Source organism: Anolis carolinensis, unplaced genomic scaffold (assembly GCF_035594765.1).
Source record: "Anolis carolinensis isolate JA03-04 unplaced genomic scaffold, rAnoCar3.1.pri scaffold_13, whole genome shotgun sequence".
NCBI classification, from domain to species: domain Eukaryota; kingdom Metazoa; phylum Chordata; class Lepidosauria; order Squamata; family Dactyloidae; genus Anolis; species Anolis carolinensis.
In genome coordinates this window covers 14,282,376-14,389,515 of record NW_026943824.1, presented here as the reverse complement: position 1 = coordinate 14,389,515, position 107,140 = coordinate 14,282,376, and the positions used below count along the sequence as shown (strand labels likewise).

Sequence of the window (107,140 nt, the reverse complement as noted above, 5' to 3'; positions counted from 1 at the left end):
TAGAGGGAGAGGAATAATTGTTTTTATCCAATTGCTGCCAGTTGGAAGGCTAAGCTCTGCGCACTTGGTCTCCTAGCAACCCACTCAGCCCAGGGGACAGGCAAAGTTAGGACTCACTTAGGCCTCTTCCACACTGCCTATAAAATACAGACACCACCAGACAACGCCACAGCAACGCGTGGCCGGGCACAGCTAGTACATGATAAATCAGTTAAAAACTTACATAAGACATTCATAAAACACATTATAAAATACAAACAGGCGTGTTCAAGTTTAAAAGACTGGGTCTGTCAATTGAGTTCCAGCATACATCATAGTAATTAATGTTATGCTGTAATTACAGTAGAGTCTCACTTATCCAACCCTCGCTTATCCAACGTTCTGGATTATCCAACGCATTTTTGTAGTCAATGTTTTCAATACATCATGATATTTTGGTGCTAAATTCGTAAATACAGTAATTACTACATAGAATTACTGCATATTCAACTACTTTTTCTGTCAAATTTGTTGTATAACATGATGTTTTGGTGCTTCATTTGTAAAATCATAACCTAATTTGATGTTTAAAAGGCATTTCCTTAATGCCTCCTTATTATCCAACATATTCGCTTACCCAACATTCTGCCGGCCCGTTTACGTTGGATAAGTGAGACTCTACTGTAGGCGTGTTCAAGTTTAAAAGACTGAGTCTGTCAATTGAGTTCCAGCGTACATCATAGTAATTAATGTTAGGCTGTAATTACTATATTTATGAATTTAGCACCAAAATATCACGATATATTGAAAACATTGACTACAAAAATGCCTTGGATAATCCAGAACCTTGGATAAGCGAGGCTTGGATAAGTGAGACTCTACTGTACATAGCAATGATAAATAATCTTTTAAATTAAAACATATCAAAAGTCTAGCATCAACTAAGCTTTGTAAACAGTAAACCAATTGCTTTTGCTGTTCTTATACAGATTCCTTCCATACAGCCATGTAACCCAGAATATCAAGGCAAAATCCTGCAATATTTGCTTTGAACTGGGTGATCAACAGTGTCGTATAGTCCAATTCAGAGCAGAAAATGTGGGATTTTATTCAACAGTGTGGAAGGGGCATGGGATGACCATCTGCCAGGAGGGCTTGGATTGTGCTTTTCCTCCTAAGGGGTTGGATTGGATGTCCTTTAGAGGTCTCTTCTTACTCTTCTGTGCCAGCCTTTGGAGATGCCCAAGGAAGGGAAGCAGGGAGGGATGCTTTTCTTTCCTTCCTTCCTCTCCTCTTAGGGGTGGGCTTCTCTCCCTCCCTCCTTCATAGGGGAGGCCCTTCGCGCTCTGCACATGCTCCGAGGGCCCTTCTCCCCCCCCCCCCTTCCTCGCTCCTCCTTTCCATGCATCCAGGCGGGCGCAGCATGGGCAGCATCCTCTTCTTTCTCCTCCTCCTCCTCCTGGGAGCAGGTAAGAGGATCTCTAGGGCGGAGGGCAAGGGGAGAGGGAGGAAGGGGGTCTCTATGGGTCTCTATGGGTCCTGGGAAAGAGGGAAGGCACCAAGCCACCGCTGTTATGGGGGGGGGGGGGATCCTCCCCTCTGTCTTTGGCCCTTTGGGAGGAGGAAGACCCTTTCAAGGAGACCTAGGAAACCGGCAGTGCTGTTTAGGGGAGGATAGAATCCCAGGACACCAACCAATCCCTCCCAACAGATGCCCATCCTGCCTCCTAGACACAGGAGCAGGCTCATGGAGAATCAAAGGCTCTTAGAAGGGGTCCCTCAGAGGCCATCCAGTCCAACCCTTACTGGCGGGAAGGAAGGCACAATCAAAGCCCTCCCAACAGATGCCCACCCAGCCTCCTAGACACAGACTCATGGAGAATCAAAGGCTCTTAGAAGGGGTCCCTCACAGGCCATCCAGTCCAATCCTTACTGGCAGGAAGGGAGGCACAATCAAAGCCCTCCCAACAGATGGCCACTCCAGGAGCAGGCTCATGGAGAATCAAAGGCTCTTAGAGTTAGAAGAGGCAGAGGCTATCCAATCCAGCTCCCTACTGGCGGGAAGGAAGGCACAATCAAAGCCCTCCCAACAGATGCCCATCCAGCCTCTTAGATACATGAGCAGGTTGGACTGGATTGCCTCTTGGGGACCCCTTCTAAGAGCCTTTAAGGGGTCCCTAAGAGGCAATCCAGTCCAACCCTTACTGGCAGGAAGGAAGGCACAATCAAAGCCCTCCCAACAGATGCCCACCCAGCCTCCTAGACACAGGCCCATGGAGAATCAAAGGCTCTTAGAAGGGGTCCCTCACAGGCCATCCAGTCCAACCTCCTATTGGCAGGAAGGAAGGCACAATCAAAGCCCTCCCAACAGATGCCCACCCAGCCTCCTAGACACAGGCCCATGGAGAATCAAAGGCTCTTAGAAGGGGTCCCTCACAGGCCATCCAGTCCAACCTCCTATTGGCAGGAAGGAAGGCACAATCAAAGCCCTCCCAACAGATGCCCACCCAGCCTCAGGCATTAGCAGGCTCATGAAGAAACAGAGCTAGAGTTAGAAGGGCTATTGAGTCCATCTTTCTACCGTAGAGGAAGGACACCATCCAATTCCTCCTGACAGATGCCCATCCAGCCTCCTAGGCACATGAGCAGGCTCATGGAGAATCAAAAGCTCTTAGAGGCAGAAGGAGTCCCTCAGAGACCATCCAGTCCCAACCCTCTACTGGAGGGAAGGCACAATCAAAGCCCTCCCAACAGATGCCCACCCAGTCTCATAGGCATGAGCAGGCTCATGAAGAAACAGAGCTTCCATGAGTTGGTAGGCTCATGGAGAAAGACAGCTATATCATCCCAGAGATGGAAGGGATCCATCCATGGACCATCCAACCCACCCCTCTTCTGTCACATCCAATCCCTCCCGACAGATGGCCACCCAGCCTCAAAGACATGAGCAGGCACACGGAAAATCAAATACTCTTATAGTTAGAAGGGGTCCCTCAGAGGGCATCCAGTCTAACCCCCTACTGGCAGGAAGAAAGGCCTCCTGGCAGATGCCCATCCAGCCTCATGGAGAAACAGAGCTAGAGTCGGAAGGGACCCACCTCCAAGGGTCATTCAGTCCAACCCTCTTCTGCTTTCAACAGATGGCCATCCAGCCTCTGCTTAAAATTTCCCAAAGAAAGAACCTCTGCCACACTTTGCAGTCCAACTGCAGACTCTACATACACACCTGCCTCAAAGAGACAAGAGTTCTTTCTTCCACCCTGAATATTATTCCACAGGTACATAAACCCCACTTGCCTAGTTTCCAACGGACATCACAACCTCTGAAGATGCCTGCCATAGATGTGGGCGAAACGTCAGGAGAGAATGCTTTTGGAACATAGCCGTACAGCCTGGAAAACTCACAGCCATGAAAGCCTTTGACAACACATTGATAAAGATTAATTTCCACTTTCCTGATTCTCCTCCTCTTCATCCTCCCCAGTTGCCTCCGCTGATTTTTCTGGGGAGGCTTTACCGGTATATTTTGGTGTTTTTAGTCTCAATCCCTTCCAAAGGCAGCTCTGGGCCTCCTTGGAAATGCGAGAAAGAAATCTTTCTGGAAATCCTTTGCAGTTCTGGCCTTTCATTTTGGCTGCTCTTTGCTCCACGTTTGTGCAAATCCTGGCTGCAACAAGGAAAGATCCAAAATCACAGCGGCACATTTTTCCACTGGGAAACGGGTGCTGCTATCTCCTTGTAGTGTTTTTTGCACATTTTCCAGGGTTTGGCTTCTCTCTGGCCTCTTCCTTCCTTCCTTCCTGCCTCCCTCTACCAGCTTGGCCTGCTTTGGGGAGATAACACAGACCCCGCCAATCCGCATCCCATGCCCAGAGAGCCCTTTCCCCCAGATTTCTCCAAACGCTTGCCTTCTGTGAACATGCAAACGCAAGGAGACTCTGCTTTTGCAGCCAAAGCCATGCCACCCACCCACCCTCCTCCCTCTGCAGACCCCAGAGCCTCTATGCCGGAGAATGCCGGTTGCCATGGCGACGCTGGGCCGGCGGTGCTGAGGATGCGCCGATTCTGGGCTGCCTCTTTTGGGCCCCGATTCAGGCCTTTTTGGGACTCCCTACTCAAGCCAACGGCATCCCCAAAGAGGGTCTGAAGGTCTCCGGATGAAAACATGGATCATCCCTAGGATCCCTCCATCAGCGACACATTTTGCCGTCGCCCTTTATTGCTTTCTCTATTAGCAAAGATGCCGACGGCTTGGAGCAGGGGTCCCCAAACTTTTTAAGCCGAGGGCCGGTCCACAATCCTTCAGACTGTTGAGGGGCCGGATTATCATTTGAAAAAAATACAAACAAATTCCGATGCACACTGCATATGTCTTATTTGTAGTGCAAAAACAACAACAACAAGAAGAAGAACAATGAAAGAACAATACAATATTTAAAAATAAAAACAATTTTAACCAACATACATTTATCAGGATTGCAATGGGAAGTGTTCTCCTGCTTCTGGCCAATGAGATAGTCAAGTTAATTAGAGTTGTTGTTGTTGTTGTTGTTGTTGTTGTGTGCCTTCAAGTCATTTCAGACTTTGAGTGAGCCTAAGTCTAAAATTTATTTATTATTTATTTACTGCATTTATTTACTACATTTGTATCACACCCTTCTCACCCCAAAGGGGACTCAGAGTGGCTTACAAATTATATGTACAGTAGAGTCTCACTTATCCAACATAAACGGGCCGGCAGAACGTTGGATAAGCGAATATGTTGGATAATAAGGAGGCATTAAGGAAAAGCCTATTAAACATCAAATTAGATTATGATTTTACAAATGAAGCACCAAAACATCATGTTAGACAACAAATTTGGCAGAAAAAGTAGTTCAATACGCAATAATGCTATGTAGTAATTACTGTATTTATGAATTTAGCACCAAAATATCATGATGTATTGAAAACATTGACTACAAAAATGCGTTGGATAATCCAGAACGTTGGATAAGCAAGTGTTGGATAAGTGAGACTCTACTGTACATACAATATATTATATTATTAGCATAGCACAATATTAGCATTATATATTACTATATTGAACTATACCATTGTACTGTAATATTATATGTAAGATAGAATATATAATATTATTATATGGTATTATTATTAGTGTTATATTGTATTACATTATAATATTATTATCAATATTATATGTATATACAATATATTATATTATAAAACTGAGGGCGGGGGCCAGGTAAATGACCTCGGAGGGCCGCATTCGGCCCCCGGGCCTTAGTTTGGGGACCCCTGGCTTGGAGAAAGGAAACTCAGCTTCATCTGAAGGTTTCTCTAACTTAGCTCCATCTTGGAAAGTCCGGAGGGGACTTTTGGGAAGGAAAAGAGAGGGACAGAATAATAATAATAATAATAATAATAATAATAATAATAATAATAATACTTTATTTATACCCCGCCACCATCTCCCCAACAGGGACTCGGGGCGGCTTACATGGGGCCATGCCCAAAACAATACAATATCAACAGCATATAAAAGAATATAAAAGAACAACACAACACAACACAATAAGCAATACAATAAATAACAATATCCATTACAAAATAAATCAAGGAAACAATGAAAAACAAGGGCAGAACCCCTGGAAATCCTTTTCCATCCCAGAGTGGTCAAGATAGGTAAAAGTAAAGTTTTTCCCCTGACGTTAAGTCCAGTCGTGTCCGACTCATCTCCATTTCTAAGCCAAAGAGCCGGCATTGTTCGTAGACACCTCCAAGGTCATGTGGCCATGGGCATGACCTTCCCGCCACAGCGGTACCTATTGATCTACTCACATTTGCATGTTTTCGAACTGCTAGGTTGGCAGAAGCTGGGGCTAACAACGGGAGCTCACGCCGCTCCCCAGATTCGAACCCGCGACCTTTCGGTCCGCAAGTTCAGCGGCTCAGCACTTTAACATGCTGCACCACCAGGGGATCCCTTTTATGGAGAGGCAGATAGTAAATACAATTCATGTTGGTAATGAGGATGATTACCAACATTTTTCATTCATGTGTTTTTGGTATTTGATGTTTTATGTATGTATACTTGTTTTGCATTTGTAAGCCGCCCTGAGTCCCTGCAGGGAGATAGAGGCGGGGTACAAGAATAAAATTATTATTATTATTATTATTATTATTGTTATTATTATTATTATTTTATTATGACACAGCAAACAAGATAGATATGTTGGATTTCGTATCACAAAATCACAAGTCGAACACTTCCCAAGTGTCTAGGACTGTGTGATGTATTTTCGGATGATGCGTGCAGATCCCAGTAGGGTGGCCTTTTGCAGTTGGCAGATCGTGATTTTGTCAATGTCTATTGTTTCCAAATGCCGGCTGAGATCTTTTGGCACGGCACCCAGTGTGCCCATCACCACCAGGACCACCTGCACTGGTTTCTGCCAGAGTCTTTGAAGTTCAATCTTGAGGTCCTGATAGCGGCTGATATTATTATTATTATTATTATTATTATTATTATTATTATTATTATTATTATTATTATTATTATGGTAGTCAGGGCCGTAGCCAGAAAAAAAATTCGGCGGGGAGGGGGGAGTTTGAAAATTTCGGGGGGGGGGGGGGAGTTAAACCCCTAGCACATACCCCTCCCTGCTACAAACCTGTCAATATCTGCTTGGGATAGTGCCTGGAGGGACTCTTAATGTTTTGCGACTCATAGACTTAGTATGGGGATTTGGTTAACCAGTTAAAATTCATGAGTAAACCAGGTTTTTTTTATAACCTGAAAAACTTCGGGGGGGGGGGGTTGAACCCCTAAAACCACCCCCTCGCTACAGGCCTGATGGTAGTGATGATAGTGATTAGGATGATGGATAGGATGATAATGACGATGCTAATGAGGATCATGATGATGGTGACGATGATTGTGGTGATGATGGTTGTGCTGATAGTGATGAGGATGATGGGTATGATGATAATGACGATGGTAATGAGGATTATGGCGATGGTGATGATGATTGTGATGATGATGATGATGATGATGGCAATGATGGTGGTGATGGTGATGATGGCGATGTCTTTGCTCCCCTGCAGTGTCAGAGGTCTCCGGGCTTCAGGGGTCTCCCAGCCGAACGCCGAACACCATGAAGATGCCAAGGAGATCTCAAGCGGCTCAACAGGACCCTCTCCTCTCTTCCGGGGCTTCTGCACGGGCTCTCTTCCCCTCTCTTCGACCACAACCAACTTTGCCAGCATTGTCCACTGGTCTGCATAGAGAATCTCCCACTGAATCAGTAGACCGGGCAACGAGGAGGCCTCGAATCCCCGGAACAGTGGAGAGCAAGGAGTCCCTGGGTGTCTCGGGAAGCAATGGCCACCCCCGTTTGCCCCTGCCTCTGGTCCCGACCAGGTTCGTCACCCTCCTTCCCATGCTGGCCTTGCTCCCTGCTTCTGTTTACCCCAAAGATGCCACAGAAGCAGCACCAACCCCCTCGCCTACCTCGCAAGGAGACCCCAGCCCTGGCTTTGCAGGCTTACTACCCTCCGCTCAGATGTCCTTGCCACCGCTTCTGGGCAGCTGGACCGAGGCTGAAAAAAGGACTAAAGACACTAAGGATGAGAGATCCAGCTCCACCACAGCTGAAGGGTCAGAGGGGGCTCCAACGGAGACTCCTTGCAACTATGGGAGATTCTGCAACCCCACGGTCCAGGTCGGGGGCACGATTCTCGCTTGGACACAGCAGCCGGCCATTGAGCCAGCTCTTCCCCGCTCTACAACCTCAAGGCAAAGGGCAAATAGAATAGAAGTGGCCTCGACATCCGCTCAGAGCTCTCAATGGATGGCTACAGGAAAAGTACAGGTTAGTGAGGACTCTGTAGGACTGGAAACAAAGCCAGGCCTCTTCCTCCAAAGCCAACCTCCAAAGCATTGGATCTATGTGCACCCAGCGTCCCCAAAGTCCGGCGAAGAAGGCTTTGGTCCCTCAATGGCCAAAGAGGAGGGGGATGTGCCTCAGGATGGTTTGTTTGGGAGCTCAGTTGGGACAACAGCCTTTATGCAGGAGAGCAGAAATGGCACAGAAACCCCGGCAGGCGTTCCAACGGCATCCCCATCTGCAGAGTCCTCCTCCTCCTCCTCCTCCTCCTCCTCATCTCCATATTGGACAAGATCCTCCAGCAATAGTCCCAACCCTACCCTTATCCTTGGAGTGGGGTCTTCTGATGACTCTCGGACCCCTGGCTTGCTCCCGTTGCCCACCAACCAGGACTGGCTCTCTCTGGATGCTCCCAATGGGTCGGCGGACCCCTCTCAGGGCAGCCTGGGAGCTTTGCCATCTTCGGATGTTGCAGAAGAGTCACCCACCTCGGGAGAAGAAATGGGAACTCTCCAGACCCCACTGGAATCCTCTGCAAAAGGACAGCCAACACAGACCCCCCACAGCCGGTCCACACATGCTGAACTGGACCCCAACCCCACCGAGGTTGCAGACAGTCCTCGGGTGTCGATAGACCCCACGGAGAGGCCATATAGGCTTCCCTCTCCTTCTGCAGAGCAAGAAGGGACTCCGTCAGGATCTGTGACGGCAGGGACCCCCATTGGCCGGACTCTGGGGACAAACGGGTGGCCCATAGGCACCTCCCATGCCACGGAGGAGGCCCAGGATACAGAACTGCCCCCCAAAATGGCAACATCTTCCAATCTGCGTCCCAAAAATGCAACCATGGTGCCCGAGTATCGCTCTGCAACCCAAGAGACATCTCTGGACAGGACTCACAGTTGGGAAGTGGCATCTGGACCCATGGAAGAGGTCACCTCTCTGTCCGGGACCCCCCAGGGCTTTTGGAACACCTGGCCCCCCATGACGGCCCCCGACCCGGGCAGCGTCGCCAGGGAGGAGCCCCCGGTTGCTAGCACTTGGCTCCTGGCCTCTGGGTCAGAGGAGGAGGAGGAGACCACAGGGAAGACCCCGCTGAGGGAAGGTGGGCCCAGGGCACCCCCCGTCTTTGTGGCAGAGAACCAGCCGCCCCTCCTGAAAGGTGAGAGTGGGGCAGATACTGATGGGAAAGCCTTGCCCATTAGCTGCCTGTTTTGGAGGGAGTGGGAAACCCCCCTTGGGAAGCAGGTCTTCTAAGGCTCTGTGGGGCAGGAAACATAGCCTGCCCCTGGGGGGTTCCTGGCACCAGATGACGGGTGAAGCCTGCTAGGTATCAGCCCCATCTTTGCACCATCCTTCCTTCAATTTTCACATTATTATAAGTATGACACAGCAAACAAGATAGATATACTAGATTTCATTTCACAAAATCACAAGTCGAACACTTCCCAGGTGTCTAGGACTGTGTGATGTATTTTCAGATGATGCGCACAGATCACATTATTATTATTATTATTATTATTATTATTATTATTATTATTATTATTATTATTATTATATTATGACACAGCAAACAAAATAGATATGCTGGATGTCCTAGGTGTCTAGGACTGTGTGATGTATTGGCGAATAATGTGAGCAGATCCCAGTAAGGTGGCCTTTATTATTATATTTTATTGTATGACACAGCAAACAAGATAGATATGCTGGATTTCGTTTCACAAAATCACAAGTCGAACACTTCCCAAGTGTCTAGGACTGTCTGATGTGTTTTTGGATGATGCACCCAGATCCCAGTAGGGTGGCCTTTTGCAGTTGGCAGATCGTAATTTTGTCAATGTCTATTGTTTCCGAATGCCGGCTGAGATCTTTTGGCACAGCACCCAGTGTGCCCATCACCACCGGAACCACCTGCACTGGTTTCTGCCAGAGTCTTTGAAGTTCAATCTTGAGGTCCTGAGTTTTTCCTGTTGTTTTTCGTCAATGCGACTGTCACCTGGGATGGCAACATCAATGATCCAAACCTTTTTCTTTCCCACAACTGTGATGTCCGGTGTGTTGTGTTCCAGAACTTTGTCAGTCTGGATTCGGAAGTCCCACAGTATCTTTGCATGCTCATTCTCCAATACTTTTGCAGATTTGTGATCCCACCAGTTCTTTCCTGCTGGGAGGTGGTGCTTGAGGCATAAGTTCCAGTAGATCATTTGGGCCACATAGTTGTGCCTCTGTTTGTAGTCTGTCTGTGCGATTTTCTTACAGCAGCTGAGGATATGATCAATGGTTTCGTCTGTTTCCTTGCACGTCTGCATTTTGGGTCATAATATTTTTATTATTATTTGAAACACAACAAGTTGAGTCCACAGCAGACATTCTGCTGGCTGTTGAATTTGACCACACGTCGGACACTTCCCAAGTGTCTAGGACTGTGTGATGTATTGGCGAATAATGTGAGCAGACCCCAGTAAGGTGCCTTTATTATTATTATTATTATTATTATTATTATTATTATTATTATTATTATTATCATCATCATCATCATCATCATCATCATCATCAAATATGACACAGCAAACAAGATGGATATTCTGGATTTTGTTTCACAAAATCACAAGTCGAACACTTCCCAAGTGTCTAGGACTGTGTGAGGTATTTTCGGATGATGCGCCCAGATCCCAGTAGGGTGGCCTTTTGCAGTTGGCAGATTGTGATTTTGTCAATGTCTATTGTTTCCAAATGCCGGCTGAGATCTTTTGGCACGGCACCCAATGTGCCCCTCACCACCGGGACCACCTGCACTGGTTTCTGCCAGTCTTTGAAGTTCAATCTTGAGGTCCTGATAGTGGGTGATAATAATTATATATTATTATAAATTATTAAATAATAATAATTATTAAATTATTATTATTATTATTATTATTATTATTATTATTATTATTATTATTATTATATCTTCTTGCTAACTCCGGTATGGTTTTATTGATTTATTTCGTGTCAAAAGCATTGAACAAATAGGTATAAAACTGATAAAATAGAGGGAGCACAAGCGGCTAAATGATTTTAGATCAAAAACGGGCAACAGCCACCGCATTGTCTGTAGCTTTAAACAATTCTTCCTCTGTGCATGAGGCAGGGCATTGTGGGCAAGCATACAGGTGTTAAGTTGACAAGGCTAGGGCTGATGTTCTTATTAATTGTGGATCTGCACCCTATGCAATGCCAGTAAGCTTCTGCAGGATGTTATTGTGTGCAGCTACTTTGTGCTTAGTGTTTATACAGTGTTTCCTAAATGTTAGTGTTCAGTTGAAGGTGAAACTGAGATATTTAGGATGGGAACAGTGTTTGAGCTCTTGGCCTTCCCAGGCAATTTTCAATTTCCTGTTGGTTTCACAGTTACGTAGATCCAATATGGTGACCCTGCCCGCGTTTTCTTGCCAGAGAGTTTATTATTAGCCATTGTTGTTGTTGTTGTTGTTGTTGTTGTTGTTGTTGTTGTTATTGTTATCAAGAAGAAGAATAGTAACAATACTACTACTGTTACTGTCTTAGAAATGGCACAATGGATTAAACCAATGGATCTCAATCTGAGGTCACCAGATGTTTTCGGTCTTCAACTCCCAGAAATCCTAACATCTGGTAAACTAGATGGGATTTCTCGGAGTTGTAGGCCAAAAATATCTGGGGACCCCAGGCTGAGAACCACTGGGTTAAACCCTTGTGCTGGCAGTTTGCTGACTTGCAGGTTGGGTTGTTGACCTGAAGGTTGCCGGTTCGAATCCAACCCAGGGAGAACGTGGATGAGTTCCCTCTGTCAGCTCCAGCTCCATGCGGGGACATGAGAGAAGCCTCCCACAAGGATGGTAAAATATCAAAACATCCAGGCAATGTCCCTTGGGCAATATCCTTGCAGACAGTCAATTCTCTCACACCAGAAGTGACTTGCAGTTTAATTATAATAATAACAACAACAACAATAACAATAATAATATAATAACAATAATAGTAATACCCACTTGGGATGCTGCATTTTCCCTTCTTGTCTCCCTTAGCTTTTGCACTTACTTTTCCATGCTCCCTTCCATGCCCCATTTCCTATACATTTAGTATCCATCCAACCACAAGACCCTGAGTAGGGAAGCCACTTGAAGCCACTCCCTTTCTTCTTCTCTCCTTTTCCCCACTTTTGGGGCTTCTCTCCCCTCTTCCAGCCGCTCTGCTGCGCGTTTCCTGTGAGCTTGTCCTGGACATGGACTTTTCCAGGAGCCTCCGAAACCCAGAGTCGGCTGAATATCAGAGTTTGGTGCTCAGCATCAATGAAACGGTGAGTGCTGTGGCCTGATGTTTTTGCATTCTTGATGATCTCAAAAGTTTTTGGAAACAAAGTCTGGTTGGAGAGCTGATGGCATCCACCTCCCGATCCCACATTTGGCACCAATAGATGTTTCTTTGCATCGCCTCCAAAAGCAAAAAGGGATAATATGACGGCTCTGTCTCCATGGTCCCTTTGTGCCATTTGGGTTCTTTCCTTTGGAGCGAAGGGCTTCCCATGTTCCTGTTGCGATGGAGGCTACGGTCTTAGTGTTATCCTTAAGGGGCTTTGGCTCTCCGGACCTTTTGGACTACAAAGACCATTCGCAGCCTGGGTTCAGTACCGAGACGGCTTTGGTCGCCTTGGTGGATGACCTCCGCAGGGAGCTGGACAGGGGGAGTGTGACCCTGCTGGTTCTCCTGGACATCTCAGCGGCTTTCGATACCATCGACCATGGTATCCTTCTGGGGCGGCTCTCCGGGATGGGCCTTGCGGGTACTGTTCTACAGTGGCTCCAGTCCTTCCTGGAGGGCCGCTCCCAGATGGTGAAGCTGGGGGACACCTGCTCGGACCCCTGGCCATTGACCTGTGGGGTCCCGCAAGGTTCCATTCTGTCCCCCATGCTTTTTAACATCTACATGAAACCGCTGGGAGAGGTCATCCGGAGTTTTGGAGTGCGGTGCCATCTCTACGGAGATGACCCTCGGATTCTGGACCAGTGCCTGGCCGCTGTGTTGGCCTGGATGAGGGCGAACAAGCTGAGACTTAATCCCGACAAGACAGAGGTCCTCCAGGTCAGTTGTACGTCTGATCGGGGTATTGGGTGGCAACCTGTGCTTGACGGGGTCGCACTCCCCCTGAAGGCGCAGGTCCGCAGCTTGGGGGTCCTCCTGGATTATATTATTATATTGAACTATACCACTATACAATTATATAATATCTAATATATAACATATAATTAATATTATTATATGGTATTACTATTAGTATTATATTGTATGACATAAGATTATTATCAATATTATATGTATATACAATATATTATATTATTAAAACTGATATAAAAATATTATATTATAAAACTAAAGGCGGGGGCCAGGTAAATGACCTTGGAGGGCCGCATCCGGCCCCCGGGCCTTAGTTTGGGGACCCCTGGTGCAGGTTATTACCTACAAAGCCCTAAACGGTTTGGGACCCACCTACCTTAGAGACCGCATCTCCCTCTACAAACCTGCTCGTTCTCTTCGCTTGTCGGGGGAGGCCGTTCTCTCACTCCCACCTCACAGTCACGATTGGTGGGAACGAGAGAGAGGGCCTTCTCCATCGTGGCCCCCCGGCTTTGGAACTCGCTCCCTAGAGAGATCAGGCAGGCCCTAACCCTCCTCTCCTTCCGGACGAGCCTAAAAACCTGGCTCTTACAAAAGGCCTTCGACGATTAATTATTAGGTTGAACTATCTGCCCATCCAACTACAGGATACTCTGCCACTACTACTTTGCACTTTATGGACTACTTTGGCTGAGAAACTACCTCTCCCATTTTGATATATTCTGCACCTTGGCCCAGATCCGTGTTTTAGTCTCCTGTTTTTAACATTTTATGCTGTATGTCGATTTTTATGATGGTTTTATTGATGTTGATGTTTTACTGCTGGAATATTTGTTTTATCGTTTTATTGCATGTAAGCCGCTCCGAGTCCCTTCCGGGGAGATGGGGCGAGGTATAAAAATAAAGTTATTATTATTATTAAAGACCTGATGGGCCAAAGGTTTCCCCATTTTAGGCCGATAAGATCCCTAAAATGGACAGCTGTTCTCTTTGGTGGCCCCAGAAAAGAGCATGAAAAGGGGGCTCCTCTCTTTCTCTTCCTCTCTTTCACCCTCCAGGTCACCCCTCTTTTGGCCTCTTTGCCCGGATTCCAGTGGCTGGAAGTGAAGACCATACGGTACGTTGTTTTTTCCCTCTATTATTAAGTTTCGGAGCCTTCTATCTTCCACTTATTTGGGGGCAGGAGAAGGAGCACTGCAGACATAATCTGGCAGGTTAAAACGTAGCTCAGAGTGTTCAGGGGTCTTGGGAACCCCAATGAATGTTTTGCAAAAGGGTGTTTTTATTTATTTATTATTATTTATTTATAGCATTTATATTCCGTCCTTCTCACCCTGAAGAGGACTCAGGGCGAATCACATTACACATATAGGCAAACCCTCAATGCCTTTTAACATAGAACAAAGACAAACAAACATAGGCTCCAAGCGGCCTCGAACTCATGACCTCCTGGTCAGAGTGATTCATTGCAGTTAATTGCAGCTGGCTTGCTCTCCCGCCTGCGCCACAGCCCGGGCACAGCTGGGTTTTGGGGAGGGATGTGACCCAATCTGTTGTTAGCATTGTTAATACTATGTATTAATTTATTTATACCCCACTGTCCTCTCTTAATCAATATTCAAAGCAGCACATCTCTAGTGCAGATCTGGGACCTTGGCACATAAAGGACGTTAATTTCAGTTCAATTCCCATAGAAACATCCCCTGGAATTCTGTAATTTTAGTAGAGAAGACATCATTCTCTGGGTTGCTGTGAATTTTCCGGGCTGTATGGCCATATTCCAGAAGCATTCTCTCCTGACGTTTCACCCACATCTAAGGCAGGTGTAAAGAGTCTATGAACGTCTTAAGACTCTTTCAGGTAGGGGGAATCTTTTTATCCCACCACTGCCACCAATTTGTAAAGAACTAATATCGACTGCCACCAATTGTAAAGATGCAGACCACCAAAGACGCAGGGAGATGTTTACTTTTACTTTAAAGGGTAACGTAACTTGATTTAGAATACATGAGACAGAGGCTTAGATGTTGGAAGAACAATAACAAGTTTATTCAGGCACAAGCTTGGTGGTTACGATGTTGTTCTCACTTAGAGGTATTCTTATTAACAGTTACAATACTAGAATGAGATGAATCAACTCTCTAAAGTATCACTTCTTTTACTTAAAGTAGTTAAAACTTCTTTCTCTGCCACTTTTAAACCGTTATTTCAATGGATTTCTGTGAGTCCAGCTGGGATTGGCTCCCAAAGTCTGAAACTTGGACCATCCAGTGACTTCAAACCACAGTCACCCCTGTGATATACTATCACAGATTCTCTGTTCCTTACCAGGACACAGACTACATTAAATAAGTCACCAAACTTATTTAAAACCGACTCAAAATGAACAATTGAGTCGTCTTGATCCCATCAACCTGGAATCAGTCTTCCCTGTGCCTCATCAGAGAACAGACTGACTGACTTTTTTAAACTCTGCACTTCTTTAACTAAATGGCAGTTGGCTCCACCTACTTCTCCATGGCAACCAGCCTTTGAGTGCTGTGGTGCAATAACTGTAATACTTACCCTTTTAAAACATAAACACACAATTAAACATAATATCTGTAAACCAAAATTCGCACTTCATTACAGCAGGCATCCTCAGAGGTTGTGAAATCTGTTGGAAACTTAGCAAGTAGGGTTTATATATATGTGGAAGGTCCAGGGTGGGATAAAAAACTCTTGTCTGTTTGAGGGAAGTGGCCAATTGCAACATCCACACCTGCCTCGACCGGGCAAGAGTTCTTTCTCCCACCCTGGACATTATTCCACAGATATAGAAACCTCACTTGCCTAGTTTCCAACAGACCCCGCAACCTCTGAGGATGCCTGCTATAGATGTGGGTGAAACGTCAGGAGAGAATGCTTCGGGAACCTGGCCTCACAGCCCGGAAATCTCACAGCAACCCAGTGATTCCAGCCATGAAAGGCTTCGACAACACATCTTTCTCTGCTGGAGAGCTCTAGTGCATCCCAAACTATAAACCCCAGGAATCTATGGGATAAAACCATGAGCAGTTAAAATGGAATACTCACATTATACAACTGTGATATGTGAAAAGACCCCTGGCAAATCCAGATGCATTTCTCAGTTAATGTTTATAGAGCTTTTAACGTAATTTATTTATTTATTTACAGTATTTATATGCCACCCTTCTCACCTCGAAGGGGCTCAGGGCGGATCACATTACACATGTAAGGCCTGGGCTGTGGCACAGGTGAGAGAGCAAGCCAGCTGCAATTAACTGCAATGAATCACTCTGACCAGGAGGTCATGAGTTCGAGGCCCACTCGGAGCCTATGTTTGTTTGTCTTTGTTCTATGTTAAAAGGCATTGAATGTTTGCCTATATGTGTAATGTGATCCGCCCTGAGTCCTCTTCGGGGTGAGAAGGGCGGAATATAAATCCTGTAAATAAAATAAATAAATAATAAATAAGGCAAACATTCAATGCCTTTACATAGGACAAAGACAAACGCAGGCTCCGAGCTGGCCTCGAACTCATGACCTCTTGGTCAGAGTGATTGGTTTGAACCTGAACATCAGGAAGAACTTCCTCACTGTGAGGGCTGTTCGACAGTGGAACTCTCTCCCCAGGGCTGTGGTGGAGGCTCCTTCTTTGGAGGCTTTTAAGCAGAGGCTGGATGGCCATCTGTCGGGGGTGCTTTGAATGCGATTTCCTGCTTCTTAGCAGGGGGTTGGACTGGATGGCCCATGAGGTCTCTTCCAACTCTACTATTCTATGATTCTATGGTCTCAGCTGGCTGCAGCTGGCTGCTCACCAGCTTGTGCCACAGCCCGGGCTGTGTTTAAAATGTTTAAAAACATTTGACCAAAACATTTGGGCATCCACTATTCTTGTTTATTTTCATTTTGACTTTTGAGGTCTGTTGGAAACTAGGCAAGCGGGTTTATAGATCTGTGTGCAGTCCAGGGTGGGAGAAAGAAAGAACTGTCTGCCTGAGGCAAGTGGGAATGTTGCAATTGCTCGCCTTGATTAGCATTGAAAAGCCTTGCAGCTTCAATGCCTGGCTGCACAAACCAATGGCTGACTCCATCCTTCTTCTCCGCAGCCCTGGGAGCGTGGTGGTGGAGTTTGATGCCCTCTTCCTGGCCAAGGCTCCCGGTCTCTGGGCGGCCCTGGACCGGTCGGCCCTCTCGGAGCGCTTACCCGCGGGGCTCTGGGTGGGCAACGCCAGCCTCCTACGGAGCAGGACACAAGGTCAGGAAGGGCACCAAAGGGACCACCTTGAGATGCACCCATTTCCTTCTAAATCCCGTACAATACTCTATTTACTCAAATCCTCCTGCAGAGAGGCACCTGGATCCCTGCGCCACGCTCTTCTCCTGCCACGAGGGATACGAATGCGTCGCCGCCACCGAAGGGGCCCTCGCAAGTGCCGCCTGCGTCTCCGTCTGCCACCGGGACTATTGCAAGAACCAGGGCATTTGCACCCATGCGGCCAACCAGACTCCTGTCTGCCAGTGAGTGTGCCACAATGGCTGAGATGGCAAAAACCATCCCCAAACAAGGAGAGGATGGGAGGCACTGCTTTTGCCTTGGCCTCCTTAGGAATTGATCCCTTGCTGGGTGAATGGAGTGCAAGAGGCTCCAAAGATGAAGGGGAGAAGCAGGAGGAAAATCCATGTATTTTTAAAATCCATGTATTTGCAGTATTTCTTCCATTGTAAGACGCAGTTTAATTTCAGGACCAACAACAGAGATACATAAGATGCACCTGCCACTCTAAGAAGCACACCATTTTTAGATATGTGTATTAGACATCTCCAAAAAATCGTTTTGAATCGTATATCGGAATTATTTCAGATTGTTCTCGCTTTTTGATACGCATTCTGAGACACTGTCTCACAGTGCAACCAGCAATGTAATTCGAACCATTGTTGGCCCATTCTCTAATTGTCTCTTAATGTTTTGTTAATTTTTTTCCCCCCAAATTTTTAAAAATATATATTTAAAAATATTTTTAAAAAATTTGTTTCTGCAACCTACCTAGAATGGGAGCTTAGCGCAGCCTAACATGGCTGCCGCTCCCTGGCCAATCAGAACCTTCCACGATGGACACAAAGGTGGGGGCTAGGGTTGATGAGGATAGCTCAAGAAATGAGGGCCCTGTAAAAGCCCCCCCCCCAGGTTCCTTTTTTTGGGGGGGGGGCGATTGCGCATGTGCGTCCGCCATTTTAGAAACATTTAGAATCATTACGAAATTTTGGAAATATCCGAAATTTTTGGGTGAAAAAATCAGAAATACTTTCTATATCGAAGCGCCAGTGCCCCCTACTTTAGAAACGAGAATTGAAACATTTTTTTCATCGATTGGACATGCCTAATGTGTATATATAGATATGTGTCTTATACTTGAAGAAATACAGTTATAACAACAACAACAACAGCAGCAGCAGCAGCAGTTAAAATTATAATCTTGGGTCCACATTTAGGGAGCAGGAAGACCCAGCTTAGCACCCTAAACCAAGATTGAAAGAGACATAGTAGTGATAATGATGATGATGATGATGATGATGATGATAATAATAATAATAATAATAGGAACAATTATAACTTGGTGTTTCCCACGTAGAGAGCAGAAAGACCTATCTTAGCACCCAAAACCAAGATCGCAAGAGACATATAATAATAATTTTGATGATGATAATAATAATAATAATAATAATAATAATAATAATAATAATAATAATAATAATAGATAGGAGTCTTCCTCCAATGCTTTCCCTGGACTCACCCATTCGGGAAGCAGCCAGGCTCAGCCCTGCTTAGCACCCAAAACCAAAACCAGAAGAAATAGTAATAATAATAATAATAATACAGTAGAGTCTCACTTATCCAACACTTGCTTATCCAATGTTCTGGATTATCCAAGGCATTTTTGGAGTCAATGTTTTCAATATATCGTGATATTTTGGTGCTAAATTCATAAATACAGTAATTACTACATAGCATTACTGCGTATTGAACTACTTTTTCTGCCAAATGTGTTGTCTAACATGATGTTTTGGTGCTTAATTTGTAAAATCATAACCTAATTTGATGTTTAATAGGCTTTTCCTTAATGCCTCCTTATTATCCAACATATTCGCTTATCCAACATTCTGCCGGCCCGTTTATGTTGGATAAGTGAGACTCTACTGTAATAATAATATCTGTAGGGTACTAACTGTAAGATGCCATCAATTGTAAGATGCACCCGCATTTCAGCACCACCTCCACCAACAAAACTGTATCAGATATGCCTGCGATTCTAAGGCGCACCCCATTTTTAGAAAAGTTTATATAGGGGAGGAAAGTGTGTCTTAGACTTGAGGAAACAGGATAATAATAATAATAAAAGGTTAAAATAGACTTCCTATCCCATAGAGACATCAAGGGTATTTTAGAAGCGGCTGGGGAAGTGGGACGGTGGATTCCCCAACTCTGCTTCTTCAGGGGTTTTGGACTTCAACTCCCAGCAGCTGCAACCACATCGACCAATGGCTATGGCTTCTGGGGCTGAAGTGCAAAATGCCTACGGGACCAGAGTTTGGGAATCGCTGGCCAAGACTTAGGGCATCGTGAAGCGTGCTGCGCAGGGGCTTTTCTGCAACTGACACCTGCCTGTCCTCTCTCTGATCCGGCAGATGCCCCGTGGGCAGTGACTTCTGGTTCCTGGGCCTCCGCTGCGACTTCCGTGTGACCCAGCAGGGCGTCCTGGGCGTAGCCTGTGGCCTCCTGCTCAGCCTTGTGGTGCTCGGCCTGGCCGTGGCCGGACTGGTCATCCGCAGGGTCCGGCTGCTGCTGCTGGAGGCCAGAGCCGACCAGACCAAGAGCAGGTGAGTGAGCGCATGGCTAGGGGAGGGGACCCCAAAACGCCCTCCAAGGGGCATCTCCTTGGAGGGTCCACTCTGTACTTTCTTAGCCCACCTACCACCAGGAAGAATGGATGGATGGATAAATGGGGGGCTTTTTTTTCATGTCAGGAGCAACCCGAGTTGTTTCTGGAGTGAGAGAACTGGCCGTCTGCAAGGACGTTGCCCAGGGACGCCCAGATGTTTCCATGTTTTACCATCTTTGTGGGAGGCTTCTCTCATGTCCCCGCATGGAGCTGGAGCTGACAGAGGGGGCTCATCCACGCTCTCCCCGGGTGGGATTCGAACCTGGCAGCCTTCAAGTCAGCAACCCAACCTTCAAGTCACAAGGCTTTTATCCCCTAGGCCATCGGAGGCTCCAATATATACGGTAATAATAATAAATGGAAGGAGTGGTGTCATTTATCACCTCTCGCAGCCTTGCAAGTCTGGCAGTTCAGCCATGAAATGGGGCACAGAAGGGCCAGCCCAAGCAGATGACGATGATAATAATAATAATAATTTTTAGTATTGTTAACTGCTCTGAGTCTCTTCTAAGATTGTTTTTTTTTCATATCAGAAGCGACTTGAGAAAACTGCAAGTCACTTCTGGAGTGAGAGAATTGGCCGTCTGCAAGGACGTTGCCCAGGGGACATTGCCCAGGGGATGTTTTGACGTTTTTACCATCCTTGTGGGAGGCTTCTCTCATGTCCCCGCATGGAGCTGGAGCTGATAGAGGGAGCTCATCCGCGCTCTCCCTGGGTGGGATTCGAACCTGGCAGCCTTCAGGTCAGCAACTCAACCTTCAAGTCACAAGGCTTTAACCCACTACACCATGGGGGCTCCTTGTGGGAGCTACCTTCATGATGAAAAGGATATTACCTTGCACTGCCTTCATGATGGAAAGAAGGAAGGATATAGGCCTGGCGTTCTCACTTAGGCGGGTCTGGGGCTTGAAACTTTTATTTAGAAGTTAGCTCCTTTCCTTGCAGACCTTTCCAAGGTGCTTCCTTCCCCACGGCCCCTGACTGTGACCCCTAAAGTAGCCATTCCCAATCCCTGGCCACATCCTCATAGTTTGAGTATTGTGCTCTTCCCGGCCAGCTGTCATCCCTTGTGCTCTCGTTGCAGCTACCGCCGCTTCTGCCGCCTGGACGATGTCTCAGCCCACTACTGGTCCGAACCGTGGCTGGCCTCGGCCAGTTCCTTGGACAACCCGGCCTTCAGCAACTCCGAGGAGCTGCTCCACCTGCAGATCCTGGACACCGGCTGCTACGGCACTCAAGAAGAGCCCTTGGCTCCCGGCGGATATGGAAACCCTATTCACGGCAACCTCCATCTTGGCTCCATGGGGCGGCCCAGGTAACTGCCCATGCAGTTGGGGCTGCAAGGGTCCGAAGCATGCCATGCTTTTTGTCCAAAACATCCACTTGGTGCCATAGAACTGATGCAGCTTGATGCCAGTTTCAATGTTATGGGATCCTTGGATGTGCAACTTTGCAAGGTCTTTTTGACTTTTCTGCAATGAGTCATGGCAGTCAAAGTGGCACCAAACTGCATCAGTTCCAGTGTAAGTGCATCCTTCGAATTCCAGTGTAAGTGCATCCTTCGAATTGCAAGCCTGGGACAGTGTCACACCTCCCTGCCAATGAATGGCCAAAATAGATTCCATGTAAACATTAGGAGGAACTTTGTGGTGCCAAAAGCTGTTTGAGAGGTAGTATATGCCACCTTGGAGTCTGATGGAATCTCTTTCTTTGGGGGTTTTTAAGCAGGCGATCCCTCGAAGTTCGAGGACGATTGTCTTCCATCTTTTTTGGAAGACGCCTGTACGTGGTTTTAAAAAAATGTGTGGTCGGTGCATGGCCGGTCAACACAGTCTTCACAGAGTGAGGCTCCAGCAGTGGTGTGATTACACAACGAGAGTGGATTCTCAGTCTGTTGCAGCCTTCTTCCGCCTTCACAGCCATTGTAACATGTACCACGTTATCCTCCGCCTGCTCCACTGTTGAGGTCTTTGGGTCTTCGGATTGTTCTTGGTCTGGATCCTCCCCTGCGGCCACTCCTGGGAGTGTGTAACTCTGGTGGTTGTGCCCGCAGGTTCATTGGGACACGCAAGCCCCCTCACCACGACAAGGTGACAATCCATTGAGGGGGATGACCATCTGTCAGGAAGGATTGGATTGTGTCTTTGTACCGGTAGCAGAATTGAGTTGGACTGGATGCCCTTTAGGTACCCTTCCAACTCGTAAGTTTGTGTTGCAGTCTCTCTCTCTGGTGGATTTACAGCAGAGGCTGGATAGCTATTTGACGGGAGGGACTGAATTATGCCTGGCATACAAGTGGGTTGGACTGGATGCCTGTTGTTAGCACCCCACCTTTTGTGGCTCATTTTGGGGTCTCATTCTCTCCCCTCTTCCAGCTCCGCTTTGCGTTGGGAGGAGAGCTCCCTCGGCGCCAATGACCCCATGATCGACTCAGGGAAGGCCAGCGAGGTCTCCGTCTGCAGCTGGCCCTTGGAGCCCATCCAGTGGAGCCCCTTCCCCGGACTCCAGCGGCCAAACAGGGAGCCAACGGTAAGGAAGACCCCAGGCCCCTTTCCCCAAAAGGACCCTCTCTTCCTTGGCAATCTGAGAAACCCTCTTGGAAGAGGAGCCGGGAAGCAAAGTCTCCCTCCAAGCATCTGCAGACACATGTTGAGTGCATTTCTCCAGCTCTTGCCTCCTTGTTCAGGGCATCCCTTGCAGTCCCTTTCATTGCCTTGAACCACCTTTCTTTAGAACGGGGGTCCCCAAACTATGGCCCGGGAGCCACATGCGACCCTCCAAGGTCATTTACCTGGCCCCTGCCCTCAGTTTCATAATAAAATATATTGTATAATAATATTATAATGTAATACAATATAACACTAATAATAATACCATATAATAGTATTAATTATATATTACTAATAATATTACAGTATAGTGGTATAGTTCAATATAATAATAGGTAAAGGTTTCCCCTGACGTTAAGTCCAGTCATGGTGCTCATCTCCATTTCCAAGTCGAAGAGCTGGCATTGTCCGTAGACACCTCCAAGGTCATGTGGCCACGGGCATGACTGCATGGAGCACCATTACCTTCCCGCCGGAGCAGTACCTATTGATCTACTCAAATTGGCATGTTTTCGAACTGCTAGGTTGGCAGGAGCTGGGGCTAATGGCGGGTGCTCACGTCGCTCCCGGGGTTTGAACCTGAGACCTTTCGGTCTCCAGCTCAGTGCTTTAACGCACTTCGCCACCGGGACTTCACAATATAGTAATATATAATGTTAATAGTGTTCTATGCTAATACATTGTATTGTACATATAATTTGTAAGCCACTCTGAGTCCCCTTTGGGGTGAGAAGGGTGTGATACAAATGTAGTAAATAAATATAGTACAGTAAAGTCTCACTTATCCAACATAAACAGGCCGGCAGAAAGTTGGATAACCGAATATGTTGGATAATAAGGAGGCATTAAGGAAAACCCTATTAAACATCAAATTAGATTATGATTTTACAAATTAAGCACCAAAACATCATGTTAGACAACAAATTTGGCAGAAAAAGTAGTTCAATACGCAGTAATGCTATGTAGTAGTTACTGTATTTATGAATTTAGCACCAAAATATCACGATATATTGGAAACATTAACTACAAAAATGCTTTGGATGATCCAGAACGTTGGATAAGCGAGCGTTGGATAAGTGAGACTCTACTGTATATAATGTTAATAGTGTGCTATGTTAATACATTGTATTGTACATATAATTTGTAAGCCACTCAGAGTCCCCTTTGGGGTGAGAAGGGTGTGATACAAATGTAGTAAATAAATATAGCAAATAAATAAATAATAAATAAATTTTAGACTTAGGCTCACCCAAAGTCTGAAATGACTTGAAGGCACACAACAACAACAATCCTAATTAACTTGACTATCTCATTGGCCAGAAGCAGGCCCACACTTTCCATTGAAATCCTGATAAATGTATGTTGGTTAAAATTGTTTTTATTTTTAAATATTGTATTGTTCTTTCATTGTTCTTGTTGTTGTTGCACTACAAATAAGACATGTGCAGGGTGCATCGGAATTTGTATTTTTTTTTCAAATGATAATTTGGCCCTTCAACAGTCTGAAGGATTGTGGACCGGCCCTCTGCTTAAAAAGTTTGGGGACCCCTGCTTTAGGTGTTTGGGGATCCTTTTGAGCCCCAGAAAAGGCTGGCTCATCCCCAACCTTTCTCTTTTTCTTCCATTCTGCTGGCAGCCAAAGTCTCCCCGGCCCCTTTCCTGCTGCGAAGGGATGGAGCTGGTCAGCCTGGAGAGAAGCTGGACGGCCTGAATCCTGCGGGTCAAAGTGCTGTTTTCAAAGAATGGATCTTCAATAGTAGCAAAACTCTAACCTCAGACTGCGCAGTCCGCAGCTGTGGGTCTCCAGATGTCAACGTCTGAAGGGTCAACCTGGCTGGCACTTAAGAGGCTTGGTGACCATAGAGATAGGTTCTGTCACCAATGAAGCCGAAGAGCCGGACTCTGCAGGAAGGGAGACAGTCCAGAGAAAAAAGAAACCGGATGCTCCAATATTATTGTTGTGTGTAAAGCTGTGATCGAGGTATATTAAAGAGAAGTCCTTTTTCCAAAAAAAAATTATATATATTATTGTGTTAAGTGTTGCTTTGTATTTTCAAGCGGACTTTTTGGGGTGAAGAAAAGAACGATTAAATTGAGACAAACGTACATTGGGAAGAAACCCAAAAGCACATTTAATTCTATTGGGAGTTTTTTTTTTTTTGGGGGGGGGGGGGGTGACCTGGGATTATGGGAGTTGTAGTCCACCAAACTACAGAGCACCAATACAGGATGATGGGAGCTGTAGTCAACCCACTTACAGAGCACAAACACGGGATGATGGGAGTTGTAGCCCACCCACCTGAGTGCCAATACGGGGTAATGGGAGCTATAGTCAACCCACTTACAGAGCAGAAACACGGGATGATGGGAGCTGTAGCCCACCCACCTGAGTGCCAATAGGGGATGATGGGAGCTGTAGTCAACCCACTTACAGAGCACAAACACGGGATGATGGGAGTTGTAGCCCACCCACCTGAGTGCCAATAGGGGATGATGGGAGCTGTCGTCCACCAACCTACAGAGTACCAGTACAGGATTATGGGAATTGTAGTCCATCCACAACCAGAGAGCCGTGATTCCCACCAATGATGGATTTGGACCAGAGCTGGCACACAGACCCCTTTGGCCAATTTAAAATTGCTGGAGGGGACTGGGGACGTTGGCAGAAGATGATGGGAGTTGTAGTCCACTCGCATCCAGAGAGCCCTGCGAACCCCACCAACGATACTGAGAACAAGCAGCCACAAAGGAAGGAAAAAAACATGTCATGATTTATTAATATCTGGAGAAACTTCATCATTTGGAACCACAACTCGAACTGTACATTTTACAATCACACTCTATTTGTAAACAGTTAAAAAAAGCCACGGGTGACTTTTGCATCTTCTGGACACGACAGTTAGAATCAAGGCAATGAAATGAGAGCGTCTTTCGGCACAGTTTTAAAAAGATTCGTTCTTTCTCTCTTTCTTTTCTTTTTTTTATCCTTGTTTAGTCCTTTGTCCTCGGACTAAACAAGCTTCATCGTCATCATAATACCATTTGTGGCACCCCGAAAACAAAAACAAAAAAGAAAAGGTAAGGAATAAAACAATAAAAGCGGTAAGATGATTCGAATAACACTTTCACAAGAAAAGTTACTGGCAAGAACTTTTCGACATTTAAAACGTATACAACAAAGTTTCTGTAAGTCCAAGACCTTGGCTACAGTCTGCATAGTTAAAACTTCGGCTTTTTTTTAAAAGGTTAAAACATGGAACACGGTCACAAAGCAGAGGAAAAGCGAGGAATCAAGGGGGTTTTTTGGGGGGGAGGGGGCTCTCTGCAAACATGGCGGGATTAAAGGTCGAGAACCAAGCCCCCCCCGGAATCTGGGAATGCGCAGAGCGGCATCCTCCAGCCATTGGAAGCAATTTTTGGCAGAAGTTTTACACAGCAAAGTAGGAATCAGTGCTTTAAAAAGTCATTATTTATCATTATTATTCTATAAAGAACAAGGAGGGGTTTTTTTTTCCTGGGGACCTTGGTTGGCTTGTTGCTCATTTTCCTGAGAGCCATGCTCTTCAAAGATTTTGGAAGGAAACAAACAGAAACAACAACACCACCAACACAAAGGGGAACATGGCCAAACACTGCTCGAGAGGTTTCCCAGAGATAGAAAGCAACCTTTTACCGTCCGCATTGGTTTTAGAAATCGTCCCGCGAAAGAAGGATGGGAGGAGGAGGAGAGTAAACGTGGAAAGGAAAAGGAACGCAAACGTCTGTAAACAAGGCAGTGCCCCCTCCCCAATGAGAGGAGCCTCCCCCCTCCCCATATTTTTCTTTCAAAGGAACAACCCCAAAGCCTCTTGGAAAGTGCAGGACCCAAACTGCTGTGCGCACGGTTTCACAAACCGCTCCGTTTTGTGTTTTTTTTAAATTCCTTTCTGCAAAAAAATAAAAATAAAATAAAATAGAGGCAGGCGCAACTCACGCTTTTGCGCCCCTTCCTCTCATTTGTTGTCTCATCTCTGTCGTCGTCTTTTGCTTGTTTGGCACCGACAAACCGTCGCTCCCTCCTCCGCTAATATTGCAAGGTCTGTGCAAAAGCTTTGAAAGAAAAGCTCCATCTAACACCCCCCCCCATGCCTAAAAAAAAGCAACAACCAAGCTAAGATATGAAATGGGTTCTACGTTGGGTTGTCTGTCCGCCTGCTTTTCTTTCCTTCTGGATAGCACTCGAACCTCGGAAGTGTAAATCTACTGACTCTTTTCACATTTTTTTTAATGCATCTACCTACCTATATATATATTCGTCTTGGCCTGCGTGATTCAAGTATTTCAGACTGTTTTGGGGGAGGAAAAGAGAGGGGGGAAATGTGCGCAGCGGCGTAACCACTTCCACAGGGAGCCCAATCGTGGGGGGTCCACTTCAGTGCCGCTTTGAGGTCACCGTCTGGGGTGGAAGGCCCACTCCTCACATGGACTCCCCTGTTGCCGCCGCCGTGACCCCAAAATGGTCAGCCGAGAGGAAGGCGCCGAGGGCTGAGGAGGGGCCGCCCATCAGCCCCCGGGTTTCCCCCCCGCCCCCCAGGGAGCCCCACAGGCCAGAGGAGTAGCTCAGCCGCCCCCACAGCGAGGAGCCCCCAACGCTGTTGCTGCTGCTGTTGCTGCTACTGCCGCCACCCCCGCCATGCAGCTCCCCGGCCCCGTTCCAGTGAGCGGAGGGGTCGCTGCGGCCGGGGAAGGCGTGGCCGGCGCCACTGTCCCCAGAGGAGGCCCCCAAGTGGCCCTGGGGGGGCCAGGCCGGGGAGGGGCCCAGGGAGGGGCCTTGTGCAAAGAAGCGGCTGATCTCCTCCTCACTGGCAAACTCCGCCAGGATGGTCGTGTTGCCCAGGACACACCTGTCAAAAGGGAGAAGGAAATCATCATCATCATCATCATCATCATCATCATCATCATCATCGTGATCTACAAAGCCCTAAACAGTTCAGGACCATCATCATCATCATTATTTATCATGATAATCATTTATGTATATAATAAAACAGCAACGTAGGTTTGCTTGTGTCTGTTTGTCTCTCTCTGTATCTGTCTTTGTTTGTATCCATCCATCCATGTTTCTATCCATCTATCTATGTATATAATAAAAAGCCAAAGGAGGTATTATCTATCTATCTATCTATCTATCTATCTATCTATCTATCTATCTATCTATCTATCTATCTATCTATCTATCCATCCATCCATCCATCCATCCATCCATCCAGGTTGATGTCTGTCTATTTAGCCATCTAGCCATGTTTCTATCTATCTAGTTTATATCCATCTATTTGTGCTAATATCCATCTATCTATGTATATAATAAAAAGCCAAAGCAGGTATCTCTCTCTCTCTCCCCCCCCCCCCTCTCTATCCATCCATCCATCCATGTTGGTGTCTGTCTATCCAACCAACCATCTAGCCATGTTTCTATCTATCTAATTTGCATCCATCTATTTGTGCTAATATCCATCTATCTATGTATATAATAAAAAGCCAAAGCATCTATCTAACTATCTATCTATCTATCTATCTATCTATCTATCTATCTATCTATCTATCTATCTATCTATCTATCTATCCATCCATCCATCCATCCATCCATCCATTTTGGTGTCTGCCTATCTAGCCATCTAGCCATGTTTCTATCTATCTAGTTTGTATCCATCTATCTGTGCTAATATCCATCTATCTATGTATATAATAAAAAGCCAAAGCATCTACCTATCTATCCATCCATCCATCCATCCATTCATGTTGGTGTCTATCTAGCCATCTAGCCATGTTTCTATCTATCTAGTTTGTATCCATCTATTTGTGCTAATATCCATCCTATCTATGTATTTAATAAAAAGCCAAAGCAGGTATCTATCTATCTATCTATCTATCTATCTATCTATCTATCTATCTATCTATCTATCTATCCATCCATCCATCCATCCATCTGTCTATCTAGCCATCTACAGAGAAACGTAAAAAAGGAAAGTATGGTATATAGTATGTAAGTACTGTAGGTGATGTAATATTATCTTCTATATAAACAACTTTTAGTGGCACTTGTTATACAAGCTGCAAACGAAGAGAATTATGGTGTCGTATTTAACATCAATATAAACTGGGTTTGGCTAGAAACAGTGGTAGATCATAGCCCCGTCCCTATGGAATCTCTTACGTTTAGTAGTAGTATATATTGCAATGAATACTTTACTCAAGGTATCCACTATTTGTATTCTCATCCACTACATTAGTGTAGTTCTTCAACACAAAGGAATACATTTAGCAACACTTGCAAATTTTGATTGTTATCAAATCAACTGTAAGACTTTGTTTTGGTTCTTATTTGTATTTGACAATATTGACACTTAAACCATAAATAGGAATAGTTTTTCCACAATACCTTTGCAAGTGTTGCTAAATGTATTCCTTTGTGTTAAAGAACTACACTAATGTAGTGGATGAGAAAACAAATAGTGGATACCTTGAGTAAAGTATTCATTGCTATATATACTACTACTAAACTAAGCACCAAAACATCATGTTATACAACAAATTTGATAGAAAAAGTAGTTCAATACACAGTAATGCTATATAGTAATTACTGTATTTATGAATTTAGCACCAAAATATCACGATGTATTGAAAAAAATGACTACAAAAATGCGTTGGATAATCTAGAACGTTGGATAAGCGAATGTTGGATAAGTGAGACTCTATTGTATCTATGTTTCTATGTATTTTCCAAGATGACTCCCACTTCCAGAGAGTCCTGTGACTCCCGCCAACAACAGATCCAGACCAAATATGATACACATCCCCATCATGACCAACTTAAAATACCGGAGGGACCTCAGAGTTGAATCCAGGACGATGGGAGTTATAGTCCACTCTGCAACCAGAGAGCCAATAACCATAACATCCAAAACCAAACAATGACTATGTCTAAAATTTACCATTGCTAAAGACTTAACCCAGGCATCACTGGGCTCCTCTGCCGGCCGTACTTACATATGGAGGGACTTTTGTGCCTTCACCACCTCTTCCTTTGAACTGTAGCGGACCAAAGCGTTCCCATGCGGGAGGTTCAGGTGGAATGTTTTCAGCGGCCCGTGCTGCATGCACAGCGTCCGCAGGGTGGAGCCATCGATCTGGGGGTGGAACGTTCATAATTGTTTATTTATTTATTTACAGTATTTATATTCCGCCCTTCTCACCCCGAAGGGGACTCAGGGCGGAACACATTACACATATAGGCAAACATTCAATGCCTTTTAACATAGAACAAAGACAAAGACAAACGCAGGCTCAGAGCTGGCCTCGAACTCATGACCTTTTGGTCAGAGTGATTTGTTGCAGCTGGCTGCAGCTGGTTGCTCAACAGCCTGCGCCACAGCCCGGCCCAAGTAGGTAATTGTTACCTACTTCACAGCTTGAGGCAGCAGTTAAAATGCACAGATAAAACAAAGGGCCCTTTAAAATGCATCTATTAGAAGTATAGATCAAAGACGAAAAAATAAATACAGTAGTCTCACTTATCCAAGATTCTGGATTATCCAAAACATTTTTGTAGTCAATGTTTTCAATATATCATGATATTTTGGTGCTAAATTCGTAAATACAGTAATTACTACATATCATTAATGTGTAATGAACTACTTTTTCTGTCAAATTTGTTGTATAACATGATGTTTTGGTGCTTAATTTGTAAAATCATAACCTATTTTGATGTTTAATAGGCTTTTTCTTAATCTATCCAACATTCTGCCAGCCCGTTTATGTTGGATAAGTGAGACTCTACTGTACTAATAAAATGTAAATTTTAAAACCTCACCTGCGGCGTGAGGTTTTTCAGGACAAGACAGTTGGTGATTCTCCCTGAGCTGCTCTCGCCCCAAGCTGAACCTGCAGGAAAGAGGAGAAGAGAGAGTGAAGAAGGCAGGCCCATCTCACCTGAAAGGAAGGGGTAGGAAAGCCTGGCGGGGTGTTCTCTCCACAGGACCCCAATGGGGGAAACATAAAAAGGTCTACAGGCATCAGAAGTCCTGTTCTAATTTGGGAGGGAGGGAACAGTCCCTGTGCCTCATTTCATGGCTGAACTGCCAGACTTGAGAGGCTGCAAGAGGTGATAAATGACACCCACTCCTTCCATTTATTACTATTACCGTATATACTTGAGTATAGGCCGACCCAAATACAAGCCACGGCACCTAATTTTACCACAAAAAAACTGGGAAAACATTGACTCCCATATAAGCCCAGGATGGTAAATTTCAGAAATAAAAATAGATACCAATAAAATTACATTAATTGAGGCATCAGTAGGTTAAATATTTTTTTAATATTTACATAAAGCTCTAATTTAAGATAAGACTGTCCAGCTCTGATCAAATCATTATTTTCATCTTCTTAATAATAATAATAGAGTAAAATAATATATGTAATAATAATAATAATAATAATAACAGGAAAATAATACATGTAATAATAAATAGAGGAAAATAATAAATGCAATAATAATCATCATCATCATTATCATCATCATAATCAGCTGATGACCCAAAATGCAGACTCTGCAAGGAAGCTGATGAAACCATGGATCATATCCTCAGCTGCTGTAAGAAAATCGCACAGACAGACTACAAACAGAGGCACAACTATGTGGCCCAAATGATTCATTGGAACTTATGCCTCAAGCACCACCTCCCAGCAGCAAAGAGCTGGTGGGATCACAAACCTGTAAAAGTATTGGAAAATGAGCACGCAAAGATATTGTGGGACTTCCATCCAGACTGACAAAGTTCTGGAACACAACACACCAGACACCACAATTGTGGAAAAGAAAAAGGTTTGGATCATTGATGTTGCCATCCCAGGGGACAGTTGCATTGACGAAAAACAACAGGAAAAACTCAGCCGCTATCAGGACCTCAAGATTGAACTTCAAAGACTCTGGCAGAAACCAGTGCAGGTGGTCCTGGTGGTGATGGGCATACTGGGTGCCGTGCCAAAAGATCTCAGCCGGCATTTGGAAACAATAGACATTGACAAAATCACGATCTGCCAACTGCAAAAGGCCACCCTACTGGCATCTGCGTGCATCATCCAAAAATACATCACACAGTCCTAGACACTTGGGAAGTGTTCAACTTGTGATTTTGTGATACGAAATCCAGCATATCTGTCTTGTTTGCTGGGTCATAATAAAATAATAATAATAATAATAATAATAATAATAATAATAATAATATCAGAGTGAAATAATAAATGTACTATTAATAATAAAAAATAGAGTAAAATAAATGTAATACCCTGTTTCCCCGAAAATAAGACATCCCCGAAAAATAAGACCTAGTAGAAGTTTTGCTGAATTGCTAAATATAAGGCCTCCCCCAAAAGTAAGACCTAGCAAAGTTTTTGTTTGGAAGCATGCCCAACGCCTGCCAAACAGAACACCAGAACATGCAGGATTGATAAATGTACATACCAGTTGTACATGGAAATATTGGTAGTAACAAGAAATTCTTGATAGGATTCAGTTTGTCTGGTTATGCTGGTTTATGATGACAACTACTGTACAGTATATAATAAATGTTCATTTTCTTGTTCAACAATAAATGTGAATTCTTCTTCATGGAAAAATAAGACATCCCCTGAAAATAAGACCTAGCACATCTTTGGGAGCAAAAATTAATATAGGACACTGTCTTATTTTGGGGGAAACATGGTAGTAGCAACAATAATAGAGAAAAATAATAAATGTAATAATACCAATAAATAATAGAGAAAAATAATAAATGTCCATATATTCTCGAGTATAAGCTGACCCAAATATAAGCCAACCAGGACCCTCAGCCGAGTATAAGCCGAGGGGGGCTTTTTCAGTCTTAAAAAAAGGGCTGAAAAACTAGGCTCATACTCGAGTATATACAGTATATGATTCTCTTTCCCTCTCTTCTGCCGTTCCCTTTCTCACCGGGGGTGTATCTGCCCTCCGAGGCGCTCCATCCTGCTCCTCCTCCTCCTCCTCCTCCGAAGCGCTGCAGGGGGTTCTCCCAGGAGGAGAGGGGTCCCTTCTGGCCGGTCAGGCCCGGCGGAGGCCGAGAGGGGGCCGCAACACTCTTGGGGGGCAGGGGCACCTTCCACAGCTCATGGGCCAGAGAGGTGCTGCTGCCGCTGCTGCCGCCGTTTGCGGAGGCCGTGGACCACGTCGGTTTGGAGGAGTCACTGTTTCGGGCTGCAGGAAAAAAAGGGGGGGCCTGAAGTGAGGGAGGGGCAGAGGGAAACCCTTCCTCCAGGTAACACAAGCCTTGTTTGGGGAGAGCTCCCAGCCCCATTCGCACCTGAAGAAGTGCTTTGTGCTGTGCTGCTGAGGGAAACGTTGTAGTTGGAGGCACGAATGGATGACCAGGCACTAGTTGAAGGCAGCGCGGTGTTCAGAGATGAGGATGACCCTGTAGGGACAGGAGACAGATTAGTTCCTGTTGGAAATAGCAACCTTCCAGTTTATTTGTTAATGGATATATTTGCTAACCTATGTCTATGTTAACTTGCCAGTGTGACTGAACCTCTTTGGTATGGGAGGGGTTATAGACATGTGATTGTACTGAGCATGTTCGGACTCAAGACTCCATTTTGTATTCAGTTTGCTTAACACTTAGTGGAGGTGGATATGTGTCTGTTTTACACCTCAGTAGAGCTGGATGCATGTTGCTGTTTGGACTTCAGTACAGAAGTACAGAACCCCAGTGGTGAAGTGCATTAAAGCACTGAGCTGGAGACCGAAAGGTTCCAGGTTCAAACCCCGGGAGCGGCTGCTGTTAGCTCCAGCTCCTGCCAACCTAGCAGTTCGAAAACATGCCAATGTGAGTAGATCAATAGGTACCGCTCCGGCGGGAAGGTAATGGCGCTCCATGCAGTCATGCTGGCCACATGGTCTTGGAGGTGTCTACTGACAACACCAGCTCTTTGGCTTAGAAATGGAGATGAGCACCAACCCCCAGAGTCAGACATGACTGGACTTAACATCAGGGGAAACCTTTACCTTTACCTACAGAAGTATGACTTACGGACTTCAGTGGATACAACTATATCTGAAGACTATGTACTCAACACAGAATTCTATCTATAACTGAACTTTAATAAGAAATCTGCCTGTATGATGAATTAATACAAGATGTTTGTAAATAAACAAGATACGTTATTTTTATTTTATTTTTATCTCTGAGTGCATATTTTAAACTAAGAGGTTTCAAGAGAGTGTATATCTTTTGGGCAACTGCAACTGAAATTTCAGCTTCAAAGAAACAACCATCCTCTGCTTACCAAATATATTTTTGTAGTGGCATGTCTTTGTCCTTGGCAGTTCAAAGACATGGTTCTTCAATTTAACAGCTGAGTTACCTGTGTGCCATTACATGAATGCTTATGAATATCACTGGTTCAAAAAGTTGACTTCTAACAAGGTCATGCTTTTCTTGTACTGATCACTGAGTGGCCACTCATAGCAATAAGGCCCTGGGTGACTTGCCCTCCCCTCCCCTCCCTCCCAGGCCAACCTACCGCCATTCCTGTCCCTGAGGTGGTCTGCCTCCCGCACAGTGTTGATTGACAGATTGTTGGTGACGCTGCCGGGAGTGATGTAAGGGTCAGTTTCCGGGTCAATGTTCGGGTAGCCTTTCCAGGGCTCACCGGGGCGGAATTCTGGGAAGGAGAAAGAGGTTATGTTCCTCTCCTGAGAGACAGATGGGGTCTAACTTTCCTATTTAGGAATGCAGTTATTTCAATCAAGTCTTTTGTAATGTTTAAAGATTGACTGTGCTCCTATAATTGCTGAAGGTCATTTGCTATGCTCAAACAGCTTTTAATCTGGGGTATAATCTGTCTTATAGGGGTATAGCGTCTAGATCCAGGGAAGTCCTGCTCCCCTCTATTCTGCCTTGGTCAGACCACACCTGGAATACTGCATCCAATTCTGGGCACCGCAGTTGAAGGGAGATGCTGACAAACTGGAATGTGTCCAGAGGAGGGCAACTAAAATGATCAAGGGTCTGGAGAACAAGCCCTATGAGGAGCGGCTTAAAGAACTAGGCATGTTTAGCTTGCAGAAGAGAAAGCTGAGAGAAGACATGATAGCCATGTACAAATATGTGAGGGGAAGTCATAGGGAGGAGGGAGCAAGATTGTTTTCTGCTGCCCTGCAGACTAGGACGCAATGGAACAATGGCTTCAAACTACAGGAAAGGAGATTCCACCTGAACATCAGGAAGAACTTCCTCACTGTGAGGGCTGTTCGGCAGTGGAACTCTCTCCCCTGGACTGTGGTGGAGGCTCCTTCTTTGGAGGCTTTTAAGCAGAGGCTGGATGGCCATCTGTCGGGAGTGCTTTGAATGCGATTTCCTGCTTCTTGGCAGGGGGTTGGACTGGATGGCCCATGAGGTCTCTTCCAACTCTACTATTCTATGATTCTATGAATCTGCTGAAACTTGCTGTATGTTTTAAGTGCTGGGTTCTCAGGCCCAAAGGCTCCAAAAGTCCCGTGCCCAATGGCTGCGTTTGGTTGGAAGGGGCTCACCTGGCGGCCAGTTGACGCTGCTGGAACCGCTGGGTGATTTGGCGCGGGACCAGCCCTCCCCAATGGGCCCCGGGGGGCTGGCCGGAGAGTTGCTGCCGTTCATGAAGTCATAGGGGACAAAGGACGCTTCCTCCAGCCTGAAGCCGCCTGAAATAGCACCTGGAAGGGAAGGGGTTAGGATTCAGCAAGGCTCTGCACAAGGAATGGTGCTCCCATAATAAGAATGAAGAGATCCAGAGATAGGGATCAAGCAAGCCTTGAATGGAAAGCCTATATCCCATTTTACCCCCTCTTGGGTTATGACGCGAGACTGATCCTTAGACTCCCCACCTCTTTCTAGCTGGGGGGATCCTTTGTTGGGAGGTGTTAGCTGGCCCTGATTGTTTTATGCATGTGGACAATTTCAACAGAAAGGAGGAAACCATGAAAATGAACACAATCTGACACCCAATATTAAAAAAACTCTAAAATCGGGACAGTAAATAAAGAACACCACTCAGAAGACAGGGGAATTCCAGACAAGAAACAATCAGGGCCAGGTAACAACTCCCAACAAAGGATTCCCCCAGACAAGAAGTAGCCAGGCTTTGAAGCTGCGAGGCCATTCAATGTTAATCAAGCTGGTCAATTGTAACATTCACACTTGCCTCAAGCAGACAAAGAGTTCTTTCTCCCACCCTAGACCTTCCACAGATATATGAACCCCCCCCCCTTGTCTAGTTTCCAATACACTCCACAGCCTCTGGGGATGCCTGCCACAGATGTGGGCGAAACATCAGGAGAGAATTCTTCTGGAACATGGCCATACATCCCGGAAAACTCACAGCAACCCACTGTATTCCCAACATTTTTTGGCTTTTTTATTTTGGCTTATGGTTTGTGTTCTTGCTCTTTATGACTGTTGTTATTATTATTATTATCACAATCACTCCTGCAGAAACAAGTGAACTGCATCCCTCTAATAAACACCACCCTTTAGATGCTCTCCAACATTTGCATGGCATGATTTTGGCAGGAAATAGGTCTCCTCCTGCCCAGCAGCCCCTTCCAGCTTCAGGGAAAGAGCCCTGGCTTTCTGCAGGGCTGCATTTCATCGTAAAGGCCCCCCATTAGTTCCCCTTAATCCTCTCCCGTCATGTGCTTCCCTCTCCTCTGGCAGCTGCACACTATGATTTTCCTGTGAAGTCTGATTACTTCATCCAGTGATACTTTCAGTACAAGCATCCCAAATATGCTGCCTTCCAAACACTGCAAAGATTTGCATAATTTAAGTCAGTTTTTAAAATCTGTTGGGCATAAAAAGCTTACTTGTTAATCTCCAGAACCCGACGCTCCTGCTCCAAACCCCGTCAATGACATTCTCTCCACTCGTTAAGAACAAGCCCCCAAATGCTGCCAGCTCAATGGTGGTGTGTGTGTGTGTTGTGGGGGGGGGGGGGGGGTTTCTCTCAATCCAAGGCCTCTCTCTATATAGCTTACCGTTTTTGCTGGCGTTTTGATCCAATGGCGGCACATTTGTGGAAACGCTGTCCACCGTTGTCCATTTTCTCAGCCGGGACTGCGGCTCCTTCATGCTGCCCATGTCCATATTTACATTCAAGTTTGAGTTCGATCCTGTAACAGAGAGGTTCTAGTTACAAGATCAAGGTGCTAGACCTGCCACTTGAATTTCCTGGCTTTGCAGCCATGAAGATGAGCCCAAGAAGAACTCGAATTTAGAACTGGGCATCGTTATTCCTCTCCCAATTGCAAAAGAGAAGTATTACAAGGTGCTTTGGACATTACGGGGGTTGGCATTCAGCCTTAGGCAGGCGCTGCTTCTGGCTCCTCCTAAACATCAGGAATCAGCCACAATAATAATAATAATAATAATAATAATAAAGTTCTGGAACACAACACACCAGACATCACAGTGGGATCACAAACCTGCAAAAGTATTGGAAAATGAGCACACAAAGATACTGTGGGACTTCCGTCCAGACTGACAAAGTTCTGGAACACAACACACCAGACATCACAGTCGTGGAAAAGAAAAAGGTTTGGATCATTGATGTCACCATCGCAGGTGACAGTCGCATTGACGAAAAACAACAGGAAAAACTCAGCCGCTATCAGGACCTCAAGGTCGAACTTCAAAGACTCTGGCAGAAACCAGTGCAGGTGGTCCCGGGGGTGATGGGCACACTGGGTGCTGTGCCAAAAGATCTCAGCCAGCATTTGGAAACAATAGACATTGACAAAATTACGATCTGCCAACTGCAAAAGGCCACCCTACTGGGATCTGCGTGCATCATCCGAAAATACATCACACAGTCCTAGACACTTGGGAAGTGTTCGACTTGTGATTTTGTGATATGAAATCCAGCATGTCTATCTTGTTTGCTGTGTCATACAATAAAATAATAATAATAATAATAATAATAATAATAATAATAATAATAATAATAAAATAATAATAATACTTTATTTTTGTATCCTGCCACCATCTCCCTAAAGGGACTTGGGGCGGCTAACATGGGGACAAGCCCAAAAGAAATCAAAGTGTAAACAAGTTAAAATATAAAACAAAACAATAAAATAACAAGCAGTATAAAATCAAAAACGAATTCAAGCAGTTATACATAAATACATAAAACAAGACAAAAAGTTTTAAAACAATCCTGATCCCACAGACACCTCTTGCAAATGGGAATAGAAAAGAAACAGACACATAGCTGTCTAAAGTGACCTACAGAAGGAGAAAAAAAGGTGGGGAATAATAATACCTGTATTTTTTCCATTCCAAGGTGCACCTTACTTTCAGGATCATCAGAACCAACAAAAATACATAAGATACACCTGCGATTAGCAGATGCACGCCATTTTTGGAAATGTTTATGTAGGGATAAAAGTGAGTTTTGGAATGGAAGAAATACAGTATGTAAACACACGTTCCATTTAGGCAACTAAAGCAATGTCCTTCTGGGCCAGCACACAAAGCCAAAGGGCCAGGGGACTCTTTGTCCCTTGAGGCCAAAGGGCCACTTCACCCCCACCAGAAGGCAGAGAAAGGAGGGGACACCCACCTATGGGGAAGTTGCTAAACGCGCTCATCTGTGAGGGACCCTTCTGCAGCTCGGCATTGCCATGAGGCACCACGCTCTCCAGGAAGGACTTCATCGCTGTCGAATGAAGCTGTTGTTGCTGCTGCTGTTGCTGTTTCAGGAGCAGATTTGGATCAAGTGGACAAGGCTGCTGCATCATCTGCTGCTGCATATTGAGGGAGCGGCTCTTGAAAGGGAACAGACAAGAAGAATGAGGCAGAGGTCCTGAGCTACTCCTCTTCTGCACTAAATGGCACCAAAAGAGCTGAAATCTAGTCCCAAACCAAACTGCTACTGCGCCGTCAAATGTACAGAAATCCTATTGTTGCTGTGATGTGCCTCCAACTCCTGGTAACTCTCTCCTTGGGATTTTTTGGCAGGGTTTCTTTAGAAGCGGTTTCCCATCCTTGAATCTCTTTTAAGGCTGAGTTTAAGGAGTTTCCCAAGGGCACTTAGGGGGTTCCCATGGACAAGCAGAAGAGAATCAAAGCATAGGACAGGCTTACACAATTTGCAACCCTCCAGGTATTCTGACCTCCAACTCCTAGAAGCCCCAGCCAGCTTGTCCAATTGCAAGGAATTCTGGGAGCTGATCTCCAAAACACCTGCAAGGCCACATGTTGTGCAGGCCTGTCCTAGAGTCTCTGGCCAACGCTCAAGCCACTATGCCCCGCTGGCTTTTCCCAATTACAGTAAACCCACCAAATCAACAAAACTGATTTAATTGTTCTACAAAGCCGAGATTAAGAATCGGATTTAGGCCTTTGTTAATATTTTTTGCAGAGAGCTACTTCAATCTCTTACTTGCAAATACTCTGTCTTGTCAAGATTTATGAAGAGTGTGTGTAGTTATTGTGAGTCTGCAAAAAGACCCAATGCAAGGTGACCTTCCTAAGGGTGAATGCCATTTATTTATTTTATTTATTTATTTCTCACATTTATATCCCGCCCTTCTCACCCGAAGGCACTCAGGGCGGCTTACAACAGTGGCAACAATTAGATGCCCATACAAACCGATATAAAACAGCACATAAAACAGTTAAAACTATTAAAATACATTATGAATTAAAAATATACATTTCAAACATAAAATCAGATCCGTTCTTGCTCATGCTTTGTCTATAGTTCAGTCCGTGTCATTTTCACCATTTATTGATTAAAAGCCATACCTGCTGCTCCTGTTGTTGGCGGCCGCCGGATGGCACGTTCCTGTGATTCTGCACCTTCCTCTGCTGGGCCAGCAACTGCTGTGGCAGGGCAAGCGAGCGTTTAGGAGTAGGACCAGGGACAGGTTAATGGGGACTGGGAAGAATTGGGAGGATAAACCCCAGGCTGCCCTGTGTACTTACCTGTAACTGGGAGATCTGGGAGAGTTGGTTCAACTGGGACAGTTGGTTCAACATGGCAACCTGTTGCGGGCCAAAGAGAGGGTTCACGCTCCCGTTGTTTGGTGCATACTTCAGCAAGGAGACCGGGACCTGCCAGGCAGAACATCCAAAGTGAATTTGGGGACAGAAGGCCAAGACCGCATCATTTGAGGAAATCTGTGTCAACACAACACCCCACAGCCCTCCCCTCCTGAAGCAATCCCAGTTCGTTCAAGGGTTCCCTGCCCACATTCACCTGAGGGGAGAGCAATGGTGGAGGCACTTGAGCGCGAGGGTTCTGCTGGGAGGCGCCATGGGGCGGTTGTGCTGGGCCGGGCGGCAGGCTCCGGGACTGTGCAGCCAGGCCTCCAAAGGGACCACTGGGGTTGCCATTCTGCGGAGGGAGAAAAAAGTAGCTACAGTAGAGTTCCGGTTAACTGACTTCCGTTAACCGACACTCCATATTATCCGACGTTCCAGGCCCCTTGGGAGGTGCTCATGCACGTTGCTAGGTAGCTTGCTATCTACCTAGCAACGTGCACAGGCACCTCCCAAGAGGAAGGGCGGCGAGCAGAGAAGCACCCGTGCGCGTTGCTAGGTAGATAGCAAGCTACCTAGCAATGCGCACAGGCGCTTCGCTAAGCCGAGTCCTCACTGCTCTGCCCCTTGAGAGACGCCTGTGCGCGTTGCTAGGTAGATAGCAAGCTACCTAGCAACGCGCACGGGCGCTTCCCAAGGGGCGGAGCGGTGAGCACTTGGCTTAGGAAGCACCCTTGAGCGTTGTTAGGTAGCTTGTTATCTACCTAGCAACGCACACGGGCGCCTCCCAAGAGGCAGAGCAGAAGCGCTCCTGCACGTTGCTAGGTAGCTTGCTATCTACCTAGCAACGTGCACGGGACACTTCCTTCAACTGGCCTGCTGGATAATAGGGCCTCCCTATTATCCGTCAGATCCAGTTATTCGACATTCAGCCCACCCGTTTATGTCGAATAACCAGAACTCTACTGTACTGCTAACCGCCCTAAGTCTACCCGGGGAGATAGGGCAGGTTACAAATAAAGTTTTATTATTATTATTATTGACACAATGACATAGTATGATACAGCAAACAAGATAGATATGCTGGATTTTGTATCACAAAATCACAAGTCGATGATGATTATGATGATGATGATTATTATTTCCGGAAGTCCTTCCCAAGATGGGCACAAGCCCCAGAGCCAGGGCTGCCACACATCTGGGTCTGCTGAGTTCAGTACCACAACAGCAGTCTCTCAAATAGGATGTATGTACGTGTGTGAAGAGGAACTTTTCTTCCCCATGAGAGCTCTAACAATTCAAAATTGAGTTTATGTGATCCTTGCTAGCACCTGTTTGGAGCACTGTGACTACCATATACTTAGCTTGGCTTGAGCCTCCTTTTTCCCTTTTATATATATAAAAAGAGTAATGAAATTTCGGCCTAGGACCAAACAACAAAACTATACATCCCAGAAACACTAAACTTGGCAGCACAACCCCTCATCCATGCCTCTACGTTCATACAACAAAAAGAAAAGAAAAAGGAAGTCCTAATTAGAGGGAGAGGAATAATTGATTGTTTCCATTTGCTGCCAGTTAGAAGGCTAAGCTCCGCCCACTTTTTATTTCGTGTCAAAAGCATTGCATAAATAAATACATTTTAAAATGATGGAAAAAAAAGGAAATCACAAGCACCTAAATAGTTTTAGCCCACTTTGTCTCCAAGCAACCCACTCAGCCCAGGAGAAGGCAGAGTTAGGCCTCAGGCCTCTTCCACACTGCCTATAAAATACAGATTATCTGATTTTAACTGGATTATATGGCAGTGTAGACTCAAGGCCCTTCCACACAGCTATATCACCCAATTATAATGGACTTAATGTCAGGGGAAAACCTTTACCCTTGACCTTAACTACCACCAATTCCTCAATACTTTATTTCCCATACCACCAAACTTCGCCACAGCAACGCGTGGCCGGGCACAGCTAGTAAAACTCTAAATTAGAGAGTGAGCAATGATTCTGTCTGGAAACAGAAAGCCACAAGCTACAAACTACAATAGCTCAGCTAAAGAGACAGGATGAACAACTGGGTGACAGGCCACTTCCTATAGGTTTGTTTTCGAGCTGGAGCACTGGTCATTGTGACAAACTCACTTGCAAAGCAAGCAACCCTGTCACGCTTTCCCAAGTCGTGTGTTCTTCAGTAAAGATTGGTTTTGATAACAGCTACCTTTGGTCTGTGTTCATGCTGGTCGTTTGAAGTAAGCGTGACACAACCCCATTAGACACAGCCTTCCCAATTATGGAAGAAGCAAGCTCTTAAGCCAAAACAAACTTCAGTTTTGTTCCAGTGGTGGGACCGCTTTCCCCCTCATCTAAATCACCTCTCCTGGACAATGGGAAACTGTGGGTCCTGACACTGCTCCTGTGCACTTGATACAACTGTACCCTTTACTTAACTGAAACAGACAAAAGGGAGGAAAGGAAAGGGGACTGTTGCTTGCTGGGGGCATTGCAGCAGCCCAAGAGGAAAGCACACACAGGTGAGGCGGACATGGAAGGAGGCGTTCTCAGGGCCCAGATGTCTCCAGAAGGAGAAAAGGACAGACCACTCCTCTGTGACCCCAAGGAACAATTTAGAGCACCCGAGAAAACTGGCTTTTCTCTTGGTGGGGTTCAGTTTGCCAAATGGAGAGTGCATAAACACCAAGGTTCTGCATTCACTGCAAGGGGGTTCCTCTGAGATCTTTCAGGAAAGTACATCAAAAACAGTGGAGGCAGCCTCTGATTACATACAAATTGGAGAGGATGCCTAGCACCTCCTTACCTGTCTAACAGGATTCAAGCTTTGTGCGCTCAGGGAGCCAAGGGCCTGGTTAGGTAGTGCACTGTTGGAAGGGGGGAACTTTGCACTCTGGCCGGGCAGGAATTGCACATTTGGGGGATCGTCGGCTGCTACAAGAAGGCCATCCTGAGGCGACAGGCAAGATGGAAGAAGAGGAGGGGCGACAATGAGAGGAAGCAGAAGGGAAGAGGGCCAGCCGGTCCAGCATCCGCAGGGAGGGAGAGGGAGAAAAGCAGAAAAGAGGAGAAAGTTCATTGGCACACAAGTTCCCTAATCTGGCAGCAGACAAGAGCATGGCACTTCTACAAATGGGGATGTTTAGACAAGGGTCCCATCTACACTGCCGTTATATGGTCATTGGGGCTCTGTGTTCCCTACCTGACGTGTTCCTGGGAGGCTCTCACCTTATCAAAATAAGGATTCCGATCCATGGAAGACTCTTTGGAATTCTGGGGGCGGGAGTGAGGGCCTTTCCCTATCACCCGGCTATATTCGGCCACATTCAGGTTGTGCTTCTCCATCTCCATCCACTTGTCCGGCAGGATCCCTGTAAAGGAAGAGACACAGCTCCCGCATCAACACTCTAGAGCAGGGGTCCCCAAACTTTTTAAAAAGGGAGCCAGTTCACGATCCTTCGGACCGTTGGAGGGCTGGACTATAGTTGGCCACCGAGCAATAATAATAAATAATAATAATAATAATAACAACAACAACAATAAAAAGAGGTTTGGAAGAGACCCTTTGGCCCATTGAGTCCAATCCCCTTCCGCCTTTGTGCACCGAAAACACAAGCAAAGCATCCCTGACAGATGGCCACCCAAGCCTCAATGTTAATAATAATAATAATAATAATAATAATAATAATAATAATAATAAAGAGAGTTGGAAGAGACCCCTTGGGCCATTTAGTTCTATCCCCTTCTGCCTTTGTGCACCAAAAGCCATTAGTATTGCCCCTAACAGATGTCCACCCAGCCTCAATGTTAATAATAATAATAATAATAATAATAATAATAATAATAATAATAATAATAAGGGTTGTAAGAGAAGAAGAGGCCCCTTGGGTCATTTAGCCCAACCCCCTTCTGCCCTTGTGCCGTGGGGGCCGGATAAATGGCTTCGATGGGCCGCATCCTGCTTAAGTGGATGAGGGGGAAAAGGAAAGGACCTGAGGCTTTTAGGAATGGTGGGAGTTGAAGTCCAAAACACCCGGAGGGCGCAAGTTTACCCATGCCTACTCTAAACAAAGGCCTTTGTGCTCCTGATACCACATTCTCCCGGTTGGCCCTCCCAACTGAATGTGGAACTATGATATGAAGGGCTGGCTGTAATAACTGCTGATGTGAGAAGACTTCTGGTAGGGCTTTGGCACCTACCTCCTGTTATCTCCATCTTATTGCTCTGCATAATTTCTTCCGGCGACTCTCTCTGAAACAAGAATTGCCCCTGGGTTAATAATATGCCCAACTCCCTCCTCGGTCTTTCCTTTTTTTATATATAAATAGTTTTTATTGTGAGTTTTTCAGAAAGTTTACAGTGCAGAGGGGAATTGGGGATAGGGGAAAGGAAATAAAAAGGGAAAAAAGGAAGAAAAAAAAGGGAAAACAAAAGCAAGAGGAGAAGAGTATACATCTAAATGTAGTGGACCTCCAGTCCATTCCACAGGGGTAAAAATTCACAAGAAATTAGTTCTAATATTTTCTATGCCTTCTTCCTTATTTCCCGCCCTTACTCTATCAAATATTCATTTCTTCTTATTTCAGATCTTTCCTAAATGGCTACAAAATATTTAAAGGGCAAAGTGCTGCAAGATTTTTAAATAAGCATGCAAATCGTTGAGGCAGATTATGGCCTGGCATTGATGTAACAAAAATCCAACATTACTTAAAACTGAATTACTTAAAAGCAAGTACAATAGTTTGGACATAATGATAAACACATCACAAGCCAAACTGTGATATGTAAAAGCAGAGACGATTTCACAGACACCACGAAGAAGAAGCAGAATTGCAACCACATTTAATAAATAAACTGATAAGGAGCAGCAAGTCCTTTGCATACCATACTCACAGGGAAGCTGAGATTGGCAAACTGCTTCACAAATGGATTCATCCATGCATCCTCTTGCTTGTTTCCATTTTTCATTGTTCCCTAAAGAAAACAAAATACACACAGACAACTGATCACTAAGGAGAACGTTCCTTGTGCCAGAGACCCCCCCCCCCCTTCAGCAGAACAGTCAGAAGGAATAGGTTTAAGACCAACTCCGCATGGATTGTACACATACGGATCTCCCTAGGTTTGGAAGCGAAGGCCATCAATGGCTAGTGGTCCGGATATCTACATTTTGCCATGAGGGCAGAGAGTCAACTATAATCTTTTTCCATAGTGATTATCGGGACTCTTTAGTTTTTACCCAATTTGGATCCCCAGATGTTATTGAATGACAACTCTCATTACTTCTGGTTATCTGGTGATAATGGAAATTGCAACCCAATGATTGCATTTGTGTTGGGCGAGTGGGCTTATTAACAAGACCCTCTTCATAAGCGTATAACAGAGTAACTTATTAGCAGCAACGTGACTCAGCGTCAGTAGCCAAAAGTGATAAAAAGAATAAAAACACAGGGAATAATGTTATCTCTTCCTTTGGAGGCTTTTCTTTGTAGTAAAATAATATGATTGCACTATTTACAAAAACAAGGTTTCCATAACACAAATAAAGTTCTTTATACTTCCTTCTTCATTTCCACGCTGGGCTTCTTTCTCATGCAGATAAACAGCTTCGCTCTCAGAGAACCTCCTCTCACACCGAACATACACAGGAACTTCACACAGTTGCTTTTACACACAGCAGCCTACACACTGAGGCCTTCAACCTGGGGCTTCTCTCACCAAAGCTTCTCACACTGAGGCCTTCTCCCTCTGGGACCTCTCTAATATTGAGGCCTACAAAGCTACATGAACACCTGCTAATATTGAACTACAGCTATTGCTGAGTCATTGCATCCATTTAATCCTTTCAGTGCTTGACTCACATTTTTGTAATTAAAATATCTAGTTAATTTTTAATATTCCTGACAATTTGTGGCTCTGCAGTTGAGAAAAGCTTAAAGGGCATTTAAGGTCAGACATCATATCCACAAGACTTGTCTGTACATTCAACCCCACTCTCCTGACCAAACAGAACAAACTGCAGACTTCCAAATGTTCCTGGATCCCACCTTCAATCAGCTCCAGCCATGATGTCTAATGATGAGGAATTCAGGAATTGGGAGCACAGGATCAAGAGAGGGGAGGGCAGATTTGGCCTGCAGGCCTTGAGTTTCACTCACATCAACTTTACACCAAGACTGGAAGAAAGTTGTTGCCAAAGTCCCCAGCCCAGTCTCATCAGTTCTGCCCAAAACTCTTACCTTTGAAGGCAGCTTCCTTGCGCTCGGGGGCCAGGGAACAGAGATGCTGGGATCTTGCACTGAGTAGCTGTTCCACATCCCAATCTCCACGTCATCCTCTTCCTCCCAGCCAGACTGGTTACTCCCAGCTAAAGGCATATTGCCCCCGTACCAGCCATCCGGGACGTGCATGGACTTCGGCCCTGAGATGCAGAAAAATGCAACCACTTTACTCTCCTCCATGGTCAGCCCTACGCCACAGCCATTGCACAAGCCCTACTATACTAAGGGCAGCTCGCCAAAGCCACCAACACCATTCCAGGGCATAATGCAGCACCTACCAGACTTATTGGAGGCTTGGCGCCCAAGAGAGGCATTCCCCCAACTGCTGCTGCCCATTGCATCGCCCATGGACTCTCCCCAGCTGTTCCCGGTGTCGACAGGCTTGCCCCATGCCGAGGTGCCATTATCTACGGTAGCAGGAGGTGGAGCAGTCTCTCCCCAACCTTAAAAAAAAGATCCAAGTAATCAGCAAGTCAATCCCAAGACCTACATCAATGCCTCATCTGGTTATAACCATTTGATAAACTAAAAAACATTAATCAAAGTGTTATTTTTTTAAAAGAGGAAACAATTCTCAGAGAAAAGGAAAGCTCACACATTCTGAACACCAGGTTACGAGTCTGTTTTTGGGTAGGGCAAAGACTGGACCAATAGGTTGGTTGGTGGCAAGTTAATGAGGAAAACGGCTTGCTCCCTCATTTTCCCACTTAACTTTAGAAAAATCACAAAAGGGATATGGAACAGGTAGAAGCAGCAGAGAGGCTTTGCATTACTGTCAAAAACTGCCTGTCCCCTTTTTGCAAAAATGCTCAGCAGGACTTTGCCCAGCAAGTTCACATTTCATACTGCTAAGATGTCTTAGAAACACCAGAGAGGAAAGCAGGGAGCAAAGAAAACCTGTGAGTATGCAATAAAAATGATCAGAACAGAGGATTCTTATGGGGCAAGTGGTGGCCTCCTAGCTACACCAACCCCCATGCCTGTCCCACAGGGGCACCATTCCTGTCTTTAAAATGGCAGGTGTTTTAAAAATCATGGGATTCACAGACTGCTTCATTTGCACAGAAGGGAAAGGGAGACCCAGAGCTTACCGGATCCACTGCTGTTGCCTCCTCCTCCTCCGCTCCTGCCATTCTCCGAAATGGACCCTGCACCCTGGAGTGGCACCCCCTGCTGCTGCGGCCGCTGTGCTTGCTGCTCCGAGAGGCGCTCCCCATTGTGCATGGTGTTCTTGTTCCACATGTTCACACTCTTGTAGTTGTACTTGCTGGGGTCTCCCCAGGCAGAGGTCCCATCGTCGATCTCGATCTTGCGGCGAATGGACTCCGGGGAGGGCTCCTCCCAGCCGGTGGGCTCTTCCTCCGCCAATGGGGCTGGCACCGGTCCTCCCATCCATCCTGGGGGCTTCCCGGTGGCAGCATTGGCCTCTGGGGCTCCCCAGCGTCCTGCAGTGTCTTGGCTCTTGCCCCATTCTGGGGACCCTCGAGCCTTGGGAGGCTCCCCCCAGCCCTGGCTCGCCTTGGGCGGCTCTCCCCCCCAGCCTTGGCTTTGGCTCAGCTTGGCGGATTCCTCCCACCCAGAAGAGTGGCTGGGTCTGGCCACAGGGCCGCCATTGCCGCCTCCGTTGCCCCAATGTGTGCCACCTCCTCCTCCTTTGCCTGCTCCCTTCCAGCCAGAGGCTGACGAACGGTCGCTGTTGTCACTGCTGCCAGAGCTGGACTTCCTCATCTCGCCCCAGTGATTGCTCCTCGAGTTCTCCCCCCAGCCCTCAATGGCTGGAGGGTGGCCCCCTTTCAACCCGTCCCCCCATCCCTGCTTGAGCTTCTCTGTCTCATTCCAAGTTGAGGACCGTTCCTCTTTGCCACCACCGCCCCATGACTGATTGCCTTTGGCCGGCGCTGGTCTCGGCCCTTCCTCTCCCCAACTGCCCTTTGCGTCTCCTCCCCAGCGCATGGCAGACTTTGGTTCGCCCCACCTGGAACCGTTTGGGGCGGGCCTCTCCACCGCTGTCGCTGCTGCAGAGCAGCTCCCCCAGGCCTCTGTCCCATTGTCGGTCCTCTTCTCACCCCTTGGGGATAGCTCTGTCTCCCAAGCCGTGTTCTGCCTGATGGGTGTCTGCCCCCAGCCGGCGTTGGAGAGCACTCTGGGGTCCAGGTCTACCCTGCTTACGATGCTCTGCAACAAGGCCTGGGGGTCCGCCTTCCACCGCTCCCGGCTGGCCCCCTCCCCAGAGGGCTTGTCCTCACTGCTGTCTTCACTGCTGCCCCCAGCACTGCCCTTGGCCCAGCTGCCGCCACCATTCTGGGCTGCCATGGGGAAGCTGGGCACGGTGGTGCTAGCACTTTTCTCCTCCTCTGCCGATTTCCATGTGTTTGTAAACTTCTTCCCGTTCACGCTGAGGCTTTCGGAGGCACACTGATTGCTGGGCAGCTGGTGCCACCCTCCGTCCATAGAAGCCCTTGGCCCTCCTCCTCCTGTGGGCCCATGCTCCCAGGGAGCGCTTTGGGGGCTGCCCATCCCCGCCGCCTCCCAGGCCCCGGTCCCCTTCTCCCCTCCAGCGTCGGCCTTCTGGGGCCGTGGGGGCATGAGGAGAGTTGCATTCACAGTGTCGCTATTGGCTTGGCTGCTTGAGTCGAGACAGGCCTCCCCGGAGTAACTGTGGCTGTAAGCGCCACCCCACAGAGCAGCAGTGGCAGGGAGGCTGCCGGTTTTGGCTTCATTGCTGCCTCCGCTGGAAGCACCGTTCATCACTGAGGTGGCCTGGTGCCAGCTGCTCTTGGCACCCGCTGCCCCCCAGGATCCGGGCCCTGTGTGGTTATTGTTACTATGACTTGTCAGGTCACTCGCCTGCATCGAACTGGCCAGATTTGGTAAACTAGAGATGGCAAAGTTAGTAGTGTTATTATTATTATTTGGTCCATTGGCTTCGGGGATCGGGTTCTGGGACTGACTGCCCTGCAGAGCCCTCCGCGTACCATTCGCTTGGGAGTCGCTGTTTTCTGGGAGGCCATTGCCCCAGGAGCCGCCGAGGCCGGCAGGGTTCAGGCTCTGAGGGTTCGCCATTGAGCCCATGCTACTCCCGCTGGGCCCTTTCAGGGCAGGTTCACTGTTCTCCAAGAGAGGCCAGGTACCGCGGTGGCCATTGGCATTCAAAGTGCTGGGATTGAGCTCTCCATTGGGTGAACCGAGGGCACCCCAAGCATCCACTCTGTTGCTGTCTGTCAGGCCGTTGGAAATGTCGGAAGAAACCGGGCAGGTGCTCATAAGGGCTCCGAGGGACGGCCCCCATGACGACCGGCCCAGGCTTCCCTTGCCCACGCCATTGCCATTGTTGCCGCCAAACTTGGACTGAGGGCCATTCCGCAGACTGGAGGCCATGATCAAGGGGTCCTTCTCTGTGTCAGCCTTCTTCACCAGCTCTGAGTCACTGCCAGCGGCAACTGAGAGCCATGCCTCTTTGTCTGAGGCGTCTACAACACCACTATCCCAGTTTGTGCCGGAGTCGCTACTGGAAGAGGCTTTTCCCCAGGGAGAGCTCTCATAATGGGATCCTAGTGTGCTGTGGTTCGCATCTGGGAAGGGAAAAATATGGCGTCATTATGGGGCACAGTACCAAAAAACCCCTCCAACAAAGTGAATAAACAAATGGTTTTGAAAAATAGGGATATCAAAGGTCATGTTGACTGGGCTGCCCCATTGCTTGCCAAAGGGCCTGCAAAATCATTGTCTCTATAAATTTCAGATTCAAAATAGCTATATCATATAAAATTTGGCTAACAGAATTCTGGCATTGTATGCAAAAGAGAGTGAGCTGACAAAGGTGGAGGCCCAGCTTCAGGATGGCAGCCAAAGGGAAGTTTGTCCAGTAACCGCATGACGTTACTCCCTTCAGGGTTAGGACAACCCCCCTTTTTTTTCAGACATTTCATTTTTGGCTGAGTTTCAAAAACACTTGATTTTGTTATTTCTGTTTTAAGTCTTGTAGTTTTTTTTTTAAATAAACGCTCCTGAAATCTAGAGCATTCGTTCATTTTAAAAATCAATAAATGAAGCCTGCAAGCCTAAGAACTCTATTTTCTTATCTTCCATTCCCTCCCTCTTTTCTCTACTCCTGTATTGACATTTAGATTGCAATGTCCTTTGGACAGGGATCTGTCCTACGATTTCCCAAAACACGAACTGAGCTCAATAAATTAACCATCTCCTGCATTACTCCCCCCCCCCCCCACTAAGAAGAATGCATTTTTATCTTTTGAACTTTTTGTATGCTTTCTCTTTTTTACTGTTGTGATGGAACAGGTAGAAGGTGCCTGTTTGGGAAACTTGCAATAGTTATTTTTTCATGTGCCAAGGACTGGGACTAAACCCGTACCCATTGACTACAAACACTTATTTCTTTCTTTCCTGAAAACTTGCAGTGACTGTCAGTCAATGGCTCAGGGATCGAGAATGACACTACTCAAGGGACCCTTGCTTTGAGGAGCACTGCTCTAAGTGATCCTTGCATCACAATAGCCAAAAATGGAATTTAGGAAAGCCTCCCTCTCAATCCACCCCTGAGGAAAAGCAAGTGATCTCAATGAAAAGAGAAAAGAGAGCATGTGCTCAAAAGTTCTGCAACTGTGTATGGCAATACAGTTTGTGGCATGAATCTACCAAGAGGATCTATGGCTCTGACAAGACCTGAGGCAGCACAGGAAGGGGCCACTCCTGGCTGATGCCACCTTCCTCACCTGGCTGCTTCCTGTTGCCACTCTGACTCTCTTCCCCTGCGGCCGTCTGCTCACTCGTCACAGTGCTGCTCAAAGGTTTAGATGCTGGCCCCAGGTTCACCGCGATCCCTGGGAGCGGTTGCCCTCGCTTCAAGAGCTGCTTCTGCTCCTGGTGCCGGAAGCGGGGAGGGACTTCACGGGCTGGGTAGCGAGGCAGCGATGGCGGCTGGGCCAGCAATGGCTGCTGCGGTGGCTGCTGCTGCTGATTGATACCCAGAGCCCGCTTGGCATTATTATTATTGTTACTGCCACTGCTGCTGCTGGGCGCCGGGAGAGAACTGGCAGCAGTGGGGGCAACCGGCAGCGTCTGGCTCACACTGGGCTTTGCTGGTTCCGATGCTGCTCTCGACAAAGCAAGGAAGGAAGGGAGAGTAGAAGCCCATTAGTGATGCTGAAAGGCCACCAAAGAACTACATTTCTCAGAGGGGCAAAACACATACAATCATAGTAAAAGCATACAGGGATGATGATGACGACATTACCCATGTCTTTTTGTGGTTCAAGTTAAGATCAAAGCAGGTAAAGTGTGAATTACTGAGGGATGTAGAGGGAAATACAAGGCCGAACTGTTATGAGTCCCTCTCTTTCCTCACTGAATCTCTATCCCATAAGTAAAGCTTTTTATAGCAACAAGAGCCGTTATGTCGCACCAACGCACAGTGAAATAACGTACCTTTGTTTTTGTGTTCAGCAGTCTGAAACAAAAAATAAAAAATAAAAGTAAACTTAGTCAATAGCAATCTGAGCTTCTCCAATCGAGCACTGGCAGTGTTTGCAGCCTTCACAGCAACAACTAAAGCAAAGAGATCTCTCCTCAACTCCTAGTGAAACTTTACAGCAGGTCTCTTCAACAATTGGTCTTCCAGGTGTTTTGGACTTCGGCTCTTAGAATTCTTGACCATTAAACAAGCTGGAATTAGGGGCTTCTGGGAGTTGGAAGCCCAAACAGCTGGAAGGCCGGAGGTTGAAGAGGACTGCTTTAGAGTCAGTGGCCTGTAAAGCTTCTCTCTTGACCTCAGGAAGCCATGAAGCCTCTCTTAGAGGCCATGACAGCATAAGAGGAGACATGGGAGACAGATTTTGGTGTTCATATAACATTACATATTATAATCACTAGTGCATTCCTTAGATTGCATTTGATATAGCTGATGATGTTTATATATCCTGGCAATATTCTATGAATTGACACCATGGCATTATTTCTGCCCATTTCACACAAACGGACATGTCTACCTTGAATTCATTTGTCAGCTGCATAAAAAGGCTGACAAAAATAAAGAGTAGATGCTGAGAACCTGGGAATACAAGCGGGAGTGCACAAACATCTGAACTGTTTTGCTTGTTTGTAACACACCACAAATGTGTTCTCACAGCAGCATGCCTTGTTGACAGCTGCCGTCTAATTACCAGGTGCATAAAATTAAAATCCAAACAACTTTTTAATTGAAGACACTGCGCAGTGGCAGCACTGTCGTAACAGCACTCCGTCAATATCAAATTCTGGGGTAAGTGGGAAGGGAAGCATTAGAATCCAAAGAAATAGCAGCAGCATCAGGAAGCTCATGGAATTGAATGTTAAGTAAGGTCCAACGAGATTCTATTTGGCGCCAGTCACTCTACCAAGAATGAAAATTTTGTTGCCCCGAAAAGAAACAGACACCCTGAGAAGTCTGTTCCTATGAAGGAAGTACATGGAGAAATTCACCAAATGGAGAATCGATTCAAGACACAAGATGGCCGCAAAGGAAGGAGCTAATCAAAATGATTGCATGACAAGCGTGCAATGCTTTCCTACCTGCCTCTAACCAAGGCGATGGAGAAAGCTCAAATGATCCAGATTCCTCCCATCACCATGCAAAGAATCCCATGAGCAAGAGAGTTAAATAAGTAGAGAAAAGGAAAATTGGGGGGAAGCAGGAGCCACATGGAAGTGAACTCTTTGGAGCCCAATACTGTTTTAAATTTAGTTGGAAAAGGAGAGAAGCAGAGACTGTACATTGTTTGGGCTGTTTCTGGAAACACAACTGTTTCCTTCCCATGATTACAGCCCCAACAACTCACAATTTCACTAAGGGCCAAGCGGTATCAAGCAACAGGCCTCTATAGAGTAGCTTTGTGTCTTTAGGACTCACCTTCTTCTGAGCAGCTTCTTTCCTTCTCTTCTCGTCTTTTCTCTTTTTCTTTTCTTCCATCAACTGCTCTTCCGCACCTTCCTCCTCTTGCAATAATTTCCTGAGGAGAACAGGACTGCAGGTAAGACCCTATTCTTACCAAGTCAAACATGGCCAAGTGTGACCTGATTCTGGAAGCTCAAGAAAGCTGAATCCAAGAGCCCTATGGGTTGGGATCTATGCAGGATTCCATCCAAGAAAAAGCTGGGGTGACTTCTCTCTGGCTCACTCTCCATGGATTTAAAACAGGGGGTGGGTAGGTCTCATAGAACCTGGCCAAAACCTTAGCAATATATGCACTCTGGTGAAAAGATGCCTTGCCTCTTCTACTATTGGCTTTCCACATCCTTACAAATACAAAGATGCAAATGAAAATTAAATGCTCATCTTGGATGGGCAAAAGGAGGGCAGAATAAATCCACTTTGGTAGGAAATGACATACCGTATATACTCGATTATAAGCCGACCCGAATATAAGCCGAGGCACCTAATTTTACCACAAAAAACTGGGAAAATTTATTGACTCGAGTATAAGCCGAGGGTGGGAAATGCAGCAGCTACGGGTAAATTTCAAAATAAAAATAGATACCAATAAAATTACATTAACTGAGGCATAAGTGGGGTAAATGTTTTTTGAATATTTACCATATTTCAAAGAAAATCAGTAAGCTAATTCTGTAAGTGCATAAGTAGGGTCAACAAAAACTATTTGGTATCAACAATAACTTTATAATAATTATCATCACTATCATCATCAACAACACTAACAACAACTTCCTTTGTATCCTGCTCTATCTATATCCCCATGGGGACTCAGGCCGGCTTCTAACATAGTAACAGGTAAACATTCAATGCCAATATAATCAATGCAGAGCTAGATATAGCTCTATAATTATATATACTAATTTCACATTTGCATTTCCCCCCTGAAAAGTTTGCAAATCCTCTGTGCATTTCCCTCCTGCAATATTTGCAAGTCCCATTTATCTATGTTTACATCTATCTAGACATCTCTGTGTGTGCATATTTAAAAGGCCTATATCTATATTAATATCTATCTATCTATCTATCTATCTATCTATCTATCTAGACATTGCTCTATATATAGAGAATTATATCTTTATAGGACTTGCAGAGGCTTGCAAACATATGAGGGGAAAATTTATATATTAAATTAATGTATTTGTAGGGGGAAATCTATATATTATTTACAAGCTTTGGGGCATGCATTTGCCCAAGGAAGAAATGCAAGCAAAGCCCCCCTAAAAACAACTTTGGCCTCTTTTCTCCTCCCCTTTCCCACCTCTTTTATTTATCCCTTTTCAAACTCTAAAAGTAGCCAGAAAAGGCTTTTTAAAACTTCCCTTCCTCTCCCAAAAAACCCACCCCATTTTTGTTTCCTTAGAAATAAAAAGAAATACACACCTTCTGTTGCTTTTCTTTCCCTCCTTCCCTCCCTATTGACTCAAATGTTCTTGCAATAATAGTAGTAATAATAAATCCTGTAAATTTGCAGGAGTCTCTCTTTTTATTCCCCTTACAGCTATGCAATATTTTTTTTCTTCCTGGCTTGCAAGAGGCTCTCACTCACTCTCCTTTCACTTTTGAAAACATTTCCTTCTCTCTCTCTCTCTCTCTCTCTCTCACTCTCACAAAAAAATAAGATAATTCCAGCCTGGGAGGAGAAGCGGAGAAGGGAGCTTTTGGAAAAGAAAACATACTGTGGCCTCCAGGCTCCGCTGCCTGGCTTGACCTTGATCCGATTATAAGCCGAGGGCGGCTTTTTCAGCTCATAAATAAGGGCTGAAAAACTCGGCTTATCTTCGAGTATATATGGTAATTGTGCTTGAGAAGCAAGCTAGAAATGTTCTCATTTGATCAGTCTTGGACATTAAAGAAATCTGCTTTGAACTCTAATTGATAAGAAACATGAATCCAGCTAAGCAATTAGCCTCAGGACAACACTTGGATTGTGTAATACCAACAGGAGTATATGCTTCAAACCAGTGGCAGGCCTGTAGCGAGGGGACGGTTTTAGGGGTGCAACCCCCCCCCCCAAAATTTTTCAGGTTATAAAAAAACCTGGTTTACTCATGAATTTTAACTGATTAATCAAATCCCCATGCTAAGTCTATGAGACACAAAACCTTAAGAGTCCCTCCAGGCACTATCTCAAGCAGATATTGACAGGTTTGTAGCGGGGAGGGGGGTATGCTAGGGGTTAACCCCCCCCCCCCCAAAATTTCAAAACCCCTCCCGAAATTTTTTTCTGGCTACGGCCCTGACCAGTGGTGTCCAGCCTTTGGTGTTTTGGACGTCAGCTCCCAGAATTCCTGAGCAAGCCAGCCAGATCATCTGGGAGTTAACAAGTCCCAAACATCTGGAGGACCAAAGGTTGGACACTACTGCTTTGTGGCAAGGGGTTGTGAATAGCTTTTAGTGATACATTTTTAATTGAAGGTGCCTTATTCAGCTAAGAAGAGATGAGGTGAAGGCTGGATCTGGATGGTGCCACCCTCAGCTTGCCTTAAACGAATGGCTTGCTAACGCTTGAGCTTGCAGCCCTGCCTTGTCAAGCTTGTCTCTTGCGTCAGATGCGTTGGCAGGCAGCCTGCCTCCCTCAGCCTGCTCTCTCCCACAAAAAGAGAAAAGGGAGCCTTGGCCCCTTTCTCTGGGGGAGAACAAGGACAGAGAAGGGAAAGTTGCCTGCTGCCAGGAGACCGCTGGCCGGTTGCTCCTGTCACCAACAGAAGCCATTGAGATGTGCGCCACCAGCGGCAATGTAGCTCTGCTCGTTTGCATCTGGCCAGGGTGCACACTTGCTGCACAAGAGAGAATGGAATGGAGAATGGCTGCACAGCAGGGATCACCTAGGGCTCCCACAGCACCAACAACAGCTCCTGGCTCTCACTGCCTGCCCATGCGCTCAGCTGCTTCTGAGGGAAAGGCCCGCGAGGTGGCGCCCACCCAACTCCTGGAGAAGGCTCTCCTTTATATGCTCTTTATGAGGCCCTTCAGGCTGCAATGGAATTCCATTGCCCATTTTATTAGCCTCCTCTTAACACCTCCCCCCCAGCACTATTCCCTCAATTATCACATCTCTTCCCTCGCAAGCAGCCAACCAAAGCAAAGCCCGAATGAGAAGCAGCCGCAAAGATAAGACTGGAAAGAGTGCGAGAAAAGGAGAAAGATTTCCTTCTTACCATTTGCTACCTTGAAAATCTTTAAAGAGCAGAACGTAACAGAGCAGTAAACAGGACCCAAGGCAACCACAACACCATAGGTCTCTGTTGAGCAATAGCTCTATTCTGGGCCCAATTCAATGCCTTGGTTATGATCCATAAAGACGTATATGGCTTATGTTTTTTAACACATTTCTTGATAGTCAAGAAACAGCTTTTGTATGCTGAGAGTTTTTAGCCACACTTAATTGTGGTAAGCCACACTGAATCACAAACTGAGAGGGGAAACCACAGTGCCAATAAGTGGAAAAGAGGCCCGGGCAGTGGCGCAAGCTGGTGAGCAGCCAGCTGAGACCAATCACTCTGACCAAGAGGTCATGAGTTCGAGGCCAGCTCGGAGTCTGCATTTGTCTTGTCTTTGTTCTATGTCAAGGCATTGAATGTTTGCCTATATGTGTAATGTGATCCGCCCTGAGTCCCCTTCGGGGTGAGAAGGGTGGAATGTAAATGCTATAAATAAATAAATAAATAAATAAATAAATAAATAAATAAAAAAGAGAGAAGGAAATAGGGAACCTTGATTAGAAAAATCTATGTAAACCAATGTGTATACTGCAGCTCAATTTAAGATCACAGGTGATAAAGGGCTGGTGTTATAAAGGAGAAGAATTCCTGGGAAATCCCAAGCTACATATAGCCATAATGCGTGGCTGACACACGGCTTGGCTCAAAGCAGCCCAATAACACACACCACTCACACATTTTTTGCAGCTTGATAAATATCTGATTAAAGCTGCACAAGGCAGTCATTAGGTGCGGAAGGCTGGCACTGCCTAGCACGCTGGCGAAGCGGAGCAAGCCATGCCAAATGGGATATTTTGCTACACCAACTCAGGTTGCCCGGGGAGCATGCATTCTTCCATGGATGAAGTTTTCTGAAGTACAAAAGCCTGAACTCTTCCAATTCCCTGCTCTGACATATACAATTCTTGCAAAGCAAAAGGGAGGGACAAGGGGAGGCCTGAACACAAATGAGCCAAGGCACATAACTTCCTGGTCTTCTTTCGCAGACCAAAGCTCCCCACAGCTGAAGGCAACTGTCTGATTCACAATTGCAAAATTATTGTCATCTTACTTAACACAGTCCCACTGTAAAATTAAAGATGGATGATCCTACAGAATATTCTACTAGTCAGCCAGAGAAGAACACAAGCAGCCACTCTGGAGAAATGTCCCTGCAAGCAAAGGACCAGCACTATTCACGGTCCTCTGCAGAAAGACACATAGGAAAAGCCTGGCTTCTTCTTCTTCTTCTTTTCCGTATGAAACAGGTTTCGCCTTAACACCACTCAGGGTTTTATACCGATAAACCTGGCTTATGTTCACTGACAAACAAATATATGTAATTACAATCCTTGTATCAGCAACAAAGAATGAAATTGTAAATAAATAAATAAAATTGTAAACAAACTATTACTAATCCTGCAACACTTTTCCTACATTTTGGCAATCAGCTTAGGAGTTTGTTAAACCTGAAGTATGCGTGCACTCTCTCTCTCTCTACACACACACAAAATAAACAATGTTAGGCCAGAAAAAGAAGTAATATGAGCAATGGGTTATCAAGCACAAACTTTTACAAGGGAATCGGGAAACTAAAAATAATGGGAAAAGCAAAAATGAATGCGGGTTTTCACAATCAGATGCTGTCCCTAAGATTGAATCCACATACGCATTCTTCTCTTGCTCCACTATAATTATTATTTATGTATCACATTCATTTTGGAATAAGTTGCTACATAGTGCAAGCAACGTTATGCTTTAACCAGCACAGAAGTCTGCAAAAGTAACATGGACAGGTATTATACCTCCTAAATTCTACATAGATGCTGATGTCCCTATTCCTTGTGCTTCATGAGAGGCAGCTATTCGGAGCAGTTGCTTCTCATACTTTCAGCACAACACAAGCAAGAAACAAATGTTTACTTCACAGGCTGCGGCTTGTGTTCATTTCAAGGCCAGCAATGATTCACGGTCAATAGAAATCCATTTGGTGGGACAGGGATGGAAAAAAAAGAGGCCTAAACAAACCCTGCATTCATTTCCACTTTTCCACATTACTGGCAAAAGAGTTTAAATGTAGCAAATGAAAATATGCTTGGAAGGATATTTAAAGGAGTGAAAGACACTGCTTTATCACATCCCTCACTGCTCTTACATTTTAAGAATCAAGCTCACATTATTTCGCCCTGATTTTAAAAAGCAAATCAAAACACAACGGCTGTGCTGATCATGCAAAGTGTCACTATCTTTACAGTCCCTTGAAGCTGCCACAGGAATCCAGAGTTTGCCTTACCTGCTTAGTTTTCTTTCAGCTTCTTTGGTAGCTTTAGCCTCCAACACTCTGAAAGAAAAGAAGATGCATCCATGTCAGGAAGAAAAGCAAAAGCAGCCAGCTACAGAAAGTGCAAATGGAGGCAAATAGCATGGGTTGTATTATCACCTGGAACCAAGGGCTGAAAGTAGGCCACTGTCACATACATATAGGATTGGAGTTGGACTAGATTATCTATGGGGGGTACCTTTTAAAGTCTAATGTCTCACAGATTGCAGCAGAAACTTCTCCTCTGGAGATTTTAAAGTAAAGGCGGGATGACCATCTGTTGGGAATGTTTGGATGGCGTCTTCCTGCCTTGAACAGGGGTTTAAGACTAGATGACCCTTGGGATCTCTTGCAACTCTAGGAATCAATGATTCTATAGCCCTACTTCTCCATGAACCTTCTAAGGTCTATGAGACTAGATGAGCATCTGTCGAGAGAGACTGGATGGTGTCCTCCTGCCTGGCAAAATGGGATTGGACTGGATAGCCTTTAGGGTCCCTTCCAAATCTATTACTCTATATTTTTCTATATATATAGGGGGGGGGGGGGGGAGAGAGAATTTACTCGAATCTAATGCTCACCTTTTTTTAAAAAATAAATTAGCTTCCCAAAATTACGGTGTGCATTAGATTTGCATAATATGGTAATCTAAACATGATATAAATATAAATATAATAATAATCCCATTCTGCCGTACAGGAAGGCACAATCAATGCCCTCCTGACAAATAGCCATTCTTCTATGATTTCATTCTGCTATGTTTAGGAAGCACAAGAGAAGAACAGAATCCTAGAGTTGAAAGAGACCCCTAGGGGTAATCCAGTCCAACCCCTTCTGTTAGGCAGAAAAAGTACTATCAAAGCACCCCTGACAGATGGTTATCCAGCCTCTGCTTCAGAAAAATCCAGAGGAGACAAGACTGGATTCCCAGGGAGGAACATATTCCGTGGTCAGAGAATCAAAGATCCATCCAAGGAATCTCCAAGGCCAGTTCAACTCTATTCTGACCGAAGCAGAAGAGAATTGGGACTGTGATTTCCCTCCATTTGGAACAGGTCTGGGCAATTGTGGGAGTTGAAGTCCAAAACACCTGGAGGGCCCAAGCTTTCCCATTCCTGATATATATGTTATATATCATATATCAATTGCTGGATGGCTATCTCTCGGAAGGATTTGGATGGTTCCCTCCTGCATAACAGATGGGTGTTGGGCTGGATAACTTGGGGGGGGGGGGGGGGAGGTGGCAACTACCTTCCAAACTCTAATGGTTCACAGACTGCTCTTGGGAATTTTTAGGCAGAGGTGGGACAATTATCTGTGGGGATTGCTTGTGGGGTGTCTTCCTGCCTGGAAGAAGTGAGTTGGGCTCTTGAGACTCCTAGTATTATATATAAAAAGGTAAAGGTTTCCCCTGACGTTAAGTCCAGTCATGACCAACTCTGGGGGTTGGTGCTCATCTCCATTTCTAAGCCGAAGAGCTGGCGTTGTCCGCAGACACCTCCAAGGTCATGTGGCCAGCATGACTACATGGGGTGCCGTTACCTTCCCACCGGAGCGGTACCTATTGATCTACTCACAATGGCATGTTTTCAAACTGCTAGGTTGGCAGGAGCTGGAGCTAACAGCGGCCGCTCCCGCAGCTCCCGGGGTTTGAACCTGGGACCTTTCAGTCTCCAGCTCAGTGCTTTAACGCACTTTGCCACCAGGGCTCGCTCTCTCCCTCTCCCCCCCCTCTCTCTATATATATACAAATACATATACATATATATAAAAAGTGTGTCTGTGTATATATATACTGCTAGATGGCCATCTGAGAGGAGGGATTGGATGGTTCCTTCCTGCATTACAGATGGGGGTTGGGCTGGCTCCCTTCTGCGTGGGTGGCTCCCTTCTAAACTCTAATGGGTCAGATTATTATTATTAATTTTATTTCTTATCCGCCTTTCCTCACAGCTCGAGGCGGATTACGACATTGGTGGGGATGAGGGAGAGGGCCTTCCTGGAGAGCCACCCCCCCCCCTGCTCTGGAACACTCTCTCCAGGGAACTTAGACAGGCCCCTAGACTACAACACTTTAGGAGTTAAAAACTTGGTTTTTCCAGCAGGCATTTGATAATAATTAGACAGTAACCACAACCAGTCACTTAGCACTTTATATCTATATTTTGTGCATTCAGCTGGGCTGCTCAATTGATTACATGGATTTTAACCGATTCTATTCTAATAGAGGTTGTTTTATCCAATTTATATACCTGGTTTATGTAATATTACTGTTTTCATGTTGATGTATTTTTTATGTATTTTATGTATGGCATCTTCGTGTGCTATTTTGAAAGCCGCACTGAGTCGCTATGGGAGATGATGGTGGGGTATATTTATTTATGTACGATATTTGTATCCCGCGTTTCTCTACCTCAAAGGGGACTCAAGGCGGCTTTACATAAAAGGCAGCTATTCAATGCCTTGACAACAATACAGCATTAAAAAGACATTTAAAAATAGAATACAAATAAAACAATTAAAAACATTAAAAAAACCATACAAACATAATTGATCAATTAACCCACAAGCATAAGTCAAGGCGTTCCTATAGTCATAGCAAGTCAATCTATATCTGTTTGTTTATTACACAGGTTCTCTAAAGGCTTGGTCATAGAGCCACGTTTTTACTTTCTTGCAGAAAATCAGAAGGAAGGAGGCTGATCTAATATCCCTGGGAAGGGAGTTCCAAAGCCAAGGGGTAACCACTGAGAAGGCCCTGTCTCCCATCCTCACCAGTCGCGCATGTGAAGAAAGTGGGACCGAGAGTAGGGCTTCCCCAGATGATCTTAAACTACGAGATTGTTCATAGAGGGAGATACGTTCAGACAGGTAAGCTGGGCTAGAACTGTTTAGGGCTTTATAGGCTAAAGCCAGCATTCTGAATTATGCTCAGTAGCAGACTGGCAGCCAGTGGAGCTGATGCAATAGGTATAAATAAAGTATTGTTATGATGATGATGATGATTGATACCTCAGTTTCCAAGGTTTCCTCTGTTTTCACTTGCAATACAGGTCAACCCCCCTCCCACTGTCCCATAAATTTGCCTGACAGCTGCGGGTAGACCAGGCATGGGAAAACTTGGGCCCTCTGAGTGTTTTGGACTTCAACTCCTACAATTCCTAACAGCCGGCTGTTAGGAATTGTGGGAATTGAAGTCCAAAACACACAGAGGACCCAGGTTTGCCCAATGCCTGGGGTAGCCCAGCTAGGTCACTTCCACTATGTCAGCAATTGCTGCTAATGAAATGTAAATTGGTAGAAAGGTAAGTTATGATAGTGTGAATAGTCCAGATTGGATTGACGTTGTGCTTGCTATTCTGGTTGCATGCTGCAAGTTACTTCTGGTTGTGAGGGAATCTGTCATCTACAAAGATGTTGCCCAGGGGATGCCCGGATGTGTTGCGATCCTGTGGGGAGGCTTCTCCCATGTCCAACAATGGAAGTACCAAGGCAGTGACATCTCCAAACCATCCCAATTGGATATGAGCCAGCACGCCAGTACCTTAAATCAAGAAATAATTTTCTAAGATCTACAGAGATACTTGCAGGAACACCTCAGCAAGCGAGAGTCCAAAAGTGGCAGGCTAAAACCCAGAACATCAACCCATGGCTGATAACAAATGAGGGACTCCCTCCTGGGCACACAGAAGACTAAGCAACTTGGAAGGCACCGAACAGACTGCGGTCTGGAACCACGAGATGCAGAGCCAACCTTAAGAAATGGGGCTAAAAAGTGGAGTCCACGACATGCGAGAGTGGAGAAGAGCAAACCACAGACCACTTACTACAATGCAGTCTGAGCCCTGCCACATGCACAACGTAGGACTTCTTATAAAAACACCAAAGGCACTCCAAGTGACCATTTATTGGTTAAAGGACATTTAATATAATGCCAAGTTTTTAATTTTGTTTGTCTTTTCAAATATATTACAACTGTTCTCTCGGTTTGCTTCTGACACAATAAATAAAAAAGAGTGCTTGCAATTCTGGAGGGACTAATTTTTGCTTCTTGGCAGGGACATTTGGCTATTAAACGATATCCCAGAATACTAGTATACTTGCAGAGTATGCAAACAAACACAATAGTCTATGCAAAAAAAAACTGTAATGACCAAATCATAGAGTCATAGAATAGTAGAGTTGGAAGAGACCTCATGGGCCATCCAGTCCAATCCCCTGCCAAGAAGCAGGAAATCGCATTCAAAGCACCCCTGACAGATGGCCATCCAGCCTTTACTTAAAAGCCTCCAAAGAAGGAGCCTCCACCACAGCCCGGGGGAGAGAGTTCCACTGCCGAACAGCCCTTCTCACAGTGAGGAAGTTCTTCCTGATGTTCAGGTGGAATCTCCTTTCCTGTAGTTTGAAGCCATTGTTCCGTGTCCTAGTCTGCAGGGCAGCAGAAAACAAGCTTGCTCCCTCCTCCCTGACTTCCCCTCACATATTAGTACATGGCTATCTGTCTCCTCTCAGCCTTCTCTTCTGCAGGCTAAACATGCCCAGTTCTTTAAGCCGCTCCTCATAGGGCTTGTTCTCCAGACCCTTGATCATTTTAGTTGCCCTCCTCTGGACGCTTTCCAGCTTGTCAACATCTCCCTTCAATTGCAGTGCCCAATTGGTCTGACCAAGGCAGAACAGAGGGGTAGCATGACTTCCCTGGATCTAGATGCTATACCCCTATTTATGCAGGCCAGAATCCCATTGGCTTTTTTAGCAGCCGCATCACATTGTTAGCTCATGTTTAACTTGTTGTCCACGAGGACTCCAAGATCTTTTTCACACGTACTGTTGTCGAGCCAGGCTTCTCCCATTCTGTATTTTTGCATTCCATTTTTTCTGCCGAAGTGAAATATTACAACTATACTCTCGGTTTACTTCTGACACAATAAATTTATTTACAGCATTTATATCCCACCCTTCTCACCCCGAAGGGGACTCAGGGCGGATCACATTTCACACATAAAGGCAAACATTCAATGCCTTGACATAGAACAGAGACAGAGACAAGACGCAGGCTGGCCTCGAACGCATGACCTCTTGGTCAGAGTGATTTGTTGCAGCTGGCTTGCTTTCCAGCCTGCACCACAACCTGGGCCAAATAAAAAAGAGTGCTTGCAATTCTGGAGGGACTAATTTTTGCTTCTTGGCAGGGACATTTGGCTACTGAACGATATTCAAGAATACTAGTATACTTGCAGAGTATGCAAACAAACATTACAAAAAATGTAATGACTAAATAATAATATCATGTATCCCCAATACGAAGCATAGTCTTTTTGTGCATAGACTATTGTGCTTGTTTGCATACTCTACAGCAGGGGTCCCCAAACTAAGGCCCGGGGGCCGGACACGGCCCATCGAAGCCATTTATCCGGCCCCCATGGCACAAGGGCAGAAGGGGGTTGGGCTAAATGATCCAAGGGGGTCTTTTCTTCTCTTACAACCCTTTTATTATTATTATTATTATTATTAACATTGAGGCTGGGTAGCCATCTGTCAGGGATGCTTTGCTTGTGCTTTTGGTGCACAGAGGCAGAAGGGGGTTGGACTAAGGGTCTCTTTCAACCCGCTTTTTATTATAAGTATGACACAGCAAACAAGATAGATCCGCTGGATTTCGTTTCACAAAATCACAAGTCGAACACTTCCCAAGTGTCTAGGACTGTGTGATGTATTTTTGGATGATGCATGCAGATCCCAATAGGGTGGCCTTCTGCAGTTGGCAGATCGTAATTTTGTCAATGTCTATTGTTTCCAAATGCCGGCTGAGATCTTTTGGCATGGCACATTTTTTATTATTATTGTTGTTATTATTATTATTATTAACATTGAGTCTGGGTGGCCATCTGTCAGGGATGCTTTGCTTGTGCTTTCAGTGCACAAAGGCAGATGGGGATTGGACTCAATGGCCCAAAGGGTCTCTTTCAACCCTCTTTATTATTATTACAGTAGAGTCTCAATTATCCAAGCCTCGCTTATCCAAGCCTCTGGATAATCCAAGCCATTTTTGTAGTCAATGTTTTCAATATATCATGATATTTTGGTATTAAATTCGTAAATACAGTAATTACAACATAACATTACCGCGTATTGAACTACTTTTTCTGTCAAATTTGTTGTATAACATGAAGTTTTGGTGCTTAATTTGTAAAATCATAACCTATTTTGATGTTTAATAGGCTTTTTCTTAATCTCTCCTTATTATCCAACATATTTGCTTATCCAACGTTCTGCCGGCCCGTTTATGTTGGATAAGTGAGACTCTACTGTATACTTGCAGAGTATGCAAACAAACATTACCAAAAATATAATGACTACATAATAATACTAGCTGTGCCCGGCCACGCGTTGCTGTGGTGAAGTATGGTGGTTATGGGAAATAAAGTATTGAGGAATTGGTGGTAGTTAAGGTAAAGGAGAAAGCTTTCCCCCTGACATTAAGTCCATTATAAATGGGTTATATAGCTGTGTGGAAGGGCCTTGAGTCTTCACTGCCATATAATCCAGTTAAAATCTATATTTTTATAGGCAGTATGGAAGACTCCTAAGTGAGGCCTAACTCTGCCTGTCCCCTGGGCTGAGTGGGTTGCTAGGAGACCAAGTGGGCAGAGCTTAGCTTTCTAACCGGCAGCAATTGGATAAAAACAATTATTCCTCTCCCTCTAATTAGGATTTTATTTTTCTTTTCTTTTTGTTGTATGAACGTAGAGGCATGGATGAGGGGTTGTGCTGCCAAGTTTAGTGTTTCTGGGATGCGTAGTTTTGTTGTTTTGTCCTAGGCCGAAATTTCATTACCCTTTTATATATAGAGATCATGTATCCCCAATACGAAGCATAGTCTTTTTGTGCATAGACTATTGTGCTTGTTTGCATGCTCTACAGGGACATTGGCTAAGCAGTTAAAATTCGTGTTTGTTTTTTTTTTTTCCCTGAAAATTTCGGGGGTGGTTTTAACCCCTCAACCGCCCCCTTGGTTACGGGCTTGGCCAGGCCTGTTTTAGGCCCCAAACGAGCTCTGTGGCGAATGTAATAACAATAACAACAACAACAACACGGTAAAAGCAGTCATAATGGTAAAAATAAGGGGCCCACCGCATGTGCCTGAGGGGCCTCGGGGCCTCCGCTTCTCCTCCTCCTATTTCTCTTCGCGGCCTTCTCCTTCTCCTCCTCAGTACCGGCCTCCTTGGCCTCCCTTGGCCTTCCTCTCCTTCCGCTGCTGCCTCCTTCCCGGGCGCCGCCACCGCCACCGTCGCCGCCTCTCCTTCTCTCCCGCCCGCCGCCCAGCCGCCATTGCCAGCCTCCCTCACGGAGGAGGACGACGACGACGACGAGAGGCGCCTCAGCCACCGCCAAGCCACGGCCCCGCCCAGGCCGGAAGTGACGCCCCCAACCCGCGCCGCCTTCTCTTCCCCTTCCGCTGCCTTCGCTTCCTCTTCCAAGATGGCGCCCTGGCAACCGTTGCTACGGAGGGCCTAGCTCTCCCCAGCCGCCTCAGTATTTATTTATTTACTATTTATTTATTATTTATTTGCTACATTTATATGCCGCCCTTCTCACCCCGAAGGGCTTACAAATTAAATTTACATACAATATTATATTAGCACTAGCTGTGCCCGGCCACGCGTTGCTGTGGCAAAGTGGTGGTGGTATTGGTTAAAAATTGTTGTGTAATTTTTATTTGACTTTATTTGCATTTTTTATTAATTTTATTGTAAGTTATATTTTTATTTATTATATTTTATTATTTTCTTGTATCATTTTTAGTTATTTTCTGTTATAGTATTTTATTTTTATTATTTTATAATTGGGTTGCTAGGAGACCAAGTTGGAGGAGTTTAGCCTTCTAACTGGCAGCAATTGGATAAAAGCAATTATTCCTCTCTCTCTAATTAGGACTTTCTTTTTCTTTTTCTTTTCTTTTTCTTATATCAACCTAGAGGCATGGATGATGGGTTGTGTTGTCAAATTTCGAGGTTGGGGGGCCTGTAGTTTTGTTGTTTTGTGGGTCGCCATGATGCCATCACTCTTTTATATATATAGATAGTACAATACTGGTAATAAATTACTATATTGTACTGTATCAATATATTGTAATATTATTAGTAATATTACATGTAAAATATTACTACATTTATATCCCACTCTTCTCACCCCGAAGGGGACTCAGAGCGGCTTACAAATCAAATGAACATACAATATATTATTAGCATAGCACAATATAAGCATTAAATTCCTATATTGTACTATATCATTATATGGTAATATTATTAGTAATATTACATTTATTATATAATATATAATTAATATTATTATATTGTATTATTAGTAGAATATTGTATTCCATTATAATATTATTATCAATATTATATGCATATACAGTAGAGTCTCACTTATCCAACACTCGCTTATCCAAGCCTCTGGATAATCCAAGCCATTTTTGTAGTCAATGTTTTCAATACATCGTGATATTTTGGTGCTAAATTCGTAAATACAGTAATTACTACATAGCATTACTGCGTATTGAACTACCTTTTCTGTCAAATTTGTTGTATAACATGATGTTTTGGTGCTTAATTTGTAAAATCATAACCTAATTTTATGTTTAATAGGCTTTTCCTTAGGGCCACCTTATTATCCAACATATTCGCTTATCCAACATTCTGCTGGCCCGTTTATGTTGGATAAGTGAGACTCTACTGTATATTGTACTGTATCTATATATTGTAATATTATTAGTAATATTACATGTAAAATATTACTACATTTATATCCGGCTCTTCTTACCCCGAAGGGGACTCAGAGCGGCTTACAAATCAAATGAACATACAATATATTATTAGCATAGCACAATATAAGCATTAAATTACTATATTGTACTATATCATTATATGGTAATATTATTAGTAATATTACATTTAATATATAATATATATTATTATATTGTATTATTAGTAGTATAATATTGTATTCCATTATAATATTATTATCAATATTATATGCATATACAATATATTATATATTTATAAATTATTATAAATTATATATACAGTAGAGTCTTACTAATCCAAGCCTCGCTCATCCAAGCCTCTGGATAATCCAAGCCATTTTTGTAGTCAATGTTTTCAATACATCGTGGTATTTTGGTGCTAAATTCATAAATACAGTCATTACTACATAGCATTACTGCATATTGAACTACTTTTTCTGTCAAATTTGTTGTATAACATGAGGTTTTGGTGCTTAATTACTAAAATCATCACCTAATTTGATGTTTAATAGGCTTTTCCTTAATGCCTCCTTATTATCCAACATATTCGCTTATCCAACGTTCTGCTGGCCCGTTTATGTTGGATAAGTGAAACTCTATTGTATATTGTACTATATCATTATATGGTAATATTATTAGTAATATTACATTTAATATAGAATATATAATTAATATTGTTATATTGTATTATTAGTATAATATTGTATTCCATTATAATATTATCAATATTATACGTATATAGGTAAAGGTAAAGGTTTTCCCCTGATGTTAAGTCCAGTCATGTCTGACTCTGGGGGTTGGTGCTCATCTCCATTTCTAAGCCAAAGAGCTGGCGTTGTCCGTAGACACCTCCAAGGTCATGTGGCCATAGGCATGACTGCATGGACCGCCGTTACCTTCCCGCCGGAGCGGTACCTATTGATATACTCACATTTGCATGTTTTTGAACTGCTAGGTTGGCAGGAGCTGGGGCTAACAGAGGACGCTCATTCCGCTCCTGGGATTTGAACCTGGGACCTTTCGGTCTGCAAGTTCAGCAGCTCAGCGCTTTAACACACAGTGTCACCACCAGGGGCCTTTTATGTATATACAATATATTATATATTTATAAATTTATAAATATATTTATAAGTAGGCCCCAGAATAGGCCAAAAGGAAAATAAAAATCACCCTTTTGGGGCCTAGGGATATGATTATAATCGATTATGATTATATGATTATACCTCACAACCTCTGAGGATACCTGCCATAGATGTGGGCAAAACGTCAGGAGAGAATACTTCTGGAACATGGCCACACAGCCCGAAAGACATACAACAACCCTATCATTATAATCATTTACCATCCAGCTTTTGTGTGGAGGGGGGAATAGGTAATATTTTCCTCCTCATCCTACCCTTCTTGATTATGATTATATTATTATATCGGAACCACTGGCAGAGTTCTTGGAGAACGAGAGAAGTCCCAACAGATTGGAGGAGGGCAAATGTCCCTATCTTCAAGAAGGGGGGAAAAAGGACGACCCATTTGCCTAGTTTTCAACAGACATCACAACCTCTGAGGATGGCTGCCATAGATGTGGGCGAAACGTCTGGAAAGAATGCTGCTGGAACATAGCCAGACAGCCCGGAAAACTCACAGCAACTTAGCAATGTATTATTAGCAATTATGGTTGTTATTATTATTAATAACAACCTGGTGGCACAGTGTGTTAAAACGCTGAGCTGCTAAACTTGCAGACCAAAAGGTCCCAGGTTCAAATCCCAGGAGCGGAATGAGCGCCCGCTGTTAGCTCCAGCTCCTGCCAACCTAGCAGTTCGAAAACATGCCAGTGTGAGTAGATCAATAGGTACCGCTCCGGCGGGAAGGTAAGGGCGCTCCATGCAGTCATGCCGGCCACATGACCTGGAGATGTCTATGGACAACGCCGGTTCTTCGGCTTAGAAATGGAGATGAGCACCAACCCTCAAAGTTGGTCACAACTGGACTTAACGTCAGGGGAAACCTTTACCTTTAAATTATTATTATTATTATTATTATTATTACAGTAGAGTCTCACTTATCCAACACTCGCTTATCCAACGTTCTGGATTATTCAACGCATTTTTGTAGTTGATGTTTTCAATAAATTCGTAAATACAGTAATTACTAAGTAACATTACTGCGTATTGAATTACTTTTCTGTCAAATTTGTTGTATAATATGTTTTGGTACTTAACTTGTAAAATCATAACCCAATTTGATGTTTAATAGGCATTTCCTTAATCCCTCCTTATTATCCAACATATTTGCATATCCAACGTTCTGCCGGCCCGTTTATGTTGGATAAGTGAGACTCTACTGTATTAACAACTTAGGTTTTAAATGGTAATTTGTACTATCTTTAACATCATGACTTTGATTTTTTACTAATTTATTTTTTATTTGGTGTGACTAAGGAAATTTAAAATAAAAATTATACATTTAATACAAAATTAAATTATTTATTTACTTTTTTTCTTAATCAAATGTTATTAAATTCCAATTTTATTACATTTTTAATTTTTATTTTGTATTTATTTACTTCATTTATTAAATTTCTAAATTGGATCAATGACAAATCGGATAGGATTAGCATTTTAAGCTGTTTTCAATTAAGCGAGATAATACTGTAATAATATAGGATAATAATAGTCTCCAGGACTTTACTGAGACTGAAAATAAATACTTAACAATGTATTATTATTGTTAACAATTATTAAGAACAATTTAGGTCTTAAATAGCAATTTGCACAATTTTTAGTACAGTATTGTGAGTTGCTTTCAATTAAGTGAAGCAGGATATATTATTATTATTATTATTGTTTTATTATGACCCAGCGAACAAGATAGATATCCTGGATTTCGTATCACAATATCACAAGTCGAACACTTCCCAAGTGTCTGGGACTGTGTGATGTATTTTCGGATGATGCGTGCAGATCCCAGTAGGGTGGCCTTTTGCAGTTGGCAGATCGTGATTTTGTCAATGTCTATTGTTTCCAAATGCTGGCTGAGATCTTTTGGCACGGCACCCAATGTGCTGATCACCACCGGGACCACCTGCACTGGTTTCTGCCAGTCTTTGAAGTTCAATCTTGAATTATTATTATTATTATTTTATTATGACACAGCAAACAAGATAGGCATGCTGGATTTCGTATCACAAAATCACAAGTCGAACACTTCCCAAGTGTCTAGGACTGTGTGATGTATTTTCGAATGATGCGCGCAGATCCCAGCAGGGTGGCCTTTTGCAGTTGGCAGATCGTAATTTTGTCTATTATTATTATTATTATTATTATTATTATTATTATTATTATTATTATTATTATTATTATTATTTGAAACCAAAGCCTTTAATTGGGACTGAGTTAGTTCCTATTTTTGAATAATTTTAAATGTTAAAACTCCCTAAAATGATGGTTCAGGTAACAATTTTAAAATATCCTTGCAATTATTTCTGTGATGATTGTAGGATTGTAGGGAATTATAGTCCCCATGAAATATAAAATAGACTGGAAATGACATCAATGTTGGTTGCAAATGTGGGAGTTTCCTTGCTGAATCCATGATGGAATGGTAATGTTCTATTGGTATGTACGAATTAAATGGTGATTTCCTGCTGTTTTTATGCGCTGGTGTATTTGGGGTTTGATGTTCAGCGGCTAATGTGTGGGTGTGTTTGTCTATATTGCAAAATAGGAGGAAGCCTTTGGCAGGGAATTGAAAGTGAAAGCCCAGTTATGTTTCTAAATGAAAGGAGCAGTTTGTGGTTGAAGAGAGTAAAAAAGAAAGCCATTGAAGCCAAGAATCAAGAAGGAAGGCAAGGAAGGCCGACGGCTTCTTAACGGAACTACAACTCCCATTGACTGATTGCATGTCAGTTAAAGTGTTGTCGAACTGCATTCAATTAGATTCCGTTCCCGCTACCATCCACTGCCAGCTTTATTTATTTTTAATTAAGGTTTTTACAGAATGAATGTAAACACAAGGGGCATATGCATAATTCATGGGTGCAGAACAATGAAAAGCTCAATACGGCCTCCTCCTCTACTTACCTTCCAAGGCGTTTCAAAGCATTGTGCGGAGTCAAACTGACTTCAGAGGTGAGAAGGGATTAAACAAAGTGTGGCACCAGACTGACTTTGCTCCTGCTTTCATCGCCTGGCTTCATTTGGAAGATTGATAGGACGAAAGGTTTCAGAAGCGTGTTTGAGGTGGACTTAAATCAGCTGCACGGCAATGGGAGGTTTCCTTTAGCAATCAAAGGACCGATCTTTAAAGTGAGTTTGTAAACGGAAAGACCACAGGTGAGTCACTGCATTTGGGAGAAAGGCCAAACAAGCACTGCTGCAAAGGAAGGAAGGATTGGCCCTCCAGGTAGGAATTCCTACCGGCTGTTAGGAATTGTGGGAGTTGAAGTCCAAAACACCTGGAGGGCCAAAGTTTGCCCATGCCTGATTTATACTGTAGAATTAATGCGGTTTGACATCATGGCACAATGCTATAGGGCCCTAGGAGCTGTTGTTTTACAAGGCCTTGAGCCTTCCCTGCCCACCAAACTACCCTGTTTCCCTGAAAATAAGACATCCCCCCAAAATAAGACCTAGCAGAGGTTTTGCTGAATTGCTAAATATAAGGCCTCCCCCGAAAGTAAGACCTAGCAAAGTTTTTGTTTGGAAGCATGCTCGGCGCCCACCAAACAAAACACCAGAACATGCAGGATTGGTAAATGTACATACAAGTTGTACATGGAAATAATGGTAATACAGTAGAGTCTCACTTATCCAAGCTAAACGGGCTTGCAGAAGCTTGGATAAGCGAATATATTGGATAATAAGGAGGGATTAAGGAAAAGCCTATTCAACATCAGATTAGGTTATGATTTTACAAATTAAGCACCAAAACTTTGTTATACAACAAATTTGACAGAAAAAGTAGTTCAATACGCAGTAATGTTATATTGTAATTACTGTATTTACGAATTTAGCACCAAAATATCACGATATATTGAAAACATTGACTACAAAAATGGCTTGGATTATCCAGAGGCTTGGATAAGCGAGGCTTGGATAAGCGAGACTCTACTGTAACAATAAATTCTTGACAGGAGTCACAGTTTGTCTGGTTTGGTTATGTTGCTTTGTGATGAAAACTATTGTACAGTATATAATAAATGTTCATTTTTTTGTTCAACGATAAATGTGAATTCTTCTTCATGGAAAAATAAGACATCCCCTGAAAATAAGACCTAGCACATCTTTGGGAGCAAAAAATAATATAAGACACTGTCTTATTTTCGGGGAAACACAGTACGACTCCCATGGCAGTCAAGCTGCATTCGTTCTACTATAAATGCAACCCCAGGCCTTGACGGGGCTTTGGAAATGCACCTTTTGCCCCAGGTAAATAAACGCTTGGTGAGAATGATGGTAATAACAACATTCTTCCATAATAACACAGGCAGCTTTGGCGAATGGGTCCCTGCCTTGGCCGCCGGCCAGCTTGCAACAAGGAGAGGCAAGAGGTGGAATACCAATGGGGCCTGTGAGTGCGCAGTTGCAAAAAAGCAGACGCAGAAATGCACGTTGCCATAGAGACCAAGACGGTCGAAGGAAAGCAGGAGACGTAGAAGAGAAAATGCTGCAGAGCTCCCCGGATGGACTTAGCCAGCCATCGCTTGAAGCCAAGAACTGGAAGAGTTGGAGGAAATCCAAAGGATAAATAAGAATATAACATGGTATCACTATATCCAACTAAAAGAAGCCTACAAAAAAGATCTAATTATAGGATTCGATATGGAGCAAGGGTTTTGGGAAAAACTCCTTCAAATAGGAAAAAAAAATATTTCCATATTATATAACAAACTACTGAGCTGGATGACAGAATCAGAGATAATTACCAATTCTATGGTCCAGTGGGCTAGAAACATAGGAAGATCTATTTTAATACAGGAATGGGAATCAATTTGGCGAGTTAAAATGAAATACACCTATTCCACAGATCTGAAGGAAAATTGGTTGAAAACCATACATAGGTGGTATCTCACACCAAAAAAATTAGGACAAATGTATAAAAATGTTAATGCAAGCTGCTGGAGGTGTAGAGAACAAATAGGTTCATACATACATATGTGGTGGAGTTGCAAGAAAGTCAAAAAGTATTGGGAAATGATATTAGAGGAATGCAATAAAATTTTAGGAACACAATTCGAACTTAAACCCGAGCTTCTCCTACTAGGGCTATATGACCATCAGGATAATGTGGATTCTAATACAGATAAACTTTTCACCTTTTTCATCACGGCAGCAAGAATGGTAATCGCCAAGTACTGGAAATCCGAGAAACCATTGATGAAAGACTGGTGGGTTGACAAAGTGACTGATATAAAAGATATGGACAAATTAACCTTCTTATTAAAGAAGAAGGATGGCAGAAAAACAAAAGAGACGGACTGGTCCTGTTTGGAGGATTATTTAAAGAAATAAAGAGACTGTAAACAAGTGAAGGCAAAAATGACAGAAGAGTAAGAAGAGAGAAACATTAAGACAGGAAGTCGCCACACCCCCCCTATTCTCCCCCCTAACTGATCCGTACCTATCATACCTTAGATTCACCCAAACTCCCTTCTCCCTTCCCTTCCCCTTCCTTCCTCCCCATTAGTCCTATCTACATACCCCTCCCTTATCAAAGTCAAAACCTTCTCTTTCCTTCCCTCACTTTCCACCTCCCCTTCCTCCCTCCTTTCCCTTTGTTTCTCCTTTCCCCCCATCCCCAATGTGTTTTGTTTTGTCAAAATTAATAAAAACTATTTAAAAAAAAGAAAGAACTGGAGATAAAAATGTGGCCCAAGTAAGCATCCCTGGGCAGGTGCACTTTACTCCCAAAAAGCAGCTCAGGGAGAGGCTGCTGCCCATTTACCTCCTTGCCCACCCACCCACCTTCCCACAGACACCCTTTTCCCTAAGATAGATTTAAGCATCCCTTATCCAAAATACTCTGAAAGCATCCCCATGGGTCGCTAAGAGTGACACCTCTGTTTTCTGTCGGTTTCATGGACACAAACTTTGTTTTGTGCACAAAATTATTCAAATAATTGCATACAACCTTCAGACTATGAATGAATTTTGTGTTTAGCGCAACTGTTAAAAAAAGTTGTATCAAATACCCTTCAGGTCATGTGCATAGGAAACTGCATTTTGTGTTTTATTTGGGTCCCAGCTCAACTGTATCTCATTATATATGTATGAAAACAGAGGAATTCCAGAGCCCAAAAACCCCCGAAATACTTCTGGTCTCATTTTAGATAGATACTAGCGATTTATTTACCTTCCCACCAGTCCAACCCCCTGCTAAGAAGCAGGAAATCGCATTCAAAGCACCCCCGACAGATGGTACATGTACATAGCGCTTTAACTCACTGTGCCACCGGGGTCCCCAACTATATGTACATAAAATATATTATCAAGGTAAAGATAAAGGTTTTCCCTGACATTAAGTCCAGTCGTGTCCAACTCTGGGGGTTGGTGCTCATTTCCATTTCTAAGCTGAAGAGCCGGTGTTGTCCATAGACACCTCCAAGGTCATGTGGCCATAGGCGTGACTGCATGAGCACCGTTACCTTCCCGGCGAGCAGTACCTATTGATCTACTCACATTTGCATGCTTTTGAACTGCTAGGTTGACAGAAGCTGGGGCTAACAGCGAGCTCACTCCAATCCCCAGATTCGAACCTGGGACCTTTAGTTCAGCAGTTCACCGCTTTAAGTCACTGTGCTACCGGGGGCCCAATGTCTTTTGTGACCAAATTTGGTATGATTTGGTCTAGTGGTTTTGTTGTTTACCCCATGGGAAAAACACACATTACCTTTGTATATATATAGATTCAATGTGAAATCAAGGTTGTTGTGTGTTTTCCGGGCTGTATTGCCATGTTCCAAAAGTATTCTCTCCTGACATTTTGCCCACATCTATGGCAGGCATCCTCAGGGGTTGTATGGTATATACCTCACAACCTCTGAGGATGCCTGCCATAGATGTGGGCGAAACGTCAGGAGAGAATACTTCTGGAACATGGCCATACAGCCCAGAAAACACACAACAATCCTGTGATTCTGGCTGTGTAAGCCATGAAAGCCTTCAACAATGTATTGTAATCAAGGTGACGGATAAAAATGATTAAATGCACACAACGGTTTGAGCATTAAAAACTAATTTTAAAAATGCAATTGTTCTCTTTGGATTTCCAAAGGAAAGAAAAATACAGGGAGACAGATGGGAAAGGAAGAAAAGGTCTTCAAGATCTGTTCTTTTGGATTCTTAGTGGGGAAGGAAGCCCCTCTTCTGGCAAGGAAATAATGATGGCGATGATGACGTCATTGTTGCATTCAATGAACTCTTCGCATACACATGTTGTTTTGCCTCTGCTCGAACCTTTCAATTATTCAAGCCATCATGATTTATTCACTCGGCTGTCCAATTTGTTTAGGTAACGTTCTCTGCAGCCCGCTCCCCAATTCTGCTGTTACCAAGACCCTCTGGTCTTGTGCTGCAGCTGGAAAGGGAACCATGGCTTCTCTTGAGAGAGGCGAAAAGGCATTTCTGCAGCTGGATGCACATGATGCTCTTTCCATAGCTTCCATGCCGATACCTCTAGGGACAACCCCAAAGCACATGAAACCACCACATCTTTGCAAGATTCCACATTCATTTATCAGATTAAGAATTATGACCAGTATTCAGAGCCATGGAAAACCTTGAATGAGGCCTCTATGGCCAACTACCATTGGAAACCAAGATTCCACTAAAACATTAGGAAACACTAGAAAGGTAAGAGCAGTTCAATGGTGGCAATTAGAGGGTGGCCTTTGCCTTTTTTGGGGCCTACAAAATGCCCTCTAATTTGGGCAAATCCACCACATTGATTTCAAACCCCAAACCTTGGGAGACATGACTAAAATTGTTATTTATGTTCTTAGCATGTGTTGCTATGTTCGCTGACCTGCTGCTGCCTTGAGCCTCACTTTATATTGCCACACTATCAAGGCATCCCACACTGACAACAGAACCCATCTTCCTGGGAGATGGATTACAGAATCCCCTTGACTTTCTTGCCATGGGGCCTCTCCTGGGCTTTTTGGATGCCTTTGTGGGTTGGAAAGCTGGATTCCAAATGGCCTCTTTGGCAGTGCCCTTTTAATTGCATTTAAGCACAAATTCAAACATATATATCCCCAGTCTCTATCAGGCCAGTACTTTTTGTAAACCCAGAAGGCCATCTCCCAGCCACCCCTTTCTTCTCTTATTACACCACATAGGTTTAGGTTTAATGAAACTTTTTTTATTGTAATCCAAAAGGTAACAGAACAAGGCTGAAATGATTATTTCTGCAAGTCCTCCAGCTGATATTGTAAGCCATACCAGCCTTTTTCTTTTTAAACGTTTTCCTGACAGGCAATTCTTTAAAAAAATTACATGTGAATCGATTCACAGTACAGTAAACTCCACCCGAACTAGTTTTAACGGTGGTTTAAAAATAAGATGCCCCTCCCCCCCAAATAAAAATAAAATTAAAAACCCTCCAAACTGTCCCCTCCCTCCCTCCCGTCATATTACATGGTCACAACTCACAAGTCTGTACAAAATGTTCACTTTATAAAGCTCTGATGTAAAAATCAAATCAAGCAGCAATTGCGCAAGTGCAGCAGAGGGACTTCCTGGCCTTTCCCCCAAAGGCTCGCTTTCGTCGATGTTTTATGGTGGAGAACAATCCCATCCCAGCGCCTCCTCTTTCAAGAAGGTCCTCGGCCTCAATGCTAAACAGGGACGGGGGGCTTGGCTTTTTGGTCGTCCTTCTCCTTCTCCTTGTCCTTGCTCTTCTTGGACTTCTTCTTCTTGTGTTTATGCTTCTGGCTCTTCTCCGCTTCAGCCTCAGGCCCTGCGTGCTTCTTATGCTTCTTGTGCTTTTTGTGCTTCTTGTGTTTCTTCTTCTCCTTCTTCTTCCGCTTCTTCTTGCTGTCCTGGCTGTCAGCGGAGCTGGGGCTGCTGCTGCGGCTCCTTCCGGCACTTTCCGAGGGGCTCCGACTGGGGCTGGGGCTGCTGGTGCTCTGGCTCCCTTCCGCTGCCGGAGCAGTGGCTGAGGTAGCTGTTCCTGCCCCCGGCCCAGCAGTGATGGCCTCCTTTGGCAAATTGTTGGCGGCAGCGTTCTTGTCCTTCCCCTCCTTGGGCTCCTCAGCTTTGGCCGAGGCATTGCTGTCACTGTCACTCTCGTTGTAGTCAGGGACGAAGGCGGCCTCGTCCGTTTCTCTCGTCGGGTCGGAAGAGAGCCGGGAGGTGTGGCTCAGCTGTGGCTTTGGTGGTTTGGGGGCGCTCTTCTCGCTCCCTGCTCCCGGATCGCGTGTCTCCAATGAACCGCCCCGAGGCCGGTGTGAGGCCTTGCTCCCTCCTCCAGTCGCCTTCTCCTTGGTGCTCCGACGCTCAGACGAGAGCGGGCGCTTTTCCCTCTCCTTGCCGGAGCCCCTCTCTTGGGACTTGTGCTGCTCGGCCGACAAGCGCCGGGAGTCATGGGCCGCGGCCTTGTGCTCATTTGGCCTGCGCTCCCTGGAAGGGCTGTAGCTGCTCCGCTTTGGATCCCAGGCCTCCTTTTTTGGTGGCTCTGTCCGCTCCTCCCTTCCTTTGTTCTTTGTCCCAGAAGTAGAGGAGGAGGATTCTCTGGGGCGGGAAGGGGAGGCCCTTTTCCTTGAAGGATCGCTCCTCTCTTCCCGTCGCTTGGACCCTGAGTGGTCTCTGCTGCTCTCGTGATCGTGCTTCTTTTCCCTGCTGGGAGTGAAGTCCTTTGCAGAGGAGGAGGAAGTGTGGGTTGCATCGTGCTTCTCTGGGGCTCTGCTCTCCCGGGAGGAGTGGGATGAGGAGGAGGCCCTGGGGTTCCCCAGCTCAGTGCTGTGTTCGGAGCGCTCCTTCTCCAGCTGCGGGCCGCTTTTCCTTTTCTCAGATGAGTCTCTCTCAGACACAGCATGATCCCGGTCTTTGGCTTTCCCTTTCTCGCTGGACGATGAGCTTTTGGAGCTTTTGGGTTCCGACTGCCCTAAGGTTTCACGCGAAGTTTCCTTGTTTGTTTTCTGGGTTTTCTCGGAAGGAGGATCGGGCTCCTTCTCGTTCTGTTTGAGGTGGGTGGAGGGTTGCTTTGCACTGACATTCTTGATGACGGAAGGCACCTGGACAGGTTTAGTGGCTGCCTGTTCCTCTTCCTCCTCTGAATCGAAATCATCCTTGTCCCACTTGGACTGGGGGACTTGGATCATGATGATCACATCTTCTGCAGGGGCTGTGATGTCGTTGTTATACTCTTCCATGGTCTTGATGACCGTCCGCTTGGTGTCTAGCTTGTCTTCTGCCTTCTTAACAGGGCTCCCGCCAGCAGAGCTTGTACTAAACAAGGGAGAGGAAAGCCCAAAACAGATTGGTTAGTATAGAGATGAACATGAGTAACTCTGCTTTGGGCAATGTAATTTCGCAAAGCTAAGAGGATCCACAAAAACAGCCCTTACACATAAAATTACAATACGTAATTCTTGATCCCAGAAGGGCAGTTGGTTCTCGCAGAAGCAGAGGCAGCAGGAGGACATTTTTGCTCCCTGGCTTCAGGTAGGATTCAGCTAAGATTTGTCTAAGATTTTAAACTGAGTGTGGGCTTGGCTCCTGTGGTCAAAGTCTAACTGTTGGGTGACTGTTGTGTTGAAAGAGAGCCAGGTACTTAAGTTGATTGACAGCAGGCATTGTCCCCTGTTAATTGAGTTTCTGGGAAAGCTTTATTTGCCAGTGTGAGTTTCTGAAAAAGGCACCTTTACTAACTATCCTTTGCAGTACATACAGGAAACAAAGCAACATAAACAAATACACAAAGAGGTGGTTTATTGCAGTTTGCACATAAAGTGCGTGCATATTACTTAACTGTACAAAGATCCCACTTGGCCACCACGCTCACCAAGAGATGCAACAAAAGCAAAACATTCCCATCACATGCACCAGCTGTGGCATGTTCCGCTTTTTCACACAAAAACTAGACAACTACATCTGCTCCAAATGCAAACAGATGACTCTGATGGAGCAGAGGATCCAACAGCTCGAGCACCGTATTAAGACCCTTAAGGACATTCAGGCACTCGAGCTCTTCTTGGACACTGCACAACACGCTGCTGTAGATCAGCAGCCTGCATCACACCAACACCACCAAGACCATGATCAGGAACCTTATGGGGAGATCAACTCAAAGGTAGACAACCCTCAGGCTTGGAAGGAGGTCACCCATAGAAGGAGACGCAGGACCAGGCAGCCTCCGCAGAACTCCTCTGCTCAGCTGCATTTACACAACAGATTTGAAATTCTTACATCATTAACATACAATCAGGAAACACATCTTGTGGAGGACCACAGTTTCTTAGATACCACTCAGTGGACCACCCTGGATCAATGCACAGGGGATAGCCCTGACGGGGACAGTGCATCACCACAGTCACACTTATGTAATCATGCAAATGCTCCATCCCCAATCATAGACCAGGAGCAACAGGAACATCCTTGGGAGAGTAATGGGCTCTCGGATGTATCTCAATGGATTGTCATTGATGAATGCACTGGGGATGTTGAGGAGGAGGACAACACTTTACACCTACATGATTCACTTCAACAGGAACACTCTTCAGGGGACATACACACTGTCTTGCACAAAAGGGACCCTGTCAATCCTCAAAGGAAACAGGTCTTGGTAGTAGGTGACTCCCTCCTTAGAGGAACGGAAGCCATCATTTCCAGACCGGATGGGACGGCTCGAGAAACATGCTGCCTCCCGGGGGCAAAAATACACCATATCACTCAGAGGCTCAGCAGGCTCCTAAAGCCCCATCACCCTCCCCACCTTATGTTGATTCATGTAGGTACCAATGACACCGCTAGGCATACTTTTCAAAAGATCACAAATGATTTTCGAGCTCTAGGAACAAAGCTAAAACTGTATAATGTACATGTGATCTTTTCATCCCTCCTCCCTGTTGTAGGACACGGCTCTACAAGGGCCAGAAAAATAGTACAGGTCAATAACTGGCTCAGAAAATGGTGTCAAGAGGAGCATTTTGGCTTCCTTGACCATGGTCTACTCTTCCAAGAGGATGGACTACTGGCAAGCGATGGGGTGCATCTCACACAAGTAGGAAAACATCTTTTTGCACACAGACTCACAAACCTCATCAGGCGCACTTTAAACTAGATCCACTGGGGGAGGGGAACAACAGCCTGGCGAACACTATATTACCCACGACCACAGGGAACCGCCGAAAGGCTAAACGGAGGGCTGCACAAACACAGCAAGGACCAAGTACAGAGAGCACAATAATCCCAAATAAACAGCTCAAGGGGAGGTCACAGGGGCTTACATGTCTTTACACTAATGCTCAGAGCATGGGAAATAAGCAAGACGAACTCCAACTCCTAGCACAGCACCACACATACGATGTCATAGGCATCATTGAAACCAGGTGGGATGACTCCCATCACTGGAATTTAACCATTGAGGGCTATAACCACTTTCACAGAAATAGAACAAAGGGGAGAGGAGGGGGAGTAGCTTTATATGTCAAAAACAGTTACGTTGCAGAAGAAATGCAAGACTGTAATCCAGGAAACCAGCTTGAAAGCATCTGGATAAGAATCAAGGGAACCGGGACTCAAAAAGACCTTGTCGTGGGTGTCTACTACAGACCTCCGAGTCAGGATGAAGGACTTGATGAAGCCTTCTGTCAACAGCTGACCAAACAGGCACAAAGAAGAGATATAGTAGTCATGGGCGATTTCAATTATCCCGATATCTGCTGGAAAACAAACTCAGCCAAGAGTACAAAGTCCAACGAATTCCTCACTTGCCTTGCAGATAATTTTATGGTCCAGAAGGTAGAAGAGGCTACAAGGGGATCAGCAACTCTTGATCTAATCTTAACAAATGTGGAAGACCTGATCAATACAGTTGAAGTGGTTGGATCCTTAGGGGCAAGTGACCATGTGCTCCTGCAGTTTGCAATACAAAGGAATGCTGAAACTAAGACAAGTCAAACACGCATTCTGGACTTTAAGAGAGCTGACTTCCAAAAAATGAAGGAATTACTGAGCGGCATTCCATGGACGCCGATATTAAAAAACAAGGGAGTTAAGGATGGATGGGAGTTTTTCAAAAGTGAAATACTCAAGGCGCAAATGCAAACAGTGCCAACAAAGAAGAAAAATAAGACAAGTGCAAAGAAGCCAGAATGGATGTCCAAAGAACTTCTAACTGAGCTAAAGCTCAAAAGTGACATGCACAAGAAGTGGAAAAGGGGAGAAATCACCAAAGAAGAATTCAAACGTATAGCCAACACCTGTAGGGAAAAGGTTCGCAAGGCTAAAGCACAAAATGAGCTCAGGCTTGCCAGGGACATAAAAAACAACAAAAAAGGCTTTTTTGCTTACGTTGGTAGAAAAAGGAAGAAAAAGGAGGCGATAGGGCCATTGCAAGGAGAAGATGGGGTGATGACGACAGGGGACAGGGAAAAGGCAGAACTACTTAATGCCTTCTTTGCCTCGGTCTTCTCAGAAAAAGAAAGCCATCTTCAACCACAGCAACACGGAATGGACGAAGGATTGGGGGAAATCCAACCCCAAATAGGGAAACAAGTTGTCCAGGAACACCTGGCCACTCTAAACGAATTCAAGTCCCCAGGGCCAGATCAGCTACACCCAAGAGTACTGAAGGAACTAGCGGAAGTTATTTCAGAACCACTGGCAATTATCTTCGAGAGTTCTTGGAGAACGGGAGAAGTCCCAGCAGATTGGAGGAGGGCGAATGTGGTCCCTATCTTCAAGAAGGGAAAAAAGAACGACCCAAACAATTACCGTCCGGTCAGCCTCACATCAATACCAGGCAAAATTCTGGAAAAGATCATTAAGGAAGTGGTCTGCGAACACTTAGAAACAAATGCGGTCATTGCTAATAGTCAACACGGATTTACCAAAAACAAGTCATGCCAGACTAATCTGATCTCTTTTTTCGATAGAGTTACGAGTTGGGTCGATACAGGGAATGCTGTGGATGTAGCGTACCTGGATTTCAGTAAGGCCTTCGACAAAGTCCCCCACGACCTTCTGGCAAACAAACTAGTAAAATGTGGGCTAGACAAAACTACGGTTAGGTGGATCTGTAATTGGCTAAGCGAACGAACCCAAAGGGTGCTCACCAATGCGTCGTCTTCATCATGGAAAGAAGTGACAAGTGGAGTGCCGCAGGGCTCTGTCCTGGGCCCGGTTCTGTTCAACATCTTTATTAACGACTTAGACGAAGGGTTAGAAGGCACGATCATCAAGTTTGCAGACGACACAAAACTGGGAGGGATAGCCAACACTCCAGAAGACAGGAGCAGAATTCAAAACGATCTTGACAGACTAGAGAGATGGGCCAAAACTAACAAAATGAAGTTCAACAGGGACAAATGCAAGATACTTCACTTCGGCAGAAAAAATGGAAATCAAAGATACAGAATGGGGGACGCCTGGCTTGACAGCAGTGTGTGCGAAAAAGACCTTGGAGTCCTCGTGGACAACAAGTTAAACATGAGCCAACAATGTGATGCGGCTGCTAAAAAAGCCAATGGGATTCTGGCCTGCATCAATAGGGGAATAGCGTCTAGATCCAGGGAAGTTATGCTCCCCCTTATTCTATTCTGCCTTGGTCAGACCACACCTGGAATCACACTGTGTCCAATTTTGGGCACCACAGTTGAAGGGAGATGGTGACAAGCTGGAAAGCGTCCAGAGGAGGGCGACTAAAATGATTAAGGGTCTGGAGAACAAGCCCTATGAGGAGCGGCTTAAAGAGCTGGGCATGTTTAGCCTGCAGAAGAGAAGGCTGAGAGGAGACATGATAGCCATGTACAAATACGTGAAGGGAAGTCATAGGGAAGAGGGAGCAAGCTTGTTTTCTGCTGCCCTGCAGACTAGGACACGGAACAATGGCTTCAAACTACAGGAAAGGAGATTCCACCTGAACATCAGGAAGAACTTCCTCACTGTGAGAGCTGTTCGACAGTGGAACTCTCTCCCCGGGGCCGTGGTGGAGGCTCCTTCTTTGGAGGCTTTTAAGCAGAGGCTGGATGGCCATCTGTCGGGGGTGCTTTGAATGCGATTTCCTGCTTCTTAGCAGGGGGTTGGACTAGATGGCCCATGTGGTCTCTTCCAACTCTACTATTCTATGATTCTATGATTCTACGTTATGAAGCTGGGAACCACCTTCCCCATGTAAACTAGGGCTGGGAGTGCAAAAAGTATGGCCTTAATATTTAGAGGAGGAAACATCTAAATCGCTAACCCCTCTCATAGGTGGCATATCATCCGCTGCATAACTGCACTCACCTACAGATTTGGGGACTATGCCTTGCTAAATGAACCTAAATTAACTTAAAGTAAGATAAATAAGAAGCCATAGAAACTTTCTCATGGGTAAGTGGGCTATTGTTATTTATTTTTGTTATTATTTTTTACCCCACTTTCTAGCTCTAAAAAAAGAGACTCAAAGCAGATTATTATCACTGTCTACCATCCACTCAGAGTTGGTCCCGATACCTGCTGCTATTCTGCTCCTAGAGTGATTTAAGTTGGCCAAATACAAGTCTTTCTACAAGAATCTATGAGTTCAGCTTGACATGAACCCAAATTTAAACAATTATTTCATTATTTGTCAGAAGGTACCTGGTGTAATCCACTAGCGTTGAACCAGTTCCGTCTGTCATCGCCACCTTCCTCCTCATCTTTCCCTTTGTTTTCTCCGGCTTCACTTTGCTGCTGGTTGTTGGCTCAGGCTTCTCAGCCAGAGCCTCTTTGGCAGGAGGGGCATTTTCGGTGCTGGCAATCTTCTTGCCTGTCTCCCTGTTCAGCTTAATTTTTTTCGCCGGGACAGCGGGCAGAACCGTTTTGTCCTTTTCAGGCGTCTTCTCCGACTTCTCATCTTCGGGCTCAGCTTTCACTCCCTTTGGTGCAGGTTTGGATTCTGCGCTTTCTGGTTTGGGAGTCTTTGACGACGCAGCTTCTTGTTCCTTACTGTCTCCTTTTTCCTCAGTCTTTCTCTTCCTTTTCTCTGGCTTGACCTCCACAGGTTTGCCCTTATCCAGGGGCTTCTTGGCCTTTTCCTCCTTGCTTGCCAGCTTCTCCGGCTTGACGTCCTTGGAGGAGTGCTCCTTTTTGCTCTTCTCTTCTTTGCCCGACCGGCTGTCTGGGTGCTCTTTGGCCCCACGGGGATGGGCCTTGCGTGGAGTGCCCACCGGCTTCTCCTCTTTCTGGGAGGACGAGGTCTTTGCGCTGTCAGCCTTTGGCATCTCCTCCTTCACTTTCTTGGTGGGGGGCTCTGCTCGTGGGGACTTATCGCGGTCAGCTTCCACTTTCTCTTGAGGCGCCTTGGAAGGCTTGGCTTGGGTCTCTTTCTTGGTGGCAGCTGGGACAGGAGCAGCCGGGGCATCCATCTTCCGCTTGGCCTTTTCGACCTTTGCTTTCGGCTTCTCCTTCCGCTCCTTGTCGGAGATGGGCTTGAAGGCGACCGAATCGGCATCCATTGGCTCATCCCGGACGGGGGTGCCATCATCTCTGCTGGGGGGAACAAAAAGCGGGTCCGGCTTGCCGTCCTCCCCTGTGGAGGAGGGGGGATCTCTGGGCTTCCGGGAACCTTCTAATGGATCAGCACTAAGGAAGCCTTCCCCCTCTTCTCTTCTTCTCCTCCGGTGCTTCTTGTGTTTATTTCCTTTGGCATCTCCTGGGGGGTTCTCAACTTCCTTCTCTTTCGGCTTGGCCATGTCTTTCAATCCATGGCTTTCTCTTCCGGGCAACTTCTCAGGGTAGCCCCCTCCGCCTATGTTCCGGTTCCGATGTCCCAGCGCAGTGGGGAATTCGTCTCTGCGGCCCCGGATGTATGGAGAGTTGTCTCGCCGGGGTCCAAGAGGCCCAAATCTCTCTGGGGAGAAGTTCTCTCTGTTCAGCAGTGGCCTGGGTTGGGCCCCGGGCAAGAAGCCCTTGTAATACTTCTCCCACTCTCTGTAGCGAATCTCCCAGTTGTGGAGCCTCTCCTTCTCATAGGGGTCCCTCACGTCCACAGGCCGGCCATAATACGCCTTCATGTCATAAACAGGGACCTCCCGGAAGCGGCCAAAGTACTCCCGTTCCCCTTCCGGCTGAGGAACTGGGGGGTGCTTGTTTGGGGACTGAGCTCTGTAGACGGGAGATCTGGACCGAGAGTGGTATCTGCGGTAGGGAGGAGATCTTGACCTGGACCGGTGGTAGCCATGTGACCGGGAGCGGGAGCGATAGTTGCGGCTCTTTGCGCGGGCTCTGCGGGGGTACGGTGGGGAGCGGGAGTAGGAGCGGGAGTGCGAGCGGCTGAAGGAGCGGGAGTAGGACCGAGAGCGGGAGGAGCCAGAACGGGACTTGGAGTATGTGTAGGAGCTCCGTGAATACGAGGATGCGCTGTAGGGCGACTTGGACCTTAGGGGCAACAACAAAAAAGGAGGAGAAAGGGCCATGTTTTATTGCTGCCTCTGTGACTTTCTACACATTACAAGGCAGAACAGACATTCAAGGTCAAAATTCATTTGCTTTCTGCTTCAAGCTACATTAAGAGGACCAAAAGGACACAGATCACATAGATACTGCAGAGACACACTATTCAGGACAGTGGTGTCCATCTTTTGGTTCTTCAGGTGTTTGGGACTTCATCTCCCAGAAGCCCTGGTCAGCTTGACCAATGGTCAGGAATTCTGGGAGCTAAAGTCCAAAAACACCTGGAAGAGCAAAGATTGGGCGCCACTGATTAAGATTTGCTTAAACTCAAGGGGGACTTTCAATTTTTTCAAAAAAGAAGCTGCCAGAACAGGTCCTCTTCTCTTGTCACAAACTGCCTCTGGAATCCCAGGAGCATCAGAAAAGGTTCACTGAATAACCATGACACGCTTCTTTTGGGAGGAAAACATGAAAACCTATGTGACTCGCTCTATGTATTCAACTATTATTGGGTTTGTGGTCACATACTTGTGGTTGTTGTGGGTCTTCATGTTGGTGACCCAACATGGAGTTTTCTTGGCAGAATGGCCCCAATACAGCAAAATGACCATCCTGAGACCTTAAGGGACATAGTAATGTTGTAGTATTAGTAATGTTGAGGGCAAAGCAATTTCTGAACTCCCATCCAATAAGGAGAGGAACATAGGAGCCTTGGGGTCTCCACAAAAAGGGATCTGGGGCTTGATGCAAGCCCTAGGTTCCCCTCTTCTGACCATGCTGACGGTCAACCGCTCGCCTGCTCCTCCGTCTCTTGGGCCCAAGAGCATTGAGATGACAAAAAAAAAAAAAACCTTCCTCAAGACAGGGACTGAGCCAGGCTTCCTCCTTTGCTTCCTTCACACACAGACGCAAGAAAAAAGAATTACCGGGAGTAAGAACGCCTGCGTTCTTTCTGGATTTTCTTATATTCCATTAGTTCTTTAGCAAAATCATTTGTAAACTCATCGAGCTTTGACTTTTTCTTTTCCCTGTTAAAATAAGGAAATCAGGGTGAGGCCGAGCAGCCAGGTGCTGCCGGGAAATGCATTCCTACGAACGACACCGAGGTGGGAAAGCGGACAACACGGCATGCAAGTGACAGACAAAACATGCGACTCAGCGGCGGGGTTTAAATCTTGAGGGTTACTGTTTACAGCAGGAGTGAACAACCAACGTTTGCAGCCTAGCGTTATATGTCATTTCTGCTCACAACCCCAAATGATCAACACAACAGAAGGAGAAGGAAACGGAACGGAATGGAACGTGGTCCAGCGCCAAATACTTACTCCTCTTTCAGCCTCCGTTGCTCCCTGTAAAACTCCTCCCTAGAGAGGGGAGGTGCCTGTGTCGTTGGGATGGCATTGGAGTGAGCCGTTGGCACGGGAGTCGGCACCCAGGGGGTCGAGAGGTTGCCTGGCGCCGGGGGGAATCCCGGCGGAGGGACCACATACCCAGCCGGAGGGGGCTGCCCCGGGGGGAACTGCGGGGGGAACTGCGGGGGAGGGACCCCCGGGGGGAGGGGCAGCGCGTGAGGGGGAGGGGGGTGCGGGTAGAGGGGCGGCGGAGGAGGAGGAGGCACGGGCACAAAGACCGGTGTCGAGGCTGGCAGTGTTGGGGCCTGGGTCCTTTGTGTGCGGTCATTATGCGGGCGTCCTCGGTTTGAACTTCTAAAGAAACCCAAAAAGACTTTGTCACTGAGGGTTACGCCTGGCCCCCCCGCCCGGCTCGCAAGAGAGGAATGCAACACGGCATCATCGCGGCCCATCCTGCCTCACTGCCTGTCCTGCCACAGCTCTCCTTTAGGGCCTTTTCCCTTGGCTCTCCCAAGAAAGGCACCACCCCAAGAGCCCCCAGCCAGAGACAATTGCACCCAGTGCTGGATTCCTCTTCCACACTTTAAAGTATCACACACTAAGCTTCTGCTTCTTGACATGGCTTCTTAACATCAGTTTCTTAATGATCTGGCTTTAAACTGCAACTCTGACTTCTGGGATTTTAGAAGTCAGGGGATGTTCTGATTGTGTTTTTCCTGCCTGGCAGAAGGGGGTTAGACCGGATGGCCCTGGGAGTCTCTTTCAACTCTAGGATTCTAAACCTAGGCTGGTGAGATCTACCCTTGACAGCCTATCGCTTTCTATGGCAGATAACTGAAAACTCTTGTTTCCAATAAAAATAAAAATAAAACAGGATCACTTTGTTCAGGGACAGTTCTAAGGTGTCGTTTGCTACCACCATATATTCCACTAACCAGTCTAGAGGATATATTTATCCTCTAGACTGGTTCACTATCTGATGTCCCGTCCCTCGAGGTTTTATTCTGATCCCTTTCTCACCCAGAGTTTTAATTTTTAATCTAGTTTTTAAATGTAGTATTCATGCGGCCCGCTCGTGTTATATTGCTGTTTTGATCTTATGTTGTACTGTTTATTTTATGTAATGTATTATTTAATTGTATTATGTTATGGTTTATTGTATTGTCTTGGGCATGGCCCCATGTAAGCCGCCCCGAGTCCCCGTTGGGGAGATGGTGGCGGGGTATAAATAAAGTTTTATTATTATTATTATTATATTATTATAAAGTCCTCTCAGCAACAAACGATGCCTCCTAAAAACCAATTCCTAAATTCCAGGCTCCTAAAACCAAATACACAAACCCCCAAACTCCAGAAAGCCTCTCTAAGCACATACACAGATCGGTTTAATAAGCTTATCGTGTTCTAAACTTGCTACATGAGGGTAAGAAAAGGACAATGTGGTGCTATACTTACGGCTCCCAGCCTGACCTGCTACCTGCCGATCGAAGGAGGCTGGGTCTCATTGGCTGACCTACATGGAAAGGGAAGAGGCTGCTTTGAGCAAAGAACATAGAACCACGGCATGCAAGAGTTAGGGAGAACAGGAGGCCACTTACCCATGGAGGGAATGGAATGCCCATGAGGACCCAGCTGCCCTCCCAAGAGGGGCTGCCCAAGTACTGGGACCTGGTAACCCTTCAAAGAGAAAAAGGGAAAGGATCAGACACTGCTGATGATGGTGGTAAGAAACATGAAGGAGTTCTGCTGTGAAACAAGGCTTACCTTCTCCTCCAAAACAGTATTAATTGACAGCGAGGAAAGTGGTTTCGGGTGATCAGAGGCCGCCATGAGAGCCACTGCTGGCCCAATACCATCAGACTCCCTGCAGCGGAGCAAGACAAACAGACAAGTCAGGAAGAAGAAAGGGGTCTAGAAAGTGTCTCATCACACAGTTCTTGGGGTACATTTACTCTGGGCAAGTATCAGAAGAAACCAACTCTCTCAAGTATTAAAGGTATTATGCTGGTGAATTTTGGAACATCGCAGTTGGGAGGCTCACAACTAGACTAACATACTACTTTCCTGTGACTGTTAATTCACTTTATATGGGAAGGAAGGCCCAACCAAAGCAGGTGAAGTGTGCCCATCATCCCTGGCAATGATTCACCTTGCTTCGGAGCTTTCCATGACTGAGATGAGGAACATGGGAAGCTTTACCGACCAGTTTGGTTTTACATCAAACTTGCTTCGAGAAGCAAGGTAAAAGGTAAAGGTCTGACTCTGGGGGTAGTTGCTCATCTCCATTTCTAAGCCGAAGAGCCGGCGTTGTCCGTAGACACCTCCAAGGTCATGTGGCCACTGGCATGACTGCATGGAGCGCTGTTACCTTCCCACCGGAGCGGTACCTATTGATCTATTCACATTGGCATGTTTTCAAACTGCTAGGTTGGCAGAAGCTGGAGCTAACAGAGGCTGCTCACGCTGTTCCCGGGGTTTGAACCTGGGACCTTTCGGTCTGCAAGTTCAGCAGCTCAGTGCTTTAACACACTTCGCCGTATATATTTGCGAGAAGCAAAGCTGCTTGCAAATATACTGCTTTCCTAGGACTCTATGTCACAAACATTTCTGTGGAACTTCTGAGGCTGTGGCTTAAGTCAAAAGCCCATCCAATCCACGGTTTTGAGGAGCATCACCAAAATGCAAGCCTATCTACTTCCCACATTCCCACTGCTGTTTTTCCATTTCCTAATTTAATGCTAACAACAGTTTATTGTAATAGCTTAACTGGTGCTGCCGGGAAAGGCATTCCTATGAATGACACTATGGCTGCCATCAGCTGGTATGCTACGAATATTCTGGAAACAAAGGTCGAAGCTGGGAACCTAAGACCTGGCTTTTTACGCAGGCGTTTGATGAATAGGGAACTACGGAATGAGACTAACAATTTGAATAATGGACTATGGATTTTGGAAAACAATTATGGCTAAGTATGAGATCATGACTCAGCATTTTATATGAATTTTAATCTGTTATAATTGTTTATATGTTTAGACTGTTTATACTTTGATGGATGTATTTCTGTGCTTGAACTGCAAGAATTACAGTAGAGTCTCACTTATCCAACATAAACGGGCCGGCAGAATGTTGGATAAGCGAATATGTTGGATAATAAGGAGAGATTAAGGAGAAGCCTATTAAACATCAAATTAGGTTATGATTTTACAAATTAAGCACCAAAACATCATGTTACCGTGTTTCCCTGAAAATAAGACTTTTATATTAATTTTTGCTCCCAAAGATGCTCTAGGTCTTATTTTCAGGGGATGTCTTATTTTTCCATGAAGAAGAATTCACATGTATTGTTGAACAAGAAAATGAACATTTATTGAATACTGTACAGTAGTTGTCATCACAAACCAGCATAACCAGACAAACTGTGAATCCTATCAAGAATATCTTGTTACTACCATTATTTCCATGTACAACACTCTATGGTAGGTACATTTACCAATCCTGCATGCTCTGGTGTTCTATTCGTTGGCCATGCTTCCAAACAAAAACTTTGCTAGGTCTTACTTTCAGAGGAGGCCTTATATTTAGCAATTTAGCAAAACCTCTACTAGGTCTTATTTTCTGGGGATGTCTTATTTTAGGGGAAACAGGGTATACAACAAATTTGACAGAAAAAGCAGTTCAATATGAAGTAATGCTACGTAGTAATTACTGTATTTACGAATTTAGCACCAAAATATCATGATATATTGAAAACATTGACTACAAAAATGTGTTGGATAATCCAGAATGTTGGATAAGAGAATGTTGGATAAGTGAGACTCTACTGTATTGCCAAATTTTGTAAGCCGCCTTGAGTCCCCTCCAGGGTTAAGAAAGGCGGAGTAGAAATAAAGTAAAGAAATAAATAAAATAAAATAAGCACGCTTTGGAGCACCAACTGACTTACCGGAACGGTCCGTCAGGTTTGTCAGCATGAAGAGCCAAAGCTAGTGACGCAGGAACTTCACCGGGCGATGGGACCACAGACGGCTTCAGTGGCAAGGCACCTGCTGCGGAGGCCGACTGCACTGGGGGCAAGGGCAGGGCCAACGGCACAGCTGGATGAAGGGGGGCCGGGGCGGCTGAGGCAAGAAGGGGGTCTTGTTGCCGGGGCCCTGGGGGCCGAGGGGCAGAGGGCAGGCTCCGCTGGACCACTGGCCTTGGCGGTGGGGGCTGTTTCCGCAGCCGCTTTGTGTAGCCAGTTTCGTTTTTGAAGTTGTTTACAGCCTGCAGGGAAGGAGCCACGAGGAAGAAGAAGTAATGCCAGACAGCAAGACATAGCCTGAGCCTCAACAACTGGGCCTCCCTCAGTGATGAGGCCCGCAAAGACATGGAGGCCTACAGGTGAGTTTGATCCCATCTATCCATTTCTCAAAGGGAACAAACTAGTCCAAGCCTAGTACCTTTGTGTTTGTTTATTTATTGCACTTATATACCACTTTTCTCACCCTTAGGGGGACTCAACGCAGTTCCCAACATAATCCATGGCAAAATTCAATGTCTTACATGTATAAAACAACACTACGTTTTTTCAAACAGGGCCATCACAGCTGGACAAGCACAGCAACCCAACAAATAAATAATAATAATAATAATAATAATAATAATAATAATAATAATAAGGACCTGCCCCACTATTTGTTTGCCTGCACTCTATACTCCGCACCAAGAAATAAATTCTTAGGGCCTATTCTATGGTACCTACGATCAAACACGGTTGAAGAAAAGATCTTCTATCTTTTATCTGATACCAACTCCTCAATCACGTATAAGGTCTCCCTCTTTACCTTGGCAGCAAATAAAATCAGAGCAAGACTGATTGCGGATATTGCAGTCGACTGCGCCGGGGATGCTTTTATCTAGTTTTTAACATGACTGATATTTTATACTGGCTTTTTACCGGTTATAATTTGCAAGCTCTGTTTTATACTCCATGCATCCTGCTTGTAACTGTGGAATTTTATAGGATTTCTATAGATGCTTGGTTGATATTTTTTCTTATGTTTTTTAAATGACTGATCTTATACATTGGCATTTTACCGGTAATTGTGCAGTTCCCAGCACATGTTGCACTTGTGCTGCTGCACCTCACAATGTATAGTTTACATGTTCTGTTTTATCCTGCTTGCATCCTACTTTTAAGTGTTGGATTTTACAGTGTTTTGTATAGATGTTTGTTTGATGTTGTCTCTGTGAATGCATATGACCATTGGTCGGAGCATTAATAAATTGATTGATTGATTGAATAATAATAATAACTTTATTTTTATACCCCGGCCCATCTCCCGGAAGTTACTCGGGGCGGCTTACATGGGGCCTTGCCCGGCACAACAATCAAATAACGATAACAAAGCACTAACACAATTATCCCAATAAAAACATCAACATCAATAAAAACAATCATTAAAATCAACATGCAGCATAGTGTTAAAAACAGGAGACTAATTCATAGATCCCAGGCAAAGTGCAGAATGTTCCAAAATGGGGAAAGGTAATTTCACAGTTGAAATGGACAATAAAGTGCGGTATAATAGTGGCAACACATCATAAATAAATAGAATAAAGGTGCACTGGCTCATTTGCACAGGTTTATGTTAAGTTACCTGACGTAAAAACTTGTTGGCAATTAAAGCATCTGGCGAAACATCTATCTGATGGCAAGTTGGGCAGGTGTGCTCCTCCGATTCAAGCAGCGCAGTCCTGATACCTGCAAATGGTTTTTAAAGATACGTAAAATACTCATTATGCAGAATGCTGGACAGTGATTAACATTCGTTTGGTCAACAGTCAGAAAGCAGAGCCTAACATTCTGTTTCCAATTCACCCTATAGCGAGAGAAACCCAGTCAGATCCTGTGTTTGAAGAAGAAGAGCAAGAGGAGGAGGAAGAGGAAGAGTAGTAGTAGTAGTAGTAGTAGTAGTAGTAATAATAGTAATAATGATCCCCTTGTACCCCACCGCAAGCTGCAAGAAGGGAATACATTTTTTTATTATTTTCTCCTTCTGTGGAATCTGGAGAAGGTCAAAGGCAACGGGACTCACATTCATCGCAGTAGCTGTTTCCACAGCAGGGAATAACCACGGCGTCCGTCATGATGTCTTTGCAGATCAGACACAAGAGTTCGTCCGGGATGGGGTCGTCTTCCTCCGAGGAAGAGGAGGGCTCTTCTGGCAGGAAAGGGGGCTTCTCCTTCTTCCCTATAGCATAGGCCTCACTGAAAGGAAAGCATCCCACTCAACACTAACTTCATGAAAACATTAAATGTGCAGACCACTTGCTTTCTAGTTGGTTGTATGAGAAGCTGGTTTCCTTATCCAGACTACTGTTGTTCAGTTGCTATCAAGTTGTCTTTGACTTATGGTGACTCTCAGAAAGACCTGCACGATCCCCTTCTTCTTTCAAAGCTGTGGCTCTCTTGATGGATTCCTCCCACCTGTAATGGCAACACTCTCTTTCCCTGGGTTCTTGAGTGTTTTCAGGGCTGTATGGCCATGTTCCAAAAGTATTCTCTCCTGATGTTTCACCCACATCTATGGCAGGCATCCTCAGAGGTTGAGGTATATTGGAAAATTAAGCAAGGATGCCTGCCATAGATGTGGGCAAAACATCAGGAGACAATACTTCTGGAACATGGCCATACAGCCTGGAAAACACACAACAACCCTGTGATTCCGGTCATGAAAGCCTTCGACAACACTCTCTCTCCCTGTTTATATTCCACTTTAGCAAAACATTACTGTTGTTACTAATAAGTCTTGCTGTTACATGATATGTCCAGAGTATGAGACTCGGTTCTATCCAGACTAAAAATCTGGCCCAAACTAAAATAGTAAGGAAAGGAAAGAACGGGAATCACTGCAGGATTGTAGGAAATTGCTGGGAAGTGTTTTAAGTACGGATACATTGGTAGTATTATCCATCTTGAGGATAACATTTCTATCCTAAGAGGATAGAAATGAAATAAATAATAATAAAGTAGTCTGGCAAGATGTGATAGTGTGAATGAATTGCTGTGATTTCCTGATATATTCTTATGGCAGCCACATATTGAATGTTGCCCAAAGCTTAGCAGAGACCTGTGTACTTACGCATCGATGGTCGGGATGGCGTATTTCCCCGTGTTGGTGAGCATGGCCCCCTTGGTGTTGGGGTCCTGCACCTCCATCATGAAGCTTCGGGGAATTCCAGTGCTCTTTTTAATTCGGGGACCAGACTCAAAGTTTTTGTCCTGTCAAGAGGGGAAATAAAAAATGCAGATAACTCTATTAGAGAATTTTCTGTCCATTTTTCAAAACAACCCCATTCAAATTTATCTGGCGTTCTTGGAATGTAAGATTTTTCATCAATGTATATCTATGTATTACTGCAGCTTAGAACATACCATTTCAGACAGCTCATTTTTTAAATGGGAGAGAAAACAGAAGGGTAAAAAATTATTCTCTTGTTCTCTGAATGAATGAGAGCCAAAATTTCATTAAAAACTACTTTTCTGTGTCATTATCACTCCATATTCACACACACTTCACTGGAAATCAGAGATACATTTATCATATCATGAGATAGAAAAATGCCCCTGAAAAGGAACTACAGATATCAGACACATCAACTTTAGCCTGGCCAAAAATGCTGATAAAAGAACTTCACTTAGAAGGATACTGCTTTCCGCAAATACAAAAAACATAACCTTCTTATTACAAGTTACAGTCATATTGGAACGAAAGGCCAACACAACGCCAGCAAACAAACAGGTGTTATTTCAGCACCAGGCCCTTACCCCATTGGTTGGGCAGATCTTTATATAATGGCCAGGTTTTCCACAGCGAAAGCAAGTATAGGTTGGCGGAGGTGGTCCCGGGGCTTTCTTCATGTAACTAAAAAAGGCGTGAGAAAAGAGGTGTGCATCTTGGCAAGGTATTTTTTCTCAATTAAAAATGTAAGTAAATGTTATTCGAAAATTAGCTATTTTGTTCTGTTTTTTTGCGTATGACATGAGGAAGACTTACTTGATAGGGTCATATTCGTGGCCAGACTGTGACATCATAGCTTTAATTTTATCTTCTTCAGAAGCATTGGCTTCAGCCAGATTGGCGGTCTGTTCAATAGGTAATCATGTGACACACACATTAGAAACACAGTTATGTCCATCCAGTCAAAGACAAACACCACTCATTCAATCCTGTAAAGAGCAGCACAAAAATAAAAAAAAGCTAACTGGAGTCGCCTCAAAAAACAGCTCAAGATGGTCCTGAAGATGTTCCAGGGAGTCCTTATGCCATTACATGATGTTTATTTTATGTGCCTGCCAGTGGAGGCTGAAAAGAGGAGGAGGAAGAAAGAGAAGGAAAAAATCCTTCTTTGCGGCTGGGGCATTCTCAACCTTAGGCTCTCTTGGTGTCTTACGTAATGCCTTGTGTAACTGCTCCAGTTCCTTATGACATTTAGATGGCCTGGAGTCAAGTGTGTGGGAAAGGTCCCTTTCTGCCAAAGCGAAAGGCCGAAAAGCGTGTGTTTTAAGGTGCTTTGCCGGCAAAGCGGTGTCACACTTGCGCTTCAATTGGTTTAAAGAGGACAATGTCATCCTGAAAGAGATCCGCTCTGCTCTTCCACGTCACGCGCCCTTAAAAGGGAAAAATGTGGGAACGCCATCCAAAAGCTGCCACGCAAATCGGGAACGCAGCTTTCAAGATGACAGTTCCTTTAAGATGCTGAAGAAAGATGGCTCTCCAGACGCTAAATTGCAGAGACAAACCAGGTCTAAGGGGCTGCTAACTGACTGGCCAGAAAGTCAAGCACCTAACATCCAAAGCAGGCAGACACGCTTTCTTTTACACATTCATCCACAAAAGCAAACAGCTAGTTTCAACATTTTATTAAACAGTCGATTAAGATACATCGCTTTTCTTAACAATCCAGATTAACAGCTATGAAATTGTTCACATTTACAGAGGACTACGGTGTTACAAATACTTAGCTAATTTGTTTGAACCCAAACAGGTTTACAGAACACATCCGATGGCACAAGGAAAAAAATAACATTAGTAGGAATAGACCAAAATTCAAATATGGCATTTAAAATACACAATAGGAATCAAAACAAAACTGTGAAAGCATATTTCCTCCATGCAAAAACTGTCTGCATTTAAGAGGCCGAAGTAAATTACAGCTTTGCACTGCTTTATAGTACGAAAATACTGTCAGAAATACTTAAGGTTCGCTCTGAGACTTAGAACTGTACACCTCTTGGACACTGTTCACATTTCAGAAAAAAAATAACTTGACATGAGCTTACAGAACCATGGACAAATTTAAGGACAGCACTAATGGAAAACCAAACTTCGGCTAACTCACTTAAGCTAAGATTTTGCATTTACAAATAAATGCCCATCAGGTTTCCAGTTTGGCGGGAAAAAGGAACGCGCGTCCGTTCACAAGAGAAAGGCAAACAAATCGTGAGCCAACACTGCTTCGAGTTCAATTGTTTAAAGAGCAGCTGCTTCTGTGGACGATGGGTGTTATCACTAGTGCTTTCCCCAACATAGTTACACATTATTGAGCAGGAAAATGCAAGCAGTTTCATATCAAAACAAGGCAGATACAACAGTTTCAGAAGGTCACAGTTGCCAATATGCCACACATAACACATTGGTATATTCCTATAAATACATTTATTACACAGTCTGTGTTCAAACAAATTAGTCGCATGGCTATCGCCCACTACATCCACTACAAATGTATGTACATCCGATTATGTTACGCGTGTTGTTGCTCTAGCACTGGCTACGAGTGAAGAATCCCAAACCATGGTGTATATTGTCCGTGTGAGAGGGAAATGGCCTCGATTGGGGCTGTGGCGCACAGCAATGCTAGGAGTCCATAAATAGGGTTAAAAATATTCTTCTTTAAAAACTGTGCTATTTTTTCCAATGCAAATTAACGTTTGAAAGAAACGATAAAACAGCTTCAGAAGTGGTTCTTCTCTTTGTCTTGAAGATGAGTAAAACTGCAACATTATGTTGAGGCTGATAAGGCACTCCCCTTCTATCTTCCCATACTGGGAACTACTCTTTACAGGATAGTTTATCAATAAAGATACACACATTTCCAATACTTAGGCTCAGGATTGTCTCACTAAAACGTTTCTGCAACGTTGACAGAAATTAACCGGGATTTAAAAAAAATCACAGCATAAAAAAACATTCAAAAATACCAAGCAAGCAACAATGCATTTGGCTATATCGGACAAGAATATATACGTATATATTTATATATACCTTTGTAAGCTGGGCCAGAGAAATAGATGCAGAAGAGTCATCAATCTGTTCATAAAAAATTAAACACACATTCAAGTTCCACAATCAAAACTCAACCTACATATTTAGCCTCTAGTGCAGTAGCAAGAACTAGCCTGAATTGGAGCCCCACAAAGAGGCCCATTTTCAAACCTCAGTAACCTTTACCCAAAATATAAATTGCTTGTAATGATTTGGCCTTCTGGTGTATATATATACATGCATAAAGAACATTCAGTTAGGAGGGGGACGAGGACAGCAAACCCAACTCTTCTGTGTCCACATTCTGCAATCAATGTAAAGAGGACTATGTTTTTTAAAAGCAAAGGAAGAGAGTTTCATCCAAAGTTAAAATACTTTTGGTTCTTTTTATAAGAGCATGCTGTTGGACAAGTGTATTTCACAAATTATTCAATGTGGGAAAAACCATTAGGATGCTAGTAGTATTGGGATACTAATTAAATGTCTGAAGCTTAGAAAGAGGGGATACAGGAGAAAAAGAAAATTAAGTACTACAAATGAATGTGGATGAAATGATTCCAATTAGTAATTTTTTGACAAGAACCACTGCATTCAATACACATCCCTTTGAGACTTTATGACATTTTTTTTTCGTGTCAGGAGCAACCGGAGTTGCTTCTGGAGTGAGAGAATTGGCCGTCTGCAAGGACGTTGCCCAGGGGACGCCCGGATGTTTTGATGTTTTACCATCCTTGTGGGAAGCTTCTCTCATGTCCCCGAATGGAGTTGGAGCTGATAGAGGGAGCTCATCCACGCTCTCCCAGGGTAGGACCTGGCAGCTTTCAGGTCAGCAACCCAACCTTCAAGTCACGAGGCTTTTATCCCCTTGGCCACCGGAGGCTCCATGACATTTATGACATTAGGAAGCCTGTTTCATAAACATAGTCATATCTGGATTACGAGATGCAATAAAAAACACACATTACAAGCCAGCAGGAAATATTTAAAGGATTAAGACTCTTCCAGCCTAAGGCTGAGCCCTAGATTTCATCAAATCTTGCAGTGAGGGCCACTTGCAGCCAGGAATCCAATAAGCTGTAGTTAGTTATACGGCATCTTTGGGGAAGCTGGTTTGCAATTCCTAATCCCTTCGACTAGCTAAGATCTCTCAAAGACAACTCCCAAACGGTGCTTCAAAGGAAGTCAGGGGTGGGAAACTGTGTTGGGCCCAGGGGCCAAGGCTTTCCTTCAGCAGGGCTCCAGGGGCTGAGCAGATTGACAAAAAAAAACCCCAAACCTAAAAGCAACCAGAAGTCAACTTCTGGTATTGAAAAATTGCAATTCTAAAAGATATTGAACACGGTACCTATACAAACCCACCAGCCCTGGTGCTTCCCAGAAGAGGACATTCACCCCTCTTTTTCTACAAAGGAAAAAAAAAGGTGTTTGGGGGCATCTGGATGGGGTCACTAGGCTGTCCTCTGTCAAGACCTGTCTAAATGTCCTGTAATGTAGTGTCACACAATCTATCTATGGTCTTTCACACAACTAAATCCCTTTGCTTTACTGTTGTAACATCAACAACACATACATTTTCATCCTAAAGTCCTACTGAACATATGCAGAGACTGCATCAACTGCCAGCCCTCCGCGTTGCTGGGTTTAGAGGCACAAGACCCACGTAAAAGAAAGAAAAAAAAACACAATGAAAGAAAAAAAAATTAAACCTGAGAAAAATGTCTTGGTCCTCCAGCATGGATCTATGGCAGGGATGGGCAAACTTTCTAACTTGGGGGCCACATGGCAGGCCGGAGTGGGGTGGGCAGGCCAGGAGGGAGGGGATTCTCCCCAAGTCCCCTCCCTGCCAGAAGGATTGGCTGCTCAGAGAGGAAGAGTTTTTTTTCTCCTGTCTGTCACACCCACCTCTCACTTTCACTCTCTTTCTTTCTCTCCACAACACACCAATATACACACACCTCTCCCCTTTGAGGCTCAGCCTTTACACAAAAGAGGGGTATATGAGAAGGAAAAGGGGTTTGATTAAGATGGGGGCAGGGAGAAAGCTGAGAGGCAGATGAAGAGAGATCTCCCCTTCCTCTTCTCTTTTGAAGACAGATCCCAAAAGAGTTGGCCTTGGTCAGGATGGGGAACCTTCAGTGGTGCAGAGGATTATATATGTCCTTTTTAAACTTAAAGGAGAAACTGTCACTATGATATATTAATCATATAGAAGTTTAAGATGGAAAAATTCCACAGAAGACCTCCACAATGCATTTTATCATTTCTGCAAAGACCAGTAGCTTGACAGAATGATAGAACAGTACAATATATACAGACTTAGCATACTTCATGTGCGGTCAAGATCCAAAAATAACATATAAAACGGCTCTGTACTTGAGCAAAACAATACGATTGAGATCCACATATGTGGGGCTGATTGGGGTAAACTCTAGGGGTGACAATGACATATGATGTACACACTCAGTTTTATTATATTTATTTATTGTATGGTTACAAGTGTTTTATTTAATATTTGTATAGAATGTAACCAGGTCTTTTCGAGCCTGGTTGTGTGGCTTGGTACTTTGATATGGCCTAAGGGCTAATCAATAAAATGTTCTTCTTCTAAAGACTTAGCCTTACAGAAGTAACTTCTTTATTTGCAAAAAGGGCTCTCCCCTTCCTCTTGCAATACATAAACCAACAAATGAGGCCGTTAACAGCTTGTCTTAACCTGCTGTTAATGAATACAAGGCAAAGGACCTAGTGTCAGGACCACCATGGACACAATGCTACAGAATTCTCATGAGAAGAACTGTCAAGGTCACAACCCAAACCTCGGCTCTGACAAAAGAGGAAAGCAACATAGATTGCATCCTGGTCTTTGAAATGCCACAAAGCAGGTGATTTTTGAATCTGCCTGTGATTGTTAAAATGCTTCTCTTTTTGCCTTTAAATGTTCTATTTCAGATTATGTTTGTCATGCATGATTTAATAATTTGCCTGGCTTCTGCAAAGGGCCAAATCACTAATTTGCACAGCACTTCCACATTCAGATGGAATACTTGAACTGGGGAATTGTGAGGTGTTGAAGCAGCTGGGTAGCTGCTTCTCACAAAGCTAATTCCAAACGTTCCTGGCCCCAACTTTAAATTGCTTTCAATGACATGGTATGTAGGATTTTTCCCAGCACTGACTACAGTGACTGGCACATCAAAGGCATGTCACAGTTCCTAAAGTGCTGCCTGAATAAAGGCAATGCCTAGCCCTGCAGATTCAACAGACATTGAGCCATGAGCGTATTAACACAAGAAACTGGATTGAGAAGATGGGATGAAGAGAAAACCAAAGCAGGCAATGGAAGAGAACCATAGCCAAAAATGAATCCCCCGCCCCCCAAAGCAAATTGTTTGAAGTGACGTGCTCCTCCAAAATTACTGGGAGTTCAGATTTCATTTTCAGTCTGGCACTGAACTACCATTTCAAACATGAAAAAGACAGTTTGGAAGCAGAGTATAACCCAAGCAACCACATGGATGCTTGAGGATAACAAACAAAAGATATCAGATTCACATTTTCGGGCGTGACTCACTAGGCAGATTATACTGTGGCTCACAGCCAAATCTTATATATTCCTGCCTGCTGGTTGTACCAGAGGATGAAAGGGGACTTCTTAAGCAGCTGCCCCTTGAAAAAGATGAAAAGTGGCATAGAGCTGCACCCAATTGTCCAGCCCATGATGGAAGTGGCTGGCCTTACGGCACACTAACCCAAAGCAGGGAAGAAAGGTCTCTCTGCTTCAAAATTCAGTGCAGTCTTGAGAGCACTGCATGATGGACACCTTCTCTTTCTGGGCAGGGAAAGCAGTACCTACTCTTGGCAAATGGACTGCAGAGAGGCTTTGCCAAGAACATGAGCAGTACAAGGCCTCCACACAGAGAAGCCCTCCCCTGACTTGATGTCAAAGGAGGTATGAGACAGAGGGATTGACTGAAGATTTGAATTTACACCCTGATAACACAATATCAGTATTTTACTTAGTTTCTATGAGACTGTTACCCTACTCCCTATCCTTAGTCCAATCCAGTGATTCTCAACCTGTGAGTCCTAAGATGTTTTAGCCTTCAACTCTCAGAAATCCTAACAGCTGGTAAACTGGCTGGGATTTATGGGAGTTGTAGGCCAAAACATCTGGGGACCCACAAGTTGAGAACCACTGGTCAAATCTCACTCAGCTTAGTCTGGAGACTCTAATAACTAGGTTCTACATCTTAGATCATGTTGGAGAACCATGAAGTCTCAATTCCAGTAAGAAAAAAAAATGTTTCATGCACAGAGCTTCTGCTTCAAGCAGGATTTCCACCAGGTTCGCCCTGGGTTTGGCATCTGGATGAGTCAGCTTACATCAGGCAGTGGGAAGATTTCATTTGGCCCCATTAAGAACTTCTAGGAGAAGCCCACCTGGGTTTTCAGCAACCTTGAAACAGACCAGCAAGTTGCAAATAAATGTCTCCTGGTTGACTAAGCAGCAAGGTTTTACAAAAGCACCTCTATCTCCTTTTAGCATGCCAAGCATCAGCAGTGTTTGTACACATGGGCAGCCAGACTGGTAAAAATGTATGGGATGGTACAACTTCTGGAACCATTTGCAAGACAGCTTTTTAAAAGCACATCCCAAGTTGAGAAACGTATGAAAATGGCTGGTACATATAACATGATACTAAACCGAGCTTCATTTATGAATATGTAGTCTGTTTATAGTCATGCAAACAGAAAAGGGACTGCCTCTGAACTAAGAATGAAGCCTAGCTTTTAAAAAAATCCATCTTATTTACTAATTCTGGTTTGAGGCTCCTATAACCACAAGCAGTTTTCATCAAAGGCAGACTATAATTAAACCATTTTCAAAGGGTGAACACAAGCAAGCACAATGGCACCTGTATTTTCTCATCATTGATCAAGTTCTGCAAAATCATAATCTAGCGGTAGGAAGACAACTGCTCCATTTTAACAAAAATTGAAACCAGCCACACTTAACGAGGACAAAAAGAGAGGTAAAGCTATAATTCTAAACATCAATTAAGAGTATATTTCAAGGTTTTGAATTAAGCAATGCTATTCTGAGCAGCATACAGAGTCATGTTACTATAAGTTAAAATTAATGAACACGAGTGAAAGGAAAAACCTACCCTCATAACTGGACAAAGAAATGATGTCTAAGGAATTCAATGGAAAAATAAAACTTAAGGCTTTCAGGATGGTCAGGGCATGAGTAAAAAGAAAAAAAGCAACAGAGCTGGCCCTAAGTGGATTTCTCAGAGAGCTGGGCCATTAGGCCTAAATATGTCTCACATTATGTTGCCCATTACGAATAATTTAGTTTAAAAGTGTTTGCTCAGAGAAAAATGGAAGAAACAACAGAACCCCAGGACAGCAGTGCCCCCTCTTCATGGAAATCATGTGAACATAGTTGCATATTTGAATGTACATTTAGCTGCACAAAATGCCCTGGATGCTTGAGCATGTACTTGAATTCCAAGTTAAAGAGGGAGAAAAAGTATTAAGAACGAAAGCTAAGTGATACAATATGGTAGTGGCAAAAAAAGGATACACTCCAAATGTTTTTATTTCAAGAAAACAAAAAGCACACAACAACCTATACAAACATACAGCTACCAACTAGAGACACACAGATGTAGAACAAGGCAATCACGTTCAATAATGCAAACCCCAACTTACATGATCTATAAATGATCATACAGCATTCTGTACAACACAAGAGTCATACAGGAAATAATCTAGCAAGCAATATGCAATACAGTGTGTCACTTGGCACAAGTGTCATTATCCACATTAAAATGATCTGCATTGCTCATTTTACTATACTGAATCAGAATACAATATGGTCACAGTATCAATGCTGCCGTGGGAAATTAATCAAAATTAGTATTTAGAAATATTGTTTATTGCCACATTATGGTTTAAAAATTAAGCACAATGTGTAGAAGAAAAAAGTGTGAGATTGTGTTTTTACATACTGCTTTTGAAGGTCCACTCACTGGTTCAGTTCGACTTCTAAAAAGTGAAAATAAAGAGAGTGTCAGAGGGAGGGCAATGCACACAGCACAAAAGAGAGCGCCACCACCAAGAACACTAATGGTACAGAGGTATAGTAGGTAAAGAAATAAACACTCTTTACAAAGTCAGATAACCAAGGCCCTAGTCCTATAGATATGTGGCACTGAGCTTCCACCATCTACAAGTGCCAATCTACCCCCTTCCTCTACAATCAACATGATCGTAATATTGTGTACTCCATGTTTCATGATGGTTGCACAGCACTTTGAGATCTTCATCTCACTGGCTTTTTGAAAAACAATAATAAATCCATAGAGATTGAACATGCACAGGTTTCTCCAAAGAGGTCAAGCCCCACACCGTCCGTGAAAAAGGAAAGCGGCCTGGCCAGGAGGCACCCCCTGCAGCACAGAGAACCTCAGGCAAAAGGGGCATCCATGGTCAGAGACATCACCTGAAAGGAGTTTCTGGGGCTCTGTGTAATTTATGAGTTCTGTGATAAAGAAAAAAGGTCACATTTACTCACACTGATTATAGAGAAGTTTTGAATAATATATATTATACCTCCATATTCCCTGTGAAACTGCTGGCTTACTCAGTACAGGAGATTCCTGCAGCCAGATCTCTGGCACACATCGGACCTTGCTGACCTTCAAGCACACAACTGGAGATAGGAGCTACTGGAGGACCAGAATTTGTGGCCCAATTAAAGAGGTCTAACGTGCACTTACAATGTCAAGAATTTATACATATATGTCCTGAATAAACACAATACTTTCGAGGTAGCTTTCACATTCTCTTAGTAAAAAAATGCCATTATCTGAAGCTGCAATTTGAATTTCTGGTATTTTCACACTAGCCACACAGTTTATATTCCTGGAGAATTGTGTTTTATTTGAAACTAGGGATAGACTTCCTTGAGGCCATGGTAGAAGAGAAGAGTTGGGAGAAGATGCAGCAAGTCCAGGACTGACCATGAAATCATGGTTTCTGACTCAACTGGGAATGAGGTCCTACACAGGCTGACTAGTACTGAAAGTCCTAATATCCACTTGTTATTGTAAACTCAAATTCAGCCACTAAGTCAACACAGCTTACATAAGTGTTAATGTAATGCAATCAGTGGTTTTAAGCGATCTGGGACTAACCATTTGATTTAGGGAAAACACTCCATAGAAAAGTCCTTTACATTGTCACAGTTTAATGGACAGCAGATAACCCAACGGAAAAAGAAGCTTGCCACATATTATTTTTGAAAGGCCTCATTTTCCACCATAAGGTTAACTGGAAATACTAAGCAAGTTTTTGTTCCATTTGCCGTCTTCAGTAGTTAAAACACAAATCACAGGCAGTAAACCACACATTGGCAGCAGCTCCATTTTAATGGGAGTGCAAAGGTCTTGTTCTTCTACCACTGGCTGTATCATGTGCTTACAGTCCAAGAGGAAACTGCCCCCAGCACCACAGCAGCCTATATGAGGACATGACTGCAGTGGAGTGTCCATGGATGGGACTAACACCTCTGCACCACAGCTGGGCTCGGGTGGAATTTGGGGTTGGGGAGATGACAGATGAAATATTATTTCTAAATGTTACTTTTTTTGAAAAAGAAGGAATTGATTTAAGTCTTATAAGCTGTCCAATATGAGGCAGCAAAAAAGGGGTGAGTACTACCTCTGTTCTGACTTATTCACATCTAGAGCTGCATAAGTGTATTAGCTTCAAGTGTGAGGTCATCCATGATCACTCCTTTCATACACATATGCATTCTTCCTTTCTCAAATATACAACACCCCCCCCCCCCCAGTCATTCATATATTACATTGCTAATGGTTGGGAGACAATAATGAACACATAGACAAAGAATCTAGAGAACTACCTTAGAATTAAGAAGGCATTCTCCTCGAACCATCAAAATATTAGCTGATCTACTTTGCTACTCTTTCTCCTTCCTACCATCCCATCCTTCTGGAATGAGTCTGGCCCCCAAAAATTAACTGTGCTGGGCCAGTTATTCAACTGATCACTACAGTGGACACCAGGCCTAGAGCCCATCCTGTCCATGTACCATAGAAATGTTGTACAACAATGAACTGGTTTATATTCCCAAGATGGGCTATCCCAATGAACCTGTAGCACTTGAACATTGAAAACACCTACTAAGAGGAGCAAAGTATGTGGGAAAATGTAAACTCCTTAAAATGACCATGTGTGAATGAACACTCAGTAGTCACAGACTTGTTTTATTCTACAAAGCCTGCGCTCTGCACTCACTGAAATCTGCAAAAGAAATACTGAAGGTGAATAAGAAGCAAGCTAGATACTTACATGACATACGTTTTACTTGTACACTTTACTCCACCAATAGGAATTCTTCTGACAATAACAGACGAGTTCTTGGGAATCAGGGCATTATCATCAGTATATTCTGAAAAGGAGAGAGAGAGTTCAGAGTAAATAAAAATCTGATGTATTAATTTTCCCCAATATAGTCCCAAAACACTGGAATTATGAGGAACAGTAGGGAGGTGATGCCATGGTTAAAAGAGATAGCAGTGACACCTGTTCTTAAAAAGTCCTAGCTCAACTACATCTTACTGATCAATTTCATTATCATATCCTTGGGCAAAATGCTGGAGAATATGGTGGCGTGTATTGCAAATTAGCTCCAGTCCCACTTAGGGGACAAAGATTGCTTTGCTTACTTTAGAAGCCAAGCTTGCCCTATTTTTCTCACGTTCTACTGGCAGGTGAAGATCTTATTCAAACAGGTTTCTGATCTGTAGAGCACTGTTATTTCTTTCTTAATGAAATATTTTATATGCTTTAATTAAATGAACCTGCATGTTTAATTGTAAGTTTTTAATTTATAGGTATTTCAAGATGAGCAGCCTTGAACAAATTATTTTATAGAAAAGGTAAGCTATATATTTCTATATGTCCACAGTCTACTGATATGACAATTATGAGGGTAGAGCAAATACTGGGGAGAACAGAATATTTTATCACATGGAAATTAAATGCTTATATAGGATAGGCAGGGTATATTCAGTAAGTTTCCTTTTATTCAACATATCTACTATGAGGTATTGCTTCAATTTAGCTATTAACTTCAGTGGTAGCATGTGTCTACCAAGTTTGTTAACAACCAAATTAGTAACTGAGATCAAGTTTTTAAAACACAGATCTCTTGATTTTAAAATATTAATTTAAGATAAATGTTTCAAAAACATGCAAGAAATACCTCTAACAGGAAAGTTCACAATTAAGGCATACTGGTGGGGTTTCTCACTTCACACAGTTGGACATAAATAACTAACATTAATCTTTGAAAGGGAATAATTAAAAGTTTCAGAATGGGAAATGTGATTAAACATCTCTAACTGCCATAGATTGGAGGGGGGGGGGGGGTCTACTTCCAACAGCAATGATGATCCCAAAATGTTAAATGCTTAACAGCAAAACAACAAAGATTAACTACGAAATCTTCACAAACAAATAATTGTGACTGCTGAAAGAGACTAACATGGCTAACCAGTCTGAAATTCAAGCTATTTAAAATGAAGATTTATTCCTTAAAGACCAAGGTTGAAAAACTAGATGTTCGCATAG

General features: G+C 44.5%; 3 protein-coding genes and 2 long non-coding RNA genes across 10 annotated transcripts; 2 read left to right on the top strand and 3 right to left on the bottom strand.

Annotated features, from left to right (window-relative positions):
- Positions 1 to 1,310: 1,310 nt before the first annotated feature.
- Positions 1,311 to 24,580, top strand: LOC103281551 (mucin-5AC). The gene is made up of 10 exons (XM_008123368.2): positions 1,311 to 1,448; positions 7,087 to 9,030; positions 12,074 to 12,186; positions 14,060 to 14,118; positions 17,114 to 17,262; positions 17,354 to 17,525; positions 19,692 to 19,883; positions 21,031 to 21,261; positions 22,322 to 22,475; positions 24,192 to 24,580. The coding sequence occupies exons 1-10, from the start codon at positions 1,382 to 1,384 to the stop codon at positions 24,264 to 24,266; spliced, it is 3,156 nt and encodes a 1,051-aa protein (XP_008121575.2). The 5' UTR covers positions 1,311 to 1,381; the 3' UTR covers positions 24,267 to 24,580.
- On the bottom strand, positions 23,918 to 24,971 carry LOC134294204 (uncharacterized). The gene is made up of 2 exons (XR_010001174.1): positions 24,942 to 24,971; positions 23,918 to 24,457 (listed from the first exon to the last, which is right to left on the bottom strand). It is a non-coding gene; the product is annotated as an uncharacterized LOC134294204 (long non-coding RNA).
- A 333-nt stretch (positions 24,972 to 25,304) lies between these two features.
- On the bottom strand, positions 25,305 to 71,702 carry tnrc6a (trinucleotide repeat containing adaptor 6A). 4 transcript variants are annotated; one of them, XM_062964490.1, is made up of 24 exons: positions 71,314 to 71,702; positions 58,402 to 58,449; positions 52,825 to 52,924; positions 51,366 to 51,387; positions 50,654 to 51,031; positions 47,012 to 49,492; positions 46,199 to 46,363; positions 45,879 to 46,060; positions 44,533 to 44,613; positions 43,839 to 43,890; positions 42,867 to 43,009; positions 42,445 to 42,588; positions 39,851 to 39,988; positions 39,577 to 39,705; positions 39,397 to 39,474; positions 38,210 to 38,414; positions 36,624 to 36,758; positions 35,145 to 35,303; positions 34,133 to 34,273; positions 32,914 to 33,024; positions 32,547 to 32,807; positions 30,405 to 30,475; positions 29,582 to 29,721; positions 25,305 to 27,438 (listed from the first exon to the last, which is right to left on the bottom strand). In XM_062964490.1, the coding sequence occupies exons 3-24, from the start codon at positions 52,882 to 52,884 to the stop codon at positions 27,012 to 27,014; spliced, it is 5,703 nt and encodes a 1,900-aa protein (XP_062820560.1). In that variant the 5' UTR covers positions 52,885 to 52,924; positions 58,402 to 58,449; positions 71,314 to 71,702; the 3' UTR covers positions 25,305 to 27,011. The 4 variants fall into 4 exon arrangements, with proteins under 4 accessions (XP_062820560.1, XP_016854047.1, XP_016854045.1 ...); XM_016998558.2 differs by lacking the exon at positions 71,314 to 71,702 and adding an exon at positions 65,560 to 65,932; XM_016998556.2 differs by lacking the exon at positions 71,314 to 71,702 and adding an exon at positions 65,560 to 65,855 and having other exon boundaries at positions 39,397 to 39,471.
- LOC134294203 (uncharacterized) lies at positions 65,793 to 72,451 on the top strand. The gene is made up of 2 exons (XR_010001173.1): positions 65,793 to 65,961; positions 70,958 to 72,451. It is a non-coding gene; the product is annotated as an uncharacterized LOC134294203 (long non-coding RNA).
- A 4,121-nt stretch (positions 72,452 to 76,572) lies between these two features.
- On the bottom strand, positions 76,573 to 106,005 carry rbbp6 (RB binding protein 6, ubiquitin ligase). 3 transcript variants are annotated; one of them, XM_062964486.1, is made up of 17 exons: positions 105,857 to 105,993; positions 103,983 to 104,021; positions 103,489 to 103,525; positions 97,472 to 97,516; positions 95,204 to 95,292; positions 94,975 to 95,071; positions 94,289 to 94,428; positions 93,242 to 93,414; positions 92,804 to 92,907; positions 91,108 to 91,427; positions 88,929 to 89,028; positions 88,763 to 88,841; positions 88,620 to 88,677; positions 87,138 to 87,518; positions 86,739 to 86,840; positions 84,019 to 85,797; positions 76,573 to 78,681 (listed from the first exon to the last, which is right to left on the bottom strand). In XM_062964486.1, the coding sequence occupies exons 5-17, from the start codon at positions 95,239 to 95,241 to the stop codon at positions 77,070 to 77,072; spliced, it is 4,983 nt and encodes a 1,660-aa protein (XP_062820556.1). In that variant the 5' UTR covers positions 95,242 to 95,292; positions 97,472 to 97,516; positions 103,489 to 103,525; positions 103,983 to 104,021; positions 105,857 to 105,993; the 3' UTR covers positions 76,573 to 77,069. The 3 variants fall into 3 exon arrangements, with proteins under 3 accessions (XP_062820556.1, XP_062820557.1, XP_062820558.1); XM_062964487.1 differs by lacking the exon at positions 103,983 to 104,021 and having other exon boundaries at positions 105,857 to 106,005; XM_062964488.1 differs by lacking the exons at positions 87,138 to 87,518; positions 103,983 to 104,021 and having other exon boundaries at positions 95,204 to 103,525; positions 105,857 to 105,987.
- Positions 106,006 to 107,140: the final 1,135 nt, after the last annotated feature.

Bases quoted from the DNA above. Each gene is read 5' to 3' on its own strand.
- tnrc6a (XM_016998558.2), bottom strand. The intron at 39,475-39,576 runs GTAAGTACACAG...GCCCTGCCACAG, and splicing joins CCCAGATCTCCCAGTTACAG to CAGTTGCTGGCCCAGCAGAG. The intron at 38,415-39,396 runs GTATGGCTTTTA...TTCCCTTTCAAG, and splicing joins GCCAACAACAGGAGCAGCAG to AGCCGCTCCCTCAATATGCA.
- LOC103281551 (XM_008123368.2), top strand. From the start codon at position 1,382: ATGCATCCAGGCGGGCGCAGCATGGGCAGCATCCTCTTCTTTCTCCTC. The intron at 9,031-12,073 runs GTGAGAGTGGGG...CCCCTCTTCCAG, and splicing joins CCAGCCGCCCCTCCTGAAAG to CCGCTCTGCTGCGCGTTTCC. The intron at 19,884-21,030 runs GTGAGTGAGCGC...CTCTCGTTGCAG, and splicing joins GCCGACCAGACCAAGAGCAG to CTACCGCCGCTTCTGCCGCC.
- rbbp6 (XM_062964487.1), bottom strand. From the start codon at position 95,241: ATGATGTCACAGTCTGGCCACGAATATGACCCTATCAA. The intron at 94,429-94,974 runs GTAAGGGCCTGG...CCCTCTTGACAG, and splicing joins AGATCTGCCCAACCAATGGG to GACAAAAACTTTGAGTCTGG. The intron at 87,519-88,619 runs GTAAGTATAGCA...GGGTTTCTTTAG, and splicing joins AGCAGGTCAGGCTGGGAGCC to AAGTTCAAACCGAGGACGCC.